The sequence below is a fragment of the Dichotomopilus funicola genome (genome assembly GCF_033296635.1).
Source record: "Dichotomopilus funicola strain CBS 141.50 unplaced genomic scaffold C8A04scaffold_15, whole genome shotgun sequence".
NCBI lineage: Eukaryota > Fungi > Ascomycota > Sordariomycetes > Sordariales > Chaetomiaceae > Dichotomopilus > Dichotomopilus funicola.
Genome location: NW_026944036.1, coordinates 1 through 133,614, shown reverse-complemented (window position 1 = coordinate 133,614; position 133,614 = coordinate 1). Strand labels below are relative to the sequence as shown.

The window sequence follows — 133,614 nt, the reverse complement described above, 5'->3', positions numbered from 1 at the left end:
GGCCGTTGTCCCGAACTTGAAGGAGTTCCAGCGCAACTTCAGTGTCTTTTCAGAGTCGTCGCTGGCCGAGCTCGATTGGTGCGTAACCCAGTGTGTTGAGCAATGTGGGGAAATAATTGTGGCCGCTAATACCTGGGTTTCTTCAGGAGCAATGTGGTTGCGGCCGGGTCATCTGTCGTCAACACACTGCTCCCCGTCCCGGCCGAGTACAATTCGTCCAAGCGTGGTCTTCGGGAATTCTACCACCAGAAGTTCTCTCCTGCCTCCGATGTGGACCTGTTCTTGTATGGGCTCACGGAGAAAGAGGCTATCGAGAAGATCAAGAACATCGAGACCAAAGTTCGCGACTCGCTCTTGACCGAAACGACCGTCGTGAGGACGAAGCATGCCATCACCATCTGTGAGACCTTTTTAGCTCTTAAGTCTTCGTTTACATGGACTAACACCGTCGCTTAGGCAGCCAGTATCCCACCCGGCATATCCAGGTAAATTCAACGGTTTTCTTTTGTCTTATACCGTTTCTTTCCCCCTTTCCTCTACGTATCAAAAAGTATATCAGTCCAGTCACTGACGGTTTAAGATCGTGCTCCGAATTTACAAATCGGTTTCGGAAATCTTGACTGGTTTCGACATTGACTGCTCAGGGGCTGCGTACGATGGCAAGCAGGTCTACTGCACCCCTCGTGCACTGCAGTCGTACATAACGCAGATCAATCACATCGATCTCTCTCGCCGCAGCCCCTCATATGAGAACCGTCTATCAAAGTATAGCCATAGAGGCTTTGAAGTGTACTGGCCCGAATTTGACCGCTCGCGGATCGATCCGACTATTTTCGAACGGAGCTTCCAGCGAACACTGGGGCTCGCCCGGCTTTTGATCCTCGAGAGGCTCCCCACCCCAAGCGCGAGAGACACCTACCAGGACAAGCGCCGTGATGAGAGGGGCCGCCCTCCTATTAACCGCTACCACCGCCAGCTCCGAGCCCTGGCCGGTAATATCAAGGAAGGCCATGAGGATGAGGTGGCAGACTGGCTCACTGAGGACGAGGTTTCCAACTACCACACCTTCACCATTCCGTACGGCGAACGGTTCAACGCCAAGCGCATTGAAAAGCTCTGTTACACCAGGGACTTGTGTAGGTTGCTTGATGGGTCCGCCTTGAGAAGTCTAGAGACTAATAACGAGGGTTTATATAGTGCTCAACGCCGAATGGAACCAGCCCGATGACAGGGAGGTTTATCTTCATCGCCATCCAGCCTTCGTAAGCTAACTCTGACTCGGGCCAATCTGTCGTGATTTGGCGTGCTGACCATGTTTAGTTTGGTCGGGTCGAGGACGTCGTGAACGATTGCTGCGGATACTGCCCCGTTCCGGTTACCCCGGAAGAGAAGGAAGTCGCGGAAGCCGAAGAGAAGGATTTCGTTTCTGGCAAGATCTCGTTTATGCAGGACGACCCGGGAAGACAGGTATTTACTCTATCTGGCTTGTGCAATCCTCGATTCTTGAGCTGGGCAGTAAATCTGACTCTTCTGATAACAGGAAATCGGCTCATTCAACCCCCTGACCGATGATGACTGGACTGAAATGGCGTATGTCGGCAACACAGCACGGCTCTGCCAGGCCATTGTAGACGAGGACCTCGAGCACGTAACCGACTGGCTCGCTCAGGAGGGTGCCGATCCCAACACTCGGGACTACACTGGGCGAACTCCTCTTCACTTGGCGGCCATGAGCTCGACGCCCGCGATAGTCCGCGCGCTTGTTGACGCTGGAGCTCGCCTTATCGCTCGGCTCGCTGACGGTAGAACGGCGCTCCATCTCGCTGCAGCACGTGGCGACGCCGAGATTGTCAAGATCCTCCTGGACAAGAGTGCTGCTAATGAGGCTGAGCATGAAGAGAAAGAGGACCAGCGCCGTCGCGGGGAGAACGCGATGGATATTGATGACGATGGGACTCAGTTTAAAGAAGAAACAAAGGATGCAGACGAGGAGTCCGACGGAGAGCTCATCAACGGGTCGGACTCGGACGACGAAGACGGCCAGAGCATGGCTACCGGCTCCTTTGTCAAGCTTGGGAAGAAGGAGATCGAAGTGCTCGACGAGATTGCGCTTGAGAGTGAGGAGGAGGAGCCCGACTTCTACGATATCAACGTGGCTGCCTGGGACCGGCCGTGTTCGGCGTTGCACTTTGCCATCCTTACAGGCCACGTAGAGGTCGTGAAACTCTTGGTTCAGGTATGTCCGCTACGTGACTAACGCCCGCCGTGCGATGCTTGGTCCGAAACAGCCGGCTGACAACACGCAATATAGGAATACGGTGCCGATGTTCTCTTGCCCGTCAAATTCGGAAAGGACACGGGGCACGAGGCTATACTTACCCTCGTGCTAGCCCTCGCGCTTCCTGTGGAGAAGGCCCAGGAGATGGCGAAGACTCTCCTGAGTCTTGGGGCTACGTCCGTTCAAGCAGAGACGAATGGTATCACGGCCTTCCATCGATATGCTCAAGCTAATGCCCAATCCCTTCTCGAAACACTGTGGGAGTTGGACCCGGCTGGAACCAAGACGGCCATCAACCACATCGCCTTTTCCGCTTACGACGGCTGCGAGGCCCCGCTGCAAGCCGCCGCTGCACAGGGGAACCTGCCCTTGGTCGTGAAACTCCTCGAGCGCGGGGCCGCTCCGGAGATCGATTTCGAGGCTTGGATAAAGAGTGCGAAGCAGTCGCCGGTAGCGGAGAAGCAGCTGGGCACATTCGAGAGCAACCAGCTGCAGTACAAGCGGACGGTGGAGCAACCGCTCATCGTCGCCTTGCGGTCTTCGAACCCCGGGATTGCTGTTCCGCTCCTGGAGCGCGGCGCAAACCCGAACACGGTGACAACCCAGTCTCAGTACCATATGTCAAACTCGTGGAGCTCCTCTTTCACCGGCGAAACGGCTCTGGACGTTGTGGACGAGCGTCTCACAAGGCTTCGCGGCTATAAACCAGAGGGCTCCATCTCATCTCCTGAGCCCAGCCTGCCCGAGGGAATTGATACGTATCTGAATCAGTTTGAAGAGGGGACGTACGAGCATTGGATGGTGGCGAAGGAGATCGAGTCGCGCCGCAAGAGGTTCGAACGGGACCTGAGGCCTTGGAAAAAGTACCAGAACAAGAACACGCCAAAGGCAAACATTCCTGGGGTTGATGAGAAGCGCGAGGCCATCGCAAAATTCATCAAGAAGCTGGAAAGGGTGAAGGAGGCCTTGCTTTTCAAGGGAGCCAAGACCTTTGTGAAGGCGTATCCCGAATTCAAGAATCGCGCGCAGCCTCGAAGAGACTACCACCACAGCCCTTACCGGCCCATCGAACTTCCTTTCAAATTTGCGGTTTCCTTCCAGAACGTCAACGACGTGACTGATGCAAGGCGCAGCGCCTATCTCAGACTGTACGAAGCCCCCACACCCCTCTCTGCTGTTGTGCGAGCGGCCTAGCTTACTAACCATGTTTCAAGGTTCAACGCGGCCTTCCACGGCGACCTAGAAACGATCAAGACACTGACATTAGGTCCGTGGGATGACGCCAAAGAGGAGGCACCCCTCAAGATTGCCGTCCGCGACCAGAACAGTAACAACCCGTTCTCGCTCGCGTACGACCGCGGCCACCTCGAGGTTGCGAAGGCGGTCCTGGAGATTGCGCACGCGCAGTACGTCCCAGAGGAGAAGCCCAAGACGCGCTACCGGATGGAGGCCGACGAGGAGGCTTCGGATTACGATGAGGACGACGACGAGGACATGGATAGTGATGATGGTGGCCATGGTGATGATGATGATGATGATGCTCACCCGAGGATATATAGCCACATCGTCGATGAGCAGTACACGATCGAGAATGTTGGGCAGGTGTCAATGGTTGTCAACAGCCGTACCCTGCCGCTGGAGATGATCGAATGGACGGCCCCCCTGAGAAGTATGGCAACGTCTCTCTCTCTCTCTAGCCCTCTTGTTTATCGCACCCTCCACTGCCCCGTAAAATGGAGAGTACTAACCATGCGTTTAGAAGCCATCGAGGACAACGACATGGCGAAGCTGAAATTCTTGCTCGATATCTGCGAGTACTGGACCACGCGGAAGTCCGGCGAGAATCACCGGGGTTCTGGGTATTACTCTTTCCCCGAATACTGCTTCCGGATCGCGGTTGAACTCGGCCGTGTCGAACTCCTTGGGGAGATCATCAAGCGCACAGGGGCCGGTTTGCCCCTGGAACACCTGGTCAAAGACACCGGGATGGAGCTCAAAGTCAAGCCCGAGTACTATCAAGGGCTGACGGTCTACGGCAAGAAGCGGTACGTCTCCCCCGTTTGTTCTACCGGTTTCCTGAAAACTAACTTTGTATTCTTTGGGGCAAAAGGAACGACTGGGCTCAAGCCGGCCGAAGCGGGGCCCGACCCAGGGCGGTCGGTACCGCAACCTCCCCTCTTCTGCTCGGGGCGTTGGTTGGCCGGATCGAGGCGGTCGAGTGGTTCCTCAGCGATACCCCGTTAAGGCACTACCTCACCTTTGCCAAGTCCAAGGCGGCCCGTGACGATGAGAAGCTGAAGCATTTGGCCCGAGCCCCAGGTGGATTCGATGCGGCTATTTCCAAGTGGCTCGATGATCAGAGTAAGCAATCCCCAGAAGACTTAGTTGGATGGTTCAATGTGTGCGTGTGTGTGCACTGCTGACAGACACATCTCAGGTGAACTGGTTCTCCACGCCGCGGTTTCTGCCGCGCCGAGCAAGGAGTCTACCGAGTTGGTCGCCTACCTCGCCAAGACGCAGCCGGCTCTGCTCGAAGTCAAGTCGGCGCTCGGAGTCACGCCCCTCATGCTCGCCTACCGCCTGGGCCGACTGGACGCCGCCAGGGCCTTGGTTGATGCCGGCGCGGACCAGACCACCAAGGACTACGGACGGAACAACCTCTTCCATACCGCCTTACACCACGATCCGGGACTGAAGGAGCTGAAGGCCATGCTTGATCTGCTTGATCGGGGCGTCTTGGCGTCCATGGTCAAGGAGAGGACCAAGCTCGAGAAGGACGGTCGAACGCCGCTTCATCAGTACCTTGCCGATGCCGTGAGCCAGCGGATCAAGTCGCCGAACGAGGTGGTCCAGATGCTCAAGCTGTTCGCGGACATCTCCACGGAAACCACGCAGCAGGCCCTCCGAATGCTCGACGGCACCGGCGATACCCCGCTACATACCATTCTCAAGTCCGAGGTCGGCACTGCTGTCCTCCGCGCCATCCTCGATCTCGACCCGAGCCTCCTCAGCTACGAAAACGCCGTCGGCCGCACACCGGCCGAGATGGCCCACGACCGCTACCTCGCCGTCCGGGTCCGCGCCCAGCCCGGCGGGAAACAACATTACCACAACCCCGACCTCGTCTACGCTCCCCCGGAGAACTTCCTCGAGACGGCCAAGTGTGAGGAGGCCCGCGAGCACGAGGATGACACGGCCATCGCCCGCAACTGGCGGCTCTGCGCCGCGATCTTGGAGCACAGCGGCCAGCCTAAGCGCACGCTTGTGAGCCTCAACTCGGCTAACCTGGTCGCCAAGCGCCTCGGTGAACAGAGATCTGCTATTGGCGGGCGTTATGGTTTCACGCTTGGCAAGGAGGTGGAGGACGACGAGGATGCTGCCGATGCCGACGACACCAAGGACAGCAGTAGCGAGGCGTCCGCTCAGAAGGCTGTCACCACCGCTGCCACTGAAGCGGGCACCAAAACGAAGGCTGCTCGTCGTCGTCGCACGGATCTTGTGGATGGCAAGTGGTACTCGACTTTCGGAGCATGGGCCGCGACAAAGAAAGAGAAGAAGGAAAAGAAGAAGAATGGGAGTGAGAGCAGCGAGGAGAGCAGCGAGGAGGATGAAGAGGAGAAAGAGGAAGAGGAAGAGGTGGATGACGACTTGTTGCCGAAGTGTGAGGGGTGCGGCGAGCGTCATTATCCGCGGTGGTCGGCTGAGGGGGGGTATTTCGCTCGCAAGGTGGCGGCCGCGGAGGCTGGTGAGATGGAGGGTGATGAGGATGTGGAGATGACTCAGTGATGTGTTTTTGGATGGGATTTGGATGTGATCTATGATGGGTTTGTTCATCTTGGCTGTTTTGGACATTGATGGATGATTATGTGTTTGGGATTTAGGGGTAACATATGGAAATGATTGAGTGCGCCGTATTCAGTCTTTTAGTGCATTTGAATTGGACTCTCGCAATTGTTATGTCTGTTCATACTCGCGTTATAGCCCCGACGTTAATCAAGATCATGAATATGTGACACCAAACTTGTTTGCACTTGAAATCAACCACTCATACATCAATATCAACAAACCTGATCTCATCACAGCAACTGCTCACCCCAAAAAAGCCAATTTAATTCTGGGACACATACAACAAACTGGATATGTCGCACGAAGCCCGTCCGTCTACTCTAGAAAGCATTCATGAAATAATATTAGCCAACTCAATCTTACCATAGCAACCACTTACTATGAACACGCCGCTTAAACTACGCAATACACACAACATATGTTACATACACTACATAATTCACACGAAAGAATAAACGAATGAGCACAACGACGAATTAATCAACCCATCAACATCCTCATCTCACCAACCCATGCATAGAAGTATCACCAGAGAGCCCAGAGTTCAGAGTTCAGAGTTACTACCTACGTACCACCTCGTACACACCCCCCCCTTAATCCCTAATCCTAATTCCATTGACGCCAGTCCCAATATCCCGCCCATCCCGCCCTAAATCAACGATTGTACCCGTCCAACCCCCCTGAAAAATAAAAGAATATCTACAAACGAAGGCGGTAAGGAAGGAAGGACACCTTTCCTTTTTTTAGTGAGTAGTCCCCCTTTTCGTCTTGTTTGGCCCAGCCAATTCCTATCTCAATCCCAATCAAGCGAAGGCCCCGTACTTTCCCTTTCCCCTTCCCTTTCCTTGCCTTGCAGTCCACTACCCTGTAATAACGACCGGCGGGTGGTATGGTACGTATGGTATGTATGGTACAAGCCATGGGAGGAGAAATAGAGAGAAGAAACATGGGGTCAAGATGTCGAGTCGAATATGGAACAATGGAATGGAAGGTCGAAATGGAGATGAGTTGGAAAACTAGAAACCTAGAAGCCAGAAGAGTATGCGAAGCAAGAAGAACAGAACAACAAAACAGAACAGAACAGAACAGCAACTGGGGGTATTTTGCGGGTATAAAAGAGCTGGAAGAAGAAATCTTAAACGCAGTCAAAAAAGAGGGAGAGAGAAACGCCAGAGATAGAGAGAACAACGAAGGATGAGTAGACCCAAGTCTAGGAACCAGGACTTAGGACTCAGGAACAGAACCAGGAATCGAAGATGAAACGGAGAAGAAGAAAAGTAATAAAAAGGAGGGAATCAACCCCCAGCCTCATCATCTCGGACCCCCAACCGTCCCATTGCGTTCCCTTGCGTTGCGTTCCGTTGTGTGATGTCCCATCGCGGTGCATCACAACATCGCCGTCGTGATCAGATCGGACCCCAGATAACGCCGTCAAAAAGCGTCGCCATTAAAAACAACGCCAGTTGACCAGAGAGACCTAATATCCTTCCCTTTTTTTCGTTCCTTTGCTTCTCCTGGCTTTCCTTTCCTGTCCTCGATCCACGATCCATATCACCGGAACACCAACTCCTAGCATGAATAGCAAATCAAAACGACCCCGTGAGACTGCCGTGCCATACCAGGTACCCATGCCATCCCCTCACTTCCTCTTTCACCCACACCTCCAATATAATTCCGCATCACTCACCCCCTCCACCGCGGCCTCAAATCCCTCGGTTTCTCCCCCCCAACAGCCGAACTACTACTCCCCTTACGCATCGCAAACCTCGCGCCCGCCACCGCCTGCGGACTCTCCCGTCCCGTAATCACTCCATTCCCATTCCCACTCCCACTTCCAGGCGAAACCTTACTCGAAGACCTAGAAGGCGTAACAGCCGCCGTACTCCCCCTCGGATGCGGCAAAAGACTACTCCGTCTCCCCGTAGCCATGGAACTCGCCGGGCGACGGGGGATTGCGCCATGACCCACTGATGTAGAAGAAGTGGCTGGGGTGATAGATTCAACCGACTCCAGCCCCGGGGGCTGCAACGAAGCGCGCCGGCTGGCAATAGTCGACGCCGTAGCGGACGACGACTGGGAAGGCGCCAGACGCGGACGAGACGAGGCACGACTGGACGGGCGAGCGCCGGGGGAACCGAGGCGGTCGCGGAAGGACATGAGCGGGGATGATGATGACGAAGCATGAGGAGGTCGGGACGGGGTCGGAGAGCCTTCGGGAATGGGGGAGGTGGATGTTTGGCGGGAGAGCGGGGTGCGTAGGGTGGGGAGTTTGGAGCCTGAGGAGCGGGTGGCGGGCGTGACGGGGGAGCGTTTAGCGTAGGGGCTCGGGGTGGTGAGGGATAAGGGTTTGAAGTTGTGGCCGGTGTCGATGTCGGTTGTGTTGGTGGAGGCGTTCCATTTGGGGCGGGTTGCGAGGGAGGAGGAGGGTCGGGGCAGTCGGTGGGCTGCGGTGGGTGTGGCTGAGCCATCGCGGGTGGTGTTGGGGACGGATAAGGTGGATGTTCGCGCGGCGACGGGCTTGCGGGTGACTTGGCTTTTTGGGGTAGGGAGGGAGGATTGGCGGCGGCTGGATGGGGTGGGGAAGTGGCCGAGGGAGCTGGATGATCGCTGTTTTGGGGCCTGGAGGTGCGTTGAGCTGCTGAGTCCCATGGACGACATGATGACGGACGAGGGCGGGGAGCTTTGCGGGGTCTCGTGGCCGCTCGCGAGGGTTGACATGTCGTTGGAGACCATGCTGGACACGGAATCCCGCAACTGCTGTTCCTTCCTGTCGGCCTGGAGTTCCTCAACAGCGACATCCATCTCGGCCATAGCCGCCTTCAGCTCCTCCCACTTGGCCTGCATCTCGGCGTGCAACCGCAAGATCTCGCCGTTGACAGTCAGCCGGTCCTTGACGCCCTTGTCGATGATGGACAGGACGCGCTCGATGGCCGGGCCGTAGTGCGTCTTCTTGGCCTCGTAGTTCTCCAGCTTCTTGCTCATCACGGGCTGGTTCGTCAGGTGCACGCCCGTGTCGATGGCCTCGCGCAGCTTCGCCACGCTCCGCTCGACCGACTCGTGCATCTTCTGCGCCTGGCGGCCCGCCCCGCGGAACACCAGCACCCAGCGGTCCTCGCCGAGCTCCTTGCGCAGCGACTCGGCGTCCTTCTCCAGCTTGCTGTAGTTTGAGTCAAGCTCCGATCGACGCATCTCTAGCTCCTCACACGCCGTCGGGAAGATGCTGTCGGCCCGGTTCTCAAACACGGAGAGCCGCATGGGCAAAAAGTCCAGCGAAGCCCGGAGCGGCTGCATCCTCGCAAACAACGCAAGCAAGCTCGAGTCGTCCTGGGAAATCCCCATCGGGGTCGTGGCTGTTGGCGACGGCGACGTCGGGCTAGCAGGGAACACGGGCATGCTAAACCGGTTGTTCGATGGCTGTAGTCGGACCGAGGCGCGCGGCGTGTCCTCAACGATTGTCTCGAGGTCACCAATATCCATGCCATCACCAGTAGGCACAGTCAGGATGGACTTGTGCCGGCGCTCCTCCATCTCAAAGACCAGCCTGGTCAGCTCGTCCATCTCGTTCTGGATGTCGCCGAGTACCATGTTCCACAACTCTTCCCATTCCATGGCGATCTCAACCTGGGCTTTGACGCTTTGCAGCGTCTTGCGCATCCCGGTCCACTCCTCGAGGATAGCCTCCATCTGCTCGACCGCTCGCCGGAGGTTCTCGCCCGAGACGTATGCTATATCTTCCCGGCACTGCAGGTCCTCGATGGCGCCGACGTAGACCTTGATGAGCTCCTCGAAGCGGATGATGGCGTTTTCGACTTCCTCGACGCCCTCGCGGCCACCCGCCGCGGCCCATTCGACGTCGTCATCGCTCTCGAGGCCCCCGATCACTTCGGACGCCTTGGAGATCCACCCGCGGATCTGGTCGGCGGCCCCTATCAGCGCTGTCGTCGCAGCCTGGGCAGTCGGGATCGCGGAGACTTTGTTGGAGAGGGAATCAGCGTCGGGAAGTTGCAGGGACGTCAGCTGTGCGAGCTGGTTCGCGAACGACGCCCGCGATAAGGTGTAGATCGATCCTGCCCGTTGCAGGCCGAGGGGGTTAAAAGGAATGCTGTCAGGGTTGAACGAGTCGCGCGCGGTGGGTGTGCTAGGATTGGTAGGATTTGTGAGGCGCCGTGTGAGCGGCGGCGTATCTTTGGGTAGAGGTGGTGGTGGTATCTCGGGCGTGAGCGGTGGTGCTTGGGGCGGGCGAGTGTCCCGCGCGATATGCTCGTGGCGCGTCCCGGGCTGCGCCTTGACGCCATTCCCATTCGTGTGGTCCGGCAGGCGGTACTTGTGTGTGTCCATCTCGAGTGGCTCTGTGGCGGTAATCTCGGGGAGGAGGTCGGGCTTCGGCACGGTGACGACTACTTCGGGCGATGGCCCAGGTATGGGCGCGGGCTCGTCCGGTTCCGTCCTGGTCTGTGACCTGTCTGACCTGTCCGATCGCAGGCTCGACAGCGACGGGATGCGGGCGATGGCACCCTTCCACGGGCGGCCCCGCCGCTCGACGACGGTATGCGCGGACCCCGCGAGATGGTCTTGGTCGAGTCGCCTCAGCGCTTCTTCTGGGAGCCGGCCGGGTTCGAGGTGGATCGTGGGTGGTGGTGGGCTCGTCTTGCGCGACCCAAACCCGAGAGCTTTTAATCGCGCTGCGAGGCCGGGCGAAGGCTTGCGAACGCGATGGGCGGGGTTTGAACTGGTGAGACTCTCGGCGGATATTTGTTTGTGTAGTCGTGGGAAGTTGTGCAGCTGTTGCTGTTGCTGGTATTGTTGAAGTTGCGAATCTGGCCGATGCTGTTGCTGTCCCGAAGGAGAGCTATTTGGGCGGCCGCCAATGTGGATGTGGGCTGTGTCGGCATGCGCGTCCTGTCGTTGCTGTTGCTGCTGTTGCTGCGGTGGATGCGATTGTTGCGATTCAAAGTCGCCGAGACGAACCAATTCGTGGGGCACGTCGGAAAAGGTCAGCACGACCGTGGTACTGCTCGTATCGTGGTCGCCGGCATCCTTGGGCTGTCGGTTCTCAACTGCTGCGCTGCTGCTCTCGTCGGTGTCCGCGATAACAACGAGGGGATCCTGTTGATCAGCGCGAGTCTCCTGGTCGTCGCCACCACTGCCAGGAGCAGCGGGACCAGCAGCAAGCGAGGACATTTAGTGGCTCTCTTTTTTTTTGGCTGCTGTCTTGCACTTTTCGGCTGCAGCGAAGCATGCAGCAGCGCCTGTTGGTGGAATGCTGCAACCTGGAAGCGACTTGCAGCGAACTTTGCTCGAAACAGCCGCCGGGTTGCAGGTGGAACTGGCCAACCTGAGCTCCCCGTCTTCTTCCCCCGGGGCTTCCAGTTCGGGTGCTCCTCCCCCAGTGGTTCGGTTGCCCGTGGGCCGGAGCTCCTCACTTCCAGTGCTCCCCAGTGGCCTGTGTTCGAGTGGGTTTGCTGCAGTGGGCCAAAAGCCCCATAAATCCAGGCAGGGCCTTTCGCTCGCTGCACGCCCGACTGGCTGCTCGGCGGTTCTGATCGGCTGCTTTCTTAGGCTCCAATGGTCTCAGGGATGGAAATGGATGTTCGGTGCTGCAGTCAATGAGTGGCTGCTGCAAGGACATGAGGAAACCTGGAATCGGGGATTTGGGGGATTGGAGGTCGGGGATTGGGAATTGGAAGGCGAGAAATCCTGCTGTTTGTGCCAGCCACCAACAGTTTGCAGTGTGTTCAAGGAACCGAAATGAGGCCAAGCACGATGGGAGAGGAAATCAAGACGGAAAGAAATGGCTCGTCGAGGGAAGTGAGGATGGGCAGGAGATTTGTGTGACGGGATCGATGGGTTGGGCAGAAAAATCACACAAGGCGGGCTGAGTGAGGCCGGGGCCTGGTCCGTCCCAAGCTTTCTTCCACTGCAGATTGTCTGCAATGACCCTCGTCAAATCCCAGAGCAGCCAGCCTCTGCGCCGTTCATGTGACGCAGGCCTAATTTTCTGAAAGAGAAATGGGCGAGAACGAAGCACCCAGAATGCACGAGGTGTATGTGAAACCCAATCGCCGTTGGACGAGCTGTGAGTTGCTGTGTAATACGTGCCGGAAGCTTGCATTTACGCAGGAAAGCTGCTCCCGCATGTCTCGGTCATGGACAGTATTTTTTTTTTTACTCGCCGTCGCCCTGTGTCATGATGACCTACTATGTACTATGGCTCGACCAGGAAGCTCGCTCTTCCCCTTCCAGATAGGAGACCAGCTTGAGGCGCTTTGTGACAGGGCCACCATGGCCGATGATATCAAACCCCAATCCCGATTTCCAAATCGCTGGGCCGTGCCCGCGTTTCCCGTCCATCGGGAGCGCTGCTGACAGGGGGAGGAATCGCACCCAACTGACGGTTTCCGTGCCGGATGCCAGACGGCAGTTGGTCAGCTATGACAGGGATCTTGCCCATGGGCAGAAGCGACTGGTGGTTGTGGGCTTTCATTGTCTTTTGGATATGTCATGCTGCAGACAGCTTTTCAACAACACCTTAGCATGCAAGACGGTAGCTCCTCGTTTAAAAAAGACTTGGTGAGACATGAACGCTGCCCGGCTAGGTGGGGGTCGATGTGTTAAAAAAAGAAAAGACACGACATTGCACAGGAAAGGGAAAATTTCCCAGAGACATGGCACAAACCCCTATTTCCGCTTAGGCAGATTGGTTGTGACGGAAATAAACCAACGCGAAGAGGAAACGTTGTCTTTTCAAAATCGGATTCCTCAGAGTCCCCGGACTGCACGAAGAGGCAAGATCCTGCAAAATCTCGGTAGCATGCAACACGGGATGCGGCGGACGTGCCTTCCCGACGGAACCCAGCATTGCCGCATTGCAGGTTTCTTGCTTCATAAACCTCACCCGCTCGGAACATCATGTTGCGGATGAAGTGCGGTTCAAGCGGCCGAATCTTCCCCAGCACTCCAATGTTGCAGTACGATGTGACTTGCGTGTAATGACAGCAGGGGTAGCAAGTGTCTCGGGCCAATCACCAACGTTCAGTGACGGAAGCTCTCGTCAACTTCAACGGCAGGCACGGAAAGACACACCCCTAGCTTGCATTGGGCTTGTCCCTCGGCTGTTGACACCTGGCGCCCGTTGCATATTGAGCGTTGGGCTGCTGGTCCCTTTTCAGTTGGCCGCCTGGTTTCATGTCCAATATTTCGTACATCGCTGACCTCCCGGTTGCCAGAGCGGGCTTGCCCTGCTCTGTCCATGAAGGTTGAGATCGGAGATCGTGGATCGTTGAATCGTCAGAGCCACGAGACAACCCCAATGTGACAGGCATCATTCCTTTTTCCGTGCGGCCTCTCCGGATTTCGCCAGGGAGCTCCCCTCAAGAGATTGGCCTGTAACGGCCCCACTCCTACCGCGACGGGCAAGCCGTTGCTTCAACGCGTCCACTTCGTTGGTGCCCCACAAGCGGGCCTTCGCGCGTCGACCCGGAGGGGCATTCTGGAACCTTGGAGCCCATTTGCGCACGCGCCAACTCCACCCTGAAACCCCTGGCCGAGCCCATTCTTTCAGTGCATCAGTCCCCGGAAAGTGCTGAAAGTGTCCCGAACCCCCCATCCGTCTCAGCACCAATTCTCCCGCCTGAAGCCACGCGATCCGGTCTCCTTTTTTTCTCACCAAACCACAACACACTCTCTCTTGCACGCCATACATTCGTTCCTTTGAATCTGGCTTTGGCCGCCGCTGAAAACAACGATCCTCCGTTTTGCGTTTTTAACCAGTGCACCTTTCGTTGGTCCCTGGGCCGATCTCGAAAGTAGACCCCCGAAGAGAACCACACAGCAAGGTCTTGTCCCTCGCCGTTTCGGCCAGCTCTCGTCTCGACTGCGACACGGCAGGTTACCGCGGTTCCGGCACTCCGTTTTGTTTACTTTTGCCGGCTGCTTCAGATCTCAACCCAAGGGAAACCCAACCGTAGAAAGTTCCGCTACGTTCGAGTAAACAACGACCCGACCTGAGGTTGCAACGCACACCCATCGCCAAAAATGGCCGCATCGTCCAACCCCGCTCTCTCGCGAGAAGGTTCCCCAGCCCCTGGCTCGCGGCCGCGGGCAGCTCTAGGAGGAGCCCGATCCGAGATGGCCCGCTGCTTCTCAACCGGGTCGACTGTTTCCCACGGCTCGGCCACTACCGACGCCTCTTTCTTCCGAGACTCGCTGGGCAGTGACGCCTCGGCCTTTTCCCGAAGCTCCTCGGCAAGCTACCGGCTCTCCGACATCAGCATCAACAGTGACCCGTTACGACCCCGCGACTCGACATGCAGCGCACCAGATACACCGAGCACACCGAGGGGGAGGAGTCCAAGCCGCAGGCGGGGTTACATGAGGCCACAAGGTACCGATTTCGCCGCGAGCGCCCGGGCCCGGGAGAGTGTGCTCAGCCTGGGTAGCATTACACATCTGCAGTACTACTTTGCCCGTACTGGCTTGCTGGATGGCAAGGGAGGACGGTTAGCACGGAAACGGGGGGACAAGGCACACACCCTCGACCTGTCATCACTCGACCCGAGCATGTTCCTGACTCCCAAGCCGGGCAGCCAAGACCACGACTCGAGCTACGCATCCATGGGGAGCAGCCCGGATCTGGTAGCACACACCGGGTTTGCTAGTATGATGGCGGCCGGTGGTGGTTCCATGGTGGAGTCGCCCATCGAAGAATACCACAACCCGGATCAGCAAGACGAAGACTACTTCTCGGACGAGCTGGAAATCGACCCCAACATGCCACCGCCCACAACCAGCACCTACAACCACCGCGTGAAGCCAGTGCCAAAGCCACCGACAATTGCCGAGTTGAGGGCTGAACTGACCAGCTCGCTGGACGTGGCTGAGCAGACGTTACGCGAGGCCATGAACTCCAAGGCACCTCCCAACTTTGCCATCCACATCGATTCCCCAGATACCCAGCCCCAAGACGGGCGCCGGCCTTCGATTCCTTCCGCCGGATGGTACGAGATTCAGGGTATGAACATTCTCGACGTGATGACGCTAGCCATCCGTGCGGCCAAGATCTACTACACCTCCCACGACCGTCCCGACCGTCTCGATGCCATCAAGTCGGAGAAGGTGATCAGGGGCGAGCTGCTATCCGTCATGGAAGTGCTCAAGCGCATGGCTACCCGGGGCTTCTCCGGCGGCATGCGGGAGGACGAGTTCCGCACCATGGACGGCTGGATCGCCGGTCTGCGCGCCATGCTCAAGTCCGAGGACGCAATCGAGGCCAAGGAAGTCGCTGAGCGGTCCTCATGGGCGTGGCTCAACCCCGAAGGCTGGGAGGGTCGCGAATACGAGCGCGAGGAGGCCTTCATGCGCTCCATGCTCAAAGGCCCCGACCCAATCGAGAACATGCCCGTGATCCCACAATGGAAGCCCATCGACCGCACCAAACCCCTCGAGTCGCAAACCCTGCCCACGCCCTTCCTCGCCTCGCTCTCCAACGGCCAGCGCCTGGTCCAGCTGCACAACTGCGCTGTGCGCAAGTCCCGCCGTCGCTTCGGCGCCATCCCGACCTTCTACGCCAACACCGAGAAACCGTACCGCGCCGCCGACAACCTGCGCTACTGGCTGAAAGCGGCCGAGCTACGCTGGGAGGTACTGCTCAAGGCCGATCCGCTCGGCCTGCAGTACAACAACGGGCCGGAACTGTGGGCCCAGTTCGAAGACGCCGTGCTGCAGTGGTGCCAGAAGGTGCGCGAGGAGATCACCACGGAGCTTTTGCAGCCTGAGCCGACGACGCCCACGTCTGCTACGACGCCCACCATTGCTGCGGCTGTGCCTACTCGGACTGCCACGGTATAATTAGTGCCTGCCTGGGGGGGTGCGCTAAGATGGACAGGACAGCCCGTGGTTCTTCATTCATGACCGGAAAGATGTTACGATTACTCGGCTGGCTGGGTCCTCCAGCCGATGCTCGACCGATTTATTTTGCCTCTATTTTTTTTCTTGAGTGGTCGAGCTTCACTTCACTTCACTTTTTTGTGGCCTTGTTGCCTACCTACACTTTTTGCTTTGCGCGCTTCAGGCCGCCTTTCTTCTATTCGCGATTGCTTCACACAACAAGCATAGCCTAGCATTTCCACAATAAGCGTGAACATCATATGGAGGACATTTCAGTTGTACACCAATCTACACCACCTCCTTGTTTGCGGTTCTTTATAGCTTTTCGCATTTTCACCTCTTATTACATCACATTCCCCTTCTTCTTCTCGGACAACCCGATTTTTACCCTTCAAACCCAGGCCCAATGCACAGTACATACCGGCAAATCAACAGCCGAACCAAGCTGTTCCTCATCTGTGTTGTCGCGTTGGACCTGTGTGTTCTACACCCACTTGTCGTTACCATATCCCGCCTAACAAGGCAAAGCGACACACTGGGTTTCATACCATATTCCTTTTTATTACCCATACACGTTTTGATCCATATTTCTATTTCTGGTTGGTAATCTCTAAACTTTTGGGACAAAGGGGAGGTTTAATGCGGAATAGGGTTAGGGACGGTGGTCAGGTCAACTAGGGGTTAGGCAGGCTGGTATTGGATTGGAATAACTAGGTGGGATAGGCTCGGTCGGGATAAGATAAAACAAAGCAAAGCGGGGTGGGAAAGGCAACTGAGAATGGAGAATGGGAAAATTATTGGATTTAGGGTTGGGGTAAGGGAAGTGAGCAACAAAACAAAGGGGTCAGTCAGCCAGCCAGCCTATTAGGACTGGAAACCTGTTGGGGTGAGAGAGAGAAGGGAAGATGCTGAGCAAAGAATGCAGTTCTTCTTCTCCTGCTCCCTGGATCTCTCTTCCTTACTTGCACCCCTTTGTGGACATGGAGGATCAAGAGAGAGAGGCCAGGTGGCTGCTTCTTTATTTACATACCCCATACATACCCTGAGCACACACAAATGATGTGTATAAATTGTTGGCTATAAGAAAGAAACACATAAATATACAAACACACTCAAAGCACTGCAAATGAGACTCACCAGCCAAACCTGTCTTTTCAGTGCGCCCCCTACATCCATGTGCACCTACCATTCTTAGTCTGCTTTACGGTTCTCGTCAGGTATATACGGTCACGATGCAAAACCTGTCGCGCGCACCTTCCAAGGTTTGATCATGTCGTTGTATTTGCCTGCCATGCTTGTCTGTCTACCACCTACTCGCCGGTTGCTCTGTCTCCTTTCTAGAACTAAAAGAACGGCTAAAGATAAGGCCGTAAGAAAAACACATCACTCAGCCCCCGCCTTTCTTCTCTAGTGAGCGGGTATCTTTCGATTACGAACACAGCTCAACCCCAGCTGCAACAATGTCATATCTCGAATGTCCTTGCAGGATCCTCACTCCTTTCTGGTTTACCAACTTACCTACTTGTCTGCTTGTCTGCTTGCCCGTTTACCTACCTGAACCAACCGAGAGCACACGCGCAGACTACCGAAAAAAATGAGGGGGAATTGAAACGAAAATAGAATAGTTAGATACCACGACCAGCCGACCCTGAGGTCCCCCGTCTGTGAAACTCAGGCGTGAAGATACGAAAAGATAGGGGGAAAAACGCAACGCAATGCAATGCAATGTAATATACCCCGTGTCCACCCCCTTCTCTCCTAGGCCGAGTTTGGGAAGAATAGAGGAGGGGGGAAATGAAGAAGATCAATCCATCGCTTATCTCCTATAGCATGCTCCCGTCCCCATTTCTTCAACCTATAACCATCTCCTGTTCCCTTCTCAACTCCCTCCATAAAGGGGGTATATGACCCGTATATACCGTTCCCCCAATTTGCCCCAAATTCCTCAGTAATCCACCCCCTCTGTCCTCATGACCCATAACCCATATCTCATGCCCGTCCTGGTATAAACCCACTCAGCCCTGAAGGAAGAGAGGTCAGAGTTAGAACGTCCCGATGGATCGTTGAGATTGAAGCAAGCCAGGAACTAGACCCCTTCAGCTCACAAGACCGATCCATCCATCACCCCCCCTCATACCACATCATACCATGCCATGCCATGTCATGAAGAAGCCCAGACTCCGGAATATGAAAGAAAAAAAAAGAAGAAACCACCCCAGACTCCATTGCCATGTGCATAGATAACGAAGTAAGCATGCTATACGCCGCCCGTGCTTTTTTTCTTGTCTCCCTCTCTCTGTGTCCACGCCATGCCCGAATGCGCCGCGCTGATGATGCTCGTTGTGGAAAGGCAAAAAAGTTCAATGAGAGAAAATGAAGAGGAAAAAAGGACTTAATGCCGGCCCTCCTTCATTCATCACCAGTGCTGATTGTTGTGCTGCTGCTGGTGTGATTGTCCCGTTGGTTGCTCGTTTGTTCGCCGAGATTTTTGTTGTGAACGACCGTGTGAAATATAAAGAAAGGAGAACGGGAAAAAAGACCGGATAACGTGAAAACCAGAAAACCGGTAAACGAGAAAACCGGAAAACGGGAAAGCCGGCGAACGGGAAAACCGGCAAACGGGAAAACCGGAAGAGCGATTCATCAGAGAGATTGGAAATGTGAAGATCTCTCTCACTCGCCCGGTTTCCTTCTTTCTCATCTGATGACGAGTAAACCGAGAAACATCCATAGAAACGCCAACGCCCGAAAAAAACAAAGAGCCGAGAAAAAAAGACAACTAAGAAGAAAGGACAATCCCAGGGGTCCCAACCCCAGACCCGGAAACCGTCCCTTTGCTGTCCAAGACAGCCCTCCCAGCCACAAATCCCAACCCCCCAACCACCAGAACCCTCCCCTTACTCAGTAAGGCATGTCCGGGATACTCCCCCCACCCCCTCCACCACTCCTCCGAGACCCAGAACGATCCCTACCACCACCACCGCTGCCCTTCCCAGCAGAACCACCCCCCTTCCGACCCCCACCCCCACCGCCGGTCCGCTTCTTGACCACCTCAGCCGACCGGCCCGGCCAAGGGAAGTTGCTCTTAGCGCCAGCCCCGGAACCAGAACCGGAACCGCTGCTGCGCTTAGCAGAACTGCCCCTTGGCGCGGGCCCCTTGGAACCAGCACCGCTTCCACTGCTGCCCTTAGCAGCACGACCAGAATTGTTGTGGCGCCCCGAAGCTGGTGCAGAACCAGACCCAGACCCAGACGCAGAGGGACCAGAACCGCCGCCAGAGGCAGACGCAGCAGGGAAGAAGCGAGAAGACGACACAAACAACTCCTCGGCATCCTCATCGTCGAGGTCGGAGAGGCCCTCGAACCCATCGCTAGTGAGGTCGATGGGCTGGTTGGTGGCGGCGGCGGTGGCCTTGCCCTTCCCCTTGTACTTGTTGGCCCCGGAGCTGACCGAAGAGACAGCAACACCAACGGCTGCGGCAGCAGCAGCGGCACATCCGGCAGAGGGAGGACCCTCCGACTCGACCGAACCCCCCATCATCTCCCGGTACCGACCGTGAAAGTCGGAGACCAAGCGGGCGAACTTATCGCCGAAGGTCTCGGCAGTCATCGGCTCGACGCCGGGGATGGTGAGGATCTGATCGGGCGTGGTCGCCCACCGGATGATCATCTCACGGAACTGTTGTTCCGTGAAGAGCGGCCGCCGCAGCGCGTTGGCGTTGCGGATCGCTTCGTCCAGCTCCTGGGCCTTCTGGACGAAGGGGTCCACGAGGCTCTGGTGGACCTCATGGAGGCCGGCGGCGGCGAGACGCGCGTCGCGGGCGATGGGCGGGCCCAGTTCCGCCGCGACCTGGTGGCGGGACCGGGAGATTGGCGAGGGTCGGGCGGGTTGGGCGGCGTGGGCGGTGCGGGCGGCGCGCGGGGGGTCGAAAGCGTCGTCGCTCTCGGCTTCCTCGTCCGAGGAGCCCAGGAAGTCCGGCTCCTCGTTGCTTTCGTCGGCCAATGTCGCGGGGCCGGATTTGGCTTTCCGCTTCTTCGACAGGGCAGCGACGGGGGACGAGATGTTGGTGGACGGCGGAGGTCCGTTCTTCCGGGCTGCGGCCTCCTTGCGGGCATTGGCCGCGGCCACCTTGTTGGCCAGGGGCTCCCGGCCGCGCCGCTTGGTGGGGGGTGCGGTGATCTTGATCTGCCGCACGGCGAGCTGGAGGCGCCGCTCGCCATTCTCGTCCAGGTACTGATTTGCGATCGGCCCGAGCTAAAGACAAACAAACACACACACGAAGTTAGCTTAACGGTTGCAACAAGAAGGGGGGAAGGGGGGAAGGAAGGGACGGAACGAATGTAAACAAACAGAAACAAAAATGGAGATGAAATAAATAACATTTTCTCCAAAAAAAATGAAGAAAATAACAATGGGGAAAAAAAGACTGGAAACTCACCACAAAATCAGTAATGGGAATCCGGTTGCTGGGCGCATGCCGGCGGCGCTCTCCGAGCGCATTCTCGTGGCAGAGGGCCATGATGACGCGTTGGACCTCGTTGCTCTTCATGCCCCGGACGACGCCAAACCCGGGGATATGCGCATGGCGGCCGACATTTTTGCTCGCGGACACAATCTCAACAAGGCGGCCCATGGTGATCTTCTCTTCGTGTCGGACGGCCTCGAGAATGGCGACGGCGCAGTGAGTGAAGTCCTCCATCAGGGGGTCCTCCTTGGACGTGCCGCTGGCGCAGTTGTCGCACATATCGCCGCATTCGGCCGGGTCGAAGTCTTCGTTGAAGTACTGGAGCACCTGCACGCGACGACACACGTGCACGACCTGGGTGTAGTCGACCATCTGGTTGAGCATGGCCAGCTGCCGGTCTTTTTGCTCGCGCGTCTTCTTGCGGTCTCTTTCGCTAACCACCAACCGCCGCAGCAGGGGCAGGTCGACCCACGAGAAGAAGAGGTAACAGTTGGCGAATTGCCCGTCGCGTCCGGCTCGTCCCGTTTCCTGGTAGTAGCTCTCCAGGCTCTTGGGCATGTTCTGGTGGATGACGAAACGCACGTTGGATTTGTCGATGCCCATGCCGAAGGCGATTGTGGCCACGACGACCTGGATCTTTCCCTCCTGCCACTCCGTTTGGATCTCGTCCTTGATGTCCGCGTCCATCTGGGCGTGGTACGACCGGCACTTGATGTTGTGTTTTGTGGCGAGCGTCGTGGCCGTGCATTCTGCTGCTTTGCGCGAGAGTGTGTAGACGATGCCGGATTGCCCGGAGTGCTTGGTGGTAATGAGATTGCCGATGCTGTTCATGAAGCGCGCCTCTCTGGGCATGATCTCGTAGTACAGGTTGGGGCGGTTGAAGCTTTGCGTAAACATCTCACAGTCCTCCATCTGCAAGATGTGCTTGACGTCGGCGATCACCCCCCTGGTTGCTGTGGCCGTCAGCGCCAGCACGGGAACCCCCGGCGCCAACTCTCGGATGCTGCCCACGGCCTGGTAGTCGGGGCGGAAATCGTGGCCCCAGTGGCTGACACAATGTGCCTCATCCACCACAATGCGCGCGAGCTTCCTCCTGCGGTACAGCTGCTGGATCCCGTCCCTGACCAAGTTGCTGCTGGCCATCATCTCCGGGGTGACGTAGATCAACTGCACGTGGTGTTCCGGCGTCTCGTGGCTGAAGAGATTGGTAATGTGGGTGCGGACCGGGCCCGGCATGTTGGAGTCGTAGCTTGCGGCAGAGATGTTCAACTTCTTAAGATGAGCCACCTGATCTGTCATCAAGCTGCGCAAAGGCGAGATGACGATCGTGAGGCCGCTGGTCGTGCCCGAGTTGATGACGGCGGGGAGCTGGTAGATCAGAGACTTGCCCCCTCCTGTGGGCATCAGAACAAACACGTCCTTGCCCGCCAGTGTGGCGTTAATCGCCTCGAGCTGGTTGGTGCGAAACCCAGTCATTCGAAAGCGGTCCTTCAGCGCGCGACGGACATCTGCTGACCACGGGTGCTTCATCAGATCCGGGTCGATCGACGCCTTGGGCGCCGGTGGCGGTCCCATATTGGCTGGCGCCCGTTTCCGCAGCGAAGAGGGAGCGCTTCCCGTGGAGAGGTCCGTCAGCCGTAGCTGCTGGCGCTCCTGCTCTTGTTGCATCTGTTCTTTGTGCTGCTGCTCAAAGCTATCAGCTGCTTCCAGCATCTCGGCATCGTCACTGAAGTCGTCGAAGAAATCAGGCGAAACGTTCCGCCTGTTCTTGGCCGCCTCTCGGTTGGCCATATCAACGATTGACCGCGGCGCGGCCTGGGTGAACGATGGGCCGGCCGAGGTCGTAGCAGGGCCGGCGAAGGATCCAGCGGCCAGCGAAACCGATGGCCCCGAGCGTACGCTCTGTGCGTTGAGCAAGGTCGTGCCGCTGAATCCCTGGGTGTGCTGCGGAGGCAACGCCCGCTGCGTCTGGAGGACAACCTGCGAGCTATAGTCCCCATCCGAGATGCCCGTCTCGAATGTGTTCGCCGCCTGAGTGCCGAGCACCACCGCTGTGTCGAGGTTCTCAAAATCATCCTCAACAACCCCCACAGACACGAGACTCGCAACTAGGGCATCCTCTTTGGTGGTGATGCTCTTGGAAAGCTCGTCCAGTCGGGCCTCGTCCTCCTCTGTATCGAGGTCCTCCATGTACGCATCGCCCAACACGTTCAGCAAGTCTTCCCGCTGGTCATTAAGCTTCTGCAACTCCGCGTGCTGATCCTTGATGGCATCCAACATCTTTTTCTGCTGGGTCAACTCGTTCCGAGCACCTCGCACTCGATCCCGCTCCTCCTTCGACTTATTGTTGCGAAGGCACGCGGTATATTCCTCCTTATTTGTGCGCAGTTGCTCATTGAGGGACACCGTCTTGGCGTCCAACACTGATGGATGTTTCAGGAATAATGCCAAAAGTTCCGAGTCTCCCCGGTCCGAATCCTGGCTGGTATGGGCTGGGGCATTATGGGAGGGTAAAGATGAATCGGTACGAGGGGCATTCGAAGCGTCATTGGACACACTGGAGTCCTGCTTTTTGGGTCCAGCGGTGACGGGATTGCTGCCGGATGCCAGCGGCGCTTCAGTCGGAATGTCATCCACGGGAGAGGACATTTCGACATCTACGGGCTCGTCGCGGGGGGCCCTGTTGGGTTGGTGGTCACCTAGCTCATTGCTGGGACCATCGGAATTGTTGTGCGGGGGTGAAGACGAAACAACAACGTCACCGTCCGAATCTAGGATAACATCGTCTCTAGTTCTTCTGGACTTTTTGTTGGTTTGGAGATAGGAACCGCTGCTGCGGGGTTCGTCGTGGGCCGGCGTCGGGGATGAAGGTGTTTTGCGCTTCCGGTTCGAAACTGGGAGATTCGAAGGGCCTGCGGGGGTCTCGGGGAGGGTATCGATCGGACCCCATGGTGAACTCGCGCCTATGCCCTCGGCGACTGAGGTCAGACCCGTAGGCGGGGCCACAGCCAATCTAGAAATTGACGAGGGCGGAATCAGCTCGTTGATGTCCGGGTACTCGTCGTCGTCTGCCTCCATCGTTATAGTTTTCATGGCGATTGACCTGGGCGTGGCTGCTCCCTTCGTACTCGCCGGCTTGGCCCGTTCAGATGCAGGCTCCGGGCGCTCAGCAAAGCCTTCCCGCCACAATCTTTTTTCTTCCCCAAAACCCAAGATTGAGCTGGATCTGTCGTGGCCTTCAACTTCGGTTAAATCAAGCGGGTCGGAAAATATGTCATCCTCGTCAATGTCGATGCTAACGGTTTGAGTCGTGGAATCGGTCTTCCAGAAGCTGGCACTTCGGCTAATGATGCTCGGAGTCGTCGACGACAATCCCTCTGCTTTCCGGTGCGTTGTGGAGGTGGAGGGACGGTTTGATCGGGTATTTGATGTGATGGAGGTAGTTGACGTAGTGACCGCTTGTTGTTTTGACGGTCGAGATGTTGTGGAAGGTGAATCGCGGGCAAGAGACGCCGAGTATGCTCGTTGAAGGGGACCAATTTTGGTCGTGTCGAAGGTGAGTGGTGTGACGGGTGAAGCTTCCCTCGTGCTATTCGAGGTCGGACGGTTGAGATTCAGAGCGGTGCTCGACGACAGGCGATCTAGTTCTCTCCCCCTTGAAGATTTCTTGTTAGCGTCCCGTGGTTGACGCATTGCCGGCTTGTGATTTGAAATATGCGTTGGTTGATCCACGACAGTGGTGGCACGAGGGTGAGATGTGGTGGAGTTATCAGATGAGGAAGCGGAATTCAACGTCTGGGACGTTGTGGCCTGGGCTGGCTGCAAAGCCGCCGGAGCCCCAGTGGGCGGGGGAACCAAAGACGACCCATTGGCTAGCGAGTCCGGGGCCGCGGGCAAGAGCGGCGCCGAAGGTGGTGATCGCTTGATGGTGCTCAGCAGCCAGCCCAAATGCTCCCCGAGGTTGTTGCGGGTCATGGAGTCGAATCTGGCGATTTCGCGAGACTCGGACCGAGTGCCCTCGATTCCTCGAATCGCAAAATAGTCGTCCTCGGTGGTTGGAACAATTCCAATGGTGGATTGGGGAGCAATTCCCAGGCCAAAGAAGTGTGTTTGGTGGTGTGGTGGGGGGAAGTTTTGCGGGAAACGCGTCACAGCCAAACGCGTTTGGTAGGTAACGCGCCATCAGGTGCTTTGGGCTTAGGGTAGGAATAGTAAAGTATAGGGGGGTGAGTCCATAGATCATGGTGTGGAGTGCAGAGTGGTGCAGGGACCGCAGTTCTCGGCATGGTTCGGTCAGTCGGCCGGTTGGCCGGGTGCAAGGGTCCCAAATTGGAGATTCCGCTCCAGGAACCGATCGACCGGGAACCAATCGACCTCGAAAAGCGGGAACCGAGAAGATACGAGTGACAAATATGAGAATTGTGAATAGTTACCTTTCGTTCCGGATTTTGTGATCCGGAGATCTCAAGAGATAAAAATACCCAACCCAAAACCGGCCACGAGGGCGGGTTGGAATCAAATTGCTGTTTGGTGGTTCAGTTGAGAATTGTGGTTGGGTGAGTGGTGGTTGGAAGTCTTTGGGTGGGAGGAAATTTTTGGAGTTTGGAAGATGCCAAGGGCACCGTGCACCGCGGAGGGTCGCCCGGTGTTCGCACTATACCGACTCCTGCGCTCTGGAGTTGCGTCACACACAGTTGCGGCAGCCGGGGCATGTAAACAATCAAGTAAAACCCAATCCTTCCTTGCCTGTGTGGTTTGGTGAGTGGTGGAGGAAAATTCCAGTGGTTTGAAAATGCCCAGGGCCCGGAGAAACAGCCAAGGGCACCGTGCGCCGCGGAGGGTTGCACGGTGTTCGTACTATATGGCTCTCCGGCTCCTGCACTTTGGAATTGTGTCACGTGCAGCTTTGCGTCACGTGCAGCTGCGGCGTAACATGCAGCTGGGGCATGTAAACAATTGAGTAAAACCCAATCCTGTGTGGTTTGGTGAGTGGTTGTGGGAAGTGTTTGGGCAGGAGGAAAATCCAGGGTGTTGAAGATGCCCAGGGCACCGTACGCTGCAGAGGGCCGCACGGTGTTCACACTATGCTGGCTCTCCGGCTCCTGCACTCTGGAACTGCACTACACGTAGCTGCGGTGTAACATGCAGCTGGGGCATGTGAACAATAGAGTAAAATCCAATCCCGTCTTGCCTGTGTAGTTTGGTAAGTGGCAGTTAGAAGTATTCAGGTGAGAGGAAAATTCCAGAGGGTTGACAATGCCCAGGGCCCGGAAAAACAGTCAAGGGCACTGTACACTGTAGAGGGCCGCACGGTGCTCGCACTATACCGGCTTGACCGGCTCCTTCACTCCAGCATCGTGTCGCGTGCGGCAGAGACGTGAAAAGAATTGAGTAGATATAAAAGCAAATTCCGGAGAGCGATACCATTGGTTACGGTGTTCTCCGAGTTTTTATGAGTGGACTGTTGAGTGGGAGGAATTGGACAGTGGTTCAGAGGACTGAAGAAAAGGCCAGGGCGCCGTATCCATGTATGTGCATACGGTGTGCTTACACTGCTACTGTTGAGAGTCTGGTGTTGTGTCACGGGCAGCTGGGCTTGTGCCAATAGTTGAACGGATACAACCCAATTCTATTGAGCGCCAAGGTGTGCTTAGAGTCTGCAAAGTCTATAAGTTGAGGAACACTGAACTATTAGGCGGGAGGGAAGAATTGGGCAGCAGCCCAGAGGTTCACGAGAAGAGACAAAGGGCACCGTGTCCATGTATACCCATACTGTACGCTCACACTATCCCGGTGTTTAGACTCTGGTACTGTGTCACTTGTAGCTGGAGTTGTGCGAATGATTGAGTAAATGTAAACCCAGTCCTGCACATTGTTATGGTGTGCTTGGGGTGTTGAGGAATACTGGATGGCTGGGAGCGTGGGGAGGGTCGCAGGCAAAGAGCAAGGGCATTGTGTCCGTGATCCAGATGGTACAGTACACTCACGCTCGGCTTCCTCACAGTGACCACACAATGGTACACTACTCGTGCGTCTGTAAGGGGCCAAGGGTTGTTGTAAATAATTGAGTAAGTGTAGTCCCGATCATGCAAAGAATTCCGGTGTGTTCAGAATTTTTGTGAGTCTGTAAGTCGAGAAAACCAAGTCTGTTGGGTGATTTGGGTGGAATCTATCAAGCGGTAGCCCAAAGGATCAAAGGGCTTGAGAAAAGGCCAACCAACTAAGGCATTATGTCCGTGGATATCCGCACGGTGTGCGCTCACACTCCGGTACTGGGGCGGTAGGGGTTGGAAAGGATTCGCTGCGTTGAGAGCTTTTGTATGTCTATAAGGTGAGAAAGACCCGGACTGTGGGATGGGAGTTATCCGGACTCAAGGTTAAGAGAAACAACAAAGCATTGTGCACTGTGGCATTGTGCTCTGTGCAGAGCCATACAGTACGCTAACTATACGAAAACAATTGAGTTACCCATAGACTCTGTGCAAAGTGTTGCGGGCTTGTTTGCACTTGTGAAGGAGCCTAGAAACCCAGAAATTACCTAGACGGTTGGGTGTGAGTTGCCAGGGCAGAGGCCTGAATCTGAGGTTCTGGAGAAATGTGTACGGTGTGCTCGTACCGTCGTACTCGAGGTCACTGGAAACAATGGAGCAGACTATGAAGGATTGTATGGTATCTTCACCAGTGCCGTGAGTGAGTAAGTTCAGGAAACACCTGAACTGTTTCATGTAAAATATCGGGGGAAAAGCTCGAGGGTCATGAGAAAGCCAAACAATGTGTTTGGAGTAAGAACCCTGAATTGGCTGTCGTTACGTCGTCCCTTGCACTGTGCCTTCGGTTCGCCGTATAACCATACGGACCATACGGTCGTGATGAACGGGAAGGAGAAAGCAAAGAAAAAATAAAAGATCCGGAACAAACCAAGAAGTCGGGTAAATGGAATAAAAAGGGGTCCAAAGAGAACAAGATGTTGGAAAGGAGCCCTGGCAATGCCACATGGTCAAAGGGTATAACACGACAGAACACCACAATGAAATGAACATGGAAACCTCCAGCACTGACTTGAGAACTGGGGATGGGCACTGATACCAAGCTCAAAGTAAAGCCTTTCGCATTGTATAAGTCTAAAATTATGCTTCATGTCTATATCTTGCTACCCCTTTTCCCACGACCGCTATTCTCTGGTATCTATTTTCCAACCGCTAAAACGCCATGCTGCCTGTCTACCAAAATCCAAGACTAACACCAAGCAAATGCTGAACGCTCCCAATGCTTAACCTCGTAAATCTTTCAACTTCAAGTCACCTTTTTTTCCCTCTCATCGCCCCTTACTCCTCCCTTCCAACTCTAGCCCTTCAGCTCTCCAAGATTTCACTCCCCTCACACCGCACTCTTCCCACTCTCCTTCTCCCCCTCCTCCCTCTCCGCCGGATTAAAAAAATACATCCCCACCACCACCAACTTCCCGGCCCCCGACACCAACAACGCAGCCGGCGACCCAACCGTCTTAAACACAAACGCCCCCGCCAGCGTCCCCAACACCAACGCCGCCAAAAACGCCGCCCTTCTATTCCGCCCCCGGTTCCGCAACCCAAAAAAGTCCGGATCAATCATCAGATCCACCCACGCCGCTGTCGCCATCGCCGTCGTGATCTCTGTCACCCGAAGCGATCGCGCTTGTACCACTTGGCTGCCGGCTGCTGTGGCTAGGAGCCCGATCGCGTATAATGTCATGGGGGCGCGGGCGCCGTCTACTGCGCTGCTACTACTAGTCCCAGCAGTAGCAGCAGCGGTGGTGGTATCCCGATCCATCAACTTCCCATACCTCGTCGTCAAAGGAAACGCCTCAGCCTCCAGCTCCGACTGATTCATATACTGCAGCGCGGCCGCCGCCAACACCAGGGCGGTCTGGAACAGATTACACAGGATCAGCCAGCCGCGCCGGCGGGGGCCGACTAGGTGGCCGAGTTGGCCGGTTAGCCAGGCAGATGCGACGAAAAACCCGAGGGCGATGCCGATGTTGGCGGTGTAGAACATGTCGCCGTCGGCTTCGGGGAGGACGATGGCTAGGACGAGGAAGACGGTGTTGCCTGTTTGGTTGGAGGCGAAGCAGTGGAAGTCGGGGAAGGATATGGCGTCTGTTTTTTGGGAGGGAGGGTTAGTTAGGTACGAGACTAAAGGGGGTGGAAGAAGGGTGGAGTGGAAAGGGAAGGCTTACCTTGTAAGCCGACGCAAAAGGTGAGGATGAGGAGTTCGATCTCGACGAGGATGGAGGATCGGATGTTGTCGTTTAGGTGGCTCCATACTCGCGAGCCCATCGACGGAGCCTGCCGTGGTGGGACTACTTTGGAAAGGTGGTGGTCTGGAATCTCGAAGCCTCTCCCGCTGGTTGGGGTGCTGGGGACGGACTCTTTTTCTTCCGCCATTTTTGTGGTTGAAGTGTGGTGCAGCAAGGTTTGTGAATGTGTAATTATGTCCGTCTCGGACTCTTAGCGTCTTGGTAATTAAGTTATGTATTGTGGACTTTATGGTCCGAGTCACTTGGTCACGATGATATCACGTAGATCCAACCGCAAAGGGACCAGTGCGGGAGGCACCACAACGATATATACATTTCCACCACACCTCCCCTCGCTTCCCAGTCTTGCCAGTTCCCATCACCCAAGCCGAGCCCGGCCTGCCAGGTCCATCGTGGCAACAAAGAGGCGGGATACCAGGGCCCGTTGCAACGCTCAACGATAATACAAGTCAGTGACAAACCCAAGCCAGCAACACCAATGAGACGACCGGATGCCCGATTGAGTGGTCCCATTGGGCGAGTCGTTGGGTCTCGTTCTGGATTGAGTTTTCACGATACCGGGGCCCTGCAGGGCTGTCCCCGTCTTGGCTTGGCCGATGGGTTCCACGCCGATACCCGGTGGGGCTCCGGTCTGGACGGCGGCGGTGTGTTGTGGAGCCTTTGGAGCTTTTACGGATATCACGAGACGTTGGGCCGGCGCTTACGAGAATTACTTTCTTTGATGCCAGCCCAGTGAGGGACAGCAGAGGACAAGAGATGTAGTGAATGGTTTCACGGCATTGACATGAGTTGGATGTAGGAGGTGGATTTCCCGGTATTATTTCCCTGCTGTGTTCCACACCACCGCACGTCGAAAAGCGCGCCGTAATGCCCGGGGATGACGGCAACAGTGACGCCAAGCCAATACTGAGACATGACTTGCAGGAAAAGTCTCTCCCCTGACATTGACATAAAAAAAATCCTCGCCTGCTGGTTCAGGAGAAAGCAAACATGTGACATCACCATTCAGCAGCGCAACGGAACGAGACCGGAGGCCACCCGGCCCAGGGGCCGGTAAAAGCGGGGCCCTTAAAGACCCACCTTCCGGCAGTCGGGGGCCATGGCCCATCGATCCCCCCGCGGGCCGTCCCTGGGAGCGTCAGGGGAAACGCTCAAGCGACCCCCACATTCCTCGAGCACGCCATCGCGGGCGACGAGGTTAAATGCACACAACCCCCCTCCAACGTGCTGCACGTCTCGTTCTTTTTTGAAAAAGCCCTCTTTACTGTGTAGACGACCTAGAGAAACCACAGCCTTTTTTTCGACCCCAATTGAACCATACTTACTCACCTTTTCGTCATTTCTAACGCCAGCAACGAGTTGAGCAGCAGCACACGCGGAACCCAGCCGATAGCCGCCCCGAGATCCGCGAACAGGGGCCACGACCGACCGACCGACGCCGAAAATCAAACCACTTCCCTTTCCCCCCCTCTTTTTTTTCTCTTCTTCGGTGGAACGAAGAAAAGTTTGCTCCCGATGATTCCCGTCGGCAGCGTTAAGTTGAAGGGGGGTCGGGTCGGCGGTGCAGGGTTCTGGAACACGGCGGTTTTGTCTCGACTCACCGCCGCCGGTTGATGAACCAGACACCAGTCCACCACAAGTCGACAGGACCTGAAATGGACGAAAGAGCATGAATCGGCATCGGGAATCAAGCTAATTGTGGGAATACTGCGGGGGTGGCTCCGGTGTTGCGGCCGAACCGGTGGAAGAAGTGCTATTTCGACGAGAAGGAGGTCCTTAGCCGGCTGGTGATGATGCCGCAGAGGACACCGCATGGTGAACGACCATCGGTGCCGTGAGCCGAGCCATGGAAGTGCTTCTTTTCATGCCTCTTGGCGTGGTTGGCACAACTCCGCCAGAGCCCCAGAGCCGCTCATGTCTGAGATGTGGACCGCGATCACCAGCCGGCCGGGGAGCGAGCGACGTTTCCCACACCGATCCCATCCGCTGGACACCGATCACACCCGTTGGACCTGCCGTTGCTGTCAACGGATAGCGGCGGATCACATTGTGAAGTGATGATGAGGCAGGAGCGATGATGCTGAAAATTCTGCACCGCATCCCGGTTGGGCGATCGAGGGCGGGGAACGCTGGGTGCGCCTTCCGCGACCCTGTCGACTTCCTCAATCGTAACTGCCAACGCTCTCGCTGATGCAGAGATTTACTTTTCGGCGTGGTGCCGTCTTGCCGCGGAAATCCGCTAATTGGGTTCTTGCGGAAGTTACTATGCTTGGCTTATCAAGGTAGGTATGTCTAGACCGCTCGAGGCCGTGGAAGACGGACCTGAATTCGAGATAAGGGTGCATGATGGCTTCAACCCTTTCTTGCCTTTTCCGTGTTTGGGTTCGCTCGCGGCTGTCGGTGTTCCTGGTGTGACCAATGCTGGGTCACCAGTCGTAGGGCTCTGATTTTCCCGTGCTGTGGCAAGTGGACCGGAACCTCCATCCCTTGACGCCCTGACATGATTGCGATTTTGGACGCTTACTTCCAGGTGGCCAAGGGACGTCACACGCTGGCCACCGATATTGATGGGCATGGCATTGTATGCTGCTCCCGAATTGATACCGTCATCTTGCACACAGTTTGCCTCACGAGCGACTCATCATTGTCTACTTTACACATAGCTACATTAGCCATCGTTTTGAATACATTGTACTAAGCAAACATTTCCCTGCTGCCTCGTTCCCTCAGTTGCCCTTAGACCTTGTCCTCGGTGTTCTGTCCCTTCTTATCCTTCTTGTCCTTTTTGCTCTCCTTCTGGCTCTCCTCGCGTTCCTCCTTGTTCTCCTCGTTGGCTTCCTTGTCCTCCTTGTTCTTTTCGTTCTGCTCTTTGCTGCCCTGCTCCTTGCTATCCTGGTTCTTCTTATCTTGATCCTTGCTGAGCTGGTCCTTCATATCTTACTCCATCCTCTCCTGCTTGTTCTCCTTGTCCTGCTCCCTCTTCTCTTGTTCCTTTCTCTTCTGCTCCTTCCTACCCTTCTCTTTCTTCCACTCCATCGCCTTCCTGCCCTCCTCAATCAACCGCTGCCGCTTCACGCTCTCAAACGTCTGCGGGCTAAAGTTTTTGATCGTATAGCACACCAGCCCCCAAACCTTTGGAAACTCGGACCGAATCCTGCCCATGACAGCCTTGGGCTCATACTCGCCAATGACATCCACAACGCCCTTCTTCTCGTACTCATACGGCGACGGTACGCTCACGTTGGGGTCCGATGAACGGAGCTTTTTATAGTACCTGGCCCAGTACCGGCGGAACCCGGCTTCCGAGACGACCGGGGCAGAGGACGAGCCGACCGAGGGCGCGCCCTTGGAGATGGTGTATGCCTCGTCCAGGTAGGCGTTGAGGGCGAGGATGTGGTGGGTGTCGATGGGCTCGCCTGAGCCGTGCATGAGGATGATGCTCGCCTCGAACTGGCCGTAGCCGTAGACGGTGTTGTACGAAAGCATCTTCTCGCTGGTTGTCTCGTCGGCATTGTTGTTGTCGTCTTGATCAGGTTGATGTTGATGCTGGTGATCATGAGGATGATCCCCTCCCGACACCTGCACCACATCACAAACAAAAGCAATAAACCTCAAGCTCCCATCATGCCACCTAACCGTACCCCCATCATCACCCACAAAATTCCCCGGGCGCACATACCAGCGCAAGCCCAAATGAAAAGCCATGGCCATCGGCCGATCCGGTCCATACGCCGGCGTCATAGGCACGCGGGTCATATCATAGACCTCGGTCACGCCCAGGGCCGAGTTGAGCTCGGCCACGGGGTCGTTGACGCGCAGGCCGGCGATGACGGTGCGCGCGGCCGCGTGGGTGGTGCCATCGCCGCGGTAGAGGGCGGGCTCGGCGATGCAGGTCGCGTCGCTGACTTCGAGGAGCCGGGCGATGGTGTGCACGTCGCGGGGGGTGATGTCCCGGATCTTGGGGGCTGCTGCGGCTTCGTCTTGGTCTGGGTAGCGCGCGTCGGCGAAGAAGACCGCGGGGCCGAACCAGGGGCTAAGCGATGGGGGAGATGGTCAGTTCGGTGCAAGATATATGGGGATAGCTAAGTGCAGAGGAAAGGTAAGCAGTTGGGTTATGTCTAGGGGCCAACGTACCGGATGTAACCAGGCTTGCTCATGGCGTTGATGCTCTGGTTCACGAGGGCCGGGGCCATACCGCGGCGCTTGGGATGGATCTGCGAGTACGCCATGACCTTGATGATGCTGCCGATGCGCCTATCCCCAAATGTCAGTCAGTAAACAGTAAACCTTTCCCCCCATTTTCTCTTCCCTTTCTCTCTTCAGTCACCTACCGGTCACGAATCGGATACCCAAAGCTCAACGGCGCATGCATCCTCCCGGGCGCAATCCTCCTCAACCCCATCCTCCCCAAAAACTCCTCCAAATCCCGATTCTCCTTCTCAAACTCCAACCACGCCTCCTGCCCGGTCTCCCGATACACCGCCCAGCAAACCACCGGCTTGTACCCCCTCATCGGAAAGTACACCACCCTCCGATGCTCCTCACTCGGCCTCTCCCCATACGCCACCGCCCCCGCAAACTCCCCACACACCTTCCGATGCACCGGCCAGTCCGCCTCCTGACAGCCCCGTGAACAGTACCGCGCCACCTTGCACCGCACGCAGTGCCCCCCGGCGCCACCGCTTCCCCCCGCTTCCTCCTCACACACCACGCACAACCCGCGCAGCCCATCCGGGTCCGCCTCGGCCCGCGCGATGTCCGCCACCACGTGGGCACGCACCGCTTCCGCGTCCCAGTCCCTGCCGCTGACCCCGGCCGCATAGTGGGGGTTGCCCTTGACGGTGGGCACGGCGTCGGTGGTGTTTGCCGCTTGGGCGGCAGGGACGGGAACGGGGGAGGGGATGGTGGTGTCGGGGGCTGGGGTGGTCGCTTTCGCGACCGCGGTCTTGTCCGACTGGGATGTGTCGGTGGCCGGCTGGGGGGTGAGGGTGCCCGGCTTGACGGGCGCTCCCTGCGCTGACGCGGGGAGTTGGGCGGGCTCGGCGGGCGTGGCGGGCGCGGTGGTGGGCTCGGGCGTGGGCGCGGCCGGGCGAATTTCCTCCTCGGCAGCAGCAGCGGGGGCAGCACCGGCAGCGGTGGTGGTGGCCGCACCCTCCGCATCGTCGCCGGCCCGTAGCGGCGTAGCCGGACCCTCGGCCGGCAGGTTGGTGATGTCCGCGAGGGGCATCACTCCCAACGCGACATCTCCCACTCCATGGTCCACCCCGTGGTCCTTCCCATGGTCCACCTTTTCGTCCACATCGTGGACCAAAACCTTGACAACCGGAACTGTGTCCGGAGCCGAACCCAGACCAGCAGCCAAACCGGGAACCGAAACCGAGGCCGACGACACAACAGGGACGGACGACGACACAACAGGACCCGAAGACACACCAACCAAAGTCTCCAACACCCGCTCAGCAAGCACAACCATGTCCTTGACCAGACCCAACGGGTCTGGCCCATCCTCGGGGGCAGTGTCGACAAGGAGGGCCCGGAGGGAGGTCAGCGCTGAGGAGATTTGGCGGGCGCGCTTGTTCTGGTTCTGGCTCTGTGGGGGAGGGGCCGGAGTTTTGGTTGTGGCGTCCATCTTGGTGGTTTTTGTTGGTTGGTTTCTGGAGAGGAAGTTAGCGAGCTGTTGGGTGGTGAATTGAGGGGGTGGATTTGGGATTGGATCTGGGATTGGAAGATTTGGGAAGAGGTTTAGGAAGTAGATTTGAAGAGTAGGTTTAGGAGTAAGTTTAGAAGTAGGTTTGGGGAGTAGATCTGGGAAGTTGGGGGTGTTGTGAGGGAAGAACTCGCTGCGGTTCCAAGACCCGTCGACGTGTTCGATTCCTCGACGCGGTTCGATGCCTCGACGCGGCGAGCGGCGATTTGATTGAATTTGGGCCCAGAAAATTGGTAAACTTTAGAGGTTTGTACTCACTAGAATTGAGAAAGTTATTGTTTTTGTTGTTCTTGTGAATCTTGTGATTCTTGCTGTCGTGATGTTTGTCGTGTTGTTTGTTGTGCATGGTGAAGGTTCGAGAAGAAGAACGACGCAACCTGGGAAGAGAGAGTTGGGAAGATCGTGGTTTTGTTTTGGAGTTGGAAGGTTATTGCCAACGCCAAATAATTAGGGCACAAGACCCGAATTTAGATCAATGGTCGTGGGCTCGAGCCGCGGCAGCTGGTGTTAAGCGGCTGTGCGAGAGTGGGAGATCTCGCAAGTCGTGACGGAAGTCCCGGCGGAGATTGAAGTCCAGCATGGTCGTTCGAGTGGCCATGCCCTGGAATAGGTCTCGGCGTGTAAGTCCAGCTGATTTTCTATCAACTCTTGTGAAACTTAGTGTATTGATTTACGTTCGCTAGGTGTCGACAAATGCCTATGAATGCAAATTGGCCCGAATTCCGTGAGCAAGTTGGACCTGGCATAGGGATGAGGGCTCGGTGTGTCGGTCCATCGTTGAAGCGGTAAGAAATTTACGACAATGGGATCATCAAATGCCTTCAGCTTGAAAGAAATCAACACTATGGGTTCCATGGGAGAAAGATGGGGCTTGGTTGGAGCACATGCGTAAAAGCAGTAGATACTCCAGGGCCTCAAATCAACAAAATGTATGCTCGACATGTAGTTTATCAAGTTAATCATTCTGACAACAAATGTGAATTCATGTGGCATGTCGTAGGAGAACATATTCACCGCAGCACACATAGATGGCTTCTAGAGACTCGGTAGTTATGTCTCTGAAAAGCGTGCTCATGTGTGAACACTGTCCATGGCTCTTGAAAGAGCCTGCCCTTGGGACAACTTGACAATCACTGCAATGCAGTATCTGAGCTCATGAAGCAGCAAGTACTCAGCCTCCAACCGTGGGACTTACTTCTTGTCTATGAGACCAAGTTCCTTCATACGAAAAGGGGGTGGCGTCGTAAGTAAACAAACTCGGTGTGCCGTCCTTTAGTTGGGACGGTAAAGATTCGGAAGCCAAACCCACGTTTTTCATGCCTCTGGGACACTTGGGAAATATGTCAAACGTTTAAATCACTGATTTGGGAAATTTTGCGTTTTTTCCTGAGAACTTGATGATCAAGCTTGTCGTCGTTGTCGTTGTTGAGACTTGTGGCTGGTGTGGACCTGTGGCTTACCCCCGGGATCAGACGCCCCACATCGACTTTTCTTATCGATAACGCCGCATCTTGGATTTTCTCAGCAACATTGCGCTGTCGCATGAGAAACCGTCAATTAGCAGGCGATTGACCATTCCGTTGTCAGCACCCATCGCCAACATGCTTCGTCAAATGTGAGATACTCCAAAGATCCCCACAGGCATTGACTTCCATAGCTAACCTTTGCTTCTTCAGAAAACCCCGGAATGCCCGCTCTAAGCGTGCTCTCGAGAAGCGCGCCCCCAAGGCTGTCGAGAACCCCAAGAAGGCCCTCTTCCTGCGCGGCACCTCTTGCAGCCAGATTGTATGTCGCCCATCGCTCTCACACAACCAATGAGGATCCACAGCCATACTAAGACTTCGAATTGCAGACTCAAGATGCCCTCGGAGACTTATACGCCCTGACGCAGGTGCACGCGAAGCGCTTCCAGAAGAAGAATCCCGGTATGCGCCCCTGTCCTTCTCGTCCCTCCACGACAGCCACAGGAAACAAGAACCAGTCCCACTGACATTCCCCATCTCCAGTCCACCCATTCGAGGACTCCAGCTCGCTAGCCTTCTTCTCCGAGAAGAACGACTGCAGCCTGCTCCTCTTCGGCAGCAGCAACAAGAAGCGCCCCCACACCATCACCTTCGCCCGCACGTTTGACTACAAGATCCTCGACATGCTCGAGTTCTCGATCGATGGCGACTCATTCCGCAGTATATCGCAGTTCAAGACGGACAAGGTGCCCGTAGGCACCCGGCCGCTGATGGTCTTTGCCGGGACGGCCTTGTACGCAGCCCCCCCCTTTCGTCCATTGCTTATTCTTAACTAATATTCCGCTTGTTAGTGAATCCCCCGTCCCCAACAACTTCACCATGGCCAAGTCCATGCTCCTCGACTTCTTCCGCGGCGAAACCTCGGACAAAATCGACGTCGAAGGACTCCGCTACTGCATCGTCATCACCGCCGACGAGCCCACCACCTCCTCCTCTGATCCCACTCCCACAACTCCCGAATCCACCCCGCTCCTCCGCCTGCGCGTCTACACAATCCGCACGCATCGCTCCTCCCAAAAACTCCCGCGCATCGAACTCTCCGAACACGGACCCCGCCTGGACATCCGCCTCGGCCGATCGCAACCCCCCGACGAAACCCTTCTCAAAGAAGCCATGCGCCGGCCCCGTCTGGCGAGCGACGAAAGAACCAAGAAGAACGTCTCGACTGATTTGATGGGTGATAAGATTGGACGGATCCATACCGGCAAATTGGATTTGAGTGAGTTGCAGACCAGGAAGATGAAGGGGTTGAAGAGGGGACGGGATCAGCATGATGATACTGGAGAGGCGGAGGAGGAGGAGACGGTTGTTGGGGAGGAGGCGCAGCCGAGGAAGAGGAAGGCTTGATTTTGCGCGGAGGTGGAAGATAATTCTGGTTTCTTGTTATTATCTGAGGAGGGGACATGCATGCGGGCGTTTTCGGCAGAGGAACAGGTTTGATTTCAAAATAATCGGAAGAAAATCGGCGTTTCTGTTGCGCAAAATCCGTTTTTTCATGCTTATATGTGTTATATGTGTGTGTACCTTGTACACATTTATGCTAATGTTGAGTCTCAATATGGTGCAGTGTCCTCCGTATATCTTTAGCCCCGTTGGCGCCTGGCCAACGCGTATGTCTCTGCCTTGCTCCTCTCGTTGTCTATCTGCTTGTCTTTAGCTCTGGTCGCTTGAGACCTAAGTGCCGATCGTTTAAATCGGATCAAGCAACCACCCGCCCCGTCACCTGTCCCTCAGCGTGTGTCTGATCCCCCGCTCAGCGCCACTCGGACTCGCCCCTCGGTGGACTTGGGGCGGTATACTAGGGGCCCCCTCCCGTGGGAAGTTGCTGTGAAGCGGCCGACCCACGCGGACACCGGCCACTTCGTATCTCAGCTTGCCCTTGTTCCGTGGGCCTTCATAGCCATGGAGCCGAAGAGTAGCCGCAGCGTTGCGTCTGGGGTCCTCTCCCATCTCATGAGCTGCACCGGGACTGCCCAACGTTTATCGAATGTCCCCTTCGGGTGCGACCAGCTCTCTCAGGAATAATGTCTTTCCAGCCCTTAGCAACATCACCCCTGATCACTTGGCCCCATGACAGGCACAAACTCCGGCACCGCCGGTATACTCTGCAAGGCACTTCCCATTTGACTAACCAGCTCAATATGCCGGACATACCCGCCCTCCCGGCGCTGGCCTTCCTCTAGCGCCTGCTCTTCAGCATACCAATCTGCGCCCCAGATCTCCGCTGGGATCGGCTCTCCAGGACCATCTGTGGGGCCGTTGTTGGAAGGGGGCTCGTACAGAGCGATCCGCATCGCCCACTCGAGATGTGGCCACCAGGTACGGTAGGCGTCGGGGCCGAAGAAGTCGGAGTTGAAAAGTGAGACCACACCGAGAACCTCGCGGCGGGCCATGCCCTGTAGCCACCAGATGGAGTCCAGGGACTTGAGAAGCGCGAAGAAGCAGGCGAGGATGGCAAGAGCACGAGGACGGCGCTCTTCGAGCAACTCGATGAACCGGCGCGATACGGTGGCAGGAAATGCGAGGGGGGCGCCCTTGTGCGGGATCTTGTGCGCCCAGTTGAGCACAGCTACGGCGTGTTGGTAGGCTTGGCGTGTGGAAGTGATGAGTTCGGGACTTGCAGGTGTGAAGGAAGGGTCCGCAGTCGGGTAGCTGGGAGGCGAGGACGGTGAAGATGGGCTGGGTGCGCCGCTCATGGTCGCAAGTTCCTCCTCTAGCCCGTCGAGAAGATGCCCAAAGAACGTTTTCGGTCCCGCGGTGAAATCGAGCTGAAGGACGGCTTGGGAGTTGATTACCTCGGTCGCAACGGGGCTAGCCCGCAGGTACTGCCACGAAGCAGCGGTGATCGCTTTGACGCCCTGAAACGAGTGGAACCACGAGAATGGAATAGAGTAACACCCGGACGGATGGTCTCGCCGCCTTCCGGCCTCGGCGTCTCCGTCGTGTCCAGCGCCAACCGAGACCTCATCTTTCATAAACACCCTCGTAGCGGTCGACTGGAAGGCTATGAGGGTCGATGTAAGGAACAGCGATTCAGCATTCTCGTGGCTGATGCCCTTGGTGAGAGCGGAGCTGTACTCGGCGAGAGAAGCGGCCATGTAGGCGTGGGATGCGCGGATGAGCTCCTTGTCGTTCGGTCGTAAGCTCCGTAGATGCAATGCCGCCACGGCGAGGATAGCGTCGGCTAGGTGCTGAGAACCACCGAAGGCGAGATTCGGCACCGTGATCTTCCAGATATCCTCCGTCACGGGTGCTGTGAAGGTGAGACTCTTGCAGGTCATGATCGTGTACTGGTGCATCAGCCGCAATTCGAGTAGCCGGTGGCCCGGAGGCGTAGTCTGGGACACCGCTTGGGTGGCCGGAGCTCGGTACAGCGGCGCAACATTTAGAAACCCGGGCGCCGGGCGCGAGGCACGGGCGATGGGCGACCTTGCGCTGATAGTCGAGGCCGGCGTGGACGGCGATTCGGAGTTGGCGGCAGCGGTCTGGAGCTCGACCAGAACCTCGGGGTTCTCAAAATCGCACTGGACGCCGTGCTTGACGCAGTTGCCGCATCGTGGATGGACCTCGTCGCACTGTTACACAGAATGATTAGATGAGTAAGATTCCCTGACTGATAGATTGTAATACGCCACTCGTCCGTCCCAGTTCGTCCGGTGCTTCCGCATTTGCAACCAGCCTACCTTAATCTTGCGCGACTTGCACCGCCGGCAACCGCTCCGGGATTTTTTGTGAGAGCGTCGTGGCGGCATTTCTCTTCCGCACACTCCTCGCTGCCCTCGCTGCCCTCGCTAACTCGCGATCTTGTTGTTGCCGTTGAGGGAGCTGCGCCACGTGTCTTCCGGCTCGAACTCGGTTCGTTCCTCTTTTCCCCCTTTTCGATCCTTTTCAGGGTTCAACTCTCGGGTTCTTGGAGAGCCTTGTCAGTCTGCGGCGTTGTTTGCCTGCAATGCCAACACGCAGTTTTCCATACTCGAACGCGCTGCACAGGAGGCCCAAGTGGCTACAATAGCGAACGACGCGCCACGGGTTGGCAGGCGAAAACGACCATGAGATGAACAGTGGATGCCATTGAGGCAGTGACGAGGCAGCCAGGGGCCCAGCCAATAGCAGCGCGGGGACTGCCGAAGAGAAACGGAGTACGGAAGACCCGACACCCCGGCGGCAGGCAAGACCAAGTCCATAACAACCCACGTGCAGCCTTTTGGTGCGATGTTGTTGAATCCCACAGCAGCCACAGTTTACTTTCAAGTACATAGTCATGGAAGAGAATTGTGCATGTGGCATTTCTTTAGCTTTTATTTTATTTTCTTGAGCTGCAACTAGGGTTTTGTTCCCTGCCCTTCAATGCACGTTTTGGTCAACGTTGCTGCATCCCGTTGTGGAGTCCGCAGCTAAGGGCTCCAAACGGCCGAGAACACGGCCCTTGCACCTGCCCGAAATAGTGTACTTCTTCAGAATGTCTCCCGATAGCAGTGCGTTCCGCATCGGACTACCTCGAGAATACCGAACACACTTGAACTTGTCTGTCTTGTCAAGTTGTCAGCAAGCGCATCACCGCCAATGGACCCTATTTTTAGGTTGAAACGAGTTTGTCAGCCGTCTCTCGCGCTTCCACCCCGCAAAACTGGTGTCTCGGAATGCGACCCTGAGCGGGTCAAGAGGCCATTGGCTTCCAGATCTGTGCAGACCCGAGATGATCTCATCGTCAAACCCGATTACCGATCCATGTTCTCCGGCTTGCCACGGCTCTCAGGTTCTGCAAGTTCGACGCCGTCCTGCTAGTCAACACAACGAGTGGACGTTGACCGCCAGAGCACACGCATACGGATGGACGTGTGGGCCGGTGTCGCAAGTCGTGTCCTCGCCCGTTCGTCAACAGCTTCCTTTCCGGGATGCGCTCCATGGCCGTTCCGACAAAGATGGACATGTGCCAAGTCCAGCGGCGACATCCGCCCAGTGAGATGCGGCCGGTGTAGGTAATGCAATGCAGCAGAGACCGGCGAGTTTGCAACCAACGGCATCCGGTATCCGACAATTCCAAGTTGGTTTGCGTGGTCGATTTGATTGCGACACCGATTTGAAATCCAGATGAGCAATCAACCATCCAGCGCTCGCCATCCGAAAGCCATGGAACTAGGTGCGACCATCTCGAATCCACTCCAGAGCGGCACCAAAAACCGTCGGTCAGGGATTTGGTGGTTAAAAGAAGGGCGCGCCGTTACGAGAGAGCGGGGTCGAAAGGTATGAGGTTGAAAAAAAATTAAACAAGAGGGACCGATAACTTGAAAATCTGAGAGAGGCGTCTGCGGGTTTTGTAACATTGCACCATTCTCGGGATAAATCGCACAACCCCTCCTACGCCCCTTCTCAGCCCCTCCAAGGACCCTGCAGCATATTTCAACGGTCCAAACCCCCACGTTCCTCGTGCCACAACACTTCAGCATCAGCCGCGACAAGACATCAATTGACCAAACAGAGCCCTCGCCGTCGTCGTCGCCGCCTGCAAACCCCGTGCACACCCAATCCGCGGGCCTTGTAAAGCTCCGGCTTCCGAAGAAAAGAAGATAAAAAAAGAAACGGCCGGCGCCATGACAGGTCACACCGACCAGCCTATCACCACCCCGCCTCGTGCGCCGTCGCCGGTCCACGGCTTCGGTACCCTGGCGGTGCATGCCGGGTCGCCGCATGACCCGGCGACCGGGGCCGTGATCGAGTCCATCTCGCTCTCCACGACTTTTGCCCAGACCGCAGTCGGCAAGCCAGTCGGCGAGTTCGAGTACAGCCGCAGCAGCAACCCGAACCGGAACAACTTCGAGACTATGGTGGCCGCCCTCGAGCACGCCAAGCACGCACTCGCTTTCTCCTCCGGCAGCGCCGCCACCACCGTCATCCTGCAGTCGCTAGCTGCCGGCTCGCACGTCATCTCGGTGTCTGACGTCTACGGCGGCACCCACCGGTATTTCACCCAAGTCGCCAAGGCCCACGGCGTCAAGGTCACTTTCACCCCCGAGATCGAGGTTGATATTCGCGATCACATCACCGACGCTACCAAGCTGGTCTGGATCGAATCCCCCAGCAACCCGACCCTGCGGTTGGTCGACATCCGCGCTGTCGTTACCCAGGCCCACGAGCACGGCATCATGGTCGTGGTCGACAACACCTTCCTGAGCCCCTACGTGCAGAACCCGCTCGACCACGGCGCCGACATCGTCGTCCACAGCGTCACCAAATACATCAACGGCCACAGCGACGTCGTCATGGGTGTTGCCGCCTTCAATTCCGACGACCTCCACAAGCGCCTAGCCTTCCTCCAAAACGCTCTCGGCGCCGTCCCGTCAGCCTTCGACTCCTGGCTCGCCCACCGCGGCGCCAAAACCCTCCACCTGCGAGCCCGTGAGGCCACCACCAACGCCACGGCAGTCGCCCACGCTCTCGAAGCCAGCCCCCACGTCCTGGCCGTCAACTACCCAGGCCTCGACTCCCACCCACACCGCGCCATCGCCCTCAAGCAGCACCGCGCCGGCATGGGTGGTGGTATGCTCTCCTTCCGCATCCGTGGTGGCCACGCCGCGGCCGAGCGCTTCTGCCAGTACACGCGCATCTTCACGCTCGCTGAGTCGCTCGGTGGCGTCGAGTCGCTCGTCGAGGTGCCCAGCAGCATGACACACGCGGGGATCCCCCGCGAGCAGCGCGAGGCTGTGGGTGTCTTCGACGATCTCGTCCGCATCAGCTGCGGTGTCGAGGACGCGGAGGACCTGAAGCGGGATGTGCTTCAGGCGCTGGAGAAGGCCGTAGCAGAGGCGGAGAATGGTGTTAATGGGTCGAACGGAACAAACGGGGCTTAAAAAGGGCCTGCTTTGGGTTTAGAGAGAGAAAGAAAAGAAAACGGACGAAAAACGATACAGGCGTTACGGGTGTGAATATCTATGACAACGTGTTACTGATAGACCACGACATGGCGAAATTTCATTTTTTCAACCTCTGCATATTTTTCCCATTTCCTCATTTATCTCCATAGCAAGGGTTTAGCAGGGCTAGGAGCGCGGGACGGAAGAAAGGCATGAGCGTACTCGCATCGTTGCATCACACATACATGAATGAGATGGGGGATAATCCCCGGGAGGCGGGGATATGGAGATGATGGCTTGTTACGGAGACGACATTCATGTTCATTACGGACGGGCATATCGAATTACCATGGCACAGGTGAATGAATGAATAGATCTCTGTTGCTCTCTCTCTTTCTCTCCCTCCCTCTCAAAAAAAGGAAAAATCTTTCCACTTCTTCGTCCCAAATTTCTCTCGCTGCTGCGTTGTGAGTAAGCGACGTGACCTTGATTGAGAAAGTGATGTGATATCCAATGAGTGCGGGGGACCCGGCTACCATCGGGCTCGACACACTCCCATCAACCCATTGAACGAACAATCAAGCAAAGCAGGGAGTCACATTCATGTCACCTATCCTATGAGCCTACGACTTCATTCACAGATCCCCTGCTATGGTGTGCACGAGTGAGACCGGATTGACGCCGGGGTATGTATCACCGGACCCATGACATTACTATGTACTCCCTCCCTTGCTACGGACAATATCGAGACTGACAGGATGCACTTTCGGCCCGAGAAGATCTGGCTCAAACTCGGGAGGTAGGACTCCGTATCGGCTGTTTCACAAGCCACTCTCCTTCATTATCGCGGATCTAACATAGTAGCCAGGATGGTGGCTTTGGAGTTGTTGGATTACTCGTTGTCCATATCCAGGTCCTGATATCTATCCTGTGTTTTCTCTAGCGCCCTTCAATGTGCACGGCAGCCATCCCCCTATTTAACTGATGCTTGCACTCTATTCCCGCTTCACTTTCTACAACGACACGAACTCCAAAATCACGAGCAGCACACCACAGATAAGACACTCAACGCTGACCGCGTATTCCAATATGTCTTTTGATGGGCACAGTTTTGATCAACGTTGCCTCATCCTTATTTCGACATGGAGAAGAAACAAGACCTCCTGGTATTTATCTATAGAAATGCACCAAGGCTGGGTTTTAATGCTCTACCATTCAATTATTTTACGTTTCCAATTAGTAGTCCATATGTATCAACCCTGACTGGACCCCTTACGCAGTTACCCGACTCCCCACACAACCGACTCAATCCCTTATCTACGTACAGGACCAAATTTCTAGCCCACATAGCTAGCCAACCATTCCTGCACCACGCACCACGCCGCACGCTCCAAGCTTATCATCATGTATCATCGCCATCGCCCCTTTTCCAACCCGCCGACGCTGGACACACACGCACACACACGGAATGACCACTCAACCCAGCTAGCGCTGACCGAAACGAACAAACAACGCAAAAGTGGGAAACCGCCCGATCCCACATCGTATTGTGCCGAGGGTATACATTGTAACTAGATTATGAATAGGAGAACGCCGCTTTTCGTTGGGTTGGGAAATATCCGCAGTAGCAATACCAAACTCAAGAACCAAAAAAGCCCAAATAATTGTAACTCAAAGCGTGAATATCAACTCTTCTCTCAAAAAGAAAAAGAGTTTTTTCCGCTTTCATTAAGTATTGTCATTACCCCAAATAAGATAAGTAGTGGTAGTCGATCGAAATCAAGATGAGAAGACAAGACGAAGAAAAACAGGATATCAACGCCCCAGTACCATAGACCAAATGCAAACGAAATCCACGAACACAAAAACACACGGATCCATCCCATTCTAAATAATAATCCCACGTATCCTAGAATTCAAGCTCCCGAGCCGCTCCAAAACACAACGCCTTGACTTGATGTCTTCTGCTCCTCATTTTCTCTCGCTCTCTCCGTGCGTAAACCACAGCGCGTACGAGGTACGAGTAAAGAAAAAAATAAAAAATAAAAACCAAGGCCGGCAATGCAACATGGCCATCCTGCTTGGGGCCATTTTTGTGAAGAATGTATATATACGGTCGACGTGTAAACAGCGTAACCCCCCTATTCTGGGTCATCCCCTGAGCCATACCCTGAGCGATGATAATGGGCCGCGTGGTGTGTATGTTCAATAATCAAGTGCCAGCTCTCCCCAATGCCAATCTCCAAAAGTCCCCTTGGATGGAAGAAATGCGATTAGAAGGATTGATTGTCGCTTATGCTGTAAGATGCAGATGCTGAAAATGATGTGAAGAAAAAGTGAGATGATAGCGACGCCGATGATGATGATGACACTCCTGCTTGTCTCCCTGTCCTGCGGCCGTCCAGTTCGCATAAAAGTAATCAACAAATGATCCCGATCAACCTCTGCGATCGGCGATCATGATATGGTAATGGTGGAAAAGTGTATGTGTCTTTGCGGGGCGCTCCCAAAAGCCAGATGCATCCAAATATCCGGGGTATCTCCTTCACGCCTCGTCGGCGTCTTGGCCTGACCAAGGCTTGTAACAACAAATCATATGGTTAAAGATCGTGAAACTCCATATGCACTCCCGGCCAGCCGGCCGGGGCATCGAACGACGGTTTTGAACCCATCCGTCCGTTTTCCCGCGCAGCTTAACCGCGCGCTCGCATTCCCAGGCCATCGACGCTCAGCGTCGGGACCTCAACATCGCTCAAACCCAGCACGCCCTCATCACGTCGGCGGTCCACGAAGTTATTGCATTCGCTCACCACTAGTGCCCACTCGGCAAGAGCCCGCCCGGCGTACACAGCCGCAGGCGCATAGACACCCGTGGGGCGCTCAGCAAGGACCGCTGGAGCCGGCAGTGGCAAAGGTGTGGTCGAATCCGTATCCAGACCGCTGAACTCCACGATACTGGCCGGGGACTGCACACTTCGCCCATCGGATCCCTTCTCGGCATCACCCGCGTTGTCGTGGTCGTTCTCCAAGCGTAGTGGCGCAATGTTGATGCTCAACGACAACCGCTTCTCACTGTCTTTGGTCAACGACTTGCGAGGTCCGTTATCGATCATCGATAGGGGCCGGGCGTTCCGGGCCTCGCTGATCAATCCCGTATGCAGCAAACCGCTGACCCGGCGCGTCTCGGGCGGCATTCCAGGCGAGAGCGGTGGTGGGCTGTCGCTCCGGCAAGGTAAGGACCCGTTTGTCGCCGAAACGTTGGTCTGGCCAGCTGTGCGAACACTAACCCGGGACTGCGCGGGCGCAGGCAGGCGAGGCCGCGTGATGATACGGTCGCGGCTAGGCGGGCACGGCATTGGCCCACCCCCGGGACCGGCTTGCCAGGTGAGTGTGAAACGGAAGACAAACGTCGTAGCATCAAAAGTAGGCACCGACCCAACCGACGACACCGAATTCGAGGATGGCGTCACGCCGCCTGAAGGCCCTTGCTTCGGCGGAGTGGGCGGGGCTGATAGGTGCGAGGCATTCCACTTCCCACCTCGGGCTGTCAACCGAGATGCGGCGGTATCGCGGCGAGCTTGTTCCAGCTCCTCTTCCCAAGTGCGCTTCGTCTCTTTTGGCCCCTCTTGCATTGGACCGAACGGGAGCACCTTGCCGAGCAGTGACCATCTCTTTTTGAAAGAGAGATTCGCGTCCGCCTTCTCCTTCTCGGGCGAGCTGTCATCGTTGTTAACCTGGGTCGGCACAATGTGGTCGAACGAGTCCAAAGGTGGGAAAGTGCCAGATGAGTCGAAGCCGAGCCGGTGTGAGGGTTGCGGGGGGTGAACCTCGCTGCGAATGATCAAGAACCGCTTGCCCGGTGCCGGGTACGCGGGCGCTGTGGATGGGTGCACCCGTTTTTTAAGCTCGGCGTCCTGCCTAAGCCAGAGGTAGTGTGACCAGACCGTCCTCAACCGCTGTGACACAACAAGGAAGATTTTTCTGTTCACTACATGTCAGCTCTGATGTTTTACAGCGCTACAGCAAAAGGTGAAGAGTCGACTCACACGTCTACCTCGTTAGAGCTCCCCGCGTCTCTGCAAATCCGCCAGCACAGCAAGCGCATGTAGTAGGCTCGCACCATCGGACACCAGTGGCTGAAGAACTTGGCAAAGATCTCATCAGACAACAACCAGTCGAGACAGACGGCCTCCTTGCGGGCGGGGTCCGCCGTGATAGAATCCCACATTGAATAGAGAAAGGATAAGATGCGGATCTCGGACATGGTGTTGTTCGAGTCCATGATTATCTTGCCCACGTCAAACCAGAACGGCCAATCGACACAGTCGATGGCCTTGGTCGGGCTGCTGGGGGTTGTGAAATAATCGGAGGGCTCACTGCCCTCCATCGGTGATGTTGCAATGCTGGTGTTCACGGTCGTCTGGAACGTGTCAAGGGCCAGGAGGGCTTCCTCGAGGAAGTCGCACAACATGAAGCACGATGCGTGCTCGAACCGCGGCGTCCGCTTTGCAGCAGCTTTCGTCACAGCCAAGAACGCCTCAGCAAACGTTTGCTTGACTTCCTGGAACACCCCGAAAGCTTTATCCGACAACATGTCCCTCAGCAAAACTATCAGCCGGTTTTCATCCATGCCCTTCATCAGGTTGCTCGGAAGCTGCGGTGCTGTGAGGGCAGCGTCCGCCCCGTGGAGAGTGTCGGAAAGGGGTGGCCCGAGGAGAGCATCGAGCGAGGCCTGGCGGCAGATGGTGCTGTCCAGAATCGACAGCAACTGGGCATGGACCAGCACAAACGCCGGAGACCTCGCTTTCTCGACGAGCGGGAGACCCTCTGGCATGAAGTCCTGCGAAAGAATGTAAAAATACTTGCAGAAGATGAACACCAGGTCGGTATCCCCGCCACGCCACCTCGACATCCAAGGGCCGTGCCAGTGAATTTTGGCAAGCAAGAGGGGCAGTTTCGCAGCCACTCGCAACTTATCCCCGAGGGATTTGACCGAGGACCAGCCGAGCTTGTGCATGTGTGACGGGAACAGGGCAACAATATCGTCACTCTCTCCCTTGCTCCTCCTCGGCAACCCAAACTCGTCGGCCACCCTGCGCAGCAGATCGGCATTCAACCCCCACAGCCGAACAAGAACGTCCGAAACGCCCGGGACAAAGAAGAAAGCGTAGGCACACGCCTTGCCACACCAATTGACCAAGCTCATCGGCGCGTGCCGAAGCGACAGTTTGTCGACAACCAGCGCCATTTGCGTCGTGAGGTTGGCAACAAACATGGTTCGGATGTTGTGCTCGGCCGACTCAGCAAGCAGCGAATCGGGGTCGGTGTCCACGCTCGAGCGCGTTCCCGACCTGGGGCGGACCCTTTCTTGCGAGCAGCGTTCGTCCAGGGGCTGGTACTGGCTTGTGCAAGCCCTCCACTCCGGGCGCATCATGATCATAGTGGTCGCTTCCAGCAGGATCGGGCGATCCACGCCTGCCACGGGTTGCAACACTGGGAAGTTCACACCGAGAGCCGCCATACCCTGGCCAAACCCGGACGGGAGCCTCGAATTGGCGCCGATAAGCATCGCCAAAAGGCCATTCCACCACTTGTTCAAGATGGTCGCTCGGCGGTCGACGTCCTCGGCGGCTAGAATGGACCGGTTCGAGTTTGACGGGTGGTATGCCGTGCTCCGCAAAAAGGGCACTAGGATGGCGCGCACGACACTCATTCGCCCTGTAGTCGAGCCCTTGCTGGCAAATTTCGAGAACTCCAGGTCGAGCGTGCGGTAGGTTGCCCACAGAGGGTCCCGTGAGGTCGGGTGAGGCATTGTTAGGTTGGTTTCGACGGTCGAGTGAGATGCAATCTCGGACGTGCTGCTAGCCGTCGCTGTGTCGGTATCCGCCTCGGTATCGACGGATGGAGCCTGCGAGGATGCACGAGACGTGGACGAGCTGACACTATTGTAAGAAGCATTCTTTGTGGGGAGCACCGGGCTTGGAAGGCTGAGGCTCGAGGGTGTGGGGGTGACGCTCTCGGAGTCGCTTGTTGCTTGGCCCCCCTCGGCAGGGGCTTTGTTGGTGGTAGACGCGGAATTTCGAGAAAAGACGGCCTGGGGTTTCTGCTTTATTCTCGTCAGGTAGATACTGGCCCGGTTTAGCGCGCTCTTTTTGCCGCTCGGTGCATCGGCAGCGGTAACGGTGTTGGCGGGTGTGGTCGCCGAGCTCTCAGCAAAGAGAGTGCGGCCCGCGGTGCCCCGCGACTTGTCCGGTTTGCTGCTTGGGGGCGAAGGCGACCTCGATTTCGAGATCCAAGACCGTCTCGCAAAGTCGGCGAACGACTCCACGGTCCGCGATCTTTCCAATGGCTTGCCTGCTGGTGTCGTGCCGTTTTGTGAAGCCGCTACATTCTGCTTTGCAAGTCGCTTAGGGCTTTGCTCCTCCGTAACCACCACACTAGGGGCGGTTTTGGAGCCCGGAAGCCATGAGAGTGGACGGTCGACCATTGATCTGCTCCTGTTGCGAGCGTGGCCGCCCACCACTGTGGAACCGGTTACCGTTTCGCCCACGGCTTCGTTTTGGCCTGTAAAGTCGACCTGGACGGTTCTGTCGACTGCTGTGGCGGGCCGCTGAGGGATTGCGATAGTGGTGATTGTGGTGGTGGTCTTGTGCTTCTCGGCAAGGGCTGCGACAACGGCGTTGGCGGTGGTTTCCGAGGATGCGGAGGAGAAGCTGAAGGATCTCTCGAACTCGCTGACAAGGTCGAAGGACGGGATATCAAAAGCGGCCAAGCCTGGCAGAGGCGGCAGGCTCTTGAAACCGGGGGAGTGATCGACCGGAGCAGCATCCAGGCTGGAAGCGGAAGGCGGGGGTTTGGGCAGGGCACGGCCGGTGAGCACCGGTCGGTTCTGTGGTTGTGGTGGTGGGTGGGAGGCATGGAAGGGCGACATCGTTCTGGACTCGACAGCCCGTGAGGCCACCGCAATACTTGAACCACTCATTGCATGGCACAGACACAGTCGACGCCCAAAACAAGACTCTTTGCACAACACAGCAGGCGGCTTCGGTCGTGGTCTCCAGTGGTTCGTCCGCTTGTTGGTTCCTCAGCTCTGCCGGGAAGAGGGAAAGCAGGAACTGAACCGAGAACTCGGACTCAGAACTAAAAGACCAAGGGCCGAAGATCAAGGTTGGACCTGGCGAGAAAGGGCCCGCGTTGGGCGCAAGATGGGACGGAAAGGAAGGGAGCTGCGGGCGGCGTAAGCCAAAGCACAGCACACCGCACAGCACAACCCAGCACAGCACAACACAACACAGCGTGCGCAGACGCAGGCAGGGATGTTGATGTGCTGCTGGTGGTGCTTCTGCTTCAGCGCTGCGAGCGGTGCAACGTTGAGGGACGAGGGTGTTGGGGGGCAAAAGACGGTGCTCTTTGCCTGCCGCCTCAGCCGGGAACCGAATTGTTGGTTGCAATCAGGGAATTCTGCCTCTTCGATCAAAAAGCTGTTGCTGCGACGCTGCTGGGTTCCGATCCACACTCAGAACATTTTCTCTGGAACGGGAATCACCCCCTGGCGCGGGCGAGGAATAAGATAAGGATTATCGAAGTGATGACGCTGTGGTGCTGCTAGGCATACGCAAATCTCAAAAAATATTGAATATCGGCGAAACAAATGGCTGTGGCTCGCAACACCTGGCCTCGGAGACCTTTTCCAGTTGTTTGGAGGCTTTGATGAATTTGTTGGAAGGGATGTTTGGATTTACGGTAGGTATCGGAAACGGAGGCTCGGACGGAGAGAAACAGGTCGAGTTCAAAGGCGCGTGGGGGATGGGGAAGGGGGTCGATTGGGAAGGCGCACATCAAGTTTAATACGGATCAAGTGCAAGGGGCAGGCACACACGCAAAAGAGCACGGATAGAAAAGGTGAGATGAACCCGATCAGCCCACTTTGATGGCCTTGTTCAGGTAGGTCTTTCCTTGACTCGCCGCGCGCTTCGGTGGAGATCTTTGGCGGTCGCGCTTTCCTGGCTTGGCTCCAGGGGAAAGCTCCAGGGGAATCGATGGAGGGGTGTCAAGAATGAGGGGCGTCAAGGGAGAGGGGCGCGCAGCGCGCAGCGGGCTCCTCTGAGGGAAAAAAAAAATTCACAGATTGACCGCGTTGTTGACGCAGATTGGGACGAGACAACCTCCGGTGGCCAATTGCTTCCAGCGCATCGGTGTGCGGCAGCACGGGCGCTACGCTAGTGCAATTCGGCTTCACACAAGTCAACACAAGTCGTCCCATGAAGGCAGTTAACATGGGCGATCGCAGGGCGGTTGATTCCGGAGAAACCGTCTCGGGTGTGTGGGATGAATGGCGTGTGTGTTACCGTCGGCCTGCCACACTGGCGACCGACCGGCCGGCCGAACCCCTGATGATGGCCGCCGAGCGCGAATTGGCGCAATCGGGGAGTGCGATCCCGTATGTTGATGAACGCTGATGATTCCTGCATCTTTTATCACGGGCTGGCACAGCTGGCTGGGATAACCCATGTGACTCGAGGCTAGGGCAAGGCTGCGAGCGCAGTCTTGTTGCTGGAGCAAGGCGCTTGACCAATTCAAAAACAGGTAATTTACGATGTAGGATGGCCATTCGAGGTTTGGAAGCTCAACCCGGACTCGGCGCGGCGGGGTGTCTATGTCCATGTGTGTTTCTTTGGGGATGTTGCGAACGGCCACACCGGGCGGGGAGTTACACAGAGACGGAAGCCACGAAGGACGTTACCGGGCGGTGAGGAGGGGTGTTCCTGGCGGTGGTCAGAACGGGCTAAAAAGACACACTGCGTCAGGGCTTGCCAGGGGCCGTCACAGAAGCAACAGAGCGTGTCGATGCCGTTCGTCGGTCGCCTTGCACGGGAACCTGCACGAGAAGATCCATCGACTGGGGCACACCACTCGCAAGCTGCAGCACTCCAAGCAAAGAAAAACAATTGGTAAGCCTAACCTCCTCAAAACGACCGTGCTGTCCAGTCCGGCGAATCCGCCCGACCTCTTCCCAAACAACCTAGCCAGAGACAAGCGGCCCGCCAGTCGGTCGGCAACGTGGAGGAAGCCAACCCCAGATGATCGCGAAAAAAGCTCGACACAGGTCGATGAAAGACGCTTCAGCCCTTCCCGTTTTCGCTCAGCGAGCCGGATGCCAAGGCGAGATGCTGGTCGAGCTGAGCCAGGCGGTTCGTGGATCGCTCCACCCTCGTGGCAGATGCGACGTTAACGGGGCTTGGAGGGAGATGCGTGGGAGGGGAAGCCGAAAAGGGCTGGAAATCTTCGTCCCGTCCTTTCGATCGTGATCGTTGCTCATAATCTGCGACGTGGCAAACGCGCTCAGCTTTTTTAGCTGCAGGACAACCCGCATCCAGTAACCGTTCCGTCATAGCAAAGTGGGAGAGCAAATCCTTCGGGAACTTTTGCAAAACGGCGCAAAGAGGAAGATGGAGAACGGGAGATGCGCGGTGAGGCCATCTCGACATGTTGCGGTTGCGGATCAAGCAGGCGAGATCGATCCTGTAACTAACTGACTAAACTAACGTGGGCTCGGGCGCCGTTCCCGGGTCGAGGAACCTCGCGCCGAGCGTAGTGTACTATAGTAGTGTCGTGTCGCGAGAGCGGGTTTTCCGGCCTCGGCAAATCGCCCCATATCGAAGATCCTCAAACCGGAACCTCGCTCGCTACCGGAAAAATCCAAAGGCTCGCCTTTGCAAGCCCAAAAAAGGGGTGGGGAACCCCCACCGAAACCCGCAGCTTTGGGTGTCCGTCCCCGAAATCGACTTCCGGGTGCGACTGTCTCAACAAGGCTATCGTTCCGATGACCGAACACGACAAGCACATCTTACTACCACCTGTTGACCACCTGTTGACCACCTGTTGACCACCCACCTGGACGGCGTCAAAAGATTCAAGGTAAATGGGACCGCAGTTCCAACTCAATTCGCTCGTCATGTCTCAAATGTAGTACGTCTTCTATTTACTTTATATTGGTCTCTTGCCATTTCGTTACGCCTGCATGGTGCGTTGGCAGACGCCACGCGGGGGGTCAAACACATCGCCGACGCCGTCAACTTACTCTAAAAAGAGAAAAGCGTCAAAGCACGGATGAGGCCCTCAAATCCCTCTCTGTCATAGAGCTCAAAAACGGTGTTGACGGTTTCAGGGTCCCTTTTCCACCCCACCTCTAGAGACAGCTCAACACCGCCGGTGATCCACTTCGTCGCTGCCAGAAGCAGAAAAAGGGGCGGTAAACATCCGGTTGCTGCCGGCCCAACCGCTCCCCTTCCGTGCATTAGCGACCCTTCGCCTGCACGCCATTCTACGCCAAGCCGAGGAGCTTCTTCCGGCTGTCTTTCTTCCTCTTTTCGACGTTCGATGGTGGAGGTGTTTGGGAGATGTGGAGAGAATGGGTGGAGGGAAGTCAAAATCGGACACCAGACCTCCAAGGGAACAACTTGGGGGAGGTCCGTCGGGATGTCGTCAACAAGCTTACGTATGTGTGTCTGCCCCTCACCCGCGCGCACACTCTCCTCCCGAATGTTTTGTCGTCCTCCTCGACCCAGCCTTGGAAACCACGCGGCCAGCCAGCCATCGACCAGCCCATTCCCAGCCCAGGTCTCGGCTCCCAGGCAATGCTCCTTGCTCTGTATCACCGTGTGTCACCCATGTACAGCATCAATCCGTCTGTGGTGTAACCACCTCCCCCCAATCTCCGGGTCATCCTCCAAAACTGCCGGTCGGCCGGCTGCATGAGAAACACTCGAGAAGAAGGCTCCGGGGGATACAAGGCATCGCGCAGGTTTTGGAGCTGTCTCAGTCAGCCTGGTCCTCTGTCCGGCCGCCACCTCGGGCTCAGCTCTCCCGAATGCTCGCTCACTAACTCGTCACGTCCGACCTGTTTTACGGGTTCTCCCTTCCGGGGGAAGGTGTTCACACACCTCCCGAGTGTTGTTGCCTCTAAAAGCCTTGTTGTCCCGTTTCACAGGCACAACACACCGTTCATCCGGGACCCACGGCCCAAACCACCCTGAAGTAAACACCCTGAAAAGTAAAACCTCCCGCACACCTTTGCCCGCCTGAGCGACACGACCGACTGTCTCGCAAATCTTTTCTGTGGGGTCATCTGAGAAACCCACCCGGCGTTGACGTGATGAGCTTTGGTAAGGCCACGGAGAATTTATGCAGCATCGTCTCTTCTGACCCTCGTTGTGTGGTTGAGCTTTGTAAACAGCGGTGACTTGGGTTCGCTTTTCATCAGCTAGCCATGCGAGACAGCTTCGCTGAATTTCACGATCCTGAGATGAGAATTACTCCGAGCTGGCAAGAGAGACAGGAGCAGGAAGCAACAGACATTGGCTGCTTTCCGATATTCGAGGTGGTCCGTAAGTGTTGATAGAGTCATGTTTCATTAATTATCCATAAATGTGCAAATTATATCTCGTCGTACAACCAGACTCTTCCAATTATTTTGCACTTATTTACTCAGCCGGCGTTTTTTTGATTAGTCACTTAACATCGAAGTCAAATTCCGACGAACTCTTCAAGAAATTTTGAAAAACTTGGGTTGTGTAAAAGACAACAGGAACTCTGATATCTTAGCGCATGGGCGAGAAAAGAGGATGTCACTGCCTCATTATGATTGGTCAATGGGCCTCGGCAGCTCTCTGTCCCAGACTTGAGAACCCTTGGCAACGGCCCAAAAAAGATTCAACACCTAATTTAGACACAATATGATCAAAAATTTTAAAGTCGCGGAAGGTAATTCTTCCAACTGCTCCCAATCATCTTACTTCACTTACTTGCTGGTCAAGATTGTGGTGAATTACGATCCCGTTCTGACAAAACTACTGCCATACCCACCCACAAATTCCTACAACACAATCACTTAAACTTGGAAAATTCAGGTGTAAACAATGGCGTCCTCCAACCCACCATCATCGCAACCCGAGACGGAGAAAAGGTTTAATCCCACAGAAACCACACCAAACAACAACAGCTCCAAAACCCCAAACCATGATGATCCCGAGAAAACGCAACCCGAACATACCCCCCCAGAGGCATCATGCTGCGAACCACGACCCGCCAGTTTGTCCGCCTTCAGCTCCCTCGGCTTCCTCGACCGGTATCTCGCCGTCTGGATCTTTTTAGCCATGCTCATTGGAATTCTCCTGGGAAATTTCGTTGATGGCGTCGGCCCGGCTCTGCAAAAGGGGACATTTGTGGGTGTCTCATTGCCCATTGGTAAGCCGAAACCGATAAGGCCAACTCCCGCGTGCTTATGCTAATACCTAAAACCCAGCAATCGGCCTTCTCGTCATGATGTACCCAATTCTTTGCAAGGTACAATACGAGAGACTCCACGAGGTGTTCAGAACGAAGGAGATCTGGATTCAGTTGGGGTTCAGCATTGTCATCAACTGGATTGTAGCGCCGTTGTTTATGGTATGTGGTTATCCGGGCTGGGCAGATATATCGGCTTCAAGCGACCGACCGAACTAATACTCACAGCTTGGTCTCGCCTGGGCTTTTCTACCAGACCAACAGGACCTACGTGAGGGTCTCATCCTCGTGGGCATAGCGAGGTGTATCGCCATGGTATTGATCTGGAACTCTCTAGTATGTCTTCCCCCTTACCACGGCCCCCTCCCCAAAACCAAAAGAAAGAAAGCCTAACACATCCTCCCCACCAGGCCGGCGGAAACGGCGATTACTGCGCCATCCTAGTCGCAATCAACTCCCTCCTCCAAATCATCCTCTTCGCCCCTCTCTCGCTCCTCTTCATCCGCGTTTTCAACCCCCACCCTCCCCCCTCTTCCACCACCTCCTCCGCATCAATCACCTACCCCACCGTCGCCACCTCCGTAGCCGTCTTCCTCGGCATCCCCCTAGCCGCCGCCATCCTCACCCGTCTCACCCTCCTCCCACTCCTCGGCCGCGGAACCGACAAGGACAAGAAACGATACCACACCCACTTCATCCCCTTCATAAGCCCCCTGTCCCTCATCGGCCTCCTCTTCACCATCCTCGTGCTCTTCGCCTCGCAAGGCCGACGAGTCGTGCACCAAGTAGTATCCGTGGTACGCGTGGCGGCGCCGTTGGTGGTGTATTTCGCGGTGGTGTTTTGCGTGACAATGGTGTTGGCGCGGAGGCTGGGATGGCGGTATGGGTATGCGGTTACACAGGGTTTCACGGCGGCGAGTAATAATTTTGAGTTGGCGATTGCGGTGGCGGTTGCGGCGTATGGACCGCAGTCGGATCAGGCGCTGGCGGCGACGGTGGGGCCGTTGATTGAGGTACCGGTGTTGTTGGGGTTGGTGTATGGGGTGAGATGGTTTGTGAAGTGGAAGGGGTGGGGGGATGAGGAAGGGGGTAGAGAGGAGGTTGTGTGACAACTGGATATGATGATTCTTTCATAAGGCTGTCAATAGATCAGTTAGATGAGACGCTTGATACGTACGTGGGTTGATCTCAGATCGGTATCTAAGAACGTCTGAATTGTACTTCTTAAGCGCTTTTCTTTATTCCACCTACTCCACACTACCGTCCATCCTTGTCCTCATAACTTCTGAGCCCACCATAAAAATCAAGGCTGCGCCGGAGCGAGAACGGTACAGCTGAACCGAACATCCGGGTCATCCCTATTCAACTGCAGGATACGCTTCAAGCTGAGCTCCAAAGCCCGAGGGCTCAACACATCCTCATCCTCCGCCAGCGTACCCCGATCCAACGGTCCCCCGCGCGAACCCTCCAACTCCCAAAGATGTCCATTCTCTTTAACATACGCAACAAAGTGCTGACCGGCGTGCTTAGTGCTTCCCCTAATAGGTTCCGGCGTATCACCCAGCGCAACAACAGACTTATGCGCCTCCTCAAACTCCACACTGTCATACAACACCTTTGCGCGCTCGTCCCTCGCCAACGGCAGGGCAGCTGTGCGCAGCTTATCCAGAGTGCTGCCGGGCACCAGGAACTTGGCCGCCTCGCCGTTGATGGCGCAGTGCACGAACCCGTACGAACCACAGGCTTCGCGGATGGTTTGCTGGAACCAGACGAGGGGTCGGTCTCCGCCTGCCGCGGCTTCGCCACCGTCGTAGTAGGCGACCGGGTCACCGAGTCTGGCGTCCTCTTCTTCGCGGTCTCGCTGCCAACTCTTAGTTAAGGGGATGATGGCGAGGAGGGCGTAGGCAGGGCGCGGGATGTGGGCTAGGAGCTCGGGCTCGTCGAGTGAGAGGACGTCGTAGAAGGCTAGTTTCTTGGAGAGTCCTAGTTTTTCGCCTAAGGCGTTCATGACCTCTGGGTTGTTCTCTATGGGAATGTCAGCAAGGGGGTAGGGTCCAGCCAAAGATCGATGAACCGATGACCAGGGCGTCCTTACCCAAGATGTCGAACTCCTTGGCCTCTTGGTCGGCTGTCATTTTGGCTGCTTTCGTGTATCCCGTATTCCTAGATTAATCAAGGGAAGTGGAATGTAAAGAGAAGTTCCGGGCTCTGGCAGAACTTAGAGTCTTCTGCTGAAGAAATTACAAGGGAAAGAGTTCCAGGGTCGGTTAGTGACTTTGTGGTCTTGTTGCTGCGAGGAGGGGTGACGCGCATTTTAGCAGCTGCCTAAGGTACCTCGTAAGGTACCTAATGTATGTCGGTGCACGTTTGGTTGGGTCTGTCTTCTGCAGAGGAAGGAGCATCTCGACTTGATTCGGTATCTCAGAGGAACGAAGCGCGGCTTCCCAGAATTAGTGGACTATACTTCATTCGAGTTACCATAAACCACCAAGTTCACGCCCACGATGTGCTTCCCAACTAAAGTTTGGGAACCTCTTCTTTACCTGACCATACCATCATCGGGCTGGTCAACTTACACGGTGCCCCACCTTCCTAATCAGGACTTCCCCAGACTGCTCTCAACCATCAACTTCCCCCACCAGCTGGGCATCTCAACTCCATCTCGCCAAACTCCGGCCATAGAAGACGAGGACCACGCTCATTCACACGACAGATAGTCGCCTAGTGTAGTGTAACAAGCCGCTGGTACGTTAGAAAATCGCCAAGCATTAATATATCTCATTCTGGAGACAGACTCCTACGGCAGCTCGAAGGGTTGTTTCCTGCGCAAGATCACCTGAGCTGGGGCTGCCATGACGTCACGTTCGATCATAACCGACCCCGATCCGCATGGGCATCGGTTAACGTTATGCCTTTCCTTTGACGGTCGCGTGAGCCATAGGCGATGGAGCTCCACAGAGAGAGGATCTTCAGGGTGCGTGGGCGCCATAATCATCGTTCTCGGCGGGAAGCAAAGTTCCCGTCTCTACTATTAAGTCTTCCACGAAACGCAACGAACTCGACTCATCGGATGGTGAAGCCTTGGGTTGAACCATCCAGCCATCCTAGACTCGACTGATTTCGCCCGCTCTCGGCCCTCTTGATTTGGAGACAACAATCTCGGGTGATGTTGTACGTAATAACCAAGTCTCAGAGACAGAAAACGCTGATGGGCCGTATCTTCCTAACTGGTTGATACCCAGACGGCAACTGAGTCGGCTAATAAGGAACAAGCTAGTTCCCCGCACGCCTCTTGACATAATATGTCTACCGGTTTGGGCCTTTTACTGTGTATGTCTGGACCATCCCGACATATTGGAAGCTCCCATTGGTGAAGTCATCATGCTTTGGCCCCCCTGATGCGTGACACCGTGCTAGATACCAATAGCACCGCACTGGGATGATGATCATTGCGGAGATCGAGGCGAGCAAGGCCACTTCCCGTCCGAAGGGATAGATAGGTGTTGCGTATTATTCGTGGCCGGGCCTGGATTTTTAAGCGTTCAATGCGGTGGACAGTAAGTCGAACTGTTATGGCGTGCCCTGGGCAAAGGAGCTTCTCTTCCTCTTGCTTGTGACATATAACCCCGCTCCTCCTCCTACCTTTTCATCGCCCATTGTTCCATTTTGCCACGTCTAGTCTTGCCGAAGACACCTCGCTTTGACTTGACACCCATCAAATAACAACACAATCACACCATCCATCAACAAACAAACAAACAAAACAAACAACCCATCACCATGGCCGACAACATCCCCTCCGGCTCCGAGTTCCGCGCCGCCCGCGCCGACTCAACCTCCTCCTCCAGCTCCACCAGCAGCACCACCGGCAACGCCGGCACCAGCACCGGCCACAACGTGACCAACATGCTACACAACGCAGCCCACAAGCCGGCCGCAGCAGCCACCTCCGCCGCGCAACACGCACGGGAATCAGTGGCCCAGCACACGCCGTCCATGTCTTCGTCATCGACCACCTCGTCCTCCTCACCCCCCGGTGGTGGTGCCGGTTCCCCGAGCTCCCCGTCCCGACGACGGCCCTCGCACTCTCTGTTCGAGACGCTCCAGGCGCAGAAGCGCAAGGATGATCCGGCGTCGCTGGCGCGGCGGCAGAGTTTGAATGAGCAGAGGCCGACGGCGGGGTTTTTGGGGTCGATGTGGAATAGGTTTGTTCTCTCTTTCCTTTTCTCTCCTTTTATCATCTTACCTTTTATCTTGCCGATTCGCTTCGCCTCCTGCTTCCGTTACAGGTACTGGGCGGGGGAGAATTCGGCCTTTTATTTCCCAACTTACCAACACCTTATGTATCATGAGACACTGTAACTAACAGACCTTTCTAGCTGGGTCCGCGGTCCTAGCCAGTAGATACATTAGGGAAAAGACCAACTACGAGAGCTCGTTTTCCATATTGGAGGGTTTTTCGATCAAGCTTCACCTACGCACTTGATGGAGTTGTAAGAATTAAATAGGAGTCGGTCCTTGTCACGATGTGGAGTTGTTTTGTATTTGTTTTTGTGTATTGTATGGGATTCGATACTGTCTGTATATCTCGTTAAATTAGAAACATCAAATCAACAAAAAAAGCCATTAGGAGTCGGATACGTCGGTACGGTTGTTAAACGATGCTTTGTTAGAAGTCGAATAGTCATTATAACCCGTTTCTTAACCGCAAATCATATTTGGCTTAATTGGACACTTAGTTAGTAGGACCAAGGTGTTGGCGGTTCCGCGTCCGCCACTTGCGTTCGACTTCTGTTCGTTTGCTGTGTCGGGTCTCTTGTATCGAGACTAAATTTCTCGATGTCGATGCCTAGCACGCAAACACTCGTCAGCAGTCAATAAAGTCTCTTAAACCATTTATTCTCCCGCCACAGGGGGTCCCATGTTCCTATGAGACTTGTATTTAAGACGCTGGACTCGGCGTCGTTTATGTTGCGATAGTAGGGAGAAGCGGGACGGGTTGTGTGGGACACGGGCAGCGTGTGGACAGAGGCAATGTTGGGTTACGGAGGAGGAGAGGGAGGTGTTACACTTGTTCAATGACTTGGGTGAAGTGTAGAAATTGCAAGTGCCTCATTACGAAGACCCCGGAAAAGCTAGCAAGAAAAAGAGAAAAAAAGAAGAAAAGCCCTAGAAAATAGCACTCGCGACCTTGCTAGCTCAAGGTTGAGGAAGTACTAAGAAGCAGTTTTTCCACCCTCGACCACACAAATCGAACCCAACGCCATCGAATACCGGGAGAAGTGAAAAAAGCGAGCGACGAGATCGAGTCCAAGTCGAGCCCGTGGGTGCGGTCGGTCGGTCGGTCGGTCGTTCGGTCGTTCGGTCGCTTCGGTTAGATCCTGTGTTTTTCGCTTTCTATTCAGGGTAAGAGATTCTGCATTAGCGCTGCTGTTGCTGGGACTGAGCTGGGTTGTGTTGCTGCTCTCGGAGCTTACCGAGGCGAGAGTAGAGCATATACAGCGCTATCCGGTTGCACTCCTCAGTGCCAGTGATTGTGACGAGACGCTCGTTGCTGTTGTCTTGTGGCTCATTAATCTTAATAACGCTGTTACTGATCTGACGGATCTCGTTGATCTTCTGGCCACCCTTGCCAATGATTGCGCCAACCATGTCATTGGGGATGTAGATTTGCTGAGTGAGCGGGCCACCCGGACCCCCCGGACCACCAGGACCACCCGGGCCACCGGCGATGGGGGGACCGTGGGGACCGGCGGGGCCATGGGGGCCGGCAGGACCAGCTGGGTGCGGCTGCACGTGTGGTCCCGCTCCGTACCCTCCAGCAGCGTGACCGCCATAGGGCATCTGGACGGCGGGATTCGCGTGGGGCTGATGAGGATGGCCATACTGCGGCGGATACTGCTGGGGGGGCGCGTGGTGGCCACGGGGATCCGGACGACCGCGGTGGTAGTTGTCGCGGTTGCCGTAGTTGCCAGAGGCCGGCTGGGGGTTGTAGGGAATCACCTGCAGGCCACCAGGCACAGCGCCGGCTGGCCCGCCGCTGCGCGTTGCGTAAGCGGAGGCGGCGGCACCACCGAAACGGTCGTTGAGCTGCTCTAGGAGAGTGCTTCCAACGTAGTAGGTCGCAATGTGGACAGCATCGGCAACTCCCATCACGACTAGCGAACGCTCTGTGGACGCAGGGAGACAAGAGTCGGAAGCGTTCAGACGAGCTCCGGACGCCTCCTGAATCTCCTTGATCCGGGCGCCGCCCTTGCCGATGATGGAACCAATCAAAATATGGGGGATGAGCAGACGGAGGGGATAGGTTTTGGAGTGCTGGCTGGAGGGCTCGCCTAGGGGTTCATTGTTAAGGGTCCGGATGATCAAGCCAAAGGCCTGCGACCGCGTTAGCTCACTTAATGCACATACTCCTCGAGAGACGGTTGTTATGACAGACCTTGGCCACAGCATCAACAATGCCGCTAACGGTGAGAATACGTTCCACAGCACCCTTCTGGTAGTCGCTGACGGTGCACTTGGCACCAGACATCTGCCTAATTTTGGAAACGTTCTCGCCGCCCTTACCAATGATGGTAGCGGCCTCGGGACTCGAAATCACGGCGCGGACGTGAATCCAGGCGGTCTCATCGTTGGCGCCCGGCGGCGGGCCGGATTGGTTCTGGGTCACGCTGCTAGCTGCGGCGGCTGTGATCGGCTTGGTCTCGGGGGCGTCCGGCACAACAGTGTCGCCTTGTCCATCTGTGACCTCGGGCTCGGGCTTGCTTCCGTTCGTCTCGGTCTCTTCGGTGCCGTTGGCCTCGGTAACCGTGACGGGGGCGACGGGAGCGGCATCGCCGTTGCTCTTTGAGATGGGCTCCTGGATCTCTTCGTCGCTCTTGACAATCTTGTCGAGGGCCGGTCGCTTGGCGTCCGGCTGGTCGGCAACGGACGGAGAGGAAGTCTCCTCAAGGGGCCGCTTCGCGGAGTGTGTCGGCTGGGGCGAAGCAGACATGTTGGGCTAAATCTGGAATGTTTTCTTTCTTTCACGTCGCGAGTGGATATTGTTCGTAGGAACAATCGATGGTCTCAATTGATATCTCGCAATTATCTACACCTTTGGGGTTTTCGAAGGAAAACGTGCGTGCAGGTGTAGTGGTTGGGCCGGGTAGGATGGTGTGGTGGTGCTTAACGGGGTCGGGCAGAGTTGAAGGTCTGTGCTCGGGATGGGTCGAGGAAGTGAGGGTGCCGTGCGAAAGGACGGGGTAGTGACGGCGGATGGACGAGAACGCGGTGTTGAGAGGCGTGGTGAGAAGATGACGAAAAATTGGCCAAGCCCCCTAATCGAGATGCTTTTGCGCAGATGTGCAAGGCACGAATGACTGGCGACTATCCGGGGAGGGCTGAGGAAAAAAAGAAGGCGAGGTGGTGTGTCGGGTGATGGTGTAGTTGAAGAGAAAGTGGTGATGAGAAGAAAAAGGAGTGAAGAGTGAGAGGCAGAAGGGCGCTGAAATGAGGGCAGCTGTGTTTCGGAACTGCTCAGGTCACTCAAACCTTTGCCTGTCAAACCAGTAAACACAACCCGGTTTTCCTTTCCGCAATACCTAGTCGCGCAACCACAAGTTTTGCAAACTTGCGCTGATAGTTCGGGATGCGAAGCTTATTTGTCGCGCGCGGAAACGGGATGGCGAGGATGGGAGCTGGTCCGTCGCGGTATTCGGGGGAAATTGGGCGCGGTGGCGAATTCTCGAATTTTGGGTCGCAAACGAGTAACCGACGGAGCCTTGGGTAGAGAAGAGTGCCACAGCGCAAACACTCGAAAAATGCGTCGAATTGTCCCCCGATGTGTTCAAAAACGCCGGAGTTGGTGTGACGAACGCGGGGCTTGATGAGAGAAACGGGGAAAGAAAGTTTGGGAAGGAGAGGGATGAAACTGGGGAAGGATCGCAACGGGCTGCAGCCTTGCTTGTTGGAGCTACCAATGAGCACAGACCAGGCAACCAATGGGGGAGTGATGCTTGCACAGTACTTTAGTGCGGTGGCGCACGTTCATCCGCCGTGGCACAAGCAAGTCACAACCAAGGCACATTGCCAGCTTCCGTTCTTGGTTCATTCCTCAAGCGTCTCACGATTGTGACCAATACCACGTTAATTTCTGTCGCCGGATTCAAGCAACTCCCCTATTATTTCAAATTGTAGCGAGTGTGTGAAGCCACCCACCGCTAAGTGATATCACAAGCCCAGAACCGGAGTTGAGACGAGATTCTTCCTCGGGCACCATCCCCTGTCGATCACTCAGGCGCGCTCATTGGCGAAACGCTGACTCTCCTTTCCAACCCCAACGACGGGGTAGTGTTGGAGGTTGGAGGTTTTCTTTTGATTGATCGGCTGGTGGGAGAAGACGCATGCTTTTGTGTCATGGATGACTCCGAGAGTCCTAGCGCCGGGTACGAGGCTAGGCTGGAACGAACTGTTCAGGAGCTCAATAGCAGGAAAGCTCAACTGGAGGATGCGTTGCATCAGGTGCGTTTCATTGCCGTACCATCAAGCAACTGTTGTGCTAAACTAGTGGCAGTTGAGGGCATCCGTTGCCGCCCTTGGGCCTGGGCTATCGGCAAAAGATTCCTTAGAAATCATGACGAAAGCCTATAGGGACGTGGCCGAGGCAGAGCCGCTGTTACCACCGCCCGGGTCACCTCTCCCGGCACTTTTGGCTATCCGGAGGGCCCAACAAGCTACCACTGAAAGTAACGAATACAGCGACTTGCAAGTGGCCACTAAGGAACAGCTTGAGCGCAGAATAGAAACAGAACAAGCCAGCCTCCGCGATCAACAGGCCTTGCAGACAGCACTTGAAGCCCGAATCCAGTCATTACGCGACGGCCTGGAAAGCAGGGTCGAGAAGCCAGAAAGCCAGCTCGTCAAAGAACGCATCGCAGAGTTGAAGAAGCAGAATGACCACTGGGCTACGCAGACATCCAGCCTCATGAAGCAGTTGGATTGGTTCATCGGCGAGCATCTCGGTCCGATGTTGGCTGCGGAGGAACTTGGCGGGCCGGTGGTTGGAGGGTTGATGGATCTCGACCCGGACGACCTGAGTGCCGGGTTTAGCACTCATGGGAAACTCAAAACAGCCAAAAGTGAACCGGACCAGGACAAACGCCAGCAAAGGATTGACGATATTTGGGGCCCTCGGGATGAGGACGGGCAACCCATCAGGAGGGAGGAAACCCAACGGGATGAGGCGGCCGCTGCGGGTGCGGATATGCGCGAGCTCACGGAGCAGCTTATGAACAAGCTAATAGAAGCAGACGGGGAGACCTCGGCGGCCTATGTAGAAATCCCCCGGGAGTCTGCTGCAGCCAGATTTCTTGTCCGATCTAAGGTGGCTATATTTCACCCAAGGGATGCACGAAAGCTTCGGCTGGTTGACTTTGGGCGGGACCTCGAGGATTAAACTCGTCCTCGGGGCTGCCGGGGCCGAGTTTGACGTTGAGAAGCATCAACGATTGGTTAATGCATTTCCATCCCATCCTTTCAAAGGGGGCGGCCACATGGACTGCATACAAGTACGGAAGGCGTTAACGACCCATCTGACCCTAGCCTTAATCACACGCCCAATCGATACAAGATTCGTCCTCAACGTTGATAGTAGTGTAGACATGTGCGAAAGAGACAACCCGGGAATACATCTTCTCCAGGATGCTGGAACAGACTTTTGGTCACAATTCCTATAGGCAGCGGAGCTGCATTGGTTGTAGCCTGTAGTTATTTACAGTGGCCTTTCCCGCGACCCTGGTGTGTATTTATGTCAATTGGCCGATGTACGCACCCACTTTACGCGGTCGCGTCCGCGTTCAACACGTCTCTCGGCAAACCCCTCGATTTCCCCACCGCAACTTTGTCTCCTTGAAAACAACAACAAAAATCTCGAACAATCAACCCCGACTCAGCCCAAACCATGACCGCCGAGACAACCAGCACTCCCAACGACCCCATTGTCCCAACCTCGCCCCCAGCAAAGCGCATCAAGACGGACGATTCCACCACGACCACCAACGAAACCATGGCCTCTCTCGCCAAGCTACCGCCCCCGCCGCTGCTCGTCAAGAAGCTCTCGGAAAAGGCCCAACTGCCGACCCGAGGTAGTGCTTTCGCTGCCGGATACGACCTTTTTGCTGCGCGGCCCACTGCTATCCCGGCGCGGGGCAAGGCACTTGTTGATCTTGACATTAGCATCTCGCTCCCCGCGGACACTTGTATGTTTTAGCCCATCTCCTTTATATCGGTCTACACTTTTCTTGCCTCTCGCCCTGTGCCCGCCTCATGCATGGACCGGACGAAACTAATTTGCGTTCCATAGACGGCCGCATCGCCCCGCGATCTGGCCTCGCGTCGAAACACTTTATCGACACCGGCGCGGGCGTCATCGATGCCGACTACCGCGGCCCCGTCAAGGTGCTGCTGTTCAACCACGCCGAAACCGAGTACACCGTGCAGGAGGGTGACCGTGTGGCGCAGCTGATCGTTGAGCGTATCTACACACCCGAGGTGTTGGAGGTTCAGGAGCTGGAGGAGACGGTGCGTGGTGCGGGTGGGTTTGGGAGTACCGGGCGGAACTAGAGATGATATTGGGGTTCAATGCATGAATCGAAGTGGAGCGGGTATTGTAGCAAGCAGAAGGGTTTGGCTTTGATGCTGCGGGCGGGAACTGGGCGCATCTTGCAGGCTGTTAAGAGGCGCGGATAGACTACAATGATTTTATGTCTAGATCATGGATTGATGCAATTCCAGATGAATTCTAGATGAGCTCGCCATCATCTCCGCAGGCATCGTCTATCACTCTCTATATGACGCTCCATCTACATCCACCAACATTTTGACCTAAATGTAATCCAACCTCTCACTTCCCGTCTCTTGCCATCTATCGCCGTCTCCGCAACCTCACAACGCAGTCGCCCTAAACTCAACCTTTGGAAATCGCAAACTATCCAGGTGTCGCACTAACCTCAGTTCCGCCGCCTTCGTCTTCAGCAAATACAACTTCTTCTCATCTCCTCCAACCTCCTTCTCAGCAGCCTCCACCACAGCCGCTCTCCGCTCTGCCGTCTGCCCCAACACCTCGTGCATGCTAGCCAGCACTTTCTCCGCGGCTCGCGCTAAAGGCAGATCCACGGCTTCCACTGAGTCATCGCTGACCCACGACTCCCGCTGCTCCAAGCTCACACCACCAGCAGCAGACGAGGACGCGGCGTGTACAGCCTGGCGCATGCGCACCACCATGAGCGCGGCAAACATGTCGCCGGTGCCGCAAAAGTAGCAGTCGATGGCCGGGAAGACAATCTTGAAGGCGCGGGCGCTGCCGTCGGAGGTGATGGTAGAACCGACGACAGAGAGTGAGGCGGTCGGGTGATCGGGGTGTGGGATGGAAACTGAGGTGATGACGATGTGCGGGATCTTGTAGCGCGTGTGCATGGCTTGGATGGCGCGGCCGATCGAGGCCATGTCGGTTATTGGTACGTCGGAGAGGAGTCTGTGATTGTTCCCGTGAGCTTGCGTCTTTGTGAGGGAGGAAAAGATACCTGGAGGGGAGGACATACTCGGCTTCAAACTGATTCGGCAGAATCAGGTCCGCATAGTGCGCCAGACTCTTGTACACCGGCACAACATCCGGCGCGACGTAGAGCGAGCCATTATCGCCCATCACTGGGTCCAGTACCCAGAAGAAGCTCCCCGGCTTTGCCTTCGCCTTGTTCTTGAGATCCCGTGCGATGGCCCCGACCGCCTCAAGCGCCGGCGCGCCGGGCACATATCCGGATAGCATCATGTCAAAATCGTCCAGGTAGGACTGCGTGAGGCCCTTGTAGAGATCGGTGATTTCCTCGGCCGAGACGCGCGAGCCTGTCCATTGTCGGTACCCCGTGTGGTTGCCTAATCAGATATGCCTGGGTTAGAAAGTGGTTGCAAGCAGAGAGCGTCTAATCGCGTTTGTGGTTTCTCGGCTTGACAAAGGGGGAGGGATCAACGTACTGAACTGCACGGTATTCAGCGCGGCCACATCACACCCGAGTGACTGCAAGCTAAAGACAGCAATCTTATTCCCAACATATCTTTGACGATACCCGTGTCAGCCAGCAATCGGAGCGTGCGGCATTCAAACAGAGGACCGAACCACGCAGCGGGAGCAGAGGAGGGACTCACCCGGACACGACCTTGAGAAGCCAATTAGCACCAAACAACAGTGAATAAGGTCAACCAATGGCTCCTACATGACTGGCAATCGCTAACACGCGGGTCTCGGGGACGAGAGTGCCTTCTCCCATATTTGTGACGGTATATCTGGACAAATGAAGTGGAGGTTTGTGGTCTGTCGTGAAGGTGCTCTGGGTTGGTAATCAAAGTGAGGGGCTCGGGGGCGGAGGAGCGTATGCAAAGCCGATTGTCACTTGCTCGGGAGGACGGGATTTCGGTCGGTCTAAGGGGTATCACGAACGAGAAGTATGAATCACGATGTTAAAGAAAATAGTAAAAGGCACGAGACCATTTGTCATAGGTGGAGGTGTGCTGCTAATGCCCAGATGCGGTAGACGGCTAGGTTAGGGGGAGCGTCGGCGGAGATATGTGAACGTTAGACGGGTGAGCCGGATGACTTGAGGAACCCACTGCGATCTCACCCAAACCTTTTATTCCGAGTTAGTCACTCGAAATCAACACAACCGAGACAACCAACCGGGATCGTGGGCCCGGAAGACCTGGAATCCTGTGTTGAAAGGGGCTGAAAAAGAAAAAAACGGGGCCGAGTCTGCGCCCTTCTGCGGCAGTTGTCATGGAATTACCCCGCCATCCCCCACGGGCCGTCCACGGCGTGAGCCCCACGCTGACACCAGAATTCCGGGTGGGTTCAAAGCACTCAAGTTGATGGTTAATGCAGGGACTACGGGTTCAACCGCAACTTAATTGTGCAAGGATATAGAGTCTGTCTGCAATTGGGTGTAAATAGCTTCATCACCATACACGGCCCAGATTTCATCGTCCTCGTCTCAAAAGCTGAAGACACTCTTGCCAATGTATCTACTGTTGCAAAACACCTCCGTCCGATCGTCATTGATCGGTATCCATACAAGGTCAACGCTTGAATGTCCGTCATATCAGTTCTTAAGTCATCGCCGAGGGCCCTGGTCCCTTTACTCCTCGTCGCCAATCTGTACAAATTCAATTAGCATCACTCTACCCATAAAATGCAAGCACAAGGTATCACTCACCTTCGGCGCAAGGTAGAAACGCAAGTAACTGCTTCCCGCCAGAGTGTACTCCACCAGCAGAGGCACCTCATTCGAGAGGCAGATCTTGACCTGGTTGGAGAGGGCCGAGGCCTTGCAGAAGTTGACGAGGTACTTAAGCGAGAATGTGAGTTGGACGGGCTCGCTGAGCTCGATCTCGATCGACTCGTTCGGCTTGTCCACATTGGAATGTTGGCGGAGCGTGACAGACCCGTTGCCGATATCACCTTGGCACGAAAACTTGACGCCGTCCTTGCTCGCATCGATCGTGACTAGACGCATTTGTGTGTTAGTGACGGTATTCAAACTCGGTTACTCGAAAAGGTTCCATACCGGACTCCGACATCGCCATCAAATCGGTTGTGATGCGCTTGAACTCAGCCGCCGGCATAGAGATAGTGGCCGCATACTCGGTGTCCGGAATGCCCAGGTGCTCCTGGTCAATGTCCATGAGCTTGAGGTCATACTCGGAGATCCTGTCGGTGTCGGCACTCTCAAAAACGAGGTTAAGAACGTCGGGCGCGTCCTCAGCCTTGAGGGTAAGGATGTCCTCGTTCTGTGCCGCCCGCAGCACCTTGGTGAGTGACGTGAGGTTGATACCGAGCGCGATGTTGCGGTCGCAGCGGAACGGCACGAAACCCTCGGCCTTCAGCATCATGGACACCAGCGCAACGTGGCTGTTGTCCATCGCCTGCAGCGCGATACCACTGTCATTGCAGTCGAAGTTGCAGTCTTGCACCAAGTCTTTGATCGCGTCGACGACCTGCGCAAATCTTGTTAGCGTGACTTCTCAACTACCGCAGTGCATCTTTGGAGATCACGCACCTTCTTCAGGACCGCCGCCTGTTCCAATCGTGCTTCTAACATGGCTGCCGTCCGTTAGTTTCCAAAAGCTGCAGTGCGGCCCAAACGCCCTTAGCAACAAAGGCCGGCTTCTTACTGATTGTGTTGGCGGAAGGTTGTGTAAAAAAGGGCAGGTGTGTAAGGACAATCCGTTTAACTTTGTGCGAAGGGTAAAAAGTCGTCGGGTCTCGTGGGTCGGGCTGTTTTGTAGTCGAATTCTTGCGTTGAGAGCTTGAGTTCAGATGGAAGAAAGCTGTGGCACGCGACGCGTTTGGGAGTTAAATCGACGCGACGTTTGGCGCCCACCGCCTTTGAGATTGATTACCCCTCCTGGTTGGGGGGCTCCACCAGCGGTCTCGAGCTGAGCACCGTGGGTGGGGGCTGGGCAGTTGGTGCCTGTTTATTTGCAGGCCTTTGTTGACCCTGGCTCAGGGGGTCATGAGATCACAAGAACTTCCATGAGCGAGGAAACACAGAAACCAGCACATCCAATCTCCACCATGAGGCCGAACACACAGGGCAAACGAAACAATGGCACAGTCTTTGTCTCAATGATTTGTATGGGACATACTCGGTTTAAGTCTAATTAGAAGCAACTGAAAAATTAGCATGCTCGCCACTGTGCATGCACGCAACACTCCCGACCCAGGAACGCCATGATTGAACCCTAAGAATCCAGATGAAAATCAAACTGATGCCGCTCGCCGATGAAGGCCAACCCGATCAAAAGCAAAAAGACAAACCACCCAGCTCTATAACCCCATATTTGATAGATACTCGGGCCGCAAGCGCGATGCACGGGAAATAAAGGCGACAAAGGAAAGAAAGAAAGCCGAGATAGTTAGTCTTGGCTAGTCTGTTTTTGTTTTTTGTGTCGTCACTGTCATAATGAAACGCGAGAAGGTGCTGGCATAGTGGCCCGCTTCGGCCGCAGGTTGATAACCGTCTCCAGCTCTCGGAGCATGCCGCGGCTCGCATCGATTTGTTCCCGAGCCACTTCTCTCTTATCTCGCTCCTCCTTCATCTTGGCGATTCGTTCTTCCCTCGTGAGAAGGCTGCGTGGTCGGGACGGCAAGGAGACCGCTTCAAACACCTCCGCTTCGTCCGAGTCTACCCTTGGGCTGCCGAACGTCGAAGCCGGTGGCGACTCTCCGGTCAGGGCTTTGAAGGCTTCCAGCGCTCCGCCTTCATCCACAGTCGTGAGTCCGCTCAATGATGTCGCTGGGGAGAGGAGCGTGCTGATGGATGACAGCCTCTTCTCATTCCGATCGATGCCCGATGCTAGAGCGGCTTTCCCTTCCTCCCAAGCTTGGGTCAGCAGCTTCAGGTCCTGTCCAATGGACTCATACTGAGCCATGAGATTGGACCCCAAGTCCGAGACGTCATTCGCTTCGTTCAGGGTCTTCTCCGACTCTTCTCGTAGGAGAGCCAGTTTTGCTTGCAGTCCTCGGATGCCCATCGATAGGGAATTCAGTTTCATAAACTGAGACCGTCGTTTCTCTCGGTTTGGAGACAAGGGCGATTTGGTATCCGCGAGGGTGGTGAAATCTGTCAACGTTAGCGTGATCGATCGAGTAGAAGCAGTTACGGACGGGGCTAGCATACTCTCTTCTTCACTAAGAAGTTGACGGACTCTCTCGAAACTTTGAGACGTTACTTCGTTCAAAGTCCTGAGTCCTTCCACCGCCGTCGACCATCGCAAATAGTCGTTGTTGTCGCCCGCCGCGTCAAAGGCCAGGAGAGAACACAAAAAAAGCTTCCGGATTATATGGAAACGAGCTGCGGCAATCTTCAAAGATCGTAACGACTCCGCATCATCAAATTCCTCCTCCGAAAATCCTCGCATGGCGTCGGAGATGTCGAAATCACTGATATCATAGATGTCATGGTACTTCTCCAAGTCAATCTGCTCGGCGAACCCTTTGATGGCCGTGGAGATTTGCACGTAGTTCTCAATCATGTCGGACAACCCGACCTTCAGCGCTTTGCGCAGCCTGCTGCACCGACGCGTTTGCGACCTATCCTCAATGCGGCTGATGGGAGGGAGCGGCGCGCTTCTAGATGAAGGTTAGTACCCTGCGAGGAAATGCGACACAGATGCAGACTCACATCCTGTAACCCCGAGAGACGAGCTCGACCTCCTGAACGAGAGACAAGGCAGCGCTGGAGGCGCCATCAAAATCTTGAGCCCTGGCAACGAACGTAGTCACTTCGCCTAGGGCTTGGTTCCTCAGATACCGTAGCCATTGCTGCCGTAAATAGGCCTGCGATACCGCGCCGACCGCAAGCAAGATCAACGCCGTAAAGGTCACCCGCTTCTTCGTCAAGTGCGCATAGCCTCCCGTGTAAATCCACCTTGCCACCCATGCAACAACCAAGGCAGCGGCCGCCGTGGCAAGCAACCCCGTGGACGTAGGGACGGTTGCGCTTGGCGGAGGGTCCGGCGATTCCTTAGGCCGATTTTCATAATTCGGATGTGCCGCGATCGAATGCCCACTCAGCAGCTGCGACGCGACAATCGTGTATCGGAACTGCTCGATGAATTTGAGGTTGTCGCCCCGGTCTATTGTCGACACCACTGCTTTCTATTGCGTCACGAGTTCAAGGGTTAGATGTCCTACTCTGTTTTGCATGACTTAAAGGCTTGATAGTAACCCACCGAACACGAATGCTGTAGCGAACTCAATCGGTTTCGCGAGATGTTGAGGGATAAGGGGTTTGGCGGGTTGGCGCGAAAGCGCTTCTTAACCATCGGGCGCCCTACCGGGGCGAACGACGGACTCGGGGGTGGCGAAACATCGTGGTTCTCCGAAACGGACGGCGTAATCCAGGACGACTGTTCTTCGCCTTCGTCTAGGTGGAGAATAGCTGTTAGCGATTGAAATACCATGGTCGAGAAGCCTCCGAATGAGAACTGTGGCGATGAACGGGAAAACGAAGAGGGAAAACGGGCGGCGTCTAACCCTTCAGATAATCGGCAAGTGGTGTATGGTCTTGAATAATGGCCTCCATGAGCGACACTGTTGCTGCTGCTGGGTGGTCACGCGGCTATGGTACCAGTCCCCCCATCTGCTCGCCTTGGTGCACACCAGAGATTCCTCGTTCCCCGGCCGTTTTCGCAAACGGCGTTTCGAAAACCAGTTGAACGAACGGGACCCCAAGGTTGGCGCAGGTCGAGGCCTCTGGCGGCGGCGGCGGCGATCGGACGGGACGCAACGGGAATGCGGGCTTTGTTTCGTTTCTTAGTGTTGAATGGGGCCGTTGCGACGGGTGTTGTGCATTGTTTCTGTTTCGGGGTCGAGGTGGGCGGCCGGGACAAGACGAAGAAATGGGATGGGGGAATCAGACCCTCGGCTCGAAGCGTTCGTTGCGTTCAACTCCTTGGATCTCCACCGTAAATGACACCATGCGCCGGGGGGGAAGGCCGCAAAACATTTAATGAATTCATTTGGCGGCTGTTTGGCTGGGGATTTTGAGCTTGAACCCCTGTTACTCAGCGGCTTTCGCTATCAATACACGACGTTTCGTCTCGGATCTATTACAGATACAGGACACCGTACGTTTTGTCAGATGTCAAAGGAACCCAGGGTCCTTTGTACTCCTTGCTCCATCCATCATCGCCACAGCCGCATTGAGCTCACATTGAAGGTATTGAGCAATTGAGCCATTGTCCTTAAACTGTTGCCGAGAACGCAAGTTCCACTTGACTTTTGCTCTTCATTCCAATCGTTCTGTGGGCCGGCTCTTTTTCCTGGAAAGTTTCAACCCCTGAGAATGGAATTGCTGCGGGCGTTATTCGGCAAGGATGCCAGCAGAGCCAATCTCGGTGTGACCAGATGAGTTTGTGACGGTAAGTTACCATACGCGAGATGTGTATTTCACGGTCCTGCGTTTCTGAACCCCACATGAGCTGCAGGCCATGTGGCTTGCCGATCCCCCAGCAAGCGGAGCCCCTGCATTATGGCGGCGCGGCTCCAAAGCTCGCAGCGGCCCGGTTGACATCGCAACCACGGCCTTTTTACAACTTCAAGCAAACCGACCGAACAAGGCACGTCCCGCCCGCCCGCGCGCTTCATCATCACAGCCCATCGATGCTAGATCAAACGTCATCGGGCCAAACGCACATGAATTAATCACCCAGACGAACGATACGATCCAGAGCTTACCTCACCAATCGACTCCTTACCGACACCTCCGCAACCATGCCATCCGAACGGGAACTTCAAATATCTCCAGTTGTGCAGGAGTCGCTCGTCCACAACACCCGGGTTTGTCCCCCATATTCCACCCCCTTGGCCCCCTCCCCCAGGCCCATCAGCCCCGCGCAGAAACAAACCTGCAACTCCAGACCACCTTTCCAGGCCAGGCCTCCAACCGAGCCTTTCAGAAACCCACCACGTATGTACTAACAACCCCGCTCTCCAGACCCTCTACAACCTCCAATCCCTCACCGCCTCCCTCTTCGGCGTATCCGCCGGCATCCTCGGCCTCGAGTCATACGCCGGCTTCCTCTTCTACCTCGTCTTCTCCCTGCTCGCGGCCACGCTTGTGTACGCGCTGCGCGTGGCGCCTACCTCTTTGGCCGCGGGGAAACCGTTGCTGGACACAAGCCGGTACTTCCGTGGTGCATATGATGTTTGGGCGGGCGGGCTGATGAATGGGTTTGCTGGGTTTGTGTTGACGTGGACGCTGTTTTATGGGTTGGTTAGGGCGTGATGGATGGGATGTGCTTTTTGCGAGGCAGGAGAAGGGGGTTATTTCGGGGCTTAATATCAAGAGGGGGAAATGACTATGGGAGTTGAAGATACGATGATTAAATGGGTAGTGGGCTATAAAAGAGAAGGGCGATGGCGTCATGGCGTTAGCTTTCGGGTAGACTGGTGAACTATATGTGGGTAGAAAGACCATGGAAGAGAGATATGAAAACGACGTAACAATCCAATTTTTGGGGGGCACTACGGCCGTCAATTCCGAGCATTGAGCAGGAGTTTTTGTAAAGACAACCCTTAATCGTGAGGCACTTTATATATTGGACATCAAATCCAGTTGTATGTTCAAGCTAAGATTTGATGAAACAATAATCAATACTAAGAAATGTGGGCCAATTCTAAGTAGAAAAGAAAAAGCCAAAAAAAGCTCGCCCCTGGAGTAACCTCGTGCTTACCCCAGCCGAGGGGCTACGAAAATCGTTGGTGGAAACCAACAGATTTTACAATTGATGCTCGCCCCGGGAATCGAACCCGGAGTGGCAGAGTTGCTGATGGTGCAACCCCCCAAGTGCACTACGCACCATGTTGGAGCCGCCGCTTGGGCGGGTGAGGTAGTTGGAAGGAGGCACCAGGGGTCTAGGTTATAAAGGGTGGGCGGGTTGAGATGGGAAAGAGCGTCGGGACCTCGGTGAGATGGGGGCCGGGAGGCGGGGGGGCTACCGGAGGAAGGAACGCTGTTTAATGTTGGGTCACACGACATGTTAGGTCTGGGCCTTGGGCAACGACCGTCCCTTTGGCTAATAGGTAGTCATCTCCCATAAATAACACGAGGTTGTTGTCCCAAAACTCATGATGTTTTACTTCCCAATGCTGGCCTTTCTCCAGCCTGTCGGAAACATACCAAAAACGTCAGATTCCAAGCTTTCTCGCCAATGATGAACGGTACGCTGATGCCGGTATGTGCATATATTTCTATTGTAAATAACAAATCATGAGAATAAGAACAGAAACGCAACTAAACAAAAAACAACATGTAATCAAAGTCAAACACACGCTCCGTCGCTGCCACCGTTATTCCACAATCTCAACCACCTTTCCCACAAACCCCTCCAGTCCAGACCGATCCTGTCTCCCGCCCTCCAGCACCAGAATTTGCGACCCCAATTCTACCCACTCCCTCGTCGACAACAACTCAAAATGCACCTCCACACCTCCATTCTTCTCAACATCTATCGTCGCTGGCCCCTGACCCTGACGACCGCTCCCTTCAACATCTTCGATCTCCTCGGTCAGTCCAAACAACCCTTCCTCTTCATCTGCCTCGCCTTCCTGGCCAGTGGTCAGCCTACTTCCATGATTGGTACTGCCGCCTACACGGGAAATGCTCACGACCCTTGCGGCCGACCGCACACTTGCAATGTACACATTCACAAGCACACCCGCCGTCAGGGTCGCAACCTCGCGGTTTTCGGCATCAAACGTGGCTGTCAACCCGCTCACGGCTTGAAGCGACAGGCCGGACGAGACCATGTGCTGACTGGGTACGGCTACAACCATGCCTTTGCGTAATCGAGGGTGTTTTGTTATCCCAGAGGCAGTGACCGGGGTAGTGGGTGTCGGAGTCGCCGATAATGGCGAATGCGCCGGCGCAGATTTGGCCTTGATGCCGTGGTGGTTGTTGATAATTTGGCCACCGGTATGATCGCCAGCGGTTGCTGTTGCTGGGAGCGGGTCAAACACCATCCCTATGGAACCGACCTGCCCGGCGGTGAGGGTCTGTACCGGCAACCGGAGGTTACGGATGCTGACGATGGAAGCCGTATGCCACTCACCGCTTGTCGCCGAGGCCGACACTGCGTTCCGCGAAGGAACGCGGCTCAGTTCGGAAGGCGACGGGTGCGCGGGTGAAAGGCCGTAGCTATGAGGTAAAGCTAAGCCGCGCTCATCGGGCGTCGCACCATGGCTGTCTTCATCTTCGGAAGGGAACGGGCCAACGACGACTCGATCGCCAATGGAGAGGCTGCCGAAGCGGAGGTGCCCGGCTACGACGGTACCCAGGTCAGTTTGTTCGTCTGCGTCATTGGTGGCCAAGGCGTAGGACGCAGGTAGACTGAATCTGTCTTCAATGTGAAAGAGACAGGCCGGCTGCTCGGGGTTTAAGGCTGCACCGATGAAGTCAAAGGACGTTGGGGGTCGAGGTAAAGGGAGGCCTTGGAGCAAGGCGTGCAGGGCGCCCACACCGCGGCCATCGACCGCGCTGGTTAAGAGAATTGGGACAACAGAAACCAGGTTCTCATCCAACCCGATGGAATGTAGCGCATCCCTGACGGCTATCCTGTCGAGGTCGGACACCCGGCTAGGGTCAGCATCGCTTTGTGAGCCTCCTTTCACGATCTTGGGTATCCGGCCAGCTTTCTTCAGACTTGACAGGATTTTGCTAAGCGTTGCAGAGAGGCCTAACTTGTTTGCTAAGTCCAATTTGGTTATGACCACGACCAAAGGAAGACCGAGCCGCAAACAGAGATCTAAGTGGGCAGACGCAAGGTCAACACCAGTGCTTGCGGGTCCCAGAGTGTCTTGAGGGCCGGTCGTTGCGCCAGCAGCGGGGTTGAACTCCGATCCGTCCGCCGCGATACACAGCAAAGTCCAGTGAGGTGCCCACCCGACGATGCCTCGGAGAATGGTCCGCCGGTATCGCGGATGGCCTGCGGAGTCCAACAGGTAGACTAGCCGCCCATCCCTTGTGAAGTCGTGGATATCAATCCAAGACTCGACACCACTGTGAGCATAGTTGATGATTTCCCCGTCGTTGTAACCAACAAGCTCCTGAGTGACAGAGGACGTGATACCAGAGGCGACTTCGTGGAGGTGCTTGAGAAGGCCTAAGCGGCCCTTGCCCCGGCCATTATCCAGGGTCCCGCTCGAGAGCGTGCCTAAGAGGGTCGACTTACCCGACGTCGTTGGGCCAGTCAAGGTAACTCGCAACTGATTTGCCGTCAGCGGGCCTTGTTTTGGGTCGGGCAAGGACTCGGTCACCCGCGCTGCAGCAGGCGATCTGGCGGCCGGTGACTGGGCCTCGTCTCTGGGCCGCAAGTCGGGCGTCACCAGCGCTTCGACAACCCACAACTGGGCCCTGCGCAATGTGCCCCCTGACCCCATCCCCGCAGCGTCCTCCGTGCCGCGTGATTCAATCCATTCGCACTCGCCTACGCTCAGCATACGGAGCACTTCAACATTACAGCCCAAGCTGGCGGCCATAATGCGGAGAGTAGTAAGGCTCTCGTCCATCTCGTCTTTGGTCAGACCAGCCAGGGTTCCATCGTCCGCCACGCCAATTTCGTAAAGCGCCCCCCTCGATGCCTCCAAGCCCGGGACCAACTTGCCTATCTTGACCTGCGCATTGAGTGCGTCGCTTTCGTCGGGTAGCTGAGGGATGACAAGCGCCGGAGAAGCAGTGCCGGCATGGTAAGGGCATGATTGCTGCAATCGCCATAGGAGCTGGGTCGTCAAGTGCTCGAGACGATCCTGGCGCGTCTGGGCCGAAGTGGCGGATGGTCCAGGGCTGATGGAGGCCGATTTTGACGTTTTTACTTCGGACGATGGCCTGGGCAAGGAGGAACCGGAGATCCGAGCCGTGGTGCTCACATTCTCATACTTCCTGCGGGGTCTGAGGAGCAGGTGAAGTTTATACTCGGTTGGACCGTCCTGGGGCTCGGGTTCTAGTTTGGAGACACCATAGTCGGAGAGCAGCCCGAGGCCGACCGTCCCCTTCTGGCCAGCCAGATGGCCCGAACTTGGTGATCTGTTGGCGTCACCCGGCCGCAGCCATGGAGATGCAACCCGGGGCGGGTCAGGGTCGAAAGTGAAGACAGACATTGGAGTTCTCGGTGTTAAGAGGAGGTCTGTTTGGTTCGCTGGTGTAGGGCGTACAAAGAACTAGGACACTGAAAGTTGATGATTGGTGGATTGGTATACAGGTCTCAACATAAGGATAAAAGTAAGGATATTGCACAATTAACGTTCATTTCAAGGGGAGAAAGTTGTTGTATTCGTGGTATCATCTTGGGGGTTTGTCGAGAGCGATCAAGCTCGAAAATAAAAACCGAAGGTAGGGCGCAGTCTCAAATAAACGAAGAGAGTGCCCAAACGCCGCTGCGGGAGGAAGCGTAAATAGTTAGAAGAAAGCCATTATGTGCGGTTGATGATGGTCTTGCTGAAGTCTAGTTTGAAGAAATCCATTCGGTAAGGGTGGGACGGGAATGTTGGAGTGGAAGGTAGTGACTCGTATCCGACGATAAAAGCAGGTGACGAAACAGTGCGCTTTCCTGAGTGGGCTTTGAACCGCGACCCTCTGACGCATTCGGCGCTTAAGATTGTTGGCTTGTTGGATTTGGGTTAAAGTTCAGATGGCAAGGTACCCCGCACAATGCACACCCCGCGGCAAAAAGCCAAGTTTTTCTTTAACGCGCTGCTATTGTTGATTTGTTACAATGAAACCGGCCGCCACAACGAAGCGCTTTAAACCAACTGCATGCAAAGAACATAAGTAAAGCCAACCTCTTAGATCGCATCATGCATCATCAATTTAACCAACCAAACATAGGTTCAAAACAACACAACTCAGCGCAATGTGTTTTCCTAGGCGCCGCAGAGCGGCAAAGATGGCGGTGTACCGTTCGACGCCGCCAGGCCCGCCTGGCGATCTCGACCCACCCAATCGACCCTGCCAATTGCATCAAAGAGGGAGTAACGACACGACATATTGGCCGACAGAGAAAAAACAAAATCGGTTGAGGGGTGGAGACAAGGAAGATCACGTGGACGGGTGGGACGAGGAAGACGAGGAAGACGACGAGGCCGAGGAAGAGCAAGTAAAGCAGAAAAAGAGAGTAAAATGGCGGTTCTGGGCGGAGAAAAGGAGGGCAGGGGCCGAAAAGAAATGGTCTGAGAAGGAGAAGGACGAAAAAGAGAAAGCCGAAGAAGCGGGAGAGAAAGAGAAGGCCGAGGACGCCGGAGGGAAAGAGGAGGAGCAGACAAACCGGAAAAGGAGGCTAAGATCGCGGTTACGGGGGATGAAGAAGAAGGATGAGGTGGAAAAGAAGGGAACGGAGAAGGAGAAGCATGACGACGATGAGCGAGAGGAAGCAAACACCAAGAAGGTACGTCAATTGATCCGCCCGCATTGGGAACCCTTTCCGAAGCGTCTTACAGGCGCAACGCGACGCTGGGATTGGTGGCGAATGGGCGAGCTTTCCTTGGGGCAGCACAGCTGCGGCCCAAAGGGTCGTCAGCATGGAGAGGCGCAAGTTGGACATTGATCCACTTTTACGGCGGGCCGCGATCTGGAACGGACCTCAGACACAGGCTGGTTCAGGATGCAGCAGTCCCAGTCAGGTAGCCCAAAGAGCCGTCCAGCGTCCGCCACACAAGGACACGTCCCACTTCGCCCCACACCGGCTATGTCGCTGGCATTCAAGACATTGGAAGCCCAGACGGCTTCAATGCCCCTGAACTTCCCCCAACTCCTCTCCCCACCCCTTAACCATCTGTGTCCTCTGCCAATCGTTCCAATTTTCCACCCGTTTGCTGTGTTATATTCACGTTCTAATTGTTCCAATCGTTCTATTAGGCCTTCTGGCAGTGCTGCATCATGGGCAGGTTCGGCGGACTTTTCAAAAAGTCCGAAAAGGGGAAGCCTGAGGAGAATCCGTACGCTCAACAATCGCAACCGACGAATGGCCAGAACCAGTCCTCCCCTTCGATCCAGTCCTCTGAGTATCCCGGGCCTTCTCAGGCGTCTCACTACCGCCAGGAACCGTCGCACTCACAGTACGCCCAATACAATACCGCTCAGTTCAACGACAACCAGAGCATTTCGAGCGTCTCCCAGTCGTCCGGCCTCCCGAGCGGCCCCCGCCCCAATGGCGGTTATCAGAATCGAGTAGGAACGTTCTCGACGGTCTCGGCCGACAAGTCACCGCCGCCGCAATACTCGCCGCATTCGTCCTCTCAGTACTCACCCTACCCCGGAAAAGATTTACCATCAACTGCGGCCACGACCCCGCAAACGTCCGCCGACCCTAGTCTGGCGGTGGGCGGTGGTGGATTCCCGAAGGAGAAGTTTGGCGCTACGGGTGGTGTTGGCAGGGCCAGGTTCGAGCCCGCGGAGACGACTTTCGAGAATGGGTCGCGACTCGCCTCGCAACAACAGAGTCAAGGCGGTTACGGAAGTTTGGGGGGATCAGCTGGCTTAGGCTTGTCTGAAGGCTACGGCGGCTCGACCAAGCAACCTCAGTATGCGGGTCCTGGACAGGACCAGTTGCAAGACCCGCAAGCGGAATATGGCGAGTCTTCACAGGCTATGACTGAGGAAGAAGACATACAATGGAAAAAGCAGCAAATAGCGCAAGAAAATGCCGGGGCCGTACAGGCTGGGGCGCGGGCTCTGATGGGAGTGCAGAGATTTGTGCAGCAAACCTACGAGGTGACCGAACAGGGCTTCAGGCAAGGAGAGATGATGCATCAAGCTCATAAAAACTCCAAGGCTGCTGGTATGAAACTTGCACTGCTCCATATTTTAGCTGAACTAACTTTGAGTCGTTTCTAGGAGTGGAACTTGCAAAGACTGGAGGCAACCTCACGGATCTCCACAACGCACAGAGCATGCTGAAGTTCGCCAGCAATGGTAAAGGCGCGATTGAATCGCGCCAACGACAGCATATGGGTTATGACCGGGACCATATGATTAAAACGGAGGAGATGGATCGGAAGTTCGCAAAATCCCGTGAGCAATTGACTAACCTAGGTAAAGAGTATGGCTCTGGGCCCCAGCTTCTCGGAACAGCGGGGGCGGGTGGTAAGGGGGATGTTTATGCGTTTGAGGACATGGAATTTGAAGATGATGATGGCACTCAGCGGGAAGCCAGCCGGACGATCCAGGGGCAAAAGAACGAAATTTTAACCGGCCTAAGGGGAGCCAGGGCACATCTCGAGGTCCTAGGCGGCGAGCTCAAGAGGCAGAACGTCGAGATTGCTGAAATGCAAGAGGATGTAAGTTGTGATTGAAATTGATTATCTCCGGGACGATGATGGCTAACTATCAGGGTTCTAGGTCGATCGAAACCGTGACGTGCTCTGGAAGCACCAGGTTCACCTCAAAAGCAAGTACGACTGTTAGCCGCATTGCCGCGCCATGGCAAGGTTGGGAGTATCTGGGGCAGATGAGATCGAAGAGAGGCTGGCCGTCCTCGCTGCCTGGACGGCCAGGTTTTAGTTCTTGTAGCGGGTGTAATAGTCTAGGTAACACAATTCGATGCAAGCGCCTGTACTTTGGCCACAGTAATTAGGTACAGTACCTCCCGTCTGCGAATTTGCGCCCTTGGGTTGTGCCCGCATGCAGCCGTTTGGGTACATACGTACCTTACCGGTTGGTTATTAGACGGATGTGACAGTGTGCTGCAGTGCTCAGGCATGATAGGAGTAGTGATGCCCGCATTGCGATATCGATGCAACCGAGCACTACTGTCGTAGTATGATCTCAATGCCTGAGCGAGGGGTTAATGCACTGACTCTAAAATATAAATAGGAAGGGCAGGAAGCTTAAGATAGTTGGGAGGTTCAGAGTTCAATTCCATCAATGTATTATGGACTCAAGCAAGATTCCACTGCGACCGCTGCGAATTCTTTACATTACCACGGTACTCTCTTCTCTCTTAGTACCAACCCCTTAAGACCTCGTCAGGATCTTACAAAGATACGCCCAGTGGAGCGGTATTTTACACACGTTACATGCTTGCGAGGTTGTACTGCATTGTCTGTTACCAAAGTGGGGCCAAAATCTACTAAGGCGAATATATTTTCTCTGCTGTTCACCATCACGACCAACAAAAGAACCCGTTGCCCCAGCCCGGCTCCAAAATCCAAGAATGGCCAAGAAAAGAAAGCATGGTGCTACCGAAAATTCAGTCAGGATCGGAGACAAGACAATATCCCTTGAGGGATACTTGACCAAAAAGCCGAAGGAACAAAGCGCGCCTCAGCCCACCGACTTGGATACCTCGCCGGCGTCGACACCGACTGAATTGAATCACATCAAGGGAGATTTGCACTCCGCGGCACCGCTGCCCAGCAGGCCTCCCTCTGGTGACCCGTCATATTTTGCGGCAAGAGAAACTCTCCCGCTTTGGTCACGACAGGATGAGATCCGCCGCATCCTCCAACTAAATGAAGTCCTGCTTCTCGTGGGGGAGACAGGGTCTGGAAAAAGTACACAGGTACCGCAGTTTCTGTACCAGGAGAAATGGTGTCAAAAGAGGAAAGTAAAGGTTAAGGATGGCGAGCACACCAAAGAAATCAACGTTGGAGGAATGATCGCGATCACACAACCAAGAAGGGTCGCAGCAACGACACTCGCCCATCGCGTCTCACGTGAAGCAGGTACCCCTCTTGACGCGCAAATCCAAAGATGGCATAACAATCAGCCAGTTTCAAAGGGCTTGGTGGGCTACTCGGTTCGATTCGACCACAAAGTCCCACCTGGGACGCGGATCAAGTATTTGACCGAAGGAATGCTGCTTCAAGAGCTCCTCCGCGATCCGGGGCTGAGGCAATACAGTGCCATCATTGTTGACGAAATCCACGAGCGGAGCGTTGATGTCGACCTCCTCTCCGGTTTCCTTAAGCAAATTGTTTCTGGGGACAAGGCTAGCCGCGGGGGCATTCCACTCAGAGTTGTGGTCATGAGTGCGACTGCCAACGTCGACAAGATCAAGCAATTCTTCTCTAAGGCTGAACCCGAAACGACGAGCACCGCTTCCACCACACCTACTTTCTCGAACAGCTCAGTCCAGTACCTCCAAATTGATGGCCGGCAATTCCCCGTGGATCTTGTGCACACCCCTAAACCCGTTCCGGACATCCAAGAAGCGCTTCTCAAACAAATATTTAAGCTGCACACCGAAGAGGCTTTGTCAGATAAGCACGGCAGGAAAGACATCCTAGCATTCCTGACCGGTCAAGAGGAAATCGAATCCGCTCAGAAGCTGATTGAAGAATACGCGTCGACGCTTGGGCCGAAGCTCCCTGGCTTGAAGGTATTTCCCCTGTTCGGCCAGCTCTCCATGGAAGCGCAACATCAAGCTTTCCAACCGATCAAGGGTGGACGGACAAGAAAGATTGTTCTCGCGACCAACATTGCCGAGACTTCAGTCACCGTGCCGGGCGTGCGATATGTCATCGACTGCGGAAAGTCCAAGGTGAAGCAATTCCGTCCACGCTTGGGCATGGAATCGCTCCTCGCGAAGCCCATATCAAAGTCGTCTGCCATTCAAAGAGCTGGGCGAGCAGGGCGTGAAGGTCCTGGAAAGTGCTTCAGGCTGTACACAGAGGAAACTTACGATACCTTGTACGAGACAGACCTTCCCGAGATCCTCAGAACCGACATACTCGGCGCCACTTTGACAATGAAGGCCAGGGGCATTGCCGACGTCCTGTCTTTCCCCCTAATGGACGCGCCCAGTGTCGAATCCGTGGAGAAGGCACTTTTGCACCTTCATATTCTTGGCGCTATCGGTGATGATGGTTCCATCACAGAAACGGGGCGCAAGATGGTATCTTTCCCGGTCACTCCGCCCTTCGCCCGTGTCATTCTTGCCGCAGCAGATCCGAAGTTCGATTGTTTGCTAGAGGTGATTGATATCATCGCGTGCATCACGTCTGGCGAGGACATCTTTCTTCAGCTGCGTACAGAAGAGGCGAAAGAGGAAGCGGAAGATTACCGAAAAGAACTTTATCGCCGCGAAGGTGATCTCCTTACGTACCTCACCACAATGCAGCTGTACGCGGCGGAGAACGCAGACCGAGTGAAATGGTGCAAGGACCGGAAGATGAATGTCAGAAATATGAAGCAAGCGATGAACATTCGCAAACAGCTTCGCGGTTTGTGTGTCCGCCTGGGCATGATAGAACCTCCGCCAGCTGATCCTCAGCCCTTCACGCCGGTATCACCAGAGCTTGCCGTCGCCATTCTCAAATGCTTTTTAAGCGGGTTTTCGCTCAAAACGGCGATTCTAGCGCCAGATAACAGTTACGTCACGGCCCATGGGAAACATGTGGTGGCGATACACCCGTCAAGCGTTTTGCACGGCCAGAAGAAGGAAGCAATCATGTTCTTAGAACATGTGTACACTCAAAAGAATTATGCGAAGAAAGTCAGCATCATCCAGGCGGTGTGGATAGCCGAGGCTTTAGAATAAAAATAACGGGTAGCCTTACTGTTGGTAGTCATAAAATCTGCTACTCGTCTTCAAATGTCCGAACCTTTTTGCGAACTTTGTGATCAAATGGCTCTCTCCAAGCGTGTTGGGTTTTGCAGGACGAGAAGCGACGTTCCAGGACTGTGCGACATATATCTAGCACTGTACGAATTTTCTCGAACCGAGGTCCATCCCATCAATTGGCATGAATTAAAGATTCACCCCTAACCTAACACAGGCTTTCTCAGATTCAACCACTACGGTGCCTGAGGTCTCCGACACGAAGCACGGAAAATATATATAAAAAGAACTACCCAACAAGGCGGCCGCAATTCCCTCAGTGGAACCGACCTACCTTGCTAACTGCCGGTTACCTCTCTCTCTTGAACCCTCCAGCTTCTTTTCACCATGAGACCTTCGCTCCGCTTATTCCAAGCGTCTGCCTTAAACCCAACAAAGGGGTTAACAACTGGGCCGTTGGCCCTCCTCCCGCCAATATACCTCTACCGTCGCTTATTGCGAGCGCATAGGAAGCATTTGCCTTCTGAGATGCGTTTATTAGGGGATGAGTATGTCAAGGCGGAATTTCGGGCCCATCGTGATGTTGAGAATCCCGTGCATCTGGTTTGTCCCCCCCTGCCATCTTATAGCGGAAATTTTAAGCGTGTTCGTGGAATCAAAATGACATATGCTAATTCCATGAGCCTACTCCAGATCGGGTTTCTCACCGAGTGGCAGCTGTATGCGCAGAAGATCGAGGGCGACTCGTGGGCCGGTGAGAAGCTAGATCAGGGCAAGGTTGCAAAGATGAGCGGTATTATCTATGACATCGGATCTTGCTTCCATTATACTTGCTAACTTGACATGAAACAGACGAACAGTTAGGCCAACTTTACGAACTTATGAAGGCGATACAGAAGCGAGGGACACAAGGGTATGACTCATAGAATTTGTGATATTTTCCAGTTGTTATTTGGTGTGATCATCTACTGGGTTCTGAACCTCAGTTCTGGAATAATGCATCTAAATCAGCCCAGCATTTAATACGTCGCCAACGGGGTTCCCCTTTGGTGGCGATTGCGCCCGTGAGCACCTCTCTTAACCTTTTACTTCCTTTATCTGGCCGCGTTGACGTCCACATATGCAAACTTGACGCCCTTTGAGACCTCCAGCTGGGCCCAAGTTGGATCTCGGACGTAAGCACCCATCGACGTCCGCGTTCCTCAGCGCATAGCTCTTCTGGCAACTTCCTCGTTGACGCCGTTTGTGTTCCTCCCGTTCCAATGCCCCCGCCTTTCTCCCTGGCTGGTACCTTCAAAGTGTTGCTCTCTTGCTTGCCGACTGCTCCATCATCGCCCAAACAAACGCCGCTGTTAAGGGGTCCTCCCTTTGCGTTTTGGGACACTAAAGGGTGTTGTATTTGAGCCTCTTGCTCAACATCGAGAGCTAGTTGCGGCACGATGACCGGAAGTTCCTTTCTCTCCGAGTCTGGGTGCTCGGCTGCTTCTTCCTGGGTGGCTAGGGACAAATCTTGGGGTGGCATAACGTCCAGCCGCGATGAGTCCTCGTTTGCCTTTCTCGCTTCTCTCCGAAGACGGTTCTCTTCCCGTTCAACCTCTTGAGAAACCTTCTCGCAGGCAAAGCATGCCCGGTCTAAGTATGCTTTTCTCGATCTTGGAAACCCGTCGGCAAAGAGCTCGACAACCGCCCTCGGAAACGATTCTTGCTTCGTCTTGTTCTGAGAAAAGTCGAACACCCCCAACCAACGCCTGAGGTTTTCTGTCAGGGGGTTCCCTGGCAAGAATGCCCACTTACAAGACTTGTAAGCACGCTTAAAACCTTCCCAGAACTCCGATCCCGGTCCTAAATTCAACGTTCGGGGGGGTAGGACCATGGCAAGCGTGTGTAAGCTTGTCGCAGTCTCATGATGTCCCTCGGTGTAAACAGCCTTGGCCGCTTCGACCGCCTTCCTCGCCAATTCCTCTGCTTTCTCATAGCGTTCGCACTTTGCAGCAACCACCGCTAGGGATCGGAGCAAAAAAAGCGTTTTGGGGTTGCTTGGTCCGTGGGCTACCGTGGTCTTCGGCAACAAATCCTCATAAGTCTCGTAGGCTTTGTCCAAGTTGCCACCTTGGGAGTGTCTTGATGCCCACCCAATCAACCAGAAATATTCATTCCCGTTTAAGTGCCACTTTCGGAGGCCGTCCGGTGACAGTGCGTTGAAGGTCTTTTGATTCTTTTTCCAGTCTTGCGAGTCGTACGCTTTTGTATGCCGGTTCAATTCGTTTTCCCACTTCCAAATCTCGAAACTTTGATCCGCTTTATCGACGTTCTTGATTGTGCTTAGGGCCCTTTGGAGGCATTCAATGCCAGTGATTTCCCTCCCGGTGTCGAAGTAAAGGTCGGCCATATCTGAAAGAACGGCCCCGACCTCTCGTTCCCAGTCGGACAGAGTTTCTACGAGCGGTTGAGCCGTGCACGCTCGATCAATGTTTTGAGCAAAGTGCTCATGGTTTGCCAGGGGCTGGCCCGAGTCGGGATTTCTTGTTTTCGGCTTGGCTGAGGTTCCGTCCTTAGTTAGATTCCTGAGTTCCACACCTGTGCCATTGGTGGGTTGTGCGGCCAAGTTCCTAAGTCTCGGAACACGAGGCATAGTCAACCGCGGCCTCGAAATTGGGCTCTCTTCCCGGGGACGCAGCCGCTTCTGTTGGCCATCCGAAATCTCTTCCCGGCGGATGTTCAGTAATTCCAATGCACATGCATACGCAGCTTCCGCGTTGGCCAGATAGCCGTTCTCAAAGGAGACGCGCCCTAGGATGCGAAGACAGTTGGTCGCCTCTCTGCTATAGTTTCCGTGGTTGCGTTTCTGAAGACGTAGCGCTTTCTCGATAAGCTTCACCGCCTCTAAGAGCATTCTCTTTTCGTAGCAATACCACGCTAATTTGAGATCCAGCCATGCCTGGTGCTTGTCGTGCTGGCCAAATGACTCGCTCTCGTAGGACATGCAAACGTCTAAGTGAGGCGGTAGGCCTCGTAAGGTTGCTCGGTCAAGCCTGCCCCAACCGGACTTGATGGACTCAATAAGCACAACCTGAGCTGCCCAGGCCTGATATCTCCGAGCATCTGTGCTCATTCTATCCCTCGCCCAATCTTGAACCAGGGGGTGCATGGAAACAGTGTCTTTTTTGGTGTTCCACTTGACGAGAGAAAACTGCAGGAGACACTGAATGCCCAGATGAAGGGCGGTGCTGTCCCAACCTTTGCCCGCTGATCTGCAAGTCATCAAGAGAGTTGGGCTCATAAGAGGAGGATTGGGGAACTCGGATAATGGATGAACGCCAGTCCCTTCAAAGTTCCGCAGCTCTTCGGCTGAGAGCCCCATCATCAGGAATGGAATATCCACGTTGTGGTAGAAGCAGAACAGGTTCAAGATGGCCGAAGCTGCCGCTGCACCAACCCCCGCAAGGCTGCTCACTTGGCTTTGGTGCATGTCAAGGAGTGCTTCATACGAAAGCTCAAGCGCGGTGTAGAGGCCTGAGCGAGTCGGTTCTCCCCGCAAGCCTAGCCTGTTCTGACGCTCACGGAATCTCCTGAGGTACATGAGCGGTGTGCAACCTTCCTTCCTCAAGTAAACTCCAGCGGTGTCAAGAGCGAAGGGCAGACAGCCAACCTCAACCGCGGTTTCTCGAAGGGCTTCTATCTCCTTGTTATTCTCCTCTACATTCTCGAGCCCGACCAAATTCAGGAGTACTTGGAGACCCTCCTCCACCGTGAACGGGCCAACTTCGTGCGTACAATTTGGAGGCAGGTTCGCTAACATCCCCTGAGACTGGGAAGTGTAGATGATGTTGCCGATGTTCTGGCCGGGGAGCGTTGGCATGAAACCGGGAGGGCCAGAGCCGGGAAGTTCGGGCCCAAAAGGCTTGCACCCCGGAAGGTTGGAGTCGGGAACGTTGTCGTAGATGATCAGCCATTCGACTGATAGCCCAGATATCCAATCCAATGCCACTTGCTTCATGTCCTCGACGTCTGCTGAATCATTGGGCGTCCTCGGGCTGTATCTCGGACAATACTGTTCGCAGATATTGGCGTATGTTTGGCTCACGGACGAAGGGTTTGACCCATCAATGTGGAATATGTATTTGAATCTGTGGATAGTCAACAACAAAAAGACGAGACATTTTCTTGAGGGTAACTGGAACATACCTTTTCTCAACTTGATTCGCAAACTTCAATGCAATTTGTGTCTTGCCGACTCCACTAGGGCCAAATAGGAGGAATTCGCGGCGGGGTTTGCCTTTGGCATCACGGGGCGAGAAAAAAACGTCCATTTTTTGTAGAACGCTGTCCCTGGCTGTGAAGAAGCGGCTAGCTTCGCCTAGGAATTGGGTTGCGTATGATTTAAAATCGCCCTTCCACTTACCAACCCCGGCTAATGGGAAAGTTAGTAGTTGTCCTTGGAGAAGACATTGACAAAAATAAAACCTTATCCTTACCAGCACGGCCAAGAGACAGTTCATGGAAAACCGAGCCGTTGTCAAGTGCAAGAGCCGCTCTCACCATTTGAGCCATCACTGATGGATCGGCTAAGTAGGCAGCTGTAGACGCCTGCAAGACATGTATCTTGAGATACTTATCCAACCCGGCCTCATCGGCCACATCAGGCACGTTAAACCGAAAGTATGCGTTGTGGGAAGGGCCAAGTCTCTCTTCTATGTCCCGATGTGCGACCTCGGCGTCAGTTTCCAGGTTCTCGGGCCTTCCTATCAATTCCTTCCCCGTGGCCCTGGAACGTATCTTGGAATTTTCCACTCCCACCGCTGTGATTCCTGTGCCAATACTGACAATGGTACCCAAGCGTCGCTTGGCCCCAAAGTGAGCTGCTGATTCCCGAAGGGCATAGTTGATGGGGCTGTTACAGTTAATGGCAGCATTGGCAAACTCCTCAGGCTCTCGTCCGCCGGCTGTCACTGACATGGGTTTGAAGTAAAACGAAGCCGCGGTTGTGGCGCGAACCGCTTCCCAAATCTTGACCCCTTTGTAGATATCTTTGGGGGTGTAAAAGGACCGGAAACGGCGAGGCTGGCCTAGGTTGCTGACCGGCATCGCGCATACGAAGCATAATCCCTTGCTGTCCGGTTCAAGGGATAGATCCACAAGATCGTCACCGAGATTCCGCCGGCGCACAAGGTTTTCGACCGCCTCCTTGAGCCCGGTAGCTCGGTATCGCTCAGTGGCCGTTGTCCACTTTCTGTTGCCAAGGGAAAACATCTCCTTGACGCATCTGCCGTATTCTTGTAGAGCTTCCTCTGTGGACATGCGAAGCCGCCCGAGCATAATGGCAATAAGACTAGAACTACGTCAGCCGTGTGGCCCTGATACTTCGATACCCTCTTGAATCCCAGGTTTACCCTCCAGTACCCGTCCCTCCGATCATATGGAAGTATTCGCAAGGTTTGGGGAGCCGTTTGAGGTCGTAGCACAGCTGAATCTGAACCATGATCTCATGTAATATGTGAAGTAATACCGCTCCCCGGACGCCCCCGTCATCTAAACGCATTAGCCCACCGCAATTCATGAACAACGGAGAGCAAAGTTCTTAAACTTACCCAGGGAGAGGAGGTTAATTGCCTCTCCAGCGTCTCTTGCAGCCATTGCGCTGTTGTCATTGGGATTTCTGAGCATACCCGTTGGGCTGCACGGTGCAGGGGAAAAGAGGAAATAAACGAGGAAAGCCCCGTCTCTGAATTGGGTCTCATTGTTGAGGTTTATAGTGCTTGACGGTCAGAGCCTTGTCCAGTCCGAATCGACCCAGTCGTGTCTCTCGGTGTCAAACACGCAGCGGCTCATTGGTGGGCAGACCAATGGCATGGCATCCTAACCGCCTGAGCCTGCTAGTTGTGTGCTTCGGGTACATGCATCCTACCTATCGGACGGTCCCAGAATAAAAATAACAAAAAGCTTCATTTTTCTTATGTGCAAAATCAGGGCCCCTTCACACGTTGTCTCAAAAAAGGGCGTGTTGGTTCCGTTAAGTCGAGGTGCCTTGCGTTATCGCACGGTATTGATTGCACTGCCGCTCATTGAGCGCATCTTTGGGGCCTGCACTCCAATGATACCTACCTAGTTAACATCACTGCCCAGCAGAGGACACAGCAGTTGGCAACAGCAGTCTGAACCTTGTATCTAAGTGCGATGGGGAAGAAGTGAGTGAGGTGCTTGTCGAAAATAACCAAATGAAGAGTATAATGCGAGACAGCTCTGAACTTGGAATGTCGCTCAAGAACATGTTTCTTCACTAGGTACCTACCTATTTACGCCGAAAGAACCTGTATTAGCGGAAGGCCACGGCCTATATTGTGTATTGGATGCCTTATGGGCAGCCTCATCCTGAGCACGCTCGCATTTCCTCCCTGGATTTTCTTTCTTTCTTTTTTCTCGCCGGAGTCGACTTTCTCATCAATACTCATCAGCCGTTCTCGTACCTAGTCTCTTCCTATGACAGGTGCGCATGTTTAGCACCAAGACCGGCCCCGTAGCAAAAGAATGAGAGAGGATTAAGACTAATAGCACATTCCACACATATAAACCGGCACGCGTTCATTCATCTTAGCCTTAGGCCGTCTAGCGGGCTCCAGTGGCCCCGATGTCCCGGCCCTCAAAGTAAATTGGTATGGGCACCCGATGCGCCTTTGACCCCTCGGCGTGTACTAGCTCGCCGCATGTACAATACTCGGGGAGGCCTTCGCCGTGTCGCGGCTCGGCCCGCTGTTTAAGCCTCCTTATTTCCGCTGCTTGCTCTTGCCACGTTCCGAGGAAGTTCGCTGCCGCTTTCGCTACTCGACTCTGTGGCCCATAAGACGCCTGCACTCTTTCGACGTACTCTTCAAACGTACTCGGCGGCCCATCGCCAACAAGGCGTGCTTGGCGTTTGGTGAGGATGTGTTGCTCACCCAAGGTAGCAGTGAAATCATTCAGGAGGTCTATGCTATCTTGCCAATTGATGCCGTTCACACGTTCTCCGTTTGGTTCGATGGGAAGTTCCTTGGGCTGCTTGGAAGTTGATCTGGAGAGAAGGAACCATTCTTTGATCCGTTTCGTCGTCCGGTGGTTCGCGCCCAGAGCTATCTCTGATCTGGCAAGCGCGCTTTGCAAAATTGTTGTCACCTCATCATCCGCGTCCAAGGTTTCGAACTGGAGCGCTTCGCAAAGCTTCTCCATCGACAACACCGTCTCATGATGGTTTTCCCCATATGTCTTTTCTGCCCGGTCAACGCATTCCCTTGCGATTTTCACGGCCGGCCCGCGCCCTTCGCGGTGCACATAACAGTCCACCAGCTGCCGCATTAACCCCAAAACCTTCCAGTCGTTGGGTCCTCGAATCATGACAAAGTGATGACGAATTTTCTCCTGGTAATTGAGCGCGGCGTCCCACATGTTGTTTTTCATCAGGCAGTTCGTCCAAGCAATCGCCAACTCCAAAAACCCGTCATGTTCCGGAAAGTCACGGTACCCTGTGTCCGCAAGATCCGACGTCATGTCGATACGACCCTTCCAGTATGGTAGGTCTCCGGGGTCTGTGAAGGTTTTCATAGCGTGTTCCAGTCGCATAATCCATGGACTCTGATGTGATAGATACCCGTCCTCCTTGAAGAACCGCAGTGCTTGCGTAAATAGACTCTTGGCCTGGCCCATCCGGTCTTGGCTCACGTACACTCTTGCTAGCTCGGCGTGGATCTCTGTATGCAGCAGCTGGAGGTGCTGAACCTCATCCTCGAGTTTTTTGATGTCTGGGTGGCCAGGTCTTGGTCCCCTAGGTCCAGATAATTTTGTACCATTGTGCCAGCCTTGTAAAATCTGGGGCAGGCATCGTCGCAAAATAGTGCTAGGCAGCGCCTCGGCATCGACTTTTCCTAGGCGCTTCGCAAATGCATCCAAGCCCTCGCGGTAGGCGCGACCCAGCCGTTGCTTCTCATGCCGTTCCTGAGTTGTTCTTTCTTGTTCTGCCTGGTTATTGGCTTCACCCCGGTGTTCCACTAAGAGGGCTTCATAGTCCATAATCTTGCCCCTGACCCTGTCGATAAGCTCACAGAACACAAGCTCAGCTTCCCCCAATCGTCCGACCTCATGATATAGTAAACCCAAATTAGCCAAGGTCTGAAGTAGATCCCCGATCTGAAGGCGTTTTTGCACCTTGCAAATGCTCAAAGCATCCAAAAACGCTTTCTCGGCCGCCTTGAAATCCTTCGCGAGGAAGTGGTACCAGCCGATTCTAAGATGCAACCAGCCCTGATGATTCTCGTGCGGAGACCAGGGTGAGCCTCGTTTGAGAGCAGGATCGAGGTGCGGTTGCAATTCATGGACAAAAAAGGAGTCAGTCCAGTTCTGCGATATGAAAATGGATTCGGTAAGAATAGTCCTCGTCAAATTATCGTACTGCCTGTACATCTCGGCGTCCAGCCTGTCCTGTGCCCAATCATGAATCATGACGTGCATCGAAATGGTGGCATTTTGCGCGTTAGTTTTGATCAACGAAAACGCCTCGAGGACGTTCATCCCCACGCCAAAGTAGTGGGGGTTCCATTCACCGTCCTCCTTCAGCATAAAGAGACGGTCCAAGTCCCGGTCGGGTGGGCTCACCAAGTCCCTCAGAGGGACGATTAAATTCGTCTTCTGGGTTGCCCTCTCTTTAGCTACCCTCGTTAGAGTCTCTATTGGAATATTTTGATGATGGAAGAAGCTTAGAATCGTGAGAACTTTGGCTGCAACGCGCGCCGCGGCGCCCGACCCACCCCTCCCAGTTCTTCTCCTTTGCGTCATGAGTGCTTCGTAAGAGACTTCTAGGACGGCGTAGACTGCTGTGTTCTCAATATTCTTGCCCTTGAAACGAGGGTCTGAGCGGATGCGAACCTTTTCTTCCTTGATTTTCTTGAGGAAACGGTCCAAGGATGATCTCCGTTCCCTGATGGTTGCTGCTGCATTGCTAATGGCCATGGGTAAGGAGCCAACCTCCTGGATAATAGCTCGTGCCGAATCAAGATCTTCGGCGTCAGGCCCGGATTCTCGCCCGGATGCTTTGAGAAGAAGTTCGATCGCATGTTCTTCGGAGAAGCATTCGATTTCGAGGGAGCAATCAGAAGGAAGGTCGCCTCTAAGTACGGTTGACCGGGACGTGTAGATGATGCTCCCTTTCCCTCTCCCAGGAAGATGGCCGTCCCGATCATCCAAATCGCAGTCATCGAATATCATGAGCCATTCGTCTGTTTGCTCCTCTATCCAACGCTTCGCAACGTTCATCAAGGATTCGACACTCCCCTGGGAGGCGAGATTATACTTTTTAGCAATTGCCGCATAACTTTGAGCGACTGTAGCAGGCATCGACCCGTCGATTTGAAATATGTATTTGAATCTGTAGCTATGTTAAATCCTCTTCCTCCTCAGTAACACGAGGACGAGTAAGGATATCACGAACCTTTCTTCGAAAACTTCGGAAAATTTAAGGGCGACTTCAGACTTCCCAACACCGCCCATTCCGTGAAGCAGGAACTCTCGCCGAGGTTTCCCACCAGTGTCGCGTTGGGGGAAAAATGTGTCTAATCTCTGCAGGACATCTTCTCTTCCGGTGAAAAAGGCGCTTGTCATGCCCCTGGATCGAGGATTGTGGGTCTGAAGAAGTACCTGCTCCGGGTCCAGATCATCTGTCTCATGTTAGCACGCCCACCAATATGTCAAGTACATGTACTTCATTCCACGGATACAAAGTGGGGATCACGTACGGACAAGACCCAGTGTGAGTCCATGGTGAAATATGCCTGTTTTCAGCGCCCGCGCGACCTGCACGACCTGGCCCGAAATTTCTGGCCCGGCGAGGTATTGAGCTGTCAGGGACTTGAGCTCTGGAATTTTCCGATAGTGGTGCAGTTTGACTTGCGCAGCGGCCGAGGGTACGTTGAAGCGATAATATGAATCGGGAAACGAGTTCAGCCGTGCTAAGAGCTGTCGATGAGACTCCTCTGCGTCGGTCGCCGTGTTCTTGAGCGTTTTGACCATGCCAAAGACATTGCGTAGCCCTTGAAGAGTGAGGAAACTTCGCATCCCGCTCACCGACTCCCTGTCGAGTTCATTATTCCGGGTGCCAGTGCCAATGCTCACCACACAACCAAGTCGTCTCGCAGTACCGAACTCCCCACGTGCTTCTGGGAGAAGATAGTTCACTGGATTGTTGCTGCCGATTGCTGCGTCAATGTACGCCTGCGCCAAATGCCCCTTTCCCAGCTTCTGCGGCTTGAAGAACGATGAAGCGGCCGTAGTTGCTCTTGCGGCCTCCCAGACTTTGACATCCTCGTCCCAATCATCCCCAAGCCCCGGATCCGGATAATAAGAGCGTACAAGTCTAGGCTGGCCTATGTTATTAGACGGCATGGTGCACACAAAGACCTTGCCTTTGTCAGTGTCATCCGGGTCTCGCATATCGTCGCCAAGCCCGCGCTTTTTCACGATTTCCTCGATGGCTTTTTGAAGGGCAACAGCTTTGAATCTGTCCGATAAGCTTGACCGCTTGCGATTTTGTCTTGAGAAGATCTTCGTAGCACATTCATCATATGCCTCGAGGGCCTCTTGCGTCGACATCCGCAGCCGCCCAAGCATGATAGCGATGAGCCTAGGAAATAAAACTTAGTATCACGATTCAATTTCATGCATTTTAGCTGGCTAGAGCGCTTTACCCCCCAGTGCTGGTTCCGGCGATCATGTGGAAGAATTCGCAGGGCTTCGGGGTTTCTGGGAGCTGGTACAGATCCTTGATCTGGTTCATGATCGCGTCGAGAATAACAAGCGATGAGACACCCCGGACACCACCGCCATCTACACCGAGTTAACACAGTCCCCCATACCCACGCCTCAAGTTGAACCTACCGAGCGACAGGAGGTTGACGGGCCCATGCTGGGAAGAGTGGTATTCGGGCATGGTTTTTATTAGTTGTTGGTCAAAGGGAGTGTGATTCACCGGCGTCGGCAACACGTTTGACACGAGTTACCCATCCTCTTGAGGCAGAACAGAGAGGAAAAAACAAAACCGGGAGGCAAGGCTGTGGTTTCGTTTTATCACCTCAGTCTGGCGTCGGCCCAGGACAGACGTCGCCCACAATAGCTGAAGCGTGGCCCGGCCCTCTAATTGGGGCCAGATCATACTGCGTAGGCGCAGGGGTTGTGGTTACATTTCCAGCCCGCAGAAGCCACCGGGTGCTGAAACAAGCCCCTCTGCTGAGTGATTTGTTTCCATTTCCCATGACAACTCAGGCGGCTGGACCGCGATCAGAGTGGGGCGATCATGGGAAAGCTTCAAAATGACTGGCGACTTAACCGCCAGACCCGAAAATAAAACGTTCAAGCTGAGGGATGGAGAGCAGGCTGAGATTAGCAGTCGCCATGACAGACAGGGTGAGTGCTATGTACATTGAACATAACTAAAAAAAAAAAACTAAAAAACTGATGCCTAGCCGAAAAAGGCTTCATCTTGAGCTTTCGCAGGGCAAACAAACAAGTCTGTTGTCTCACAGCAGCCTGGTCCTCTCATCAGCTCTAACGCCGTAGGAAATCGATGGATAAAGGTAGCCGTGAGGAAGTCGGGTCGCAGCAGGGCCATATTGTCGCCGAGCACTGGAGAGCCTCGAGGGGTCCAATCTGCCGAGGTGTAACGAATTCCTTTGCAGTTTTGCATTGGCGTGTTGGGGGAAGAGACCTGCAGCTTGCGGCTTTCTGCCGGGGCCTGGGAGGCGCCTACCCGCATTGCGACATACCTAGGTGGCCAGCCAACGGACCGAAGTGGGGTGTACATAACTAAGAGGACACAAACCCCTGAGATCCCTCCGCAATTGAAAGCCCCTGAATCATCAAGAGCATACCGCAACTCTAACATTTGCCGAACGATATGACATGCCCGGGCATCTTCTTCCCAATCCAAACGGCTGGGAAAATTGGCCTCGGAATTTATCAGTTGATAATTACGGATTATTGTGTTTATTATCCTAGAAACGTAGCCGAATGTCAGTTTTGATTTACAGGGTTTTAATCAGTCATTACACTAAAACTCTCTAACGTCAAATCTAGATTATCATCGCGATCGACTACTAAAATAAACCGCACTTAAAGACAGGCCTGTTTCGCCACCGGTCCCCAACGTTACCCTTTGTCCTGTCAACTGTTTTACCCGGCGTGTTTGGCACGCTGTTCAGCTCATCCCCAAATGCAACGCCCGAGTCTTCTGTTTTCCAATCATTAAACTCGAAGCCCTCCAGCTCCCAAACGAAGGCTTCGTTTTCTCGTGATCCCTCCGCATGCAGCTGGCTACCGCAAGCACAGTACCCGATGACCGGGATGGGTGCTGCCTTCTGATAAACGGGCTCGTCAAAAGGACCTCGTTGGCTCATCAACTCCTCGTGGCGGCTTATGGTCAATTGATTATGGGGCCCAAAGGCGGCAAGTAACCGCTCGAACTCTTCCTCGAGCGTTCTTGTCGGCGCGGGACCTAAGTAGCGTGCATAGGTTTTGGTGATGACGTGGTCTTTCCCAAACGTGGCTTCCGCTTGTTCCACGCTCTTTTTCAACGAATAATACCTTCGTTCCGGTGTCGGGGGATCTCGGTCCAGGTTGGCAAGAGGTCCGACAGCCGGTTTCTTATGGTCCCTGGTCAATCTCTTCAATTGTCTCTGTAATCGCACAGTTATAGAGTGGGTGAGTCCAACGGCTCTTTCCGATTGCGCAATGGCATCACGTAGTAACCTCTCCCCTTCGTCGTCGAGTCCGAGTTGCTGGAAGAACCGGGCCTCATAAAGCATTTCCATCGCCAACACCGTCTCCTGATGGCACTCCCCATACGCCAGCTTTGCCCGTTTGAGGCAGTCCCTCGCAATTTTCACGCCGAGGTCACAGTCGCCGCTATCCACTGTGCAGACAACCATGTGGCGGAGGATCTGAAGGACTCTTTTGTCGTTCGGACCGTGAACCCGTTCGAAAAGCGTCAACGCGTCGCAGTACCTCTCGTACGCAAAGCGATATCCCCTATTCTTTAGCAGACAGTCGGCGAGAAAAACAAAGACCGGCCAGACCGTGTCGGACTCCATGAAGTCGCTTCCAGGTTCAAGGTTGTTCTCAATTTCTTCCATGCGTTTCTTCCAAAACTTAAGGTTCCCGGGCTCAGTAAGTGCCATAGCCTCGTTCTGAACCCGTTGGAGCTCTGGACTGTCTGGCGGGAGCAGGGCTTCGAGCCTGCGAGCAGCTTGAAGTAGCATGCGCACCCCCATACCTTCTCTATCCTGGTCGATGTAAACTTTTGCCAGGTCCGCATGGTGAACGCAAAGTACAGCCAAGATCTCATCCGGGTCCTCGGGAGCCTTGGGGCGGCGTGATTCAATGAGTCTTGGCCATTCTGGTTCTAACACAGTCGGTGGGTTTCCTTCGAGACTCTTCCCATGCTTTGAAGAATCGCCGTGAAGCACACTTTCGAAGGCGTTAGCGACGCGACGTCTCATCCTTTGCTGATTTTGAATGGAGAGTGCCGGGCTGTCGTGCGGCCGAGTCGGAGAATATGTCCCATCTGGATCTCGATGGCCTGTCTTTGGCTCATCTGCAGGATCTTGAACAGGGCGTTTCGGAGGGGGCCCGTCGAAATCTTTTAGCCTCGTGTCAAGCTTATTTATAAGCTCCAAGTAAGTGAGCTCGGCATCCCCAAGGCGCCCCATTTCATGATACATCATCGCCATCCGGTTCAAAATGTTGACCACACTCCACGAGTCGTTGCCGTGTTCCACTTTCCAGTAACGAAGACACTCCGCGTAAAGCATTTCCGCCTTGTCAAACTTCTTGTTTAACTGGTACATCCAAGCCCTTTTTAATTGCATCTGGGCCTGGTATTGATCATGACGCAAGTCTTTCGAAGGGTGCTTGAAACACACACGGGCGTGGGGCCCAACAGAGAGAGCATCCGCTTTGTCCCTCCACTTTGGCGAGAGTACGATAGATTCAGAGATGATGATTTGGGCGATCAGAGAATACCTCTGGAACAGGTCCTTTTCCAGTCTTATCCGAGCCCAACTGTGGACTAAATTGTGCATAGAGACGCTGTCCTGGTCGTGGTTTACCTTGACCAGCGACAAAGTCTCCAGCAGATTCAGCGCTGCAGACACCCAGGCTGAGTCCCATCTCCCCTCCTCATTGACGCAGCCGAACAGAATCTCAAGGTCTATGTCGGGTGGTTCTAGGATACCGCTTAACGGATACGCCATATGAGCATTGCGTTTCTGCCGCTCCTGCGCTGCGCGACCCAAGGCAGATAAGGGGAAGTCCCTGGTATGGTAGAAAGCGAGCAAGCTCAGTAGCTTAGCGGCACTTCTAGCGATCCGTCCGCTGAGTTGTCGTCCCCCTCGGCGTTGGCGTGCTTTGAGGGCGTCGTAGGATACTTCGAAGACGGCGTAGACTGTTGCATTCTCAATATTGTCCTCAAAGCGTGGGTCATGGAGGACGCGAACCTTGCGTTCCCGGTGGAGTGTAAGGAACCCGCTCAATGTCATCCCGTCCCTGATTGATGCTGCTGCAGTGCCGATCGCAAGAGGGAGTCCACCCAGCTCCTTCACAATGGTCCTAGCCAAGGCCCGGTCTGCGTCGCTGATTGTAGTCTCCGGCAGCCCAGCCGCTTTGAGAAGGAGCTCTACCGCATCTTGAGTGCCGAGTTCTGTAATTTCGAATATTGAACCTGCGGTCAAGCTGTAGGTCAGGGTCGTCAGCCGCGTGGTATAGATGATGTTTCCTCTGCTTCGACCGGGGAGATTGCTGTGCCGATTTTCCATGTTGCAGTCATCAAATATCATGAGCCACTCGTCCGTTAACTCCTCAATCCAATTCATAGCCAGCCTTTGCATCACCTCCGGGCTTCCACTCCCGAGGTTGTACTTTTTGGCAATCTGGCTGTAGCTGTAGCGGATTGAAGAGCCCATTGTGCCGTCGATAAAAAAGATGTACTTGAACCTGTTTCTGGTTAGATGCATTCAGGGGGGGTAACTCGGATCACAAACCTCCTATCAAACATCTCGCTGGCCTTCCTGGCAATCTCCGACTTCCCTACACCGGGTGCCCCGTATAGTAGACACTCTCGGCGGGGACTGCCTCCAGTATGTCGCGGGGAGAAGAGTAAGTCCATGGCGGTTAGGATGTCTTGTCTCCCGGTAAAGAAAGAGCTTGATGGGGCCATCTGTCGGAAAGAAGTTGACAGAATGACTTGTTCCTTGTCAATACCTACGTTAAATGGTGTTAGCATAATTCACCCCGGAGGGGAATACCTCGGGATAGTTCGCTTCGTACTTAGATGACCGAGCACGAGGCCGTGCTCGAAGCCGTCGGTTTTCAGCAGCTCTGCAATTTGTGAGACTTGGGCGTTGACCTTTTTGTCGGCGAGGTAGGCCTTCGTCAAGGATTTCAGTGTCGGCATCCGTTTGTAATGGTGTAACCCAACCTTTGCCGCCGCATCGGGAACATTGAAACGGAAGTAAGAGCCGGGAAAGGGGGCCAACCTTAACTCCAACTGGCGGTGGGCCTCCTCGGCATCGGTTGCTTTAGCCTTCAGCGTCTTGATCAATTGAATATACCACGAGGGCGCGAGAAGAAAGTTCCTGATGCCTGTCATCACCCTCCCAACCTCAAGAAGGCGGGTGCCGGTCCCAATGCTGATCACACAACCCAAGCGCCGACCGGCTCCAAACTCTAGAACAGCTTCATCCAAGAGATATCCCACAGGGTTGTTAGCCCCGATCGCCGCGTCGATGTATGTTTGTTCAATATCATCCCCCTCGCCACCTAATTTCTGAGGTTTGAAGAAGGATGATGCAGCTGTTGTGGCCCTCGCCGCTTGCCAGATCGTGATGTTTGCGTCCCAATGCCGCTCGCCTGGGTCCCCAGCAAAGGATCGCACAACCCGTGGCTTTTCAATCAACTTGGATGGCATCACGCAGACGATTGTCTTTCCTTTTTTATGGCGCTGTGCGTCCCGCATGAGTTCCCCGAGGCCGCGTCTCTTTACAATGCCCTCGACCGCGGCTTGAAGAGCAGCAGAACGGAATCTCTCTGAAAGACTCCATTTCCGGTTACCGAGCCGGAAGATCTGGGCAGCGCAATTATCGTACTCTTGCAAAGCTTCCTTGGTAGACATGCGCAACCGTCCGAGCATGATAGCGATAAGCCTAACAAAATTTAGCCTTCGTCGGAAACAACAGATGTTTAATCGAAAACCCACCCTCCTGTGCTGGTCCCAGCGATCATGTGAAAGTAGTCGCACGGCTTGGGGACTTCGTCTAGGCCATACTGCTCCTTAATCCTGTTCATAATCTCATCCAATATGAGCAAAGATGAGACCCCCCGTACACCACCTCCATCTGCGATCAAAGTCAGCCACTTGCTCAGGTCAGTTAACAGATGCCCAGACTTACCAAGAGAAAGGAGGTTAATGGCTTCATCTTCCTCAAACGCCATATTAAGTGTTTCACTCAGCGATATCGTCCACGAGCGCAAGTTCTCTCAACAGTACTTGAGCAATTGCTCCGCCAAGGCTGGAGAAACCCGAAAGAACAGGACTCATTTTGAGTGAGCAAGCTCCGCAACGTCGGAATATTTGGTCGTGTCGCCCCGGCTAGGTCGTCCTTTTGCGGTCCTCCAATGAGACACGAACCACACCCACAGGGGTACAACAGGTGCGTCTAACATGCAGATAGATGCAGGAGTCCGCCTACCTGTCGGAGCCTTGCCGTCACCAAATCCCTCCAAATCTATCATACTTCTTCGCTCATATGTTCAACCAGGGGTCCTCAGTCACACCAACCAAATAAGATACTGCATACCGTTCAAACGGCAAGTCCCTAGCCTGGCAGAGTCTCAAAGCCTCATTTTGAAGCCATGGAAGCGCCCCCGGGTTTCAGGGACCGAGCGACCGGAAACGGGAGTGGAAAGCCTTACGGTAGAACGTCGAATTGAATCACTCATTGTTGCATTGGGCTGTCTGCGTGTAACCAAGATTAGAATGTTTTGAGCGCTCCCGTAATAGACCTGTCATGGTTGGTCGGGGAAGCGATCTTACAAGTGGGTCGAGCTGCCAGAAAGAGCAAGAAGGCGCCTAATTTCGCAGGCACTGCTCGGTGCTGCCCCAAATACACCATCCGGGGGGTTGGGCATTTGTCAGATGGAGGGTCTGCTAGGAAGGAGAGGCCGAGGGAGGGGCGGTTATACAGTGCTGTGCGCGATTTGGGAGGAGGAAGGAAGGAACGCCCGCAGGCATACTTTAAAGCCCACCCAGCCCAGCATCAAAACATTCGCCGGCCCGATTCGGCCCGACACTCGTGGGAGACACAAGGGTGGCGATGATGTGTGCTGTGTATTCCACTATTAACCTGTCCCCGTCTAACTCCCCAAACTAAACTAAGGAGGATGAAAGTTAGAAAAATGAGAAAAGTCATGGCCTGATCATAAGGATAGCCCCCACCCGCCAGCCAAAATGCACCAAACGACCTAGGTTCTGTACCTCCCTAGACCTTTTATCTCCCCATGAGAAACGGCTCTGAGCTCAATCAAGATACCATGTCGTATTCGCCGCCGGCCCCAACTCCTTCGTCGAAAACCCATTCCCCAAATACGCAAACCGATTCTTCCTTCCAATCCCCTGCCCCTCTCCCACATAAGTATACTCCCAGTCCTCTCCCCTGAACCCTTCCAGCATGTGGTAGAAATGAATCCGGCTCCCCGGATGCAGCGCCGTGACAGGGCCCTCAGCCTGGCCATTCTTGAACCACGAACGGCCGTTGGGGGCCGCCCACGCGGTGCGTGGCATGAAGGTTTGGATGTGGGCAAAATAGTCATCGACAGCGGCGTGGGAGGGAGCAAGGGCTTTGATGGATTGGGTCTGGCATTTGTGGATGGCGCCGGCGATGTACTTGGCTATGTGCTCGGAGAGCGTGAAGACGCTGCCATGGCCGATGGGGGCGTTGGGGCCGAAGAACACTAGGGTGGAGGTTGTTAGTTTATTGCGGGAGTTGCCAGACAACGCACGAGGGGCGGGACGCACTGAAGTAGTTTGGCAGCCCGGCCACGGCACAGGACATGTAGGCCTTGGGGGTCTCCTTTTTCCACCGGTCTTGGAGGTTGTCCTCTCGGCCAATGATGGGGAAGCGCGGAGTGAAGGAGGTGTTGAAGCCTGTGGCGCAGACGATGGCGTCGACTTTGAGGATCTCGCCTGAGTCGAGCTCAATGCCTTCTTCAACGAACCGCTTGATACCAGACCTGCGCACGGCAACGTTGGGCTTGCTGAGAGCTTGGAGGTACCCATGGCCAGGCGTCATTCTCCGGCACCCGAGTGGAAATTCGGGGATTAACGCCTTGCAGAGCTCCTGGTTCCCGCCGAGCATGAGTGTCATGTACTCGGTCACTTTTGCCCTCGCAAAAGCCTGGACTGGGCTTTGCGTCAGGATCTGGTTCGGTATATTAGTCGCGAGCAATTTAACAAGGGTTGTTACAGAATTCGAAGGAACATACCATGGGGAACGCATTATTCACCGCCGCCTCAATCGCCTTCACAAACTCGCGATAAAACTCAGGATCTGACTTGAACTTCTCGATCGTTTCCTGAGAGAAATTCTCCCGTTCATCGAGCTGGATCTTGTCGAGCGCCTCCGTCGCCTGGCCCATGGTCTTCCAGGAGTGGATTCTTGGTGGGACTACCCAGGTGGGTGTCCGGAAAACGTGATACAACTTTTCAGCCCCTGGTTAATGTTAGTTCAAAGCCGAGAGACTCTGTCTTCTGCTGATTTTCGTACCTGGTTGCAGCTCCGGCAATACCTGAACCCCGCTGGAACCGTTGCCAATAACAGCAATGGTTTTCCCCGTGTGGTCAAAATCCTTCGGCCACTGCGCAGTGTGAACGAGACGTCCTTGGAAGGTATCGAGGCCCTCGACAGTCGGCCATTTCCAGTTGCTGTTCCGTATGGTCAGTTCGCTGACCATAAACTACGGGTCTTCACGGAAACAACTGCGTCTTACTTCAGAATTCCAGTCCCATCCACCAAGAAAGTAGCCGAGTCACTGAACTCTTCCTTAGTCTCCAGATTCCGCACCATCAGGTCCCACTGTCCCTCCTTCTCATCCCACCGCGCCGACACCACTTGATGCAGAGTCTTAATCGACTCCCTCATCCCCTCTTCCTCGCACACCTGGCAAAGGTACGCCCCAATCTCCTCAGCCGCGGAAAAGAAGTTGCTCCAGTCCTTTTTCTGCTTCCAGGAGAACTGGTAACTGTGGCTGGGGACATCGCATCGGCAACCCGGGTACCGGTTCACCAGCCAAGTGCCTCCCACATCCGCATTCTTTTCGTAGACGGTGATTTCATAGTCGGTGAGTTGCAGCCGCAAAGCCCGGATCAAGCTAAGACCGCTCGCACCAGCGCCAACGCATACGACGCGGACATGCCGAGCTGAGCCAAGAGGTGCCTCCTGTATCGAGTATTCGGCTCCGTGCTGTGGGGGCGAAAATGTCGTTTGGATGGGGTTTAGCTGGGCCATGGGTTCCACGGGCGTCGTGGCTAGTTCAGAAGATGAACAAGACGAGGCGGGAGGAGTTGGAGGGCGTTGGTTCTGGGCGGGTGGCGGCTGGTGGTGGTGTTCCTGAGGGAGATCTTCCGTCTGAACCTTGAGCCTTTTTGACTCACGGCCAACGGTTGGACTTATATCCTGCCCCAAGGGCGAATCTAAGGAATGAGGTGGAGGCATTGGTAGCGGCGGCGGCAGGGCACGGGATATTTCTTCTAGAAAAGGAAATGTCCGCTCCCGGTTCTCGACTTGGGCGCGTTTAGAGGTGACCACGATTGGCAAGACGTTGCAGGCTGGGGCGTATTCCAGGTTTCTTTCAAAGACTGGCTGGTCAACTCCAGAGCCAAAAGAGACAATCCCGCAATGCTTCGGACCTGGGCAAACATGAGGGAATGGCTCAAAGAAATACTACCTCCGACACGACCTACGACGCTACCATTCTGCAGGTGCCGGGTTGCTGGCACTAAGGGGAGGGGAGGAGTTCCCGCTCAAGATGGGACGCATCTCGTTCTTTGGTTACCGTTGGTCGATTTACGGCGTCCGAGCCCGGACGTTGCGTCGAGCTCCAGAGCCCCTGGGATCTCGATCCCAGAAAGAAGGCACGCGGTGCATCGGTAGTCCAGAAACGGCTGCGTTCCATGCTACCCTGCGAGCTTGCGAGCTTGGAGGCTTGCGGATGGCGTCCATACAGAATACGATACACTACACGGGACGTGGCAGGGCGGCAGGAGAGCTGTTGGTTCAGCCGTTGACGGCATCATTCGGGCACGGCCGTCCCATTTCGGGGCATTCGCCCAATCGGCCATTCCAGATTGTTTGGCGGGGAATATTTCTGCGCTTTGATGCTTTTGCCCGTTTCTTTGTTCCGAAGTGTGAAGGGAGGGTGTTGGTCGAGGGCGGGCGGAAACAGAGCCGCCGTGCTGCGTCACTTAGGAATCGTGGTCTTGCAGCCGTATTCTGTCCAACCACAGCCGTTTGGTGTTGTGTTCGGGAAAAGCTGCGGGTGGGGCGAATCAGCTGCCGGTGCGAGAGTCCCCGGGCCTAAGGTGGCTCGCCCGCAGGCCCGGGAGGCAGGATGTTGGAAGCCGCTGTGGGGGCCCATGCCCCGCCATGTTTTTTGTGATCCACAGGGCCCTGCCAAACGCAAAAAAAAAAAAGGTGAGCTAACCCCTCCAAAGCGCGTCTTCACGGGCCATCAAAGACTCCTGTCCACACAATCATAATTTCTCCAGGTTCTCAGCTGGGCAGTGCACCCTGACAAGAACCATCAATTCCTCGGACGCCAAAACGGCGCCATCGACTCGGGGTGGCGACCTTATCCTGAAATTGTATTGTTTCGAAGAGAACAAGGACAAGGACCAGGACACAAAAACCAAGGCAAAGAATCTCAGAGCCGGACCAGGGGCGTGAAAAGATGGCATTCTCATTTGCCTTCGCCGGCGATGACATAGAGGAAGACGACCAACAGCAACAACACACTTCCACACCGCCAGTGGCGAGCACGATAGCCGCCCCAGCACCCTCAGCCTCAACCGCCGGTGCATTCCCCGTCCAAGGCAAACCGCTGCTGCCCCCGGCCCAACACAACCTCCACAATCTCCTTGCGAGGTTACCATCCAAGATCGCCTTCAGCTTGCTCGAGGTCGACCTTGGCGGTGACAATGAGAGCCTCTCATTGCCTCGTCGCGAGCTGTGGGATGTGCGTGTCCAGTTGATGGCCGAGGACGGTACCGACACCAACGCGTCCGAATCGGAAGCCGGACTGGGGGAGCACGACGTTAAGACGGGCATTTACGAAGGCGGCTTCAAGAGTTGGGAGAGCAGCGTGGATTTGGTCAAAGTGCTGGCCAACGAGAGGGTCAAGGAAACCTTGGCACAAGAGCCATGCGTCTTGATCGAGGTGCGGATGTCTCCTATCTTATTTATTGTTTCCTATCCTACCGAGCGTCTCGAGTCGGTTCTTCTCCGCATTCCACATGCTGGGGATGTGCTTCCTGCTGACTGACCCCACCTTTTATGCTCACAGCTTGGTTGCGGCACAGCGTTGCCCTCGCTCGCTCTTTTCCAGTGGGCGCTGGCGGCAAGGAAGTCCGAGCAGCAGCAGGAGCCGCAGCAGCAGCCGCCGTTAGTGCTCACCCTTGCAGATTACAACCCCTCCGTCCTTTATCTCGTGACGCTGCCCAACCTCATCTTGACTTGGGCTCTGCAGCAGAGGACTGAGAACGCCGTTGTCCAGGAGGCGTTCACTCCCGATGGAGAACTGGAGTTGACGTCGGAGGTAGTGGACGCCTTCAAGCAATCTCTTTCCTCACGCCGGATAACCCTTTCCTTCCTTTCCGGTGCCTGGTCTCCGGAGTTCGTTGATTTACTTTGCCAAGATGGAGTGCCCGCCAGCCTCCCGGACAACACCAAGACACTTGTGTTGGGGTCCGAAACCATTTACTCCCCCTTCGCACTCGAGAGTTTTGGTGCTACACTTCTTTCGATCCTCCAGCGAGCGCCCCTCGACCGGCCAGCGGGTGAAGCGAAGGCAATCATTGCCGCGAAGCGGTTATACTTCGGTGTCGGCGGTTCTCTCGATGATTTCATCGACAAGATGCGGGGTCTAGGATCCTCTCTCAGAACACTATCTGAAGAGACCCAAGGAGTTCACCGCGGTGTTGTTGAATGTCACCTCGGCTGAGTACTTTCACCGCTTGCCGCCGTTGTTGGCCTCTTGAAAGGTCGTACCGTTTGTAAGAGCGTACGTAGTACGGCGCATCAAGTGCACCCGTACGACGGACTGTGCATGCATTCTAGTACGGCCCGGGAGATATCTTCGGAACGGGAAAATATGTTTCAGAACTTCTCGGTTGTCAACTCCGGTCCATGCTGTTCAAGTATTGCGGCGCCGATCCTACCGATCTCTCCCTCACCGTTTACCCGCGCCTAACGGCGTTCCTAAGATGTGAAGCCTAAATTGAAGTTTCGGGAAAAATAGCCTAGCCGACTTCTGGTTTGGAATATCTGTGAAACACACTTCTGTTACACGGCTGAGGTCGCATCTTGCATCTTCAACGCTCCGAGAGTCAGTGTGGTCAGTTGACTCATTCACCTCCGGGCGATGGATGCGCCAAAGCCGAATCCCAAATCGGGAATTTCACTGAAACCACACACCGATGCGATTTTGGTCAGCGATCCGTCCAGGATGGGAAGGTTGTGCGAGGCGCGAGTTGGTCCTTCAACTTGGGTGAGATATAACCCCACGAATAATATGGACGTGATTGTCGCAAATGCTTCGGCTCATGTTTGGGCACCCCGAGACATTCCCTTCGACAACACCGACACCTTGGACCAAGACACTTACGAGTAATCGTCAAGGTGGCGAGAGGGACGCGCAACCACGAGGGCGCAGTGAGTGGAATATACAACGCTGTACTTAGCTTCTAGCGAATGACGACCAGTGCCAGCTTGAGCTTGTTCTCTTCGAGACACTCGCACAGACTAAACGCCACCAGTGATTTTCGAGCATCTGATATCGGCTCAACTGTACCCTACCTCGAACCTACTTCTCTTCGCAAGATATGTGGTACGTATATGAAGGGCTAGCCGGTCAAATAACTCGAACTGTAATCTCTCAACAACCTTGTCCCCGCCGGGGTCGTTTTTCTTGTATTGAAGGCCGTTGTCAACCTTATTCTTACCCCCCTTGTCGTTCCCCGACTACTACGTATAATAGTTAAACGGCCAAAGAGGGTGTATTCGCCCCGGCGCCCGAACGTTCCGGACAGCTGCTGCCGAACAACCACCGGCCCTCCGAGGAAGAAAACTGCAATTACCAGGTAATTACTGTGCGATGGGAAGTTCCGTTTGTCTTGCGTGCCACCAGACCTCTGTGTCAAATGGGGGTTTTGTCAACGGTTCAACTCTTCTGGATGTCTTGAGTTGTCCCACAAATGACAACGACAACCTGAAAGAAGAATCCGCAATTGGTGCTGGTTGCGTGACGGAGTGAGACCCTTGCGCATCAGTCCCTCAGCGAGATGAAGGATCCACATGACTCCCACGTGCTGGTCCTTGTGCTGCATTGTGTGGACTGGAGAAACCCCAAAGGCGTGGGAGAGAATTGAAATAATAAGAGCGCAACATCCGGCTTTGAAAGGGCCAATGTTGTGTGACTCTTGCACCGCCTGTCAAAGGGAGAGACTCGTCTGACGAGCTGACCGATCTGTCAAGGACTTGTGTACGCAGGTAATTGCAACAATGATGCAAAGTGCGAGTGCAAGCTCAGCCGCGAAAACAAGAGCAATGCAGCTTAGGTGCTCTACTAATTTCCCAAGTCGCCGCCTCCCGCACTAGCCTGGGAACCGCCGGCGAGGGCTAGCCTGCGAACGGCGGGAACGCGGCTCGGTCATCGCTGCCTTCTCGATGAAGCCTTAAGGGGCTACGAAGGAGTTTCGTCGCCGCTCAATATGTGCGATTGTTTCGACTGTCGGTAGTAGTGTAGCAGGAGGATTCCTGGCGGAGAGCTGGCTTGGGGACGGGCTGGAAATCCTCATCGAGCTCTGAGGGTAAGGTCACTGCGCCGTGGGTGAAAACTGGAAAGAATCGCTGGATCGAAACTGGCGATTCCCGCCAGTCTTGATTCGGAGATACCCTGGTCTCATCGGCCTGCGTCCCCCCTGCCTAGCACCTTCGGCCCATGTTGCCCAGACTTCCCGTCTGCGCCGCTTCCCCATTGCAACATGGTCTGGGGTGAAGCGAATGGAGATGATAATTCTTGACGAGGGATCTGATTGGAGCATTGCAGGAACGGTCACTTCCACCTCGATCGCGTCCTTGGGGCGGCCGAGGGTATTTTGGTTCGTTGTGCCGCTGGCTCCTTCCTCGATTCCTCCTTCCTTCCCTCCCATCCGTCCCACTCGCTCTCACAAAGATAGGCATTTTCTGCCTTGATAATTTCCTCAACTTCTCCACGATCGTTCATTTCGAATTTACATTTCACTACTATCCAATCGCTCGTCCAGCACAACTTACGCTTTTACACCCCACCACAGCTCTTGGTAAGTTTGCACTTGGGCGACCGCGCGGCGCATCACATTACATTTTGTCAACTTGCGACGCACGACATCTCAACCCACACCCCAGTCCCAACTCATCCACCTCGAGGAGAATATCGAACTAATCTGATGTTGTGGGCCACCAGCAATCGCTTAATCGAAAATAAACTTTCTTCTCGAACCCAACCGCCAACATGAAGTTCTTCGCTACCGCTCTTGTTTTCGCGGCCGCCGTGCTCGCTAAGCCTAAGCTGCTTAACTCTGCCTTCGACATCGAGGAGGGCCAGCCGTTCACCTTCAAGTGGGACAACGCCCAGGGACCCGTCACCATTACTCTGGTGACCGGGCAATCTAAGGACCTGAAGCCTGTCACCACTATCACCAGTAAGAGCGTCCCCATGTCGTCTTGCGATCTCGGGTTGTCTCAAATGCTAACACATCCACCGCAGCCGGCGAGACCGGCACCTCGTACACGTGGACTCCGAGTGACTTGCCCTCGGGCACCTACGCTATCCAGATCGACGACGCCAGCGGCGAGCCAAACTACAGCGTCCCGTTCACCTACCAGGGTACTGGCGAGACTCCTACCTCCACGGATGCGTCGTCGACCGTCGAGCGCACTAGCACTGCCACCAGCACAAGCGCCAGCAGCACCACCTCGGAGGAGTCCAGCACCACTTCTAGCAGCGTCACTAGCACTGAGACCGAGACTAAGAGCTCCAGCACCACGTCGAGCGAGGCCAGCACCTCCACCAGTAAGTTGGCCCACAGATGTTTAGTCTGTATACTTTCAAGTGAGAACTAACGCAAGATGCAGCGCTGTCAACCTCCACCACTACCCAGACTCCTTCGACTACCCGCGAAGCTCCTACCGGCACCAACAGCCCCCCTGACCTGAACAACGGACAGCGCTTCGCCTCGCCGCTGGGCTTCGTCCTGGTCACCGTCGCTGCTCTCATCTTCTTCAACTAAAAAACCACAGCCGTCCTGGGTGGTGGATTTGGCGTTGTCGGGTTTGAAAGGGAAAATGAAACAAATACCCCTGTCTAATGCATTCGGCTTCTTGTATATACCCTTGTTTTCTTGAACAATGCCGCACTTGGGATTGCCGGGGAGACCGGGCAAGTCAAGTCGGGATGTTCGACCTCGGAGCCGGGTGGATTTTCGCGAGCTGGTTGATGACGGGTACTACATAATGTGTGTGCGCCCCGGCGTGGCCGGATGATGATGGGGACGTGGTAATTGTAGGGTTCAGTTAGCGGGTTATTGTTTTTCACCTGCCTTGTATCCACCGGGATGTTTGCGTCCATGCACAGCTATGTTGGGGGCTAAGATGGGGTATGCTGGCGGCAATTGCGGCTTGTTCGGCAACTTGTCGGCCTAAGTGTGGTGCGTTTTTGTTAGGACAGACAGTCCAAATGGCGCCGCCATATCGGATGTCTGTCGGAGAATTAATAAATGTTATTCTTGACTACGGGTATGAGCACTCTGCGACCACTTTTCAAGGTCGAATATCACCCCCACATGCTATCGTGGAAGAGTCGTGGAAGAGGTCGGAATTGACTCTCCAGTTCTGGTTATTCACGTATAAACTTTTCGGTCGTTGGCTGGAAAGCTGCAGGGTCTGCGGTCCGATCGGTCTCCTGCAGGCGGGCCAGCGGGTTGACGGCAGGCTGCATATTTGTGGGGTGCAGCAGACGTCAAGTCCTAGTTTGGCTTGTTCATGCGAAACGCCAGTCTATTTCCCAGGTCTTGAAGACGACTACTCCAAGTCCTGAAAACCAATAGGCTGCTTCGTTCCTTTTGTTTTGCTGTTGGGTTCTATTAGGGAATACAGTACTTGCGGATAAGTTTTTTTCCACAGCACGATGGTTTACGGGATTACGTCCATGTGAGACCCAAGCATGGTACAACTGTTTAAAGTATTTGTGTCTGTTGTCCGGTTGTCTCCCTCGGAAGGTTGGTCGAGAGAAGCCCTTGATAAACAAACGCACAAGTCTGCTTCAGTATATGAATCCCAACACGACTGTAGATGGCTAATCCTACCGACGTATCATAAACCACACCACAGGTAGTTTACAAGTATTAATGATTGGAGGGGGGCTGCGAAAGGGTAGACGTGAAAAAAACGAAAGTAGGACATAGGGTAGACCAAAATAAGTCAAAAAGCTCACACACCAAGCACCTATCCCCGTCCGGAGGGATAGCGGTTGGTGGTTACGAAAATCTTTCCGGTGAAAGATTTTTCTTCGCTGGCCCCGGGAATCGAACCCAGGGCCACTTCGATTTATGACGGCACCGGCGATGCTCCTCCCAATACCGCTGGGCCAAACACGCTGTTTGGCACATTGGGAGGAGCTGGTGACAGTGGGAGGGAAAAGGGGGTTTATATACCGTGACCTGCAGTGGTTGAGGCAGGAGCGGCTTTTTGGGAGAGGGGGCTAGTGCAGGGGGTGGAAGGGAGGGCAGGTACCTCGATGTAACAAGAGAGCCAGGCTCCTTGTGAGGGGGAGGGAGGTTGCCAATGGGTAGGCTGTGTCGCCTTGCTTGATGACACGAGATGGTGAACAATATCTAGGTAGTCAATGAAATGGTTTCTAAGTTCATTACTCGTCGTCTTGTTCTCACCCCCAAGGGGCGCAAACTCCAATGGCCATTTTGCAAAGTCCAAAGCCTTCGTAATCTATAAATGCTAGGTTGCAATGCAACATTTTACTCGCTCGCTTGGCTTCTTGAAAAACCAAATACGGCTGCTCTCAAACGATGACTTCCAGGTCGTGGACTATGCTCAGAGCTTCGCCTTCGTGGGGGCTTCTTCCTCTGATACCAGCACCACCACGGCGCAAATATCATCTTCCTTTCCGCCGTGCCACACTTCGTGCGGGTAATACCTCTTCACCTCCTTCGCAAACGGCCCGTCTAGCTTCGCGTTGACACTAGCGGCCTTGGCCGCGCCGACAATCTCGGTAGCGATAAGGCTCTGGAGCGTCGGGTGGGTGGTAGCCGCGGGCGTGTTGGCTTCGCCTAGCGTGGTAAACGGCCGCAGGTCTGTGGCGACTTGCACGCCGCGCTCCGTGCTCGCCCACGCGCCGGCCCGTGCCATCGTCCGGCTCACAATCCGTAGTACGTCCTGGTTGAAGAGATTGTCCCAGAGACCGTCGCTCGCAAGTACCAGGACATCACCATGTCGGAGGCGGAGCCGTGTCACCTCGGCGTCGCGCGGTTGGTCCATCAGCTGTGCCCCGCCAAAGGCGGCTGCCCGGAGCAGCATGCTGGGCGGCACCACGCTCAGCTGGTACGGGGTGTTGAAAGCGTGCGTCTGCGGCTCACTAAACGCATGGACGCCGTTCAAGCGGAGCAGGATGAAGCCGCTGTCTCCCAGGTTGGCAACCTCGAGGAGGCCCTCGGATGTGAGCAGCCCAACAATGGCGGTGCTACCGCCGGCTTTGATCGCCCGGTCATAACAGACGGCTTCGTAGCCCTTTTGCATGAGTTGCCGTGCCGTCAGCGGCTTTCCCGTCCCTGTCGATGTGGGAATCGCATCGACGGCTGATGCCGCCATGTAATCGCATATCGCGTGTGAAAAGTCCGCAGGATCGACGCCGCTGTCCATCCACCCCCCTACGCCGTCTGCCACGCCGAGCGCCACCTCGCCGGGGACGGAGCCAAAGCGGCTTACAAAGAAAGCATCTTGTCCGGACTCGGGCCGTGAAGCCTTTCCCCGACCAGCCTTCGGTGGCTGTACGCGGTTGTAGGGGTTGAACTGGAAGACGTGGGTTGATGGATCGTAACCTCGGCCTTTAGCGATGTAGGATGCCGCGACGTTGTAAACGAACTTGTGGTTGTTTTCGTCCGGGGACGGTACGGATGTGGAATACGGGGCGAACGCGCGTATGGATGTAGGGGGAAAGCGAGGGAGTCGGCTGCTTTGTCGATTAAACAGAACGTTCGGCGAGAGGGGTAGCGAGCTTAAGCGGGCCGCGCTGCGTAGGCGTGCCATGTTGTGATGGAAACGAGAGGAGGTGTGTCGGGGTTATTCTGCGCGGCCTTTCACGGCCCGCAATTGACGGAGGCTTAGGTAGACGGCTTGTTCCTCGTCCAGAGCATCACGCATGTGTTCGGTGGTCGCGATCGCGATAGGGGTTCGGGCGGGGCCAAGACGGTCCGGGGCATCGGGTCCGCCGTCGGGGGTGAAGAGGGAAAGTTTGTTGAGGTCGTCTTATGTTTTCGAGCTTGTTTGTTGGTCTTGTGTGTCGAGTGTCGCGCCTCGATGGACAACGAACCAATGCCTCCCCCGTGGCGCTGCGGACTTATGTCACCTTGCTGCCGGTACTTCCAATTGCTGTGCGGTTCTCCTTGCAAAATTTCCTGCGGAGGGGCCCCACTGCTGTGTCCCGGCTTGGATCGGTGCAACGGGCTGGCCCGTGCATGCTAATTCGGCCGATTGCCGAGGCGCCAGGCTACTTTAGGACAATTAAACGCTGCCCTGCGCTGCATGGTGAATCCATCGCCTCTGTCGATGATTCCAGGGGATCATGATGTTTCTGGGGTTTGTACATTTTGTATTCGTACATATACACGGCACTATTGCAGTTGGGCTTGGCTGTAAAGATGTGGGTTGGCTCTCCGCGACGCCGTAGTGTAGATTTGTCTGCCATTACACTCGACACGACGCATAGTTACTCACGACTCGCAACCCGCAGAGTTGATGTCATAAGATGGATTCGTAAGTCGAGATGTTTGCTTGGTTGCTTAACACCGAGGCTTGAGAGAAACCCGCGAGAGTGAACAACGTCAAATTGACTCTCTGGCATCTTGCCAGCGCTTCTCAACTTTTCGTCCACTTTGTGGTATCTATCCTTCCAGGTGGACAGCCATTGATTGCCCCTGGGGTCCAGGACTCTCTCTTTGCGCAGCAACGTCTTCCGGGCCGCCCGAAGCCCGAAACTCTATGTGTATCATGAAACCTTGCCTCCGTCTCCTCGTCCATGAATGTTGAGGGAGTTCGTTGAAATGACAGGGATACCCGCGACACATCCCGTTGTCGCACGACGGCAACTCGCGAATGAAGGTGCGACCCCTCCCTGATCGACGCGCGGCTTGCCCCAGAAAGCAAACTCTAGCCAAAATCGCGAATTCAACCAGGACCTCATCTCGTTTCCCCGGGCCTTGGCAACTCTCTTTCTTCTTTCTTCCCCAGCACCTCCGTCTTTTTACACCACCAAAAAGCTCAGTTTTGTTTTTCGACTTGCTGCGCCCTCGACCCGCGGCTTTCCGCAATTTTGGCCTTCGCTGGACCTGGGCAATTGCTCACATTTTCGCTGCAATTCTTATCACCGTTCCGCCCTACCTTCTCCAACCACCTCAATTTGATCGTCCGGGAAATCCGACACGGCAACACCACACACAACATGGCACCGGGAGCTAGCTACGCCCTCAATCGGCGTTACGAAGAGTGCACTCTTACTGAGGATGGGTTTATCGATGAGAATAGTTGCTACGTGCCGTTTTGGAGCACTAGGGTACGTTCATACTGAAACCTGCTGGCTCTACCAGGACCCCGATTACTGACATCGTTGCTGCAGACTGGCATCATCGTGAAGTGGTCGCTATTTCTCGGCATAATCGTGTTCCTCAGCCTCTACCTTTTGCTCGGCTACATGCACGCCCAGAAGAGGCTAAAGAAGGGCCTACTTCCTTTACGATACCACCGAGTACGACCCCCATCAACTCATGTGTATTTTCGACACAGACAGACACTAACAGTTCTAGTTCCTCGTTTCCCGCGCTCAACTCGCCCAGGTCGACCCGCGATATCGCCCCCAGCCCTCGAATATGTATCCTTACACCCCGGAGCAACACTACTACAACATGCACGCCATGCCCCCACCGATGTACGATCCGACTGCGCCTCGGCCGCCAATGTACGAGCCGCCCGCCGGCGCCACCAAGGCAGGCCCTCACCAGCAGGCCCCTGATGTCCCGCAGACTCAACACCAGTCTGGCGAAGGCTCCGATTATGCGCCGCCGCCGGGACCTCCACCCAGTGCCATCCAACCCCAAGAGACGGGGGTCACCAACCGAACTCGGGGGTGAAGGGATTGCTTCATGGCTAATCCAAGGTTGAACTGAGAGATAGTGGGACTGATAATGCTGAACGTGTAATTGTAATACTTAGCTTGGCTTGCTTGGTGAGAGTTGGTCCATATTTTCGGCGTTATTTGGCGTGGATAACGAGGGCAGGAGTACCTACATCTGCAGGCGCATTGATCATTGTTCTGCATTTACATCAACACACACATAAGTCACCTAGGAATGGCCTAGTAGATTTAAAGTGAATAAAATAAGGAATAATTCAAAAAAGCAGCTCAACCCCCCTAGTACTATGTACTGGGTAGACCCGGCAATATCAGAACTCCGTTCCAGCCTTGACCTTTGCCCTGAAAACACCACGCTAAAGGCAGAACCGTCCGTCCCATGTGCGCCGTAAATTGATAGAGTAAGAGTGAAAGCATCACCAAAAGTAAACTCCTGTTGCCCATTCGCCGAATCCCTTAATCAATATCCATCGCATCGGGATCCTCCTCGACGATAGTCTGCAACGGTTCAAGCTCCATTGGAGCATCGCCAAAGCTCGACGATACTTCTGCCCTTGGCTTCTCTACCGGCGCCGGTACCGTGGCCGGTACAGCATTCACAACCCGCTGCTTCTCCCGTACCCGCTCCCGCGCTTCAATAATCGCTTTGCGCACGCTGTCCTGCTCTTCCGGCACCGAAATCGAGCTCGGCACGCTGTACAGCACAAGCTGCTTGCTCGCTAGGTCCGCCGCGGCAGCCTCGGAGGGGGAAGGGCCACGTAGGTGTAGGGGTATCCGGTTGTCGCGCAAGTGCTTTTCGATGTCCGGGAGGAAGACGAGTTGGCTCTCGGCATCGCTGTCGTCGTTATCTGAGGAGAGCTCATCGTCAAGGTTGTAGATATAGACTTTATATTTGGAGTCGTCTAATCGCATGGCGGAGTCGTCGGTGTTGGGGGGATTGGGTGGATGGTGATGATGGCCATGGTGTTGGGGTTTCTTCTCGGGCTCGGCGCTTGATGGAGCGTGGGCTGATGATGGGGTGTCAGGGTTCTCGACGTGGACGTAGAGCTTTTGGCCTGAATCTTCTGATTTGGGGTGTTAGTAGGTTGCGTAGATCAATCTCTTGTGTTTACAGGTAGATGTGGGAATAAATGGTGGGGTGGGAATACTGCTTGCAGGAAGAGCGGGGAGGAGTGTACGGATACGTACCGAGGTTTAAGACGCTCATCCGCTTCGAGAGCCGTTCGTTGTTCTCCGGCGCCGCATCGGCCTTTCGTTTTCGCAATGGCCGCGCGGGCAATGGCTGCGACGGAAAATGCCCATGATTGTTGAGGTGTGATTGTTGGTATTGAAACTGATCAATCCCGACTCCGTCCATTGTCAGGGGTGTGGTATTGGGGGTGACTCTTCCAGGTGCTGTTGTATGAGTCGCTGAAGGCTGGGTTCCGCTGCGCGGAGGTGACTAACAATCCACTGCGTCTCTCTCTCTGTCCTCCCCAGGCCCTTTCTCTTTCCTTTCCGCCACTCAGGAACCCGTTTGCCCCCGGCTAGTTGCTCACGACGTGCATCCAACTGCAGAAGACCGAAAAAACTATGGACGGTGCCCAATCAACGCAGAAGTCGGAAATCGGGTCGAGATAAAGGAGCGGCTGATATCGCGAGGGAGGGAAGGAGGAGGCGCGATGTTAAGTGCTTTGCGCTGGGACGGAAGGCCGTGTTTGCGCTGGTGTGGAAGCTTGGGTGGCACCGGCTGCTATCGGGCGGGTTTTGAAACTTTGAGTCATGGGTCGCGAAGCTTCCACCACAAAATCCGCCCCTCTGCCCCGCAGTCTCGTGCGCTGCTCGAGAACTTTCCAGCAGCAGCCACCACCACATTTCCGGCCGTGAACGTCGTGCCCTTGTACACAACGCTGATCAACCCGCGCCGCCGAATCGCGTTAACCTCGAATACCGCTTATTGTCTTTATCACCGCCAATCTTCCAGGTCGTCATCGAGAATGGCCGGAGTCGAGTGGACTGGACCCCGCGTCCGCAAGACGTTCCTGGATTATTTTGCGGAGAGGGGCCATGCAATTGGTATGGGTCCCGCTATCAACAACATACTGCCTGTGCTTTGTCTTGCTGAGACCACTTGCACGCAAACGGAGGCTGCAATGAACAAAACATTACCAATGCAACGATGTTTTTATCTTTTACTGACTTCATGGTCCTGCAGTTCCTTCATCCTCGGTCGTCCCTCACAATGACCCCACCTTGTTGTTTACGAATGCGGGCATGAACCAGTTCAAGCCCATATTTCTCGGGACCATTGGCAAGACTGAGCCTCTCGCACAGCTAAAGCGTGCAGTCGACACACAAAAGGTGTGTTCCACCTAGACTTCTAACAAATTTTGGGGGTGTTAGACTAACTATGGAGATAGTGCATTCGCGCTGGCGGGAAACACAATGATCTTGACGATGTTGGCAAGGACAGTTACCACCACGTGAGTAGCCCTTTGGAAGAAGGACACGGGAGTCAACCTCTTTGGCTAACACGCCGCAGACATTTTTTGAAATGTTGGGGAACTGGTCCTTCGGCGACTACTTCAAGAAAGATGCCATCCAATGGACTTGGGAACTCCTAACCAAGATCTATGGCCTAGACCCCAACCGCCTTTACGTGACATACTTCGAAGGCAACCCCGATTTTGGTCTCGAGCCGGACCTCGAGGCCAAGCAGCTGTGGCTCGATGTCGGTGTCCCCGAGGCCAACATTCTGCCCGGAAACATGAAGGACAACTTCTGGGAGATGGGCGATCAGGGGCCGTGTGGCCCCTGCAGTGAGGTTCACTATGACAAGGTTGGGGGCCGGAACGCTGCCCATCTTGTCAATCAAGACGACCCTCTTGTGGTGGAGATATGGAACAACGTGTTCATGCAGTTCGACCGGCAGGAGGACAAGACCCTCAAGCCCCTCCCCGCGAAGCACATCGATACTGGTATGGGTTTCGAGCGCCTTGTGTCCGCCCTCCAGGACAAAATCTCCAATTACGCCACAGATATCTTCACCCCGTTGTTCGCGAGGATACAGGAGGTTACCGGCGCACGACCCTACACCGACAAGTATGGGAATGACGACGTTGACGGCATCGATACCGCTTACCGTGTGGTCGCCGACCATATCCGCTTGCTCTCGTTTGCGATCGCTGATGGTGCGGCCCCTAACAACATTGGGCGTGGTTATGTGGTTAGGCGTGTTCTCAGGAGAGGTGTGCGGTACGCCCGCAAGTACTTCCAGGCCGAGATTGGCACCTTCTTCTCGAGCATCCTACCCGCGCTGGTTGAGCAGATGGGCGAGCAATTCCCTGAGCTCAAGAAGGCACAGGAGGATATCAAAGAGATTTTGGACGAGGAAGAGGTTGCTTTCGCGGTCACCTTGGACCGTGGCGAGAAGCAATTCGAGAAGTATGCTGCGCTCGCAGTCAAGTCCGGAGGAAACAAGCTTTCTGGTGCCGACGTATGGCGTTTGTACGACACTTTTGGGTTCCCCGAGGATCTGACGAAACTCATGGCGGAGGAGCGTAACCTTACCATTGATGAGGCCGAGGTTGCGGTTGCCCGCGAGAAGGCGAGGGAGGCGAGCAAAGCCGTCAAGGAAGCTGTTCAGACATTCCCCAAGCTCAACGTCCACCAGATCGCGGAACTGGAGGGCACCATCAACCTACCGCGCCCGAACTCGGACGCCAAATACAAGAAAGGTGATATCAAAGCCAAGGTCCAACTTCTCTTCACGGGCAGCGAGTTCCTCAAGACGAGCAAAGATCTTCCACAAAACACCCCTCTTGGTGTGATCCTTGATAAGACCAACTTCTATGCCGAGTCCGGTGGCCAGGTCGCGGATACTGGCAATCTCCTCATCGATGGTGTCGCCGAGTTCAAGGTTCTGGATGTACAAGAGTATGCGGGCTACATTGTGCACAACGGCTATCTCGAGTACGGCGAGCTTACCGCTGGTGACGAGGTGATTTGCGAGTATGACGAGCTCCGCCGACAGCCCATTCGGAACAACCACACCGGGACGCATATTCTTAACCACGCGTTGAGGGAAGTCCTGGGCGACGAGGTAAACCAAAAGGGTTCGCTTGTTGACCAAGAAAAGTTGCGGTTTGATTTCAGCCACAAGAGCGGTGTCACTTTGGAAGAGATCAAGAAGATCGAGCAGTTGTCCAACGAGGATATCACGAAGGATCTCAAGACCTATGCTAAGGATGTTGACCTGGACCAGGCGCGGGAGATTGAGGGCCTGCGCGCTGTTTTCGGCGAAACGTACCCCGACCCCGTGCGCGTCGTGTCCGTCGGTGTTGACGTCGACGAGCTACTCAAGAACCCCAAGAACCCAGAGTGGCGCAAGGTCAGTGTTGAGTTCTGCGGCGGCACCCATGTGGAGTCTACTGGCATTATCAAGGACCTGATCATCGTCGAGGAGAGCGGTATCGCCAAGGGAATCCGGCGTATCGTTGCCTACACTGGGGACGGCGCGAACCAGGCGCGGCGCGACGCCAAGACCTTCTCCCAAAAGCTCGACCATATTGAGGCCCTTGAGTTTGGCACGCAAAAGGCGGCCGAGATCAAGGCAGCGGCTGTCGAGCTCGACGCGCTGACCATCTCGGCGCTGACCAAGGAAGAGCTGCGGCAGCGGTTTACCAAGATCCAGAAGGAGGTTGTGGATGAGCAGAAGAAGAGGCAAAAGGCGGAGAGCAAGACCGCACTTGATACGGTCCAGGGCCACTTCAAGAAGGAGGAGAACAAAGACGCCAAGTTTTTTGTCGGCCACTTGCCCATCTCGGCCAACGCCAAAGCGCTCTCAGACGTCATCACCTACTACAAGTCCAAGGACAAGGAGCGGACCGTCTATGTGTTTGCGGGTAGCAAGGACGATGCTGTTATGCATGGTGTCTATGTCGGCACGGTATGTTTTATTCTCTGTTAACATGTTTTCGCATGACGTCCTAGATGATACTAACTAATCGCCACAGCACCTCTCCTCCAAGGGTGTTACCGCCGAGCAGTGGACCACTGCCGTCACCGAGGTCATCGGCGGGAAGACGGGCGGCAAGGAGCCCAGCCGGCAAGGCGCTGGTGCGGAGCCGGCCAAGCTGGACGAGGCCGTTTCCAAGGCGGAGCAATGGCTGACAGATAAGTTGAAGGAGTTGAACATTTGATTTCCTTTTGTCTTGTGGTCAATTGGGTGGGGGTCAAGGGGGTTAAAGTATATTGTGGGATTGTGAGACAATATGCATGTGATGGTAGTGTGCGTTTGGACGCTTTGTTCTAGCACGATGTCAAGGGGGGGTTGGCCTCCCTGGGTTACTTAGACTGGAGGATCAAAAGTAAAGTGTTGAAATAGCCAAATCTGCAGCGAGCTAATGCTTTAAAGCATCGCGTTATGTTGCTACGGCGTCACTTTCTTTCCAGGAAGATTAAGCCGTAGCGCGAGTTGAGGGGTAGAAATCGGGACTCATGCCCGTATACCAGGCGCGCCCCCAGCGGTCATGCCATCTATGCACGCGCCAAAAACCTCTCCCTTTATGTACAAGTAACGTTGTGGTTATCTACATACTCCCGTTCAAATCCATCCCTTTTGTCTTACACAGTCAACATTACACTGGCGTTTTTATACCATGTCAGCAGCGGGTTCTCCCCGCTCCGGGTCTCGGTGTCCTCAAGATAGGCCCAGCGCCGCATGAACTCCTCGTGGGTCGATACACGGGTTAGCTTGCCGGTAATGGCTTGGTAAGTGGCCTCGGCGGTTTGGAAATTGGTGGGGAACATGATGTCGAAGTAGCCTTGGTGGACCTGTGACGGTTTTTGTGTTAAATTTTGATACTGGTGCTTGATCGAAGCCTGGGAGACGAGAGAGGGGATAGAGTTGAGGGTAAAGCAGATATAGACTTACCAATGGAGTGGAAACGGGCACCGGCTGCCGCTGGTACCGCGTTTGCACAATGGGTGCGTTCAGGCCCTTGGTGGCGTCCGGTAGCGAATGGAAATCGCTGGTCACCAGTCGGTGCGCGGGGAAGTACTGTGCAAGTATCTCGAAGAACTGCATCAGCCGCGTGGGGATGTATTCTGGAGGGCTGAGGTTGGCGGCCAGCGGCTTTTGGTTCGCGAACCACCGGCCGAGGCGGGTGGTTGGGTACGGGACAGTGTACTTGCCCCCTGTAGCAGCCTCACGTATGGAGAGGTACCGAGCGGCAACGGGGTCCAGTTGTTTTGTATAAAACTCATAGAAGTCGCCGTTCTCGTCGACAAGGACTAGGCCTTGGTGTGGTGTCTGTGTCTCGACGTCGTAGCGGATGATATCGTGGGCGAAGTTGTCGAAGACCTCGAAGGCGAGGAAGAAACAGGGCGAGGGAACGGGATTGCTCCAGTCGAAGATGGACTGGTTGATAATCTCCACTTTCTCTGCATGACCCCGGGCGGCGAAAGACTGCATGAGTTGAGAGTTCTGGAGTTCCGCGAGTTGGGTACTAATCTCGATGATTTTGTACTTGGTACGGTCGTATACGGCCGGGTCAGCCTCGCGTATGTAGTCGAGGATGTTGAGCATAAGGGTACCACGGCCGGCACCCATCTCGTAGATGATCAGGTCGTGGTAGGGGAAGGTGGTGAGCTTGTAGTTGGCAATGAGGTACCGCGCGATGGACTCGCCGTAAAAGGGGCGAAATAGCTCGGTAGGGGTGTACCACAGCTGGCGGGTATCGGTTGGGGAGACGGCATCGAGAGCGTCTTCAAACGCGACGTATCGACGGGTTAAGAGATTGTGAAAGTCGAGTTCGTCGTATAACGAAGGGAAGTTAAAGGGTTCTCCGGGGGTGAAGATGACGACTTGTTTCGAGAAGTAACCGTAATTGGGATTGTAGAGACTATCTGTATAGGGGGATGGTAAGGGGTTGGGATCAGCCTGGTTTCGTTCTATGTTACATATTGAACCAATTCGCGGCGTCGACCGACCTTCTATGAAGTCCCTCATCAACATCTTCAATCTGCGGGGCCGGTCACTACGCCCGCGGAGCTCCATCGCGGTGAGCATGGGATATTTTTGGAACTCCTCAGACATGTCGTACTGGAACACATCCGACCGCGGCTGCCAATTCTTCTCAAACTGAGACGAGGCAGCCCCCGATTTCCCCTGGCCGCGGCTGACATAGGAGCGGCGTTGTTGTGGTTGTTTCTGGTGGTGGTTTCGTAGTGGGTGACGCAGTTGTTGCTGCTCGAGTCGTTGTCGGCGCACATCCTGCAGCGCGGTCGCAAGGGTCGTTAGGTTCCGCCGCGATTGGCAAGCTGAATGGCTCCGGAAGAGCTGGCGGAAAATCTGGGTGACGATGGGGGAGTCCATGGTCCCGGAAAGGGAGCAAACTCAAAGGCGGGGACCACGATGGGTGTGGACGAGATGCGAGGTGTTGAAGTCGCCGCAGCACGCCCTGGCTTTGCCGATCGGACTTTTTTCGATGTGGCCCGAGCTCCGTGGGACCTTGAGCTGGTCTCTTTGGTGCACGCGAGCAGCGGGGTTATGCCCCACTCTTGGGGTGCTGAGCCGCTAAAAATGAGTGCCAGAAAGGGCAGTTCAGGAGCATCTCAACCAATCATGAAGCCGGGGGGAAACTTATGAAATGATTCTTATCCTAAAGGTTCACGCTTCCCAGTCTCCCGGCTTCTTACCCACGGGGTTTTTACACGAAACTCGACATTTCCAACTCATTATCGACAATACACGTATTGTTATCGAATTTTGATTGACTTAAGCATTTAGCGCCCCTCCTTTTGCGGCCACTCGGGCGTTCCATTTGCAACCGTTTCCATCCACCTATCTAGGCACTCCCAATACGGCCCCGGTCCCATAAACTGATTATAAAAGCAATGATATGTGAAAAAATTAACGGCCTTGATCACCAGCGTCTTTCCTCCTCCTCGTCCTCATCTACCATCCTCTCGAATTCTTCGTCTAGCTGATCGATCCACCTCCGGATGAGCCTTGCGACGGCTCGGTTTGCGGCCAGTGGGATTTCTGGGAAGCCGGTGAAGGTCCAAATAGGTGATACAGGGACCGTGGGAGCTGTGGGCGTCGCGGGAGCTGCCTCCGTAGCCGGGGTCGGAGATGCAGCCGTTTCAGAATTGGTAGCTCCGGCCGTGCGGGAGGGGGTGGTGGCTCCAACAGTGGACTCGGGGACGGTAACCGTTGCGGATTCGGTGTCACCGAGGTCAGCCGGACCGGCATTGGATTCTGGAGCGGTTGCCTGGGGGGAAACCGCGACCTCGCCCTGCGGCGCTTCGGTGTCCTGCATCTTCGAAAACACCGTTAGAATCGCCTCGGAAAAAGTATCTATGGTTAAGAATACGTACTGGATTCATTGTTTCCTTTTTCTATCGAGCGTGTATCGGTGGTGTGGGTATACCGCTTCAAACGTTGCGTTGCGATCGCGATTGTGGGTGGTTGGTTCTAAGCTGAGAGGGTACAACTATTGGAAGAAACCGTGGCAATAGAGATTTTCTTCACAGGTTCTAATGCCTGTTTAATATCTTTAATAATGGTATATCCAGCCGCTTCTCTATAGATTTCTCAACCAACAACACTTCGAGAGCAACAAGCCCGAAACCTTAACGCTCCTCTAGGATAGAAAGGGTTAGGGTTGGCATAGGATCGCAGCTTGTCGGTGGCATGGTATTACTACGTACATACGTGATCAATGAGCGAGTCCTGCCGCTGTGGAATGTCCGTTTTTAGAAAGCTTAATCTTCTAGCCATAGGGTAGGAGTGTTGAATTGAGTAGGATAAAATAGGATATTCCATCAGAAATTGAAGATATGTTTGAAGGTTGTTTAAAGAGGCTAACCTTAGGAGGTGCCTCTGTTGAAGAACAAGCCCACCTAGCAATAGCTAGGGTCTGACCCCACCAAGGGCACTAAAATCTGGTGATGACATCAACTTTTAAACCCTGCATTTCAAATTCAACTTAATGGCGTGACGGAAAGTACTTTAGACTCTAACCGCCACACCTCGGAACCGAGGGGACTTTATTCACTTTATTCTCCGTGAACGATTTGTTACACTGTTTTCACTAACCTACTTGCATTTGTGTTCTCAGGTTCAGACTCAAGTCTTTATCTGAGAAGGCCTGTGAAGCGGGGCAGAAATTATGCAATCGCCATGTCACTAAGTGACCACCCACGAGTGTATGGCACCGCCGCCCTGACGGTGACCTTCATCGCCGGTATCCTCGTGACCCTGGGCTTCAAAGACCTCTACCCGGAGCTACAAGCCCGATACGAAAGGCGAAAACGGCCCCGTTGGCGGAGCAGCGTCTTCTTCGGACCCGTCAGTCTCGAAGACCGCGAAGAATCCCCCGAACCTTCCCCATCTTCCCTCTCCCCTTACGACCGGGGCAATGGCATCGTCCACGGCATCGAAGGGGCCATAGGCAACACCCCGCTCATCAAAATCCGCAGTCTCTCCGAAGCCACCGGCTGCACCATCCTCGCCAAAGCCGAATTCCTCAACGGCGCCGGCGGCAGCCCCAAAGACCGCGTCGCCCTCAACATGATCCAAGTCGCCGAGGAGCAGGGGCTCCTCACCCCGGGCCGCGGCGACACCATCTACGAGGGCACCGTCGGCAGCACGGGCATCTCCCTCGCCGTACTGGCCCGCGCGCGCGGCTACAAAGCCCACATCTGCATGCCCGACGATATGGCCATCGAGAAATCCGATCTTCTCCACCACCTCGGCGCCACCGTCGAGCGGGTCCCCGTCGCCCCCATCACTGACCCAGGCCACTTCGTCAACCTTGCCCGGACCCGCGCCAAGGACCACACCGCGGCGGCCGATACGCCGTCACGCGGGTTCTTCGCCGACCAGTTCGAGTCGCTGGCTAACTACACGGCCCACATGAAGACCACGGGCCCGGAAATCTACGCGCAGACCGGCAACGGCCGGCTCGATGCCTTTGTCGCCGGCGCCGGCACGGGCGGCACCATCACGGGGGTGGCCAAGTACCTCAAGGAGGAGCGCGAGCTGGGCGCGGCGCTGCGCGTGGTGCTGGCTGATCCGCAGGGTAGTGGGCTGTACAACAAGATCCGGCATGGGGTGATGTACTCAGCGACAGAGCGGGAGGGGACACGGCGGCGGACGCAGGTGGACACGATGGTGGAGGGGATTGGGATCACGCGGATTACGGAGAATTTTGAGGTTGGGCGGGAGCTGATTGATGATGCGGTCAAGGTTACGGATGACCAGGCGTGTCGGATGGCGCGGTGGTTGGTGGAGCATGATGGGATTTTTGTTGGGAGTAGTAGTGCGGTGAATTGTGTGGCGGCGGTGGTGACGGCGCTGAAGATGCCGAGGGAGAGTCGGGTGGTGACGATTCTGTGTGATTCGGGGACGAGGCATCTGAGCAAGTTTTGGAAGCATATTACGGCGATGGGGCTGGAGGATGAGACACAGGAACAGGACGAGGATTTGCTGGCTGTGCTGGGGCTGGAGAGTCTGAAGCGGGAGTGAGGACATGACGCTGTTTATGGGGGGGCGAGTTGGGGAATGGGAAAAGCAAGCTGATACCCTGAGAATGTCCGTCGATGTATTTATTCCCCCCAGGCCTAAGTACTATTTGTCCAAGACTGTTGAGCGCCTCGGTCTTAAGATGATAATTGTCCATACCACTTGGTCCTGGTCCTGTTCTGTGATGATCACCTTGAACATACACGAACAAACAGACGACCGTCGTTGTCTATCCTCTACCCTAAAAGAAAAACCCCTCCTAATACACGTCCCGCCCCTTGCCATGCCCATCTCTCGTATCACCCATAGGCAGGGTGAAATACCCGTCTGCCCACTACCCACTGAGACTCCATTAACCCGCAGATGCGCCATCGCCTCCGTCGTAGTCGGCGAAGACTGAACCAAAAAAGAACAGCACCGCGTTTTATGTTCAAAGGTGCCTTCTTTGTCTCACAACGGCACACAAAGCGACCCAAAACAATAGTGTACCTTGTTGATATTGATCGGGTGACTTGAGAAGGTATTGTCCCCAGATGGTAGCTCCGAAGAGGGAAACTAGAAAGAAGAGAGAAAAGAAAAAGAAAGAAAAAAACTCCGCTCCCATCCGTGAACCCCCTTATGGGTCTTATGGGTTGAACCGACCGTGATTGCGCCCCTGAGCCCAGAAACGGGCAAGCCCCACAAAAAAAGAATAAGAAGAGGACGAAGATTACGGGAAAGGAAAGGGAGATGGAACTCTTTTCCCGAAATATGACCAATCTACGAGAACTGGCCAGTGTGTTAGCAATCATCCGATGTAGTAAATCGGCAGCAAAGTATGGAGAGCCTACCTTCCAGCGGTTGCCGCAGACAGTGCATTCGCAGAACGTGGTCATCGGTTCATCAGCCGACCGGGTCTGAGCCTGGCTGTACGAGACCTTCTTCTGCTTGCACTTGCTGCACTGCAGCGAGTCGCTGATAGACTTTTGGGCCATGGGCACCTGGGCCGTGAGCATGTTCTCGCGCTCGAGCTCGGCGTCGCGTTCGCGCTGGGCATCCGAAGCGAGTTCCTCATCGGTCATGATGACAAACTTCTCTGGCTCAATATCGCCGCGCATGACGCGGCGGCCCAGCTCCGCGTTGTCCTTCCGCTTGAGGCTCGTCATGAGCCCGAAGATCTTGCTGCGGTAGTCGCCGGCGTCTTTGTACGCTGCGTGCGCGGCCGCCTCGATCTCGACCACGCGCGCCACCACCTCCTCGATCGACTCGGTCGCCCGGTACGCCAGTCCATTGTAGAGCACGGCAATACTACCATCGCGCGTCTTGTCGCCTGTGCGGGCGGTGTCGACTTTGTCTGTCCGGAAGTGCCGCTTCTCCGGGTCGCCTTCGTATGGGGCGCTGTAGGACGCCGAAAGGGGTGGGGCAGGCGAGTCCTTGGGTGTCTTGGGTGTCGGCGATTTGCTTTGTTCGAGCTTGCGCTTCTTTGACTCCTTGCCGGCCTCGACGTTCTTCCTCCATTTGATGACGATCTCGGTAGCTAGACGCCCGATATCCTTGTTCGTGTTGTGACGTAATTTACCTATCGCAACACCGGCTTTGGTAGACTGCGTATAGATGGCGGCTGTGAGAATCTCCTGCCCATGCTCGCTCGGCGGTGCGCAACGAGTAGACTTACGCGTAGTTGTTCCTCGGTGGGTGCTTTGGAGTTTTTTAGCTCCTCAAGCAGGGTCAACACGACAGATGGGGGGTCGTTAGAGACAGCCTTATTCAGCGTCTTGATCCGCTTGCTAAGCGCCTGGTCATCCATGTTGTCGAGGCGGGAGAAGAATCGCGGGTTCCTGTGATGACTTTTCGGTCGATGTTCCGGATCGTGTGCTCAGTCGCGCAGGATGGCTCGGCGCAGATGTTTCCGAGTCGCGCCGTTCGACACGGGACGGTCGGCCGGGATAAGGGTCGGGATTCGGAGTCTATGTGGATACGGGGCCGTGGATCGAGGCGGCTTGGGTAGCAAATAGCCTTTCGTGATAAGAAAAGGTCGGCGGCGCAAAGCGAAACGATTGAGCTGGAAAGATGCGGAAGATGTGAACGACGTGGAAAGTCAAAGCAACTTTCCCGAATCGGCAGAGGCAAAAAAGGAGCCCTTGTCCGCGTGCCCCACCTATGATTGAACGTTCGGCACCCCCGCTTCTCCACTCATGCACTGTGTGTTTAAGCAGCTGAGCCAGGCTCGGATGACTTCACTTCAGCGAGCAGGAGCAATCAATCTTCCATCTGTACACTTTCCAAATGAAAAGAAAATTGGGGAAACGAAATATTGTATTTGACAACGCTGTTTTTTATATTTTGTTTTTCTCTCGATACTTTTACAACTATCAACGATCAATGCTTTCCTCATGACTCAGCTACTATGTTATGGCTAGAAACCGAGCGATGAGGAAGCAATGACGAAGTACTTTAACACACTCATAAACTCTCCAAATTAACAGTCCTGCAGAGATCAAAGGTCCCTTACGAGCGTCAACTCCTTCCCAAATCCTAAACACACTTAAAGGAACCGTCCTATGCCCTTCTCACTTCCTCCAGCTGTATCTCTTCGCCCATCTCCATCTTCTCCTCCGAGTCGACAGGCTTCTCCGATTTGACCGACCGCCATTGAATGAAGCATGAAATGAGGGTCGCCAGCCCACCCAGCGGGATGGACACGGTAAAGACGGTGGTCAGGGCCTTGTTGTAGATCTCCAACATCTCGGGCAGGTCGGCAGCTGGTACCAAGTGGCGGAACGACGCAGCGCCACCATCGATGAGTTTCTTAATGTCGATATCGTCCAAGAGGCGCGCAGCCGTCGCGTGCAGCAGCTGATTCTGGAACACGCTGTTTCCGACCGAGAGGAAGATGGCACCACCAAGCGATTGGGCCGCGACCACGGCCGCGATGGCGATGGGGATGTCGCCCGGGTCGAGCACCGTCTGCACCGCCGTGAAGCCCTGCTGGATCGAGATGCCGAAGCCGGCGGCCGTGAGGACTTGGAAGCCGGCCCATTGCGCTGTGGTGGTGTCGACGCGGAGCAGGGTCATCAGGCCCAGGCCGACGGTGCCGATGGCGCTGCCGATGACGGCTGGGGGCGTCACGTAGCCGACCTTGGAAACGAAACTCGCAGCGGCTAGCGAGAATACGGCGTTGACGACGAAGTAGGGGATCATGTTGATGCCGGATTGCATGGCGCTCACGCCGCGGATGGCCTGGAACCAGACGGGGAGGAAGAAGGTTAGGTTGATCAGGGCGGCGTAGATCATGAAGGCCATGCCGCAGGAGGCCGCGACGGTGCGCTGCATGACGATGCGGGGCGGCATTAGGGCGCCATCGCCCTTGAACCGCTGCCAGCCCGTGAAGAGAATGGCCACAACACCGGCGCCGACGAAGAGGCCGATGACCTTGGCGCTGGACCATGCGGCACCTTGGGTGGTGGACTCGAGGGCCAGGAATAGCATCACGGCCGAGCTGATGAGCAGCATGTTGCCCACCATGTCCAGGTCGAGGACGCGTTTGAAAAAGCCTTGGGTTACTTTGTCTTTGTTCTTGGGGTGGAAGTATAGGAGCATGGCCAAGACTGTCGCGACCCCGATAGGAAGGTTGACGTAGAAGCACCACCGCCAGGACTATGCCGAGAGTCAGAATATTGAACATATCAGACGATATACGTGGAGGGATGACAACATACCACAAGATCGGTGAAGACACCGCCAAGAAGAGGGCCAGTCGTGGCTCCAACACCGAACCTAGCATACCCGTCAGCAAGAAGGTCCTGTCATAACGAGAACGTGATCATACTTACATGGTCCCAACAATAGCCATGAGCATCGGGCGCGCCCGCAGCGGCACGGCCGTGCCAACGACGACGAAGCTTCCAGTCAGAATACCCGCGCTTCCCAGACCTGCGATGGCCCGGCCAATGATCAGAGTGATCGAGTTAGGCGCCACACCGCAGAGCAGTGAGCCGGCCTCGAACAGGAACATGGCGAGTAAGTAGGCCTTCTTGATGGAAAAGAGCATGAAAATGCGGCCAAAGAAGGGCTGGAAAGCGCATGCGGTCAGTAGGTACGCCGAGCCGTACCAGCCGATGTGAGGGGTGGACTGGAACTCGTGCGTGATGTAGGGGATGGCCTAGACGGGTAACTGTCAGCGCGATGAAACGGTAATGATATCTGCAAGCATGATAAGAACTTACAGTCGAGATAATAGTCCGATCAATCGAGATCAGAAACTGCGCCACCATGATCCCAGCCATCAAACACAAGAGCGGAAACCCCTTGACAAACCCACCATCAGCACCCGCGTCCGGGTAGATCACATCACCATGCTCAATCGGCGGGAGCCCAGCGACGTCAACCTTAGACCCAGTCAACTGCACCACCATCGACCAGTTGTCAGGGCGGGGACGGTCCGTGGCCGCCTCCCCATCTCCAACAGCGCCCGAATCACGTCCACGACCGGACGCTTGCGAGACATCGTCATCCGACGAACCTCCCACGGTACCCAGACGGAACGTAGAAACGTGGTCCAGCTCAAGCATGGGAAACGCACACGGCGGTGACGGCTCGAGGGAGCCCCTTTCCTCCGCCACGTGCAAAGAGAACGACGGGCGGGGGGTATTGGGCGGCATACGCGGCGGAAAGTACAGCGTGCTAGGCTCAGACTCAGTCACATACTCAGACTCATACTCGCTCTCAGTCTCGCTATAAAAGCTGGAGCTTGACCCGACGGGGGTTGCGGGCCGCCCGGTATCCGTGGTTGCGGCCCCGGTATTTGTCGGTTGCCAAGAGGCGGAATCGCTAGCCAAATCGGTCCCGCTGTCTGGTTGGTAGCCGCTGTCGGAGCCATGAGTGGGAGGTGGCGAGCTGTTGACGGTGGCGTCGCTGAGGTCGTTGGTGGTGTCGTTGGCGCGACGGACTTGGTTATCGCCGTCATTGTCGCCGTCGTCGTCGGAGTCCGTCTCATAGTCCGAGTCCGAGTCGGACTCGGAGACGAGTGAGTTGCAGGGCATGGGCGGGACCTTGAAAAAGGAGGCGAGTGTGTTGGGGGGGGTGTGTGGGTAATAGGAGCCGACTGTGTGGAAAGAGGCGGTATCGGTGTCCTCGCCGTTGTCCTCCTCGTAGTCGGAGACGACTGAGTTGCAAGGGGTGGGCGTGGCCTCAATGCTGGCTTGCCCGGCCCGCTTTCGGTGCTCCTGGCAAAGGTGGGATGGGCTGGAGGTTTCCATCTTGGCGTCTCAGCCGGTATGAAGGGTGGATAAGGTTGATGTGAGGAACTGGTATGTATGAACAGGGTGAAAGAAAGACAGGTATACACACGGTACTTGATATCAAGCGAGTGTATGTAAAGTGAAGAAGCTAACGTTTACAGAGCTACGAAATCTTTCCTAGTTCCACGGAGAAGGGAGGACCTTTATATATGGAACGACTGGACTGAATCAAGAAGGGGATGAACCCAAAAGAAACAGAGCGCGACGGCTCCCCTTCACGCGCTTTTCCTAAGGTCCTCCCTTGGCTTTGCGGCCTGCGCTCGAAAGTGTCATCATCGTACTGCACGATTTGGAACGGCCGGCGAACCCTACACAACAAGTCTCGTCATCTTGTGGGGTACCCACCAAATCGGAACAACGAGCAGGCTGTAGGCTGTATCTCGGTCCGCTGATATCCGCGGATGATTAGGTTCAAGGGGATGGAACAGGATGGAACAGGATGTAGTCGGGTCAGTTGTCTCGCAAAGCGCTTTGCGCACTGACCGGTGGCTGCGGAACTTGGGCTTCAACTTTCAACCGCCAGGGCTGCACTCTTACAGATGCGGGAACCTTATGCATGCTGCACGCAAACTGCCACGGCCGGCGGCCATTTTCGGACGGAACTTCGGGGACGAACAATGAAGTGGCTTCCCAAAGAATGCAGCTCGGGAATCTGGGAAAAACCCTAACTTAGCTGGCCCGAATCACCGCCCACGTCTAGGGCTTTGGTTGTGGGTATAATAAGTCCTGCCCTCTCCCAGTCCGAGTCCTTCTTCTGGCTTCTTCTAACATGTTTGTATAACTCAGGAAACTCACCTTCTGGACATTACTTACTATACTTACTCATTACTCAGTACCTACTTTCCCCAAACATACCCCTTCCTCCTAGCAGCCATGGAGTCTTTCACACCCAAGACCCCGGCCCCCGTCCTGGCCTTCTCCGCGGCGGCGGCCTACGTCTATGCCCGGCAGACCGCCAGTCCTGTCCTCGAGTCAGCCGGGGTTGCCCTGGGATTCATCTTGCTGTACTGGATCCTCTGGCGCGGATACATCTTCCCCATGTACTTCTCCGAGCTCCGCCACGTGCCGACCGTGCCGGGCTTCCCGCTCTGGGGCCAGTTCGTGCCCGTCATCACCGAGGAGTGCGGACTGCCGCAACGCCGGTGGCACCGCAAGTATGGCCCCATCATCCGGTACTTCTTCCCTCTCGGCTGCGAGCGTCTGTCGATCGCCGACGACATGGCCATCCGCCACATTACAGTCAAGAACCACCAAAACTTCCCCAAGCCCGTTCGCGCCAAGCTGTGGATGGTGCGCATCCTGGGCGAGGGCGTCCTGCTGGCCGAGAACGACGAGCACACAACCCAGCGCAAGACCCTCAACCCGGGCTTCTCGACCAGCGCCATCCGCACCTTCAACCCCATCTTCTGGGACAAGGCCATCCACATGACCAACCTGCAGCACCAGCAGATGGAGGCCACAAACGGCAAACACGGATTCATCTCGCTCGAGATCCTCGAGTGGTTCAACCGCTGCACCCTCGACATCATCGGCGTGGCCGGCTTCGGCTACCAAATCGACTCCCTCCAGGACGCAGCCCTGCCCATCCGCCACGCCTACCAACTCGTCTTCAACTTCGACCTCGGCTCCCGCGTCCTGCACGGCCTCCAAGCCTTCTTCCCCAAATCCAAGCACCTCCCGGTCCAAATGAACCGCGACATGGAAGAAGCCCGCAGCATCATCATGAACGAAGCGACCACCATCATCAACGAGAAACTCGCCGAAGCCGAAAGCACCCCCAACGCCAAGGACGTGCTGGCCCTCATCGCCCAGGAGAACCTCAAGCTCAAAGACAAAGGCGAAAGCGGTCTCACCTTCGAAACCATGCGCGACCAGATCATGACCTTCCTTGGCGCCGGCCACGACACCACCGCCACGGGCGCCGCCTGGGCCATACACCTGCTCTCCATCTACCCGGACATTCAGGACCGGCTGCGCGAAGACGTCCGCGCCCACATGCCCTGCCTCTTCGACGAGAACTTTGTCTACGACCCGGAGACGACTGTGATGCCGGATCCGGACCAGATTCCGTATCTCGATAACTTCTGCCGTGAGGTGTTGCGGTATATCCCGCCTATCCCCATGACGGTGCGGGAGTCTGTCGCCGATGACATCATCGAGGGGTACAAGGTCCCCAAGGGCACGGTCGTCTACATGCTGGCTAACGCCATCAACCGGATGGAGTGGTTCTGGGGCGAGAACGCGGATACCTTTGACCCCGACCGGTGGGACCACTTACCGGACACGGCTGTGCCGAACGCGTTTATGACCTTTTTGCAGGGGCCCCGGGGTTGTTTGGGACGCAAGTTTGCGGAGGTCGAGATGAAGGTGATTTTGTGTGTGATGTTGAGCCGGTGGGTGTTTCGCAGGGATCTTGATACGCCGCATCCGGAGGATTGGAAGATGTGGCGGTTGGTGTTGAGGCCGAAGGAGGGGATTAGCATCATTGCGGTGCCGTTGGTGGGATCCCCAGGTCCTTCGATCGGGTTTAAACATCGATTTTCGCAGTAAATTTGTGCTGTTTACTTCGCTGGGTTTTATTACCTGTGTACTACGGTACACGCTGGTATAGGATGTCTTTGGAAACATAGGAAACAAGTAATAGATGGGTATACAAGATAATTTCAACAATCTCTCTTCAAACAGCTATTCTCTACCAAGGAGAACAAGTCCCTAACTACCTGATCAACAGCCTAAGGCACCCCCCTCAAGCTCACTCCCAACAACCCCCAAATGTGTGCCTTCCCTCCCACTCAACCACCCCCCATATAACCCCCCTTCCCACTGCTCCAGTCACCAGCTCCTCCCAATGTGCCAAACAGCGTGTTTGGCC

At 55.2% G+C, this 133,614-nt stretch overlaps 37 protein-coding genes across 37 annotated transcripts in view; 17 read left to right on the top strand and 20 right to left on the bottom strand.

Moving 5' to 3' along the window:
- C8A04DRAFT_26717 (uncharacterized protein) overlaps positions 1-6,064 on the top strand; it is a gene marked incomplete at both ends in the record, with an annotated part of 6,387 nt that extends 323 nt beyond the window's left edge. Inside the window, 12 exons of the mRNA XM_062780020.1 lie at positions 1-78; positions 147-400; positions 457-485; positions 581-1,136; positions 1,198-1,262; positions 1,321-1,467; positions 1,541-2,236; positions 2,312-3,426; positions 3,493-3,947; positions 4,038-4,323; positions 4,389-4,639; positions 4,716-6,064. The exon at positions 1-78 is cut by the window's left edge and continues 323 nt beyond it. Of these exons, the coding sequence (XP_062638835.1) occupies positions 1-78; positions 147-400; positions 457-485; positions 581-1,136; positions 1,198-1,262; positions 1,321-1,467; positions 1,541-2,236; positions 2,312-3,426; positions 3,493-3,947; positions 4,038-4,323; positions 4,389-4,639; positions 4,716-6,064 (5,281 nt within the window). The remainder of the gene's footprint in view (positions 79-146; positions 401-456; positions 486-580; positions 1,137-1,197; positions 1,263-1,320; positions 1,468-1,540; positions 2,237-2,311; positions 3,427-3,492; positions 3,948-4,037; positions 4,324-4,388; positions 4,640-4,715) is intronic.
- A 1,743-nt stretch (positions 6,065-7,807) lies between these two features.
- C8A04DRAFT_26716 (cortical protein KAR9-domain-containing protein) lies at positions 7,808-11,305 on the bottom strand (the record flags this gene model as incomplete). Its single annotated transcript, XM_062780019.1, has 1 exon — positions 7,808-11,305. One exon carries the CDS (start codon positions 11,303-11,305, stop codon positions 7,808-7,810), a length of 3,498 nt encoding a protein of 1,165 aa, XP_062638834.1.
- A 2,853-nt stretch (positions 11,306-14,158) lies between these two features.
- C8A04DRAFT_10623 (uncharacterized protein) lies at positions 14,159-15,970 on the top strand (the record flags this gene model as incomplete). The annotated part of the gene is made up of 1 exon (XM_062776653.1): positions 14,159-15,970. One exon carries the CDS (start codon positions 14,159-14,161, stop codon positions 15,968-15,970), a length of 1,812 nt encoding a protein of 603 aa, XP_062638833.1.
- Positions 15,971-18,910: 2,940 nt separating this feature from the next.
- Positions 18,911-24,449, bottom strand: C8A04DRAFT_10598 (ATP-dependent DNA helicase hus2/rqh1; the record flags this gene model as incomplete). Its single annotated transcript, XM_062776644.1, has 3 exons — positions 18,911-20,263; positions 20,448-23,769; positions 23,845-24,449. The coding sequence occupies 3 exons, from the start codon at positions 24,447-24,449 to the stop codon at positions 18,911-18,913; spliced, it is 5,280 nt and encodes a 1,759-aa protein (XP_062638832.1).
- Positions 24,450-27,851: 3,402 nt separating this feature from the next.
- C8A04DRAFT_10578 (uncharacterized protein) lies at positions 27,852-28,897 on the bottom strand (the record flags this gene model as incomplete). Its single annotated transcript, XM_062776640.1, has 3 exons — positions 27,852-28,230; positions 28,315-28,609; positions 28,690-28,897. The coding sequence occupies 3 exons, from the start codon at positions 28,895-28,897 to the stop codon at positions 27,852-27,854; spliced, it is 882 nt and encodes a 293-aa protein (XP_062638831.1).
- A 2,810-nt stretch (positions 28,898-31,707) lies between these two features.
- Positions 31,708-33,997, bottom strand: C8A04DRAFT_10618 (uncharacterized protein; the record flags this gene model as incomplete). The annotated part of the gene is made up of 4 exons (XM_062776651.1): positions 31,708-32,316; positions 32,350-32,803; positions 32,905-33,024; positions 33,102-33,997. The coding sequence occupies 4 exons, from the start codon at positions 33,995-33,997 to the stop codon at positions 31,708-31,710; spliced, it is 2,079 nt and encodes a 692-aa protein (XP_062638830.1).
- Positions 33,998-36,078: 2,081 nt separating this feature from the next.
- C8A04DRAFT_26711 (Brix domain-containing protein) lies at positions 36,079-37,347 on the top strand (the record flags this gene model as incomplete). The annotated part of the gene is made up of 5 exons (XM_062780018.1): positions 36,079-36,092; positions 36,154-36,262; positions 36,330-36,402; positions 36,484-36,733; positions 36,792-37,347. 5 exons carry the CDS (start codon positions 36,079-36,081, stop codon positions 37,345-37,347), a joined length of 1,002 nt encoding a protein of 333 aa, XP_062638829.1.
- Positions 37,348-38,048: 701 nt separating this feature from the next.
- C8A04DRAFT_35735 (uncharacterized protein) lies at positions 38,049-39,752 on the bottom strand (the record flags this gene model as incomplete). Its single annotated transcript, XM_062783278.1, has 2 exons — positions 38,049-39,575; positions 39,684-39,752. The coding sequence occupies 2 exons, from the start codon at positions 39,750-39,752 to the stop codon at positions 38,049-38,051; spliced, it is 1,596 nt and encodes a 531-aa protein (XP_062638828.1).
- A 1,839-nt stretch (positions 39,753-41,591) lies between these two features.
- C8A04DRAFT_26709 (cystathionine gamma-lyase) lies at positions 41,592-42,848 on the top strand (the record flags this gene model as incomplete). Its single annotated transcript, XM_062780017.1, has 1 exon — positions 41,592-42,848. One exon carries the CDS (start codon positions 41,592-41,594, stop codon positions 42,846-42,848), a length of 1,257 nt encoding a protein of 418 aa, XP_062638827.1.
- Positions 42,849-45,544: 2,696 nt separating this feature from the next.
- C8A04DRAFT_10589 (uncharacterized protein) lies at positions 45,545-49,833 on the bottom strand (the record flags this gene model as incomplete). The annotated part of the gene is made up of 3 exons (XM_062776642.1): positions 45,545-46,832; positions 46,898-49,497; positions 49,591-49,833. The coding sequence occupies 3 exons, from the start codon at positions 49,831-49,833 to the stop codon at positions 45,545-45,547; spliced, it is 4,131 nt and encodes a 1,376-aa protein (XP_062638826.1).
- Positions 49,834-54,769: 4,936 nt separating this feature from the next.
- Positions 54,770-56,245, top strand: C8A04DRAFT_35732 (arsenical-resistance protein Acr3; the record flags this gene model as incomplete). Its single annotated transcript, XM_062783277.1, has 4 exons — positions 54,770-55,097; positions 55,156-55,298; positions 55,365-55,472; positions 55,547-56,245. The coding sequence occupies 4 exons, from the start codon at positions 54,770-54,772 to the stop codon at positions 56,243-56,245; spliced, it is 1,278 nt and encodes a 425-aa protein (XP_062638825.1).
- A 194-nt stretch (positions 56,246-56,439) lies between these two features.
- On the bottom strand, positions 56,440-57,271 carry C8A04DRAFT_35731 (ubiquitin carboxyl-terminal hydrolase isozyme L3; the record flags this gene model as incomplete). The annotated part of the gene is made up of 2 exons (XM_062783276.1): positions 56,440-57,161; positions 57,232-57,271. 2 exons carry the CDS (start codon positions 57,269-57,271, stop codon positions 56,440-56,442), a joined length of 762 nt encoding a protein of 253 aa, XP_062638824.1.
- A 1,645-nt stretch (positions 57,272-58,916) lies between these two features.
- C8A04DRAFT_10632 (uncharacterized protein) lies at positions 58,917-59,498 on the top strand (the record flags this gene model as incomplete). The annotated part of the gene is made up of 2 exons (XM_062776658.1): positions 58,917-59,033; positions 59,235-59,498. 2 exons carry the CDS (start codon positions 58,917-58,919, stop codon positions 59,496-59,498), a joined length of 381 nt encoding a protein of 126 aa, XP_062638823.1.
- Positions 59,499-60,510: 1,012 nt separating this feature from the next.
- On the bottom strand, positions 60,511-62,130 carry C8A04DRAFT_10641 (uncharacterized protein; the record flags this gene model as incomplete). Its single annotated transcript, XM_062776663.1, has 3 exons — positions 60,511-60,533; positions 60,614-61,514; positions 61,576-62,130. 3 exons carry the CDS (start codon positions 62,128-62,130, stop codon positions 60,511-60,513), a joined length of 1,479 nt encoding a protein of 492 aa, XP_062638822.1.
- Positions 62,131-63,533: 1,403 nt separating this feature from the next.
- C8A04DRAFT_35729 (uncharacterized protein) lies at positions 63,534-64,572 on the top strand (the record flags this gene model as incomplete). The annotated part of the gene is made up of 2 exons (XM_062783275.1): positions 63,534-63,638; positions 63,691-64,572. The coding sequence occupies 2 exons, from the start codon at positions 63,534-63,536 to the stop codon at positions 64,570-64,572; spliced, it is 987 nt and encodes a 328-aa protein (XP_062638821.1).
- Positions 64,573-65,076: 504 nt separating this feature from the next.
- C8A04DRAFT_26702 (dUTPase-like protein) lies at positions 65,077-65,738 on the top strand (the record flags this gene model as incomplete). The annotated part of the gene is made up of 2 exons (XM_062780016.1): positions 65,077-65,374; positions 65,479-65,738. 2 exons carry the CDS (start codon positions 65,077-65,079, stop codon positions 65,736-65,738), a joined length of 558 nt encoding a protein of 185 aa, XP_062638820.1.
- A 321-nt stretch (positions 65,739-66,059) lies between these two features.
- Positions 66,060-69,262, bottom strand: C8A04DRAFT_35727 (proliferating cell nuclear antigen; the record flags this gene model as incomplete). Its single annotated transcript, XM_062783274.1, has 6 exons — positions 66,060-66,648; positions 66,716-67,046; positions 67,146-67,209; positions 68,378-68,667; positions 68,729-69,158; positions 69,221-69,262. 6 exons carry the CDS (start codon positions 69,260-69,262, stop codon positions 66,060-66,062), a joined length of 1,746 nt encoding a protein of 581 aa, XP_062638819.1.
- An 859-nt stretch (positions 69,263-70,121) lies between these two features.
- C8A04DRAFT_35726 (Mysoin-binding motif of peroxisomes-domain-containing protein) lies at positions 70,122-72,250 on the bottom strand (the record flags this gene model as incomplete). The annotated part of the gene is made up of 5 exons (XM_062783273.1): positions 70,122-70,786; positions 70,844-71,295; positions 71,348-71,823; positions 71,898-72,091; positions 72,202-72,250. 5 exons carry the CDS (start codon positions 72,248-72,250, stop codon positions 70,122-70,124), a joined length of 1,836 nt encoding a protein of 611 aa, XP_062638818.1.
- A 1,190-nt stretch (positions 72,251-73,440) lies between these two features.
- Positions 73,441-73,954, top strand: C8A04DRAFT_35725 (Rab5-interacting protein-domain-containing protein; the record flags this gene model as incomplete). Its single annotated transcript, XM_062783272.1, has 2 exons — positions 73,441-73,506; positions 73,664-73,954. The coding sequence occupies 2 exons, from the start codon at positions 73,441-73,443 to the stop codon at positions 73,952-73,954; spliced, it is 357 nt and encodes a 118-aa protein (XP_062638817.1).
- A 1,064-nt stretch (positions 73,955-75,018) lies between these two features.
- C8A04DRAFT_26697 (uncharacterized protein) lies at positions 75,019-77,823 on the bottom strand (the record flags this gene model as incomplete). The annotated part of the gene is made up of 1 exon (XM_062780015.1): positions 75,019-77,823. The coding sequence occupies one exon, from the start codon at positions 77,821-77,823 to the stop codon at positions 75,019-75,021; it is 2,805 nt and encodes a 934-aa protein (XP_062638816.1).
- Positions 77,824-78,608: 785 nt separating this feature from the next.
- Positions 78,609-84,200, top strand: C8A04DRAFT_35723 (P-loop containing nucleoside triphosphate hydrolase protein; the record flags this gene model as incomplete). The annotated part of the gene is made up of 5 exons (XM_062783271.1): positions 78,609-79,106; positions 79,589-80,498; positions 80,555-80,997; positions 81,987-84,127; positions 84,161-84,200. The coding sequence occupies 5 exons, from the start codon at positions 78,609-78,611 to the stop codon at positions 84,198-84,200; spliced, it is 4,032 nt and encodes a 1,343-aa protein (XP_062638815.1).
- A 408-nt stretch (positions 84,201-84,608) lies between these two features.
- On the top strand, positions 84,609-85,147 carry C8A04DRAFT_10588 (succinate dehydrogenase assembly factor 3, mitochondrial; the record flags this gene model as incomplete). The annotated part of the gene is made up of 3 exons (XM_062776641.1): positions 84,609-84,824; positions 84,915-85,014; positions 85,074-85,147. 3 exons carry the CDS (start codon positions 84,609-84,611, stop codon positions 85,145-85,147), a joined length of 390 nt encoding a protein of 129 aa, XP_062638814.1.
- Positions 85,148-86,830: 1,683 nt separating this feature from the next.
- Positions 86,831-89,855, bottom strand: C8A04DRAFT_26694 (acyl transferase/acyl hydrolase/lysophospholipase; the record flags this gene model as incomplete). The annotated part of the gene is made up of 6 exons (XM_062780014.1): positions 86,831-86,882; positions 86,966-88,348; positions 88,407-88,632; positions 88,697-89,550; positions 89,612-89,750; positions 89,810-89,855. 6 exons carry the CDS (start codon positions 89,853-89,855, stop codon positions 86,831-86,833), a joined length of 2,700 nt encoding a protein of 899 aa, XP_062638813.1.
- Positions 89,856-90,824: 969 nt separating this feature from the next.
- C8A04DRAFT_26693 (uncharacterized protein) lies at positions 90,825-95,166 on the bottom strand (the record flags this gene model as incomplete). Its single annotated transcript, XM_062780013.1, has 5 exons — positions 90,825-93,609; positions 93,673-93,898; positions 93,977-94,860; positions 94,925-95,063; positions 95,115-95,166. The coding sequence occupies 5 exons, from the start codon at positions 95,164-95,166 to the stop codon at positions 90,825-90,827; spliced, it is 4,086 nt and encodes a 1,361-aa protein (XP_062638812.1).
- Positions 95,167-96,328: 1,162 nt separating this feature from the next.
- C8A04DRAFT_10577 (uncharacterized protein) lies at positions 96,329-100,718 on the bottom strand (the record flags this gene model as incomplete). The annotated part of the gene is made up of 6 exons (XM_062776639.1): positions 96,329-96,815; positions 97,050-99,221; positions 99,269-99,488; positions 99,555-100,429; positions 100,483-100,621; positions 100,676-100,718. 6 exons carry the CDS (start codon positions 100,716-100,718, stop codon positions 96,329-96,331), a joined length of 3,936 nt encoding a protein of 1,311 aa, XP_062638811.1.
- Positions 100,719-101,802: 1,084 nt separating this feature from the next.
- C8A04DRAFT_35720 (putative sterigmatocystin biosynthesis monooxygenase stcW) lies at positions 101,803-103,789 on the bottom strand (the record flags this gene model as incomplete). The annotated part of the gene is made up of 5 exons (XM_062783270.1): positions 101,803-102,236; positions 102,301-102,703; positions 102,768-102,994; positions 103,049-103,206; positions 103,272-103,789. The coding sequence occupies 5 exons, from the start codon at positions 103,787-103,789 to the stop codon at positions 101,803-101,805; spliced, it is 1,740 nt and encodes a 579-aa protein (XP_062638810.1).
- Positions 103,790-105,230: 1,441 nt separating this feature from the next.
- Positions 105,231-106,499, top strand: C8A04DRAFT_10609 (uncharacterized protein; the record flags this gene model as incomplete). The annotated part of the gene is made up of 2 exons (XM_062776648.1): positions 105,231-105,716; positions 105,843-106,499. The coding sequence occupies 2 exons, from the start codon at positions 105,231-105,233 to the stop codon at positions 106,497-106,499; spliced, it is 1,143 nt and encodes a 380-aa protein (XP_062638809.1).
- Positions 106,500-109,049: 2,550 nt separating this feature from the next.
- Positions 109,050-109,827, top strand: C8A04DRAFT_35718 (Ser-Thr-rich glycosyl-phosphatidyl-inositol-anchored membrane family-domain-containing protein; the record flags this gene model as incomplete). The annotated part of the gene is made up of 3 exons (XM_062783269.1): positions 109,050-109,239; positions 109,305-109,610; positions 109,673-109,827. The coding sequence occupies 3 exons, from the start codon at positions 109,050-109,052 to the stop codon at positions 109,825-109,827; spliced, it is 651 nt and encodes a 216-aa protein (XP_062638808.1).
- A 1,816-nt stretch (positions 109,828-111,643) lies between these two features.
- Positions 111,644-112,855, bottom strand: C8A04DRAFT_35717 (phosphoprotein phosphatase; the record flags this gene model as incomplete). The annotated part of the gene is made up of 1 exon (XM_062783268.1): positions 111,644-112,855. The coding sequence occupies one exon, from the start codon at positions 112,853-112,855 to the stop codon at positions 111,644-111,646; it is 1,212 nt and encodes a 403-aa protein (XP_062638807.1).
- Positions 112,856-114,266: 1,411 nt separating this feature from the next.
- On the top strand, positions 114,267-114,951 carry C8A04DRAFT_26687 (uncharacterized protein; the record flags this gene model as incomplete). The annotated part of the gene is made up of 3 exons (XM_062780012.1): positions 114,267-114,377; positions 114,441-114,569; positions 114,628-114,951. The coding sequence occupies 3 exons, from the start codon at positions 114,267-114,269 to the stop codon at positions 114,949-114,951; spliced, it is 564 nt and encodes a 187-aa protein (XP_062638806.1).
- Positions 114,952-115,409: 458 nt separating this feature from the next.
- C8A04DRAFT_35715 (uncharacterized protein) lies at positions 115,410-116,310 on the bottom strand (the record flags this gene model as incomplete). Its single annotated transcript, XM_062783267.1, has 2 exons — positions 115,410-116,017; positions 116,142-116,310. The coding sequence occupies 2 exons, from the start codon at positions 116,308-116,310 to the stop codon at positions 115,410-115,412; spliced, it is 777 nt and encodes a 258-aa protein (XP_062638805.1).
- A 304-nt stretch (positions 116,311-116,614) lies between these two features.
- C8A04DRAFT_10575 (alanine--tRNA ligase) lies at positions 116,615-120,133 on the top strand (the record flags this gene model as incomplete). The annotated part of the gene is made up of 5 exons (XM_062776637.1): positions 116,615-117,008; positions 117,148-117,293; positions 117,353-117,415; positions 117,475-119,880; positions 119,948-120,133. 5 exons carry the CDS (start codon positions 116,615-116,617, stop codon positions 120,131-120,133), a joined length of 3,195 nt encoding a protein of 1,064 aa, XP_062638804.1.
- A 424-nt stretch (positions 120,134-120,557) lies between these two features.
- Positions 120,558-122,310, bottom strand: C8A04DRAFT_10564 (S-adenosyl-L-methionine-dependent methyltransferase; the record flags this gene model as incomplete). Its single annotated transcript, XM_062776631.1, has 3 exons — positions 120,558-120,767; positions 120,868-121,841; positions 121,926-122,310. 3 exons carry the CDS (start codon positions 122,308-122,310, stop codon positions 120,558-120,560), a joined length of 1,569 nt encoding a protein of 522 aa, XP_062638803.1.
- Positions 122,311-124,119: 1,809 nt separating this feature from the next.
- Positions 124,120-125,466, top strand: C8A04DRAFT_10619 (tryptophan synthase beta subunit-like PLP-dependent enzyme; the record flags this gene model as incomplete). The annotated part of the gene is made up of 1 exon (XM_062776652.1): positions 124,120-125,466. One exon carries the CDS (start codon positions 124,120-124,122, stop codon positions 125,464-125,466), a length of 1,347 nt encoding a protein of 448 aa, XP_062638802.1.
- A 756-nt stretch (positions 125,467-126,222) lies between these two features.
- On the bottom strand, positions 126,223-127,249 carry C8A04DRAFT_26681 (transcription elongation factor S-II; the record flags this gene model as incomplete). The annotated part of the gene is made up of 3 exons (XM_062780011.1): positions 126,223-126,231; positions 126,294-127,046; positions 127,118-127,249. The coding sequence occupies 3 exons, from the start codon at positions 127,247-127,249 to the stop codon at positions 126,223-126,225; spliced, it is 894 nt and encodes a 297-aa protein (XP_062638801.1).
- A 752-nt stretch (positions 127,250-128,001) lies between these two features.
- Positions 128,002-129,857, bottom strand: C8A04DRAFT_10572 (major facilitator superfamily domain-containing protein; the record flags this gene model as incomplete). Its single annotated transcript, XM_062776636.1, has 4 exons — positions 128,002-129,099; positions 129,162-129,219; positions 129,276-129,604; positions 129,669-129,857. The coding sequence occupies 4 exons, from the start codon at positions 129,855-129,857 to the stop codon at positions 128,002-128,004; spliced, it is 1,674 nt and encodes a 557-aa protein (XP_062638800.1).
- Positions 129,858-131,615: 1,758 nt separating this feature from the next.
- C8A04DRAFT_35710 (cytochrome P450) lies at positions 131,616-133,466 on the top strand (the record flags this gene model as incomplete). Its single annotated transcript, XM_062783266.1, has 3 exons — positions 131,616-131,678; positions 131,715-133,241; positions 133,428-133,466. 3 exons carry the CDS (start codon positions 131,616-131,618, stop codon positions 133,464-133,466), a joined length of 1,629 nt encoding a protein of 542 aa, XP_062638799.1.
- Positions 133,467-133,614: the final 148 nt, after the last annotated feature.